Source organism: Cricetulus griseus (genome assembly GCF_003668045.3).
Source record: "Cricetulus griseus strain 17A/GY chromosome 1 unlocalized genomic scaffold, alternate assembly CriGri-PICRH-1.0 chr1_1, whole genome shotgun sequence".
NCBI lineage: Eukaryota > Metazoa > Chordata > Mammalia > Rodentia > Cricetidae > Cricetulus > Cricetulus griseus.
The window spans coordinates 100,619,793-100,752,250 of record NW_023276807.1 but is presented as its reverse complement, the minus strand read 5'-3'; the positions used below and the strand labels follow the sequence as shown (position 1 = coordinate 100,752,250).

General features: G+C 49.2%; 6 protein-coding genes and 1 long non-coding RNA gene across 18 annotated transcripts; 5 read left to right on the top strand and 2 right to left on the bottom strand.

Annotated features, from left to right (window-relative positions):
- Positions 1-2,053: 2,053 nt before the first annotated feature.
- Positions 2,054-18,992, bottom strand: Ccdc157 (coiled-coil domain containing 157). 6 transcript variants are annotated; one of them, XM_035452538.1, is made up of 14 exons: positions 18,561-18,689; positions 17,877-18,102; positions 11,883-12,036; positions 11,072-11,154; positions 10,633-10,897; positions 8,635-8,806; positions 7,329-7,974; positions 6,569-6,646; positions 5,893-6,083; positions 5,233-5,409; positions 4,936-5,104; positions 2,904-3,043; positions 2,461-2,549; positions 2,054-2,374 (listed from the first exon to the last, which is right to left on the bottom strand). In XM_035452538.1, the coding sequence occupies exons 5-14, from the start codon at positions 10,878-10,880 to the stop codon at positions 2,131-2,133; spliced, it is 2,154 nt and encodes a 717-aa protein (XP_035308429.1). In that variant the 5' UTR covers positions 10,881-10,897; positions 11,072-11,154; positions 11,883-12,036; positions 17,877-18,102; positions 18,561-18,689; the 3' UTR covers positions 2,054-2,130. The 6 variants fall into 6 exon arrangements, with proteins under 6 accessions (XP_035308429.1, XP_027243117.1, XP_035308430.1 ...); XM_027387316.2 differs by having other exon boundaries at positions 17,877-18,093; positions 18,561-18,678; XM_035452539.1 differs by lacking the exons at positions 11,072-11,154; positions 11,883-12,036; positions 17,877-18,102; positions 18,561-18,689 and adding exons at positions 8,897-9,046; positions 9,180-9,267; positions 9,350-9,387 and having other exon boundaries at positions 10,633-10,753.
- Positions 18,896-41,974, top strand: Sf3a1 (splicing factor 3a subunit 1). Its single transcript, XM_027387319.2, has 16 exons — positions 18,896-18,958; positions 22,516-22,637; positions 27,228-27,435; positions 28,393-28,650; positions 31,364-31,438; positions 33,309-33,459; positions 34,356-34,549; positions 35,408-35,525; positions 35,797-35,982; positions 36,710-36,831; positions 36,935-37,180; positions 37,677-37,884; positions 38,325-38,479; positions 39,513-39,614; positions 39,717-39,788; positions 40,419-41,974. Exons 1-16 carry the CDS (start codon positions 18,896-18,898, stop codon positions 40,518-40,520), a joined length of 2,382 nt encoding a protein of 793 aa, XP_027243120.1. The 3' UTR covers positions 40,521-41,974.
- Positions 41,975-47,608: 5,634 nt separating this feature from the next.
- On the top strand, positions 47,609-76,510 carry Tbc1d10a (TBC1 domain family member 10A). The gene is made up of 9 exons (XM_027387320.2): positions 47,609-47,895; positions 65,145-65,244; positions 68,760-68,867; positions 72,803-72,909; positions 73,472-73,586; positions 73,660-73,725; positions 74,417-74,606; positions 74,686-74,840; positions 75,701-76,510. The coding sequence occupies exons 1-9, from the start codon at positions 47,687-47,689 to the stop codon at positions 76,151-76,153; spliced, it is 1,503 nt and encodes a 500-aa protein (XP_027243121.1). The 5' UTR covers positions 47,609-47,686; the 3' UTR covers positions 76,154-76,510.
- A 2,200-nt stretch (positions 76,511-78,710) lies between these two features.
- Castor1 (cytosolic arginine sensor for mTORC1 subunit 1) lies at positions 78,711-83,107 on the top strand. Its single transcript, XM_027387321.2, has 9 exons — positions 78,711-79,074; positions 79,615-79,685; positions 80,746-80,933; positions 81,015-81,147; positions 81,369-81,492; positions 81,855-81,968; positions 82,141-82,223; positions 82,314-82,408; positions 82,544-83,107. The coding sequence occupies exons 1-9, from the start codon at positions 78,962-78,964 to the stop codon at positions 82,619-82,621; spliced, it is 999 nt and encodes a 332-aa protein (XP_027243122.1). The 5' UTR covers positions 78,711-78,961; the 3' UTR covers positions 82,622-83,107.
- A 972-nt stretch (positions 83,108-84,079) lies between these two features.
- Osm (oncostatin M) lies at positions 84,080-100,159 on the top strand. 2 transcript variants are annotated; one of them, XM_027387322.2, is made up of 4 exons: positions 84,080-84,386; positions 96,278-96,649; positions 98,121-98,257; positions 98,720-100,159. In XM_027387322.2, the coding sequence occupies exons 2-4, from the start codon at positions 96,616-96,618 to the stop codon at positions 99,278-99,280; spliced, it is 732 nt and encodes a 243-aa protein (XP_027243123.1). In that variant the 5' UTR covers positions 84,080-84,386; positions 96,278-96,615; the 3' UTR covers positions 99,281-100,159. The 2 variants fall into 2 exon arrangements, with proteins under 2 accessions (XP_027243123.1, XP_027243125.1); XM_027387324.2 differs by lacking the exons at positions 84,080-84,386; positions 96,278-96,649; positions 98,121-98,257 and adding an exon at positions 97,975-98,091.
- Positions 100,160-111,049: 10,890 nt separating this feature from the next.
- Lif (LIF interleukin 6 family cytokine) lies at positions 111,050-127,315 on the top strand. 6 transcript variants are annotated; one of them, XM_027387326.2, is made up of 5 exons: positions 111,829-111,986; positions 118,107-118,561; positions 121,346-121,466; positions 123,083-123,261; positions 123,873-127,315. In XM_027387326.2, exons 3-5 carry the CDS (start codon positions 121,448-121,450, stop codon positions 124,281-124,283), a joined length of 609 nt encoding a protein of 202 aa, XP_027243127.1. In that variant the 5' UTR covers positions 111,829-111,986; positions 118,107-118,561; positions 121,346-121,447; the 3' UTR covers positions 124,284-127,315. The 6 variants fall into 6 exon arrangements, with proteins under 6 accessions (XP_035308032.1, XP_035308033.1, XP_027243127.1 ...); XM_027387327.2 differs by lacking the exon at positions 118,107-118,561 and having other exon boundaries at positions 111,831-111,986; XM_027387328.2 differs by lacking the exons at positions 111,829-111,986; positions 118,107-118,561 and adding an exon at positions 118,650-119,370.
- LOC118239612 lies at positions 112,642-114,735 on the bottom strand. Its single transcript, XR_004772228.1, has 2 exons — positions 113,185-114,735; positions 112,642-112,870 (listed from the first exon to the last, which is right to left on the bottom strand). It is a non-coding gene; the product is annotated as an uncharacterized LOC118239612 (long non-coding RNA).
- Positions 127,316-132,458: the final 5,143 nt, after the last annotated feature.

Below are 132,458 nucleotides of genomic sequence, written 5' to 3'. Positions count from 1 at the left end.
ATAGATAGATAGATAGATAGATAGATAGATAAATTAAAAATAAAAGAAGTTCAAGGCCAAACTGGGCTACTGGACAGTACATGTAATTCCTTTGTACCTTGGCCTTTGGGAAGGTCCTCACCACTTGAGAAGGGAAACCAGAGGATCAGGAGTTCAAGATCATCCTCAGCTGCATAGTGAGTTTGAGGTTAGCCTGGACACCTCTCAAAAACAATCAAACAAAATAGCAGTCACCTTGGCTTCTCTTGCTTGGAGCAGGGAGAATTCTTACAATCCTTAAAGCTTTGCATTCCTCTGCTGCATGAACATGCCTTGCATAATCTTTAGAACACTGACTCTAAGACGTTTTAAACCCTGTGAGTAGGTAATGTTAATGACCTTCAGATGAGAAAGGCAAGGGCTGGGGGCATGGCTCACTGGTAGAGCACTTGCCTAAAAATGCACAAGGCCCTGAATTCAATTCCCAATACTAAACAGTGACAACAAGAGAATGAGAAAAGCATCTGGCTAGCTTATGAGCCCATGGAGAGCAGGAGCAAGTCAGAGACTGCAGGGGATCCACATGGGAGACACATTCTCTGCTGCATGCTGTCTGTCTCTCTCTTTCTCCCTGTCTGTCTCTCTCAACAGGGTCTTTATGTAGCCCTTTGCTGACCTGAAGCTTGCTTGTTATGTAGACCAGGCTGGCCTCAAACTCAGAGATCTGCCTGCTTCTGCCTCTGCCTCCTGAGTGCTGGGATTAAAGGTGTGCATCACCAACACCTGGCTGTGCTGCCTTCTTGAAGATGGGTGGTGCAAATAAGAGGTCAAGGTAGAGTAGCTTGGCAATGAGGACCTCATCCCCACAGCCTAAGCCAAGCTCCACCTCTGCTGGGAGCTCATAAGAGATCTCTTCCCCAGAGCCATCTAAAGGAGACACCTGAGAGATACCTTGATTTTGGCCTCTGAGCAGAGGACCTGGCCAAACAACCTGGCCAAACTTCTGGACTTTTTGCTTGCTTCCTATAGTTCTCTGTCTGAGTCAGGTCCTCCCTATATAGCATAGGCTAGCCTCAAACTCTCACTCCTCCTGTTTGGAAAGGGGCTAGCTTACTAAGTGGCAGAAGTGAGAGCTAATAAGTGGATGCTGAGTCAGTGGAGGCCTGGGATGCTCAGCAGTAGCGGCCTCTCGGGGAGCCGTGTCCAAAGCTGGCTGTCTCCCCAGTAGAGTGGCTCAGAGCATCCAGTTTCCTCCAGAAACCCTGGGGTGTTAAGAGACAGAGTTGGGAGACCTGAGAATGTCAGCTCACTGCACATGTGGCTTCCATTGACCCTTCGCTGTAAACTGAGGCACTCAACCTGATGGCCTCCTCACCACATAAAAAATGATGACACCCAGAAGGCCAGGAGAGTGTGACCTTAGAAATCCTCAGGAAGAATTTAGAGCCTGTCCTTCATAAACAAGGTGACTCGAGGCAGGCTAATGGCTTGCTTAGATAAATGACTACTGTGTGCATGGTGTGGCTGGGACATCCTTGCTTGGTCTTGTGTCACCCTGAACTGGGTGAGCCCCAGTCTATTGCTCATCAAACCAGGGCTGGCCTGGGTTTTCCTGTGGTGGTTTTGTGAGGCTCTGACCTCTAGGACTTAAGAGAGACCTCTTTCTTGTCTCTAAAGGCTGCATGCTCCTTGGTGAGGTGCCTGGTGACCTTGGGTTGTACCAGATGCAGAACCAAGGTGGAAGGCAAAGGCACTGCTGTCCTCTGCTTCCCTTGCTGGAGCAGAGGCAAGGTCCTGGCCTCTGGTTCTTTGTATCAGATGTGCTCTCACAGCCGAGTCCTACCCTGAGTGCTCGTCAGTGAACCCAGGGTTACCCGCAGCCCTTTCTATGGCTCAGGTGCTGCCCTCTGTGTACTCTCCCTGTCCAGCGCCTGTCAGGATGGAGACAGGAAGCTCCCACTCAATGGCAAGCTTCTATTGGCCAGTGGCCTGCCTGGTGGGATCACAGAGGCCTTTGTCCAACAAGGAGGGGAGGTATGTTCTCCCAGCTCAGCCACGCTGAGGCCAACATCGCTGTGGGCAGATGGCTGGGGCTTTTATTCCATGGGGGTTTGCTAGCCACCTGCCCTCCAGCCCTACCCCTGTTTCAGGTTATGTGGGTCGCTCCTGGGGCTGGTATGGAGAGCCAGCCTGACCTCGGTTCGGTGAGAGTTTCCTCCTGAGTCTGGCCAAAGCCCGCATGGGGTTCTGGGTGCAGGTGGCTGAATAGGTTCTATCCTCCAAAGACGACTTGCTGGGCCAGGGCTGCCGAGGAGGGGATGCTCTGGGCCCCCCTGAAGGGGTCCTGCCTGTACTGCTTGTCCTGCTGACAGGAGACTGCCGTCTGCCCATGGGCCTGAGGGAGGACCAGAACACAAAAATTCCCTGTGATAAGGCTACCCTACTGCTTCTCTGCCCAACCTCAAGGAAAGCCTTGCTCACCCTGGAGATGTATTCTGTGCCTGGGCTGGGGGTACCTCTCCCTGGGTGTCCTTATAGGGAAGGGACCACAGCTGGCCCTGCGGGATCATCTGCAAAGAAGGTCAAGCTCAGAAGGGCCCAGGAGTTCCTCCCTACACTACAGAGCATGTCAGAAAATGGATGGCAAGGCAGAATCCCCAACTAAACCCTTCTCTTCTCTAAGAAACAGGGCTTGCAAAGCCATCCAAGGGCCATCCTCAGCTGCAAACCCTTGGGCAAGCAATACATATTAACTCTTGAAGTAAAAGAATAAGGGGGGTTATAGTGGGATTTTGAGCTGGAAGGCTCCATCTTTCAGTCTCATACCTAAAGCCACATGCCATGAGGCATGTTCTTATAGCACAGTCTCAAATCCTGCCTGGTAAGGACCCCTTCCAAATAACCAAGCCCCCTCAAAGGCTCACTTTGAGGCCTCCCTGTTGGGCCACCTCTCTGATTTTGGTCAGCATTGACTGGAGCCGCCTGTTGTCTTCCTGTAGGACTTGGATACGGATATCATTGGCTTGCACTTGCTTCTCCATGTCATGGGTGACATTGCCAGAGCCTGCAAAGACATATTTGGGGCTTTATCTCACTGGGCCTGCCTCTTGTATCCAATTGGACTGGGCAGGGGTGGCACCCAGGTATCCCATCACATCTTCCTTCTGAGGCTTTTGTTCCCTTCCTGTTGCCACCCACTGTGAAGGTGATGTTAGATTTTAGAATTTGAGAGCTGGGTAAGTCCTGTGACTTGCAGGTTTGGGTACTGAGTAAAAGAATGGATCTTAGGGTTGGAGAGATGGCTTAGTGGTTAAGAGCACAGGTTGCTCTTCTAGAGGTCCCAAGTTTAATTCCCAGCAACCATGGTGGCTCGCAACTATCTATCATGGGATCTGATGCTCTCTTCTGGTATGGAGATGTACATGCAGTTAGAGCACTCATACACGTAAAATACATAAATAAATCAAAGGAAGGAAGGGAGGGAGGGAGGAAGGATCTTATTCAAGACCACTTGTCTTTGGTCTGTCAGAGAGGTACTATAGGTTGTACAAAGGTACACTGGGATTTGAATCACAGGAAGCATCTTGTATGTTCTTCCTTAGACTGTGTGGTTGATGGATGACAACTTCCAGCCGTATACAACTGAGCAAATTGATGCCCATGCTAGAGCTCAGTTTCCTGGTTTATAAGAAAGTTGTTGGGCTGGAGAGATGGCTCAGTGAATAAGAGCACTAGATGTTCTTTCAGAGGTCCGGGGGTTCAATTCCTAGCACCCACATAGTAAGTAGCTCTCATTCATGTAACTCCAGTTCCAGAGGATCTACCCCAACTTCTGGCCTTCAGGCACCAGGCACAAACATAGTGCATAGACATATGTAGCCAAAACATCCATACACAAAAACAAAACAAAACAAAAAAATGTTTGTAGGGCTGGTGAGGTGGCTCAGCAGGTAAAAGGAAAGATGTTGAAACCAAGCCTGGCCATCTGAGTTTTGTCCATGGACCCATATGGCAAAAGGAGAGAACCAACTTTCACATTCATCTTCTGACCACACTTGTGCTGTGGCAGGTGCGTGCACACAAAATAAATGTACAAAAAAAATGTTTTTAACAAGAGAGTCGAGGTTAGCCTCATGAGGCAGTTGTGGGCAGCAGAAAGGCCTGGCACTTGGTGCTCAGCAGTGATAACTCAGTGGGACCTGCTGAGCTACAGTGGATCTCCTGATAGCTCTGGGGAGGGATCCATCTATCCCAGAGCCTCAGAAGTCTAGAAATGCTGGCCAGAGAGCAGAGATTGCCTGACAGGATCCTGTGCCAGTGTAGGTGTCCTGCATTCCTAACCATAGGGTCCAAGACACTGAACAGCTAAGGGATAGATCCTGGAAAATGCCCCCATGTTGTATGACACCAGGAAAGGAAACCTGGGGAGGCTGAACAGTCCTGACATGTGATGTGAAGAATATGTAGTAAAGAAGACATGACTGAATTCTACTAGGGCAGCTGTTCTCAACCTGTGGGTTGTGACCCGTTTGGGGGTCAAGTGACTCTTTCACAGATGTCATATATCAGGTATCCTTCATATCAGATATTCACATTACAATTCATAACAATAGCAGAATTGCAGTTAGGAAGTATCAGTGAAAATAATTTTATGGTTGGGGGTCACTACAACATGAGGAACTGTATTAAAGGTCACAGCATTATGCAAGTAGAGAACCACTATGCTAGGGTGAAAGGTGCAGTCACTTTGCCTTTGGGTAGTTGTGTGTTGTCTCCACAGAGAGGTGCACAACATATGAAACACTTGTGGCTCATGGCGTCTCTAGAACCACACAGCTCACACTCCTGCCCCCAATCTCCTCTTGCTGAGGGTGACAACAGTACCAGGTTACATCCAGGCAAACCCTATGCCCAACCAGGCCCCACCCTGCCCTCAGCAGTACCCCAGGCCCCTACTTTGGATCTGGGCCTCCATGTGCTGGTGCAGGTCTGGGAAGGTCACCAGCAGTCGCTCCCGCTCCTTCAGGTCCTCTAGCTCCAGGTGCAGCTCTGAGATGGTCAGCTGCAGGTCTGTAGTTACCTGCTCCAAGTCCTGTTTCTCCTGGTGTAGGCTATGCAGCAGTTCCTGGAGCAAAGAAAAGCTCAGACCTGGCTCTAAGCTCCCTGGGAGACACACAGGCCCAGGGACACTCAATAGGTTAGAGGCTCCTCAGATAAGAGTACTGTCCTTTCTCTCACCCTACCCCACTGCACCTGCTGGGCCTGTATCTGGCACTGTCCCTGTTCCCTGTCATTCTGGAGGCTCTGCAGCTGTTCCTCCAATTCAGCCCTCCGGGCCTCAGCCTCATCCAGACTTCCCCGCAGCTCTTCCCGCTCTTGGTCCAGACTGTCCAGCTGCTGGAGCAAAGTCCTCTGCTTGGCCTGCAGGGACTAAATGGGAATGGATAGACAGAGCAGATGAAAGGACCCTGGGGCCAAACTAGCCATCTGGGACTAAGGAGGCTGTGGTGTGGTGTCTATAAGCCTCTGTGCTGTGTTTAGATGCAGAAGGAAGGCAGCAGGCAGATGGGCATTCACTTGGAACACCACCAAGACCCACTGTTTAGAAAGCGATTGGATGACTCCCTTCTTTGCACTCATACAGCTCCCACTCAGAAAGGATTCTGGGGAAAAGGTTTTGTTTCTTTTCATCAAGTCGTCAGTGTCGTATTTCCCTGTATCACTGAAACCCAAATATCCTGGCATCCATTGACTATAAAGACCTGGCTCTGCCTCTCAGTAGCTGTGTGGCCTGGGGCAACTTCTTTAACCTCACCACACCTCAGTTTCTCCATTCATAAGATGGAGAACTTCTCCTCCTATTGTGTCAGGGATAGGGGGTAAGGGCTGCAGAGCCTAGATTCTAGGCCTCACCTCCTGATGACGGACCATGCTGTCGACCCGGGCCTTCTCCTTGTCCAGCTCTGTGCTGGCCCAGCGGATCTGCTGGCCAGCCCCGTCCAGCCGCCCTGCCAGCAGCTGCACTTGCTCCTCCAGCTGCTGCACTTGCCTCTCAGCTGCTGCCCTCCGCTCACCTTCCTCCTCTAGCTGCTGGGCCTTTGCCACTGCAGGAGTGAGCGAGCAGGTACAAAAGGGGTAGGGTAAGAGAACTCGGGCTGGAGAGATGGCTCAGCGGTTAAGAGCACTGACTGCTCTTCCAGAGGTCCCGAGTTCAATTCCCAGCAACCACATGGTGGCTCACAACCATCTTTTATGAGATCTGGTGCCCTCTTCTGGTGTGCATATATACATGGAAGCAGAATGTTGTGTACACAATAAATAAATAAAATCTTAAAAAAAAAAAAAAAAGACAACTCTAGGTGAGATTCTCTGACTGGGGCTAAGGGGGATCACATCACAGATCTGAAGCCCAAATACGAAGGCACTTTCTGCCCACTGAAGTTGAGACTTGAGCTTGGACCATCACTGACAGTATTGAGTGTCAGAACCATCCTCCTATGATTCCCACTCTTGCCCTAGAAGCTTGGAATGTCCAGTTATACAATGAGTTGGAGTCTCAAAAAAGGGGTCACACAAAGGGGCTTCTTACCTGTGGCCTGCATGGACTTCTGCTGCTGCTTCAGGTCTCCCTCCAGAGTGGCCACCTTTGTCTTTAGGTCACACGTTTCTATGGCAGCCAAGAGAGAGTCCTTTCAGAAGATCACTTGGGCCTGTGGCCTTTAAGCCCAGTGCACCCTGTAGAGTGGAGGCACCCATCCAGTGTGCAGGAACTGCTTGAGTTGACAAGAGGGGCTGGTAATCCTAGGAGACCTTGAGCTCTGGCATGCTCCAATGGCTGGCTGCTGGATTACCCATGCCTCTCTGGACCCAGTGCTCTCTACATGGACGTAATGGAGAGGCTCAGAAAGGACAGTAACTACTTGCCCTAAGCCCTCAGCTGGTAACAGTGGGCAACAGTACCTTCCTTTTGCCCAAGAGCTTTTTCCAAAGCCAAGAGCCTTGATGCAGAGGTGTTGGGGATAGGGGGAGCTCTCTGCAGGTGCCTTTAGTGACCACCAGGAGTGAATGTTGGATTAACATCCTAGCCCTCTCCCCTTCTGAGGCAACAAATCTGAGGCTCAGGTGCTAATCAAGTCTCCAGGTATCCTAAGGAGACAGCTCCAGCTATTCACAGGGTTGCCAGCTGGATGTCTGCAACCTTCTTGCTGCCTTCCTTTCCTGGACTCTTGCCCACTCCCCAACCTGGGTTTCCTCCATGCACACTATTGGGACTCAGAGCCTGGTCTCTGAAGGGGAGGAGGGGTGACTGTCCTAAGGTTACAGGAATGTCTGGCCTCTGGGAAGTAGACCTGTGAGCAGCTGTTGCCTGTCATGCTCGCACTTGGCTAGGCTCCGCTCAGCCTCCTCTGCCTGCCGCTGCCGCTCTCCTTTCTCCTGCCGCAGAGCCTGCTCCAGCTTGTCCACTTGCTTCCTTAGTTCATCCTTCTGCCCCTCAGCATCTTCCAGCTGGGCTCTGAGGGGCCCGACAAGTTGAGTGAGAGCCCCCACATGCTTATTGAGACGAGTCAGATCTTTACTCTGTTCTGCTGCCCAGTGGCTCATGGTGGCAGCCGGCAGTGGTTTGAGCCCCATGCTGTCCTGCACCAGCTTCTGGAACTGGCCCAAGGACGAAGGCAGATTTTGGCTCTGACACAGGCTGATGACTACCTTGCCCACCTCCCACAAGCTGCCCTGGACACTGGTGCAAGCATCACAGGGCACCAAGGCTGTCTCGATAGTCTGGGAGTAGACGCTCTTGGTTTTCTCGGAGGTCCCAGGTGGGCCCCGAATGGAGACTCTGACTGGGATGCTCTGCAGCCCTGGGCAGATCAAGGGCAAGCCTGGCACTGGGGAAGGAGGCTTGATGAACTTGGCAGTCATGCATTCAGGGCTCCTGGATGGTTCACCCTTAGCTGTGGGCTTGGCGATGGGAATCTCCCCTTGGTTTGCTCTTTTCTGGGGTCAGGAAAAGAAATGAAAGGCAAGTGAGAGAGATGGTCATGACAGGTAACCAGTTCCCTGGAGATGTTGGTGACAGCCTTGCCCAATGCTCAGACCTTCAGATGTTATGTGACACCTGCAGACATTACAGAGGACCTTCTCCCTTTCTCTGACTCAACCAATCCCTGGCCTCTTTTCGACTCTCCCTGCACCCACCCCAGGCTTTACATATGCATGGAACTGGGAGAGTAACGGTGGCAGTTACAGCTAATTCTTACAGGCTCTTGCTTGCTCATGCCACTATAACCACTCTATTTTAGAGTCCTCTCCCTCACCTCGATGGTGTCCTTTCTCACTGCATGATTGTGAGGGTTATGGAATAACCCGTTATCATTTAAAACCATTGTATAAATGAACAAACTGAGGTTCAGAGTGGGAAGGCATTTCCCAAAGTCCCACCATGTAAATAGCAAAGCCAGGGAGCCAGACTTGATCCCCAAGGCCTGCCTTCTTAACTGCCAAGCCCACAAGACTTGAATGGGAGGCTGGAGTGTGAATGCTCCAGCTGGGGAGTGGGGAGCCAGCCAAGGATGTTGTGCATGCAGTGGTGTGCTAAGAAGCTAGAACTGCAACAGTATATGAGAATGACCACAGTTAAGGGTCGAAATGACCCACCTGGGGGGCTGCCTGCTGGTAGAGCATGCCCAGCCTCAGCAGGTTGCTCCAGAAGCGCCGTACTGTGAGCCCCACAGACATACATGGCCCTGGGGCTCGGGTAGGAGGCATCATCTGCTCTAAGCTGAGGTTTTCCAGGTAGCTGGCACAGCTCTGAAGCAGCAGCAGGAGCCTGTGAGCAGAGGTGCTAGGTGGGCTGGGGCCAATACTGGTGCTAATACACTCTTATACAACTGGGGGCTTTGAGCTCTGGGGGATCAACCTGGACATCAAGGATCTAGAGAGAGTCCGTGTCAGCTTCATGCTCAAACCAGTTCAGATTCAACCAGGGTCCACCTCCTAGAGGGTGCCCTCGTCTAGCTTCCTGGATGGAAGTGTCTTCTGCTTCACGGTTCCCCACTTAGCCAAGGAGCTGAGGAAAAGCAGCGGGACTTTGAAGGTTCTGGGTGAGTAGCACCTTTTACAGATGACAAATGAGACCCCTAAATAGCAAGAGCATCCCGAAGTCACAGGGGAGACAGGGCAGGGCAAGGGAATATGCTCACATTTTTGATTCCAGTCCGGTGCCTCCTTCAGGCTGAGCAGCCTCTGTGACAATTGAGACTTGGGGTGTGGACAGCTAGGTCTCTCTAACTGCCAAGTTCAAGTTTAGAGTCAAGCTAATGCTAGGGAAAGGAGGTGTTGGAAAGTGTGCATTGGCATGGCCAAGACTTACCTTAAAGGCAGAATTGTATGTTTGCCACGCACACACACCTGGAAAGTAAGTGAGCTTATCTTGTTGCAGGAGGCAGGAAGTGGCAGGAAGCCCCAGGGCCTTGAGGAAGAGGTACCCACTGCCTCCAGACTCGCCCTCTGGGCTATGTGGACAACAACATGGGGGAATTAGGACACAGCAGGGAATTCAAAAGAACAGTCTGTGTTCTCAGACAGTGACCTGTAGTGGGGGATGCTGTCATATATGTAGCCTTAGCCGTGGTCCCACCATTGACATATCCTGGGCATCTCAAAATGCCACACTGTTGGCTAGAGCCCATGGCCTTCACCCTAGGGTTCCCAGGCTCAGCTTAGATTCAGTGGCCTCTGGCAGGAGTTATCTTTATACACAGAAGTCCCTTACACACAAAGGAAGCTAGTACTAACTCAGAAGTAGACAATGCTCAGCCAGGGAGGGTGAGAGAGGTATGTCAGCAACTGCTTTACAGGAAAGGGGTGAGTGATCGGGGCCTTGGTGGGAGAAGGGGTGCTCTGCCAGAGCAGGAAGGGGTTAGCAGGGCAGGCCTAGACACCTGCCCTGGGAGAGGAAGTGTTCTGTACTCACACGCATCCAGCCCTGCAGAGGGGACATACACTGCTTTCAGACTCAGGCTCCTCCAGGAGTTACAGGAGTGCCCTGACTTTTCTATCTCCAGACAGGTCACCCCTCAACATTTCTGATGCCCACTGGTCCCCAAAAGCTTTACTGGCATGGGCAGTTTTTGCGTGTCAGAAGCCTGGGTTGTGGTTCCTGGGAGGAAACTTTAATGACAGTGTGGAGATGGTGGAGTGACAGGGGAGTAACTGGCCTCTTCCTATCAGGGCCATGGGTGGTAAAAACAGTCCCTGTTTCTGGCCTTGTGAGGCACAGAGGGAACACAGCCCACAAAATGGCAGAGTCTAGGATGGAAATGCTAAGCAGCAGCTATAGTGCTCTGGACACACGGAAACCTGAGGTGATAGCAGGAAGAGCTGAGGTACTGTGGGGACCAACAGCAGAGGGCAGAGTGGGGTAAGGACAAGAATTCCCTGAAGTAGACAGGATAGGGCAGCCTAGTACAGCATAGATAAAAAGTGGGGTTATTCTGAGAGTGCTGAGTTGTGGCCCCTGACCTGGATATTCACTCCATGGTTGACTGTTGCTACCATATTGTCAGCACCTCTAGAAGGGGCTCCTGCAGCTGCCACTGGTGTAAGGGGCAGGTTTCAGCATCTCTAGCTGTCTAGGTTTGGTTCAGGCCTCACCTGTCAATGACCAACTCCAGCAGCACAGCATGGGACAACTGTGTGAATTCAGGGTCACCTGGCACATGGTCGTAGTGCTCCAGAAGGGCCACCATATCAAGGTCACAGGCCACACGGTCAGGAAACTTCCAGGATGGGAAGCGCACAGGCCCAGCACGGGAGAACACATCCACAATGGTCCCCTGAAGGTCAGTGAGGTCTTTGCGTAGGCTGTCCATGCAGGCCTGGCTGCCTAGCAGGTGTGCCATCCCCACAACTCCTGGTGCTGAGAGAGGAACCATGGTCAGCCAAAGTGATGTAGCTATTTCCGGGAGAACCTTATAAACCCCATGACCTGTCTGGGTGTTCCACATCCAAAATCTACCTCTGATTTAAGAAGAAATCATGAGTGACAGGCCTTTTAGACCCTGGTTCTAGACCCAGCCTCCCTTTCACCTACCCAACTCCGTGGCTACCCTGCCTCCAGAGAACTTGTGTCTCCCAGGCCCCCTTGCTATATGGAGACAGGAATGAATCTTCTACCTGTAGGGAACAGAGAAAGCCCTAAATAAGGTGAAGTCCTGAACGAATGGATGCTATTGATATAGGCACAGCAATATCAAGGACTCCTGAGCCTCAGCCCAGAGGGAAATGGCAAAGCCTTCCTTGGGGTACTAAGTAAAAGTGTTGACAGTATATTCAGACCATACCCACCATAGCTTTCTCCCCCTGGATGTTTACAGCTCAAGTATTGTCCCCGTACTAAGACTGTGCCTACCAAGATTAGCTATATCTGTCTCCTCGATCCTATATACCATAAACCCTGCCTTCTTGTTTCTATGATAACCCTACCTCCTTGTTTGGCTATATGCAATAACCTTGCCTCACTGTTCAACTCTATATAAACATGCCGAGCTTTTGGGATGCTGCGGTTTCTCTATCCCAACCCCCAGCCTTTCTTTGTGTCTTTTCATCATTCTGTCTCTGTTCCCAGTCAGGCCCAAGTCTGAAGCCATGCTAGACACAGTACCTACCTTTCCCTCTGACACAACCAAACCACATCATAGCTTCAGCATGACAGAAAATTCTAGGACCCATTCCCTACCCCTACCATCACGACCCCCCTGTGAACATGTGGACCATACCCTCTGAGCTTATTATTGTATGGTGTAGTCACCAAGTCTGAGACCTGGGCCCAAAAATGCTGGTAAACTCGAAGGCCTCCAAGGTGATGGTGCAGGCTGAAGTGGACTCTGGGTTTCTGCCCTTACCTCTCACAGATGTTTGCCCATGAAGATGGAGTGACCGACTATGTCCACCTATTGGACTAAGCACTGAGATCTGGGGCTCGTGTAGATGCCTGGCTTTCTGGCTCTTGGATTCCTGGTTCAGGTACAGGGCTGGCCGCAAGCGGCCCTCCCATCCCTAGGAATAGACGCACAAGAGAGTGAGCGAGCATATCAGAAGGGCTTCCTGGGAGATTGAGAGGGAGCTGCCTGCAAGAAGAAGACATGTCCCAGACTGGAGGAAGGGGATGAGGAAAAAGACTGGGGATCATACATGCCTTCAGCCTGACCACAGTAGTGTAACTTCCCAAAACCTACCCCCTTTATACAGAAAAGGGAAAACTGGAACCCAGAGAAACCAATCAGGCAGCAGGAATTTTTAGTCTACCATCTTTCTTCTGTTTCTAGAAAAACCATGTCCAAAAGAAGTATAATGGGGGCTGGAGAGATGGCTCAGAGGTTAAGAGCAGTGGCTGCTCTTCCAGAGGTCCTGAGTTCAATTCCCAGTAACCACATGGTGGCTCACAACCATCTGTTATGAGATCTGGTGCCCTCTTCCGGTGTGCAGATATACATGGAAGCAGAATATTGTGTACATAATAAATAAATAAAATCTTTAAAAAAAAAAGAAACTTAGTTGTTAAATCTGATATACTTAAAAAAAAGAAGTATAATGCAAGGAATGGGGGCTTGGAAACAAAAGTCACTTTTCCTTTCCCCTCATTCTTCCCTGAAAAGGTTGTAAAACTCAGGAACCCTGACCCCCCTCCCCTCTTCACCGGATACCTCATATAATAGGCACCTTGCAGAAAATCTGGTTGGTGAGGAACATCACAGGAGAATGAAAAGAAAAATCTGGAGTCAGTGAGATGACTCACCAGGTAAAACACTTGCCACAAAAGGCTGACAACCTGAGTTTGGTCCTTAGAACTCACATGGTACAAGAACATCAATTCACAAAAGCTGCCTCTGACCTCCGCACACGCACTTTGACACAAGCATGTGTACAAGTACTTTTTGTTTGTTTGTTTTGAGATAGAGTTTCACTGTGTAACAGTCTTGGCTGTCCTGGAACTCACTCTGTAGACCAGGCTGGTCTTGAACTCATAGAGATTCACTGCCTCTGCCTCCCAAGTGCTGGGATTAAAGGTGTCCAGAGCACTGCATGTGCCACCACCACTGACTACAAGTAAATTTTTTTAAAAAGAAAAAAGAATTTAAGTCTGTCATGGATTGAATGTGAATTCTCTCCCACAGGCCTGTGCATTGGTTGCTTGATGCCGATTGGAGAGCTTCAGGGATGTGACTGGACCTTGAAGGTTTTAATGTGGTCAATGTGTTCATCCTCTCATAGATGTATATACAACAGCACTACTGAGAAGTAGTACAAAGTTGAAGGTGGGGCCTGGTTGGAGGAAGGTTACTGAAAGTGTGTCCTCCTGCCAGGTGGTGGTGGCACACGCCTTTATAGTCCCAGCACTTGGGAGGCAGAGGCAGGCAGATCTCTGTGAGTTTGAGGCCAGCCTGTCTACAGAGCGAATTCCAGGACAACCTCCAAAGCAATACGGAGAAACCCTGTCTCGGAAAACAAAACAAAACAAAAAAAAAAAAAGAAAAAAAGAAAAAAAGAAAGTGTGTCCCTGAGGGCTATACCTTGCCTTGTCCCTTCTTCTGTTTTTAGTCTGTTTCCTGTCTGCCAAGAGGGGAAGAGCCTCCTTCTCCACATGCTCCTAGTCTCTGAAGTAGAGAGCCAACATGACTCTTTTCTACAAGATAAAATGTCCTAAGTTCCCCTCTTCTCTACTGTTAGAGCATAGACTTCAATCCTCCAATTATATTTTCTGCATGGCTGTCCATAAAAATATAAAGATTTCCTGGTGTCTTTTGGTCTCGGTTTCTGAAAGCTCCAAAAACATGGAATGTTTGTTTGTTTGTTTGTTTGTTTGTTTGTTTATTTTAAGGCATGTGGATGTTTGAATGAGAGTGGTCTCCATAGGCCCATATGTTTGAATATTTGGGTCCCATTTAATGTAACTATTTGGAAAGGATTAGGAGGTGTGGCCTTGTTGGAGGAGGTGTGTCCCTGGGGGTGAGCTTTGAGGTTTCAAAAGGCCTACCCTAGATCCCCCTGCCTATCTTTTTTGGGATCAGATGTGGATTCTCGGCTACTCCTCCAGCATCCATCCTGCCATCCTGCCATCCTGCCATCCATCCTGCCATCCATCCATCCTGCCATCCATCCATCCTGCCATCCATCCATCCTACCATCCATCCATCCTGCCATCCATCCTGCCATCCATCCATCCATCCATCCATCATCCTGCCATCCATCCATGCTGCCATCCATCCATCCTGCCATCCATCCATCCTGCCATCCATCCATCCATCCATCCATCCATCATCCTGCCATCCATTCATCCTCCCATCCATCCTGCCTGCCATCTGCCTGTCATCCATCCTGCCTGCCATCTGCCTGTCATCCATCCTGCCATCCATCCTGCCTACCATCTGCCTGCCATCCATCCTGCCTGTCATCCATCCTGCCTGCCATCTGCCTGCCCTCCTGCCATCCTGCCTGCCATCCTGCCTTCCTTTGCCTGCCTGCCACTGTGACTCCCAGTAGAATGACCATGGATTCATCCTATGAAGTTGTACACAAGCCTTCAGTTAAATGCATCCTTCTGTAAGCTGCCTTGGTCATGGAGTTTCTTCACACAAATAAAACAGTAACTAAGACAAAGCATTTACAAATTTTAAATTATTTACTATATTTTATGTTTATGAATGCTTCGCCTGCAGGTCCTATACAAATGCAACATGTACCTACCTGGTGCCTTCTGAGGTCAGAAGAGGGCATCAGATTCTCTAGAACTGGAGTTGCCAGTGGTTGTAAGCCACATGAGGGTGCTGGGAACTAAACCTGGGTCCTCTTCACGAGCACCCAGTACTCTTAACCTCTGAGCCATCTTTCAGCCCTCACAGAAAAACTTTTATTAAATACATTTTTTTTTTAGATAGGGTCGCACTATGTAGTTTTAGCTGGCCTGGAACTTGCCATATACATCAGACTGACCTCCAACTCAGAGATCCACCTGCCTCTGCCTCCCAAGTGCTGGGATTAAAGGTATGTATATGTGGCCCTGCTTTTTTTCTTTTCTCTTTTCTTTTCTTTCTTTCTTTCCTTCCTTTCTTTCTTACATCTGTCTTACCAGTTTTAAGGATGTCAGTCATGAACCTTGTGATGAGTAAGTTAAAATATTACTTTCCCTCTCTTAAACCACATCAGGGGCTGGAGAGATGGCTCAGAGGTTAAGAGCACTGACTACTCTTCCAGAGGTCCTGAGTTCAATTCCCAGGAACCACATTGGGGCTCACAACCATCCGTTATGAGATCTGGTGCCCTCTTCGGGTGTGCAGATATAGATGGAAGCAGAATATTGTTTACATAATAAATAAATAAAATCTAAAAAAAAAACACATCAGAAGGAGTAAAAAGAAAGCTGGAGAGATGGTCCTCTTGCAGAGGACCCAGGTTCAGTGCTCAGCACCCACAACGGTCTATTTGTAACTCCAGTTTCAGAGGATGTGAAGCCCTCTTTTATCTCTGCAGTCACTGAACACATGTAGTACCCTAACATGCCTGCAGGCAAAACACCCATACACATAAAGTATAAACAAATCTTTTAAAAAAGGAGTGAAAAAAGAAAATCTAATTTTATTTAGCCTAACATACTCAAGACATTACTTCAACGTGAACTCAATGTGAAATTAAGATTTTTGTTTACTATTTTTTAATTTTCTGCCACAGGCTCTTAGTATGTAGCCTTGGCTGTCCTGATACTCACTATACAGACCAGGCTGACCTTGAATTCATAGAGCTCTGCCTGCTTCTGCCTCTTCAGTACTGGGACTAAAGGTGTGTGTCATCATGCTTAGATATTGATTTACTTATTTTTAATTTGTTTATTTTTAAGTGTGAGTGTGCCTGTGTGATGTTTGTGGGTGCCTATGGAGTCTACTGGGGCGCTGGATCCCATAGAGCTGACGATACAGGTAGCCCAGCCACCTGACATGAGTGCTGGGAATTGAACTTGGTCTCCTGGAAGAGTAAAACATGTTCTTAATTTCTGAGTCATCTCTGCAGCCTGCTATTAATTTTTATTAAGACATGATTGTGCCTGGCATGGTGCCCATTCTTTTAAGGAAGAGGCAGGTAGATTTCTGTGAGTTCAAGGTCAGCCTGGTCTACAAATTGAGTTACAGGGTAGAAAGAGCTATTATACAGAGAAACCCTGTCTTTAAAAACCAAAAACAAAAGCAAAAAGAAAGAAAGAAAGAAAGGAGAAAAAAGGAAGAAAGAAAGAAGAAAAGACAGTATTGTGTATCCCTGCTGGCCTTGACTTTGAGGAAGATGACCTTCAAGTTCTAGTCCTCAAAAACTTTTTTGGTGACAGTGTCTCTCTACATAACCCTGACTGTCCTGGAACTCACTATGTAGACCAGGCAGGCCTCAAACTCACAGACATCTACCTACCTCTGCCTCTCAAGTGCTGGGATTACAGGTGGCACTACCATACTTGCCCTATTTCAAATACTTAAAAGCTACATGGGGCTAGTGGTTATTGTGTTGTGCAGAACAGTGTAGACGAGGGTCCAATGCTACATGCTCATCAACAGTAGGATTGAACATTACTGCTTGCTAGAGTCAGGCAGGGCATGATGACACAGGCCTGTAATCCTAGGACTTAGGAGGCTAAGGTAGGAGGAATTCAAGATGAAGGCCAGCCTGGGTTATAAAGTGAAACTTGGAAGGGAGATCCTTCAGGAACCACTAACTATATCTGAGTTTTCCTGCAAGGAGTGTTACCCATAATACTCACACAAATACATTTGACTCATATCTCCTAAGTGTTAACTTGGTAACTGCCTCTGGTGAGATTTTGCAGCCCAAGAGATTTTTATGTCCCTAAGGAGTGAAGTGGAAACAATAAGGAAAACAACAACATGAAACATTTTGGCCTTTTTTCCCCCGGAAAAGACATGAAAGAAATAAAGCAAGCAAGAAGCCCCAGTCTGGGGAGAAGCATACTCAGGAGGCAAAGTGCCTGAGTGCAAAAAACATTGATCTGTTTTCTGGGGCCATCTTGGATATTAATTCCCATGAAATTCTGGGTCAAAATATCAAGACTATTCAAAGTTAAGCAGACAGTATATCTTGATTAGTACAGCATTTGTTTAACACGTATGAAGCCCTGGGTAAATTGTCAGCACTACAAACATGTATGCACACACAATAGCCAAGGTTACTTTCTACTGATTTTTTTTAAGGTAGCGTTTATGCAGATTCATAGTGTTTAGCATTCATAACACTTAAGGTGTTTGTGAAGTGAAAGAGCATATGGCATGGACTTTCTCTGTAATTCCTAGTTCTTGAATGAACAATCAACCTAAACTACCAGTTTTGAAATGCACCTGTGACCACATAGGTGATGGCTCTAAGGGAACCAAGATTGTCATTATAGGGGCAGCAGCTAATAATGCTATTTGATATTTTCTGACTCCCAAGGAAGGGCAGGAGCCTTTCTCTCCATTCAAACTTCAATCCTCCCTCTCTCACACAACTAACAGCATGGTTGAAGACCACTCTTATTTCCCAGCTAGTATGTCCATTGACATTCAGTCACTATTAAGAAAATATTTTTTAAACTCTAAAACCATCGACATGGCAGTTGCCAATCTCTGACCTGAATTAGCTATTGTCTGGACCCCTTGGGACTTGAAAGTAACACAGTGAAGGCATAGTAATAAACATCAGTTTAATGGAGAAAACTAGCCTGGATATGGTAGATTTTTTCCCCTCACAGAGAGAACCCCCCACCCCCCACCCCATCCCCCACCCCCACCCCACGTGAGCATAGATTCTAACTTCGTGGTCTTAACCAGTAAATAGCTTGCTGTAAGGAGCAAATGATGCAATACCTGTAGGGTTTGACACAGGATCTGGCTTGTAGTAAATACATGTCCAACTGATCCTAATTGTCCCTGTTCTACATTGATAACAACGAAATAACCAGCTACAGTGGAGAAGGACCTTGGGCGTTTTGTTGCTGCCACATTTCACAGGTGAAGTGAGGCGGGATGAGCTCAGAATCCTCTTTCAGTATTCCGGAGTCAGGAGAGGAGAGGGAATGGGGACCTAGAGGGTCTCAGGAGAGAAAAGCAGGTGATTGGAGGCTTGTCTCCGGGAAGCGAGGGGCGTGGTCTGCAGGGCCGCACTGGTGGGAGTTTGGAGAACAGTTATGATTGGAGGAGGTCGGGCTTGAGGGAGGAGCTATGGAAGTTTAGGGTGCAACTTAGAAAAGAGGCCAGTAGGAAGAGACCCTAGGGAATTGCGGGCTTGGGCTCTGTAAGGCGGGGAGGTTGTGCTGAACAGAAAAGAAAAGGTGTGTGTGTGGGAGGGAGCTAAAGGTGTAGTTAGGTGGGACTTTAGTTGCGGTAAAGTCCCACCTTCTAAATTTTCCTTCTAATGGAAGGAAAATTCTTCAAAAGGACAGGTCAAGGAGGAAGAAAGACTGGAGTGAGGAGAGGAAGGTGCGGTGGCAGGGAGCGAGGAACGGACTAGAGTCGCCAGGGGAGTTCAGCGGATGATGTAGAATGGCTCACCTGTCTCCGGCGTCGCAGCCTCAGCTCTGTGTCGGGCCGGCTCACAGAACTTCCCCCGGAGCGCCAGTGGCTCCTGTGATCCCTCGAAACCCTTAGCGGCGCGCCCAGGCTGCTGCCATGGCAACGGAGTAGCGCGCCTCCTTGCCCGCGGGGCGGGGTGGGAAGTGCGCCACGGCCAGGGGGCGTGACCGGAAGTGTGTTCACTAGCTTCCGCGGCTTTTCTCTGGGTCGCCGCCATCTTCCCATTGCGTTGTAGCCTTCGTGTGGGGAGCTCAACCTTGCCGCTGCACCGGTTGTCGCCCTGAGGCGGACTGGCAGCCCTGAGCGTCGCAGTCATGCCGGCCGGACCCGTGCAGGCGGTGCCTCCGCCGCCGCCAGTAGCCACTGAACCCAAACAGGTACCGCGCCCCGAGCTCCTCAGCCTGCAGTCCCGGTGTAGGCCTCGTCCCTCCCCTCCCGCGCGGGCGCTACGGCACTCCCGCTGGAAAGTTCAGGCTGCCCTGAAGGGCTTGGAGGGACTGCAAGTCCCAGGAGTCCGCGCGCCGCGTTGCTTCTGGTCCCCCCCAAACTCCCCAGAGCCGAAATTCTCAAAGTAGCCTGTGGACTTACAGCCTCAGCTTCACCTGGGGGCTTATTAGAGTCATGAAGCCTCCACTGTAAACCCAAGTAGGAATATGTGTTTTAGCCATTTCCTAAATTATCTCGTTAAAATGTGAGAAGCATTGGGCCAGCCTGTTCACCGTCGCAGTGGAGCCTACCAGTCGCTTATCCTTTGTCTAGTAATCTCTCATTTCCTAGCCTGCTCTATTTTTTTGTTGTTGTTGTTTTTAAACACCTCCGAGGTGCTTTCCCTAAACCGGACAAGGTACCAGCCTTCATCATTACAGAATGAATGTGGCATAGCTCCTGCCTTAAGAGAGAGCCCAGGCTAGTGAAAATACAGATTTGCACAAATACTCAATGTTTATTGTCTTGGTCAGTGTAATGATAAAGTGTCAGGCAACCTTTAAAAGCTCTAAAGGCTGGGCATATGACACACATCAGAAATCCCAGCATTTGTGAGTTTGAGGTAGGAAGATCGTTAATTGAGTAGTAGTTTGGACTACAGGGTGAGACCTCAAAGCTCACAAATAGCTGAGGAGGAAGTATGTGGGTAAATAATTGCAGTTAAGTTGAATACAAGTAAACCACGAATTTAATCAGCATTACTTAATAAATGTAAGGGAAGTAAGTCCACAGGAGTGAGAGGTGAGTGGCTATTTTAGAAGAATGAATAGTGATGAAGATGGAGAATGAAGAGTGATGGGAAAAGGAAATTATTTATTCAACATACATTTATCAGGCACATACTCTATGCTTATTGTTGCTTTGGGTTCAGAACACAGTCTCAAACATGACAGAGGAGGCCCATGTTCTTACTCCAAACATTTATGTATTTGTGTGCCTATGTGTATTTTCCTTGACACTGGGGGAAAACAGACAAGGTGATACCAAATAAATATAGTTAAAAATAGTTAAAAAACCACCAAAGTAGGAATCAGGTGGTCCCTCTTTTGTCAGAGGTTCATGAACAAGTGTGGCTCAAATGCAGGTTCGGGATAATGGTGGTAGGAGATGCAGTTAGGATTTGAATATGTCCTTGAAGACTGGGAGATATTTTAAGTTGGATAGTGACATTTGTGTTTCAAAAATTTAGGCTTGCAGTGATCTAAAGAGAGAGGAAAGAGAAACAGTTATGCTATTCAAAAGACACTGAGGGTCTGATCTAGATTGGGGCAAGAGGAATGGGCATGTGATTGTCACAGAATGACTGTTGACATAGGTTCTCCGGCCAAAGTGATGTGCTAGAATCCTGATTCTGCCTGTAGGGGAAGGCACAAGTTTGTTATTCCCCTGTTGTCTATAATATGGGAATAAGAATACCTATTCAGGGGGCTGGAGAGATGGCTCAGAGGTTAAGAGCACTGAGTGCTCTTCCAGAGGTCCTGAGTTCAATTCCCAGCAACCACATGGTGGCTCACAACCATCTGTAATGAGATATGGCACCCTCTTCTGGCAGGCAGGGATACCTGCAGATAGAAAACTATATAATAAATAAGTAAATCTTTAAAAAAAAAAAAAAAAAAAAAAGAATACCTATTCAGGGTTGTCATCAGGATCCTAAGAGTTAATACAGCTCATGTGCCTGACATGTACTTTGTGTTTGGTGAGACTGAGGAGGCCTGGATTTCTGGCTTATGTGACTGGAAAACCATTCTAGGTTAGAGATGAAAGTGCCTTGGAGTCTGTTTAGTCTAAAGCTTGTTGGGAGATTGATTTAGGCAGAATTTTTCAGCCTAGAGTAGGGAAAGGAAATGTAGAATAGAGTTTTCAAGGGTGTCTGGGTGAAGATGGTGTGAATTCTGAGAAGAAATTATAAACATACATGTTTAGAGCAGTGATTCTTGACCTTCCTAATTCTGTGACCCTTTAATACAGTTCTTTGTCATGACCTCAAACCATAAAGTTATTTTAATTGCTATTTCATAACTATAATTTTGCTACTGTCATTAATTGTAAATATCTGATATGTAGGATTGTCTTAGGTGACCCCTGTGAAAGAAGGGTCATTCAATCCCCACAGGAGTCACAAAGTCACATCCCACAGGTTGAAAACTTCTGGTTTAGAGGTTTCCAGTGCTGTAGGTAGGAGGTAAAATACATAAGCCAGAACACATAGAGGCTCCTGAAGCTGTAGATGACTTTAGACAGTTATTTTTTACTTTGCCAAGAATATTTGAAATGAGCACTTGAGAGGCAGAGGCAGGTGGATCTCTGTGAGTTTGAGGCCAGCCTGGTCTACAGAGTGAGTTCCAGGAGAGTCAGGGGTGTTACACAAAGAAACACTGTCTCAAACAAACAAAAAGGATACTTGAAGTAAATGAACCAAATAGGAGATGAAATAGGAACTCAGTATGTTCAGCTGCCAGAGGAAGAACAGGGGAAGCAGCCCAAAGGAACATGCAGGCGGAGAGAAATCTTGTTTTTCTAAGATGAGATCTCAGCTCTTAACTGAGAGGAAGAAGATGGTGGATAAAGTACCAGGGATAAAACATTCAACTCCTTTGAAGCTCCATAAACCATTTATGAATTTAACAGTAGCTGGGTTTATAGATTGGATGTATAAAAAAGTGGACAGCCAAGACAGAATGAGCTATCAGCCAGACTTTTTCTTCTTTTCTTTTCTCTGCCTTTATTTCTATTTGTGCTGAGTATAGAACCTAGGACCTCATGCAGGGTAAACACATTAGCCACTGGTCTGGTCTCTCTGGCTTTCCTGCTTCTTCTTTTTTTGTTTGTTTGCTTGCTTGTTTGGTTTTTCCAGACAGGGTTTCTCTATGTAGCTTTGGACCCTGTCCTGGAACTAGCCTTTGTAGACCAGGCTGGTCTTGATTTACCTGCCTGTCTCCCAAGTGCTGGGATTAAAGGCATGCGCCACTGCCACCCAGCGGCTTTCCTGCTTGTTAACAGGCAATCCTTAAGTGTTCATTCCAGACACAGTACTAGGTTCAGGGCTAAAGACATAGCCTTTTGGATTCTGGTTTCTTAGATTGTGGTCAACATCCTTGAGTCTAAATCACATGGACATTGGGTAAGAATGCAGATTTGGAGGCTAAGGATATTGTTCAGTGCCTTGCTTAGCATGTGTAAGGCTCTGAGTTTGAGCCCTAACTCTTTGGCAAGTAAACAAAAAATGTGTATCTGATCACACCAGATGTCTGTCTAAAGGAGAACCAAGGAAGCCATTGTTTTCCCTAATTCTTTGGAATGGCTGCATAAGTACGTATAAGAAGTCTGCAAGACAGAGTCGTGCCAGTTGTATCATGGAGAAATGCTGAGGGCTGGTATAGAGTTTATGACAGCCGAACCCAAACCAGGAACTTGAAGATCTTATTTCCTTTTTCTGTTTTCACAGCCAGTTGAAGAAGAAGCATCATCGAAAGAAGAATCCACCCCTTCCAAGCCGGTGGTAGGGATTATTTACCCTCCTCCAGAGGTCAGGAATATCGTTGATAAGACTGCCAGTTTTGTGGCCAGGTAACAGCTGCTTCTGTACAGTGGGTTGGGGAAAATTGTAGTGTAAAAGGCTTTTGAATCACCATAAAGACAGCATGGGTTTTTTTTTTTTTTTTTTAAGATTTTATTTATTTATTATGTATACAACATTTTGCTTCCAAGTATATCTGCACACCAGATCTCATAACGGATGGTTGTGAGCCACCATGTGGTTGCTGGGAATTGAACTCAGGACCTCTGGAAGAGCAGTCAGTGCTTTTAACCTCTGAGCCATCTCTCCAGCCCCCAGCATGGGGTTTTATAGAGGCTCTAGCTTAGGCTTGTTCTTCCAAAACCAAAGTAGGGCAGTGGGATAGGCAATAGACAGGACTGGTGTCTTTGGCATACCACAACAGTAACCACAGTGAAAGCCATACCCAGCTGTATAGTCACTAGGAGTTTCTGCTTCCAGAACAAACCTGAGGAAGTTCCTGGTAGCTTCTTTTAACTGGTGATGTGAGTATGCTGTGTTTGAGCTGCTGGCCAGAAGAAATAGAAAACAGAGTTGATCATTCTCATTGTATAAGGACTACTTTTCCACAAAGCCTCAGATGATCATTTATAGATGAGTCAAGCGAGATAGATAGCTGACAGGACTGAGTGAAGCTCAGTTATGTTGTAAACATTTAGTTATCTTCCTGGGCTAAGTGAAAATTGGTCAGGATTCCTCCCAGTGTCCTCATTCTACATCCTTAGATGTAATCTTTAGGACCACTTGACTCCAAAGGTCAACACATCCCCTGGCTTAGGTCATTTATAAAGTATTCTTTTGGCAATCCACAGATATATCCAGTCTACAGATGTTTTGTTTGTCCTTAGACTCTTTTTTTAAAAAATTCCTATTTCCACACTTTAAAATGAGGGGATTTCACAATCTGTCTGGATTTCTGGCTTTTCTTGAACTAGACTGCTTCTTACATGATAGTCAGTACTACTTGGCCCTGAACAGTGTCCAGGGGCATGTGCCGTATAAGGCCCACACTTACAGTCAGTCACTCCCCTGAGGTAACATCTCTACCACTTTGTATTATTTAATAGATGTTTCTTTCTCAATTTCCTAATCTAGTGAAATATCAAAAGAGATTCTGATTGACATCTTTCACAGTGTCCACTCCATGAGAGTTCATGTCACTTTAAGGGCTTTAATTAACTTGGATTTTCACTTAAAAGCTACCTAAGATTAGGGCATTGGGTGTTGTGTTTATTTGGCTAATGTTTCATAGCAAACTTAATGCCTTTCCCCTTTCTTCTGTGATTTTAGTAATTAGGGAAAGGATGTTGCATAAGCAATAAGTACAGTCTTAACTGTTGGGACAATTCCTGTACTACTAGCACAAGTGCTATCATGTCTTGGTTTTCCTTGTATGCTAAATTGTAAACTTCCTTATATTACTCCATGATTTCCCTCATGCTGCATGTTTTCTATGGAGAGGATGCAGGGTGTCCAGGCTATGTTTTCTTTAGATTGCTTCCAGGTTTCTGATTGGTCATTGAAGGTGTAAGAGGAGTTTGAACATTGTCTTTCCCTCTTAGAATTTTCTTTAGAAGAAAATTCCATGTGAAACATTAGTTGCTTAAGAGAGCACTAAAGAAAAACTGCTGGGGACTAGGGAGATAGCTCAGTTCAGTAAAGTGCCTGTCACAAAAGTATAAGAACTTGGGTTTGGATTCCTGGCATTTATGTAAAAGCAAGATTTAGCAATGCCTACATCTGGAAACCTCAGTACTGGGGAATGGAGACTAGCAGATTCCTGGAACCTGGCTAGGTAGTCTAGCAAATCTATTAGCTTCAGATTTGATGAGAAACCTTGTTCCTTCCCTCAAAAACTAAAGTGGAGCCAGTGTGTTGATGTATTCTGAAGACAGGGACATGTCAATCGGTGGAGTTTCAGGCCATCCTGGTAGCAATTTCAGGCCAGCCAGACACTATCTAAAATAAATATGTAGATAAATGTAAATAAGATGGGAAATGATAGACACCTCACATCAGCCCCTGGCCTGTGCGCATGGACATGTGTGCACAGGTGTATGCACTTAGAAACATCTCAATTTCTCACGTAACTTTCCAATAATTGTGTCATCCTCTGCTGCCACAGACAAAAAAAAAAAAAAAAGCACAACTGGAGTTCTCTTAAAAAGAAAACCCCATCAATGGTATAGTGATGCACACCTGTAATCCCAGTACTAGAGAGAACTGTTGAAAGTTGGAGACTAGTCTGGCTACAAGGTAAGCTCTATTTAAAAAAAAAAGAAAGAAAGAAAGAAAGAAATAGGATCTGGAAAAGTGCTCAGAAGTTGAGACCACCTTCTGCTCCTAAAGAAGACCTGTATTTGATTATTCCTAGCACAGGTCAGAGTAAATCACAGAGAATCTGAGTAAACACACACCACTTTTTTTTTTTTTTTTTTTTTTTTAAGAAAAGGAAAACAAAATGGATTAGAGCCAGCTGTGGCTCTTACCTTCAAGTCCCATAATGTGTGAGGTGGATCTCTGTGAGTTCAAGGCCAGCCTGTGAGTTTCAGATCTACTAAGGCCAAGACCTTGTCTACAAGGATTGATTATATAGCTTAGTGATGGAGTGAGTGTGTATCTTTATGTACAAGGGTACAAGTTCTATCTTTAGTAGTGTAAAAACTCCACCATGTTTCTAGATGGGTTTTTTAACGTGGTATTCTAAAGTCTGAACTTGTAATGGCTCAGTGGGTAGAATGCTTGCTATGCAGCATTGGGACTTGAGCTTGGATCTCCAGCATCCACATAAAAGTATAGTGTTGGGGATAAAGATAGGCAAATTCTTGGAGCCCACTGGCTGGTCAGCCTGTCTAACCATAGTGGTGAGCCCAGGCTCAGTACAAGACCCTGTCTCAAAAAAATAAGGTTGAAGATGATAGAGGAGGCTACCCAGTGTCAACCTCTGGTCTCCATGTGAGCACTAGTGAGGATACCCATGTGTACACACACACAGTCTCTCTCAGAAATTGTAAATAAAATCTGAACTTGCTTTTGCATGCTTGCACTGAGAGAGAGGATATTCAGGCAGTGGGTATCTACAACCAAATCTGACTATAAAGAACTTTTTCTCTGTAGGTAGGTCTTTCCAGTCCTGCATTTTCCTGTCAAAAAGCCAAATTGGAAATTACCTTTAAAAAGCCCCGCCAGCTGGGCTGAGTCAGAGTTAGGCTTTTCTGCTGAAATCCATTCCTTGTGTTGGAGGATCTAATTCTAAAATTAGTAGTAAGCCAACTTAGAGCACTGAAATTTCTTGGAATAAGTACATCTGCCTTCTCATTACATCTTTCTAACTGTTCCCTGATGTGTAGAGAGAGGCTGTGGCTTAGGCAGCATTGGAAGAGACATCCCCTCCCCCCTTTTCTAGAAGCCATTAGTCTCCCTGGGCATTTTCCAGGCATTATGACCTGATTTAAGAAGACCCAAATCTGTGTCCGTCTTGCTCTGTGTGGTTTAGTTTGCACAGGGTGGTAGGAAAGCACTTCTTTCCAAAGCATGAAGTTCTGGTTGGACTAACGCACAGTCAGTTGAGACCTCATGGTGTTAGTCAAGCTACAGGGTGTGAACAGAACTTGCTAGAGGATAGACCTTCTATTATAACATGAACTCTTCCCGCCAGCCTGGTCCCATAGCCACATCAACCGCAAATGAACACACAAGACTTATATTAATTATAAAGCTGTTGGCCGTTGGCTATGGTTTCTTTTTGTTTGTTTGTTTGTTCTTCAAGACAGGGTTTCTCTGTGGCTTTGGAGGCTGTCCTGGAACTAGCTCTTACAGACCAGGCTGGTCTCGAACTCACAGAGATCCACCTGCCTCTGCCTCCCAAGTGATGGAATTTAAGGCACGCGCCACCAATGCCTGGCTGGCTATGGTTTTTTATTGGTTAGCTCTGACTTAATTATTAACCCATAACTACTAATCTGTGTATTTCCTCATGGCCTTATCTTACCGGAGAAAGGTCCAGGGACTTGTTACTCCTCTGGCGTCTTACATGTCGACTGCTCAGCACAGAGAAGAGAAGAGAGTGATTTCCTGTTTGTCCTTGCTTATGTTCTGATTCTGCCCAGCTACATCACTTCCTGCCTGTCTGTAGTCTGTATAGACTGCCAGACCTCTATGGTTAGCTAGTGGCAAGCTCCATTCTCTGACTCCCAGACAGGCTTTATTTGTGCAAGAAAGATACACCACATTTTATAGTCTGTGTCATGGATGTCACAGATTGTTTTGAAGATTTATTTATTATATATACAGTGTTTTTCGCATATATTCTTGCACACCAGAAGAGGGTACCAGATCTCATTACAGATGGTTGTGATGTAGTTGCTGGGAATTGAACTCAGTACCTCTATAAGAGCAACCAATGCTCCTCTGGGTTATCGATGTCTCTAGCCCCTGTGGTGGCTGATCTTAACCATAAAGTCACCTTTACCTTGCCTTCTGCTCTGTTTAGCTGGTAGGGCCAGGGGTGTAAAAGATGTTGAAATGGATGGAGGTTTGAATTAAGTAGTCACAAAGGTTGTGATATTCATTATTTGGTGTGTTAATTTTTCTCCTCCCAGAAATGGCCCTGAATTTGAAGCCAGGATCCGACAGAATGAGATCAACAACCCCAAGTTCAACTTTTTAAATCCCAATGACCCTTACCATGCCTACTACCGCCACAAGGTCAGCGAGTTTAAGGAGGGGAAGGCTCAGGAACCCTCAGCTGCCATCCCCAAGGTCATGCAGCAGCAGCAGCAAGCCACTCAACAACAGCTGCCCCAGAAGGTTTGGAACCCATCTCCTCTTTGTGGGTTAAGGAGGACATAAGGTGGGTGGGCATATCTGCTGTCCACCGTCATAGCCACCATGGACAGAAGTAAAATTACCCTCATGTTCCAGAAGCATTGATGATACATAGCACTTTTTGATCACTGGTTGGTCAAGCTCTGTGCTCTGGGTTCAGATCATGAAAAGCCCAACAGAACAACTGTTTAATAGATGGCAAAGGTGAGGCTTGTCTAAATACGAAATATTAATTCAAGGAGTAAGAATTAGTTGTAGTATGAAAACAAATTATGACCTGGATGAGCTAAGGGAGATACTGTAGCCTTGTGCCATTTCTTCCCTTTCGTTTGTGCTGTTTGGGCCCAGGGGTGTTGCAGAACTAGGGACAGTCAAAAATGTCAATGAAGATGGAAAGTGCAGTTTGTCTACTTTGTAGACAAACTGGTCTCTTCATTTTGCACCATTCCCAGACTTTTGTGGGAAAAGCAGCCTTTTGTTTAGCCATAAGAAATAAAAGTTGAAGTCATGTTTAAAGACCTTGCATTTCAGTTGCTGCTTGTAGGGCCTGAGTTTCTCGTTTATAAAAAGCATTCATAGTATCTGTTCTGTCTGCTTCAAGGTTCTCTTGGAGGGCCTTGATGTACTTTATACGGTGGGATTCACCACACATACACATGCACATGGGCCTTGCAGATTAGTTAGATTTTATAGCCTATTTCCTGTATATTTTTGCCACCTCTTTAGGCCTTTGATTTCAGGATGGGATCAGAGATGTAGATACTTAAAACAGATTAGGGAGTTGAGGCATAGTTGGATGAGACACCAATGCTCTTGGTTGCCAGTCTTCTTATAGCAAGTCCCAGTGATGCTTACAATGAATAAAACATTGGAGTCTTTGGACATTCTGTGGAGTTAATTTACTTCTGTTCTGTTCTTGTTCTACACTTTCTGTCTTAGGTCCAAGCCCAGGTGATCCAAGAGACCATAGTACCAAAGGAGCCCCCTCCTGAGTTTGAGTTCATTGCTGATCCCCCCTCCATCTCAGCCTTCGACCTGGATGTAGTGAAGCTGACAGCTCAGTTTGTGGCCAGGAATGGACGCCAGTTTCTGACCCAGCTGATGCAAAAAGAGCAGCGAAACTACCAGTTTGACTTTCTCCGCCCACAGCACAGCCTCTTCAATTACTTCACAAAGCTGGTGGAGCAGTATACCAAGGTGCTGGGTCAGGGCAGAGGATAGTGTCTCACCACTGGGAGTACAGCATTCACTCTGTCAGCAAGGGCACTTGCTTTGTGGAGTATCTGGGGGAATGTGAATCCCAACTTAATGTAAAATCTTGACTCTGCGAGCTCGAGCGCGTGCGTGCGTGTGTGCGTGTGTAAGACTGCAGGTGCTTTTGTGCCTTGCCATGGAACACACTTGGAGTCAGAACAGTGTTCAGTTCTTTCCTTCTACTGAGGATCAAACTTAGTACATCTGGTTTTCATAGCCTCACTATGTAACCCTAACCCTGGCTGACCTTGAGCTCACTATAAGGACCATTTTGGCCTCAAACTCAGAGATCCTCTTGTCTATGGGATTAAAGGCATGGGTCCCCACACCCAGCTTCTATCATTATTTCTTTAAGTCTTGTTATTACAGAGACATGTTTATAAAGTGTTAGTAGGTGACCATCTGCTGTGTGACAAGACTAGGTAGCACTAGCTGCTTTTAGGTGTTTGTACATTTTCACTTGTCTGCTGTATGGCCTGAGAAGCAAGCTCTTAACAGTTGCTTCCTATTTAATTTACCCTTGCAAAACTTTAGTGATGTTTCCCTAACTTTCACAAGCAGCAACAGACTAAGAAAGATGATTTCATGGAGCTACAGTTATTCCACAGGAATAGAATGTATAAGGCCCAGGGTCCACCACTGGAGGGATAAAAAGACAAAAAAGGAATGAAATGTGAAGTCATTCAGAAAATCTATGACTTCAAGTTAGTAAGTGTTACAACCTTTGTTATTTTTACCCTGTGGAGTAACTTACACTAGGAAAAGTTCATTATGAGTTTACTAATAATGAAAACATGCAGCATCTTCCCATTTGGTCCTGGTGATGTGTAGCCTGAGCTACAGACTGAAACTTCTTTGTTTGGTTTTGGGGGGATGGGCTTCTCTGTGTAACAGTCCTGGCTGTCCTGGAACTCATTCTGTAGGCCAGGCTGGCCTGGAACTCACTGAGATCCACCTGCCTCTGCCTCTGCCTCTGGAGTGCTGTGATTAACAGTGTTTGCTATCACTGTCTGGCTTTGAATCTGTATTTTAAAAAAGAATCTGACACAGCAATCTGGTATTTAAAATTAATCAGTTAACTGGGTGCAGTAGCTAACACTTTTAATCCTACCCAGCTCTAGGAAGATTGAGGCATGAGGATTACCAGGAGTTCCAGACCAGCATGAGCTCTTTGAGAGACTTTCTGCTTTAAAAATAATTTTTTTTTAAAATGAGTTATAAAGGCAACTCACAGTAGAGGTTTACCAATGGCACATTTTTCTTGTTTTCCTTTTTAGTGGAATGATCTACACATCTGTTCTTAATATTAGAAATAGTGTTAAAGATCTAAGTTGAAAGGACTCACATGGACTAGCTCTAAGTATAAAATTAAAAATATAAAAAACGTGTCTTTAGGCTGGGCATTGGCGGCTCACATCTTTAATCCCAGCACTCGGGAGGCAGAGGCAGGTGGATCTCTGAGTTCAAGGCCAGCCTGGTCTACAGAGTAAGTTCCAGGACAACCTCCAAAGCAATACAGAGAAACCCTGTTTTGAAAACAAACAAACCAAAAAACAAACATGTCTTTAGAATCTAGAATCTAATAGAACAATGACTGAAATCCAAAACCAAAGGGTTACTGTAAGTATACCGTATCAGGTTTTTGAGGGTTTTTGCATTTATTTATTTTTATTTTGCATGTATGAGTGTTGTATGTATATCTCTGCACCACTCCTGTGCCTGGTGCCATGGAGATTAGAAGAGGCCATCAGATCCCCTGGAACTAGAGTTACAGATGGTTGTGAGCTACCATATAGGTGCTGGGATTTGAACCCAGGTCCTCTGAAGAACAGCCACTGCTTTTAGCTGTATTGCAATTTCTTCAGCCCCATACTATCAGTTCTGAGTAAAGCCTGGGTTCAATTTGAACTGCTTCCATAGTTAGAAATCCTTAGTGTCTATATTGTTACTTTTGTGTTTCTTCCTCTAAATTTGGATATTGGCATTGACTCATAACTTGAAGGCACTGGTGTCTACCCATGGAACACTGTACTAGCAGGTAGATTCTAGGGATAAAGGTACAAGGGCAAGGCAAGGTAAAAAATTGTGCTGCTTTGTGAGTGGAAGTAGATATTGCTGGCACAATTGGAATGGTTAGAATAAAGGCAGTAAGTGTTCCATTTCTTAGTAAATGCACATTAGACGTTGGTTCTATTGAGAAGACAAATTCTTAGTTGGGTGGAGAATACAGGTGAGGTGTCGGGGGGGGGGGTGGTTCAGATGGAGATATATACTCTAAAAAGGCAGGGGATGGAAATACTGGAGAATAGGGAGGAGGTGGTTTTGGTCTTGAGCAGAACAGCAGAGGAGGACTGAATAACATTTTCAAAATTACAGGAGCACGTCAGTGTCATTTAATGTAGCATGTTCTGGGTAACCTGCCAATGGTTTGTGTACTTTACTGGGAGTCCTGGAAATGGCCTTCTCTCGAGTGGTGGTGTCGATATTTTGAGAAGGAAAAACAAGTTCTAGTTGTTAAAAAACTTGCATAAAGTCCGACATGTAGATCTGGAATTGTGGTTGAGAATCCATCTCTTATGTCCTGTGATGGGCCCAGCAAGGCTAACTCTTTGTTTTATACTGTGATATACTGACAGTTGCTCTAATTCTCTTTCAGATCTTGATTCCACCCAAAGGCTTATTTGCGAAGCTCAAGAAAGAGGCTGAAAATCCCCGAGAAGTTTTGGACCAGGTAAACACAGGATTTCCTGCTACCAGGTACCAATGCAGCAGGTTCTTTGTGTGGGTTTTGTTTTTGTTTAGAAACTGTCTTTGAGTCAGTACAGGTTGACCTTTCCTAATCTGAAATTTAAAACACTCTGAAATCCGAAACTTTTGAGTGCCCATGTGACACTAGAAATTCAAAATTCCACATCTGACCTCGTGTGATGGGTCACTTTCAAAATGCAGGTTCACTAACATTGTATAAAATTAATCCCTTCAGGGGGCTGGAGAGATGGCTCAGCGGTTAAGAGTACTGACTGTTCTTCTAGAGGACCCGGCTTCAATTCCCAGCACCCATATGGCAGCTTACAACTGTCTGTAGCTCTTGTTGTAGGGAATCTAACACTTCACCCCACTGCACATAAAAAAAGGTTAAATAAATTATTTAAAAGAAAAATGAACCCCTTCAGGCCATGTATATGAGGTGCTTATAGAAAATAATGACTTTCAGGTTTAGACATCTGGTGCATCTCATTCATCATGTATATGAAAATATTCCAAAATTAGACATACTTCTGGTCCCAAAGCATCTCAGAAAAGGGCTAGTCAGCCTGGACCTAGTTGTAGGGTGCTGAGAAGAAAGACCTTGTGACTACAGAGGCCATCCAGAAGTTTAGCGGGTTTCTCTTCCCTACTTCAGGCAGAAACTACCTCCCGAGCAGATCCTCGGGTGAGAGAGGTAGTAGGTGTCTTTTGAAGTCACCAGGTTCTCACAATTGAGCAGACGTGGTTTGTGCTGGTTTGTTTTAACTGTGAGATGGCTGTTTCAGACTCTTAGATTGAGGCTGCTTTTGTATATACCAGGTTTTCTTCTTAATATTTTAAAATGTTTGTGTCTCACCTCTAATCCCAGAATAAGTTCAGGGCCACTCAGGGATACAGAGTGAGACCCTTGTCTCAAAAACACAAAGTGCTCCCCCACAAAAAAAGTTTTTGATAGCTTCATACAAGTATATGCTATTTTTTAGATATCTTCGTCTCCCCTTACTCTTTCATTTCCCTTGCCTCTTCCATTGAAACCCTTTTCAATAAGGTCTCCTCCTTTCATTTCATCTTTTGTGTGGCCCTACTGTGTTTGTTGGAGTTGCTTACACAAACATGGGATGAGAGATTATTTACTGGAGTGTGGCCAACCTGTCAGTGACTACACCACTAAAGAAAATGACACCCTTACCTAAGCCACCCTTCACTGCCAGTATTTCCTCAAGGAGGAATGCCCATCCTCCATTTGTGATGAACTGCTAATGGGTCCAGTATTGTGTAGGTAACCACAGCTGCAGTGAGTTGATGAGTACAAAGGCTTTGTTGTGTCCAGAAGATGTCTTTTTGCTGTACATTTCCCCATCTTCTGGTTCTTACATTCTTTCTACTCCCTGGCCTATAAATATTCACTGAGCCTTGGAAGGGGTGATATGAATGTCCTCTTAAGGGCTGCACATCACCACTGCCATTTACCCTTGACATGCGACCGGTCTTTGCATTTGATCATAGTCCCTGCTTTAACTGCCACAAAGTTTAATAAGAAGTTGCTCTGTTGAGAACCAATCATGATATAAACATTGAACACTTTAACAATATGACTATCTAACAAAAGAGACAAAAAAGGTGACAGGTTCCCCCTAGAGCCTATGGCACTTGCAGCTCTTGACAAGGTTTACAGTACCACTTACTAGGTTTTCATGCACATTTACTACAAGAGAGTTTGCGGCTGTGAGCCTGGAGCCCTTTGCCAACTCTGGAACACTAAAGTTTCCCCTTGTGAGCATAGTTGCATCTTGGTCTGAAGGCAATGCCCTGAAGCATCATTGGAGGCACCTTGCTATGTTCTATCCTCACAGGTGTGCTATCGAGTAGAATGGGCCAAATTCCAGGAGCGTGAGAGAAAGAAGGAAGAAGAAGAGAAAGAGAAGGAGCGGGTGGCCTATGCTCAGATCGACTGGCATGATTTTGTCGTGGTGGAGACAGTGGATTTCCAACCCAATGAGCAAGGTAGGTAGGTCGAGAAGAGAACGCCTCCAGGAACTCTGGCGCTCCCAGGGAGCTGCAGAACCAGGCACAGGACTTCATTACTGTTTTTTCCCTCTGTTTCAGAAGGGGAAACATCGTTCATTTGCCCAAGTTAAATGCAATTCATCAGCTGGTTACCATGTTAGACTCTGATGTCCTCTGCAGATAATAAAATTAGACAATTCCTAGTCTTTGGGTAGCTCACAGACAGGACAAGGAATTTCTTCTTGTTATTGTGTTCTTTGTTTTTGTTTTTTTCTTTTTTCTTTTTCTTTTTTTTTTTTTAGGAGACAGGGCATATTAATCAGGGTTTTCTAGAGGAACAGAACTGATAGAATGAATCTGTATACATAAAAGGGGAGTTTATTAGAGTGACTTACAGGCTGTGATCTAGCTAGTCCAACAATGGCTGTTTCTAGACAGAAAGTCCAGGAGAGTGGATGTCTTAGCTGGTCTTCATTATCTTTGGAATCCTGACTAGGGAAAGAATGCCTCAGTAGCAGGTTGGCAAGCTTTCCATCAAGAGTCAGGGCAAGTAGGCAAAAAGCAAAATCTTCTTTCCATGGCTTCCAAAAGAAGGTGTGGCCCAGATTTAGATTGGCTCTTCCCTAAAATGATTAGTCCAAAAAAAAAATTTCCTCACAGGTCCAGCTGCTTGGGTTTTAGTTAATTCCAGATGTAGTTAAGTTGACAACCAAGAATAATCATCAAGCTAGGTCTCTGTAGCCCTGGCTATCCTAGAACTGGTGTAAAACCAGGCTGACTACAAACTTACAGAAAATCCACTTGCCTCAGCGCTCCTTCCAAGTGTTAGGAATGAAGGTGCTTGACACCATACCCAACTCAGAATGCTTTTGACCCCGTCTTACCCCTTTTAGGAAACTTCCCACCCCCAACAACACCAGAGGAATTGGGAGCCCGAATCCTCATTCAAGAGCGCTATGAGAAGTTTGGGGAAAGTGAGGAAGTGGAGATGGAGGTTGAGTCTGACGAGGAAGATGAGAAGCAAGAAAAGGCTGAGGAGGCTCCTTCCCAACTGGACCAGGATACTCAAGTACAGGACATGGATGAGGTAAATTCTCAGGTGGTTTTAACCTGATCTTTCTCCTGGAGACCAGGAAGTTGGGGGACGCTCTCCTGGTCTAAGGTTCCGCTCTTTGAGACTCAAAAGATTTTGAGTTCTGGAGAAGGCCAGACTGGCTGCTGCTGTTTTAAGTCCAGGCAGCCCAACACACTCCAGCAACAAAGACCAATTCATAGGAAAGATCTCGAAGCTGTGCCAGCCTTGTAGTCTATTGCTTTCCCTTTGGCTTGGCATCCCTGATCCCAACCCACCCTCCACCAGCCCTGTTAAGGGATCCATATCACCCTGTGTTTTGATGCCTTTCTAGCACTCAGGCCTAAAGGATCACTAGTTCCCAAGCTTGTCTAAATGTAGCCTACACGTCCTTTCAGACATTTCTACCCTCTTCCAGCATAGTCCTCCAAGTAGGCACAGAATCCTGAGCCAAGCTGCTTTCCCTGTTCTGAAAGAATTTGTGTATAGCTTGAGAAGAAAGGGCCCCAGTGTCTGTGGGAATTGACTTTTTCTCTCCCTCCCAGCATTGCTCTGGGAGCAGCTACCATTGAGCGCTGACTTGGCTCCTGTATTCTTCTGTGTGTTAAGTGCCTTTGGCCTCTTGGGATTGCCTGGTGCCAGCCGCTGGAAATGCCTGGGAGGAGTGTTAGCACCATGGTCCCTGATGCTCCCATTCATGTTGTGAGGAAACAGCTTGGCTTGCTGCCAGTTGACCTCAGCTGCTCCAGAAGGCTTAGCACATGGATGCTGGCTGCAGGGACCAAGGCTCCTTGCCACCCTGAGAGCCACAGTCTTGAGCTTTGGGGACGCACCCTTTCATCTCCTGAGTTATGCTACTGCTTTGCTTTTTAGGGCTCAGATGATGATGAAGAAGGACAGAAAGTGCCTCCACCCCCGGAGACACCCATGCCTCCACCTCTGCCCCCAACTCCAGACCAAGTCATTGTGCGAAAGGACTATGATCCCAAAGGTAGGGCCTGTGTCCCAGTCCTTGTGCTGCTAAAGAAAGTCCTGCATGGTCTTGTGTGTTCTTCAGGTGGGCTGTTTCTAGGAGGGCTTGAGGTAACCCCTAGGTTACAAGCCTTTTGATAAGAAACTAGAGTGTAGTCATTTCCAGTTTCAGGTTTCTGGTGTAAAAGTGGCACTAAAGAGATGTTTCCAGTGAATGATGTTTGAATGTATTGCTTTCTTAACCTCAGCTACTATCCAGAATTCTCACTTAGTTATCTGTTTCCTTTTAGCTTCTAAGCCCCTTCCTCCAGCTCCTGCTCCTGATGAATATCTTGTATCCCCCATCACTGGGGAGAAGATTCCTGCCAGCAAAATGCAAGAGCACATGCGTATTGGGCTTCTTGACCCCCGCTGGCTGGAGCAGCGGGATCGCTCCATCCGAGAGAAACAGAGTGATGATGAGGTTTATGCACCAGGTGAGCGGGAGGTTCCCAGCCCATAGCTTCCTTTATGTAGACACAGAACAGTTGAGGTCAGTGAGAATTTGGGAGATAGGTGCAGCCTATGATACTGTAAAAGAAATTTGTATTTTCCAGAACACTGTATAGGGAAGTCCTCCAAAGACTGGTACTGACCAGCTGTCACATGCCTGTTGATAATTCCATAACAAGATACTGGCAATAGCTGGGAGGGATACTTAGTCATTTGCTCTCTTGGACAGACTTGTGATTCAAATTCTGTCTCCTGGAGTGACACTCACTAGTCTTATTGCTAAAGCCAAAGCAAGAGGATAGGGCTGCACATGGTGGCACATGCCTTTAAACCCAGCATTCTGGAGGCAGAGGCAGGTGGAGCTCTGTGAGTAGAGGCCAGCCTGGTCTACATGGAGAATTCCAGAACAGTCAGCACCACATAGAGTCACAAAACAAAACAAAAAACAACGCAGCAGTATAGGAAGGGGACTGCCAAAGGCTAGAGACTGGGTCTTTAGTCCTGTTAATAAGAGTTGGACAAGTACCAGGTCTTTAGGCTTACTGCTTCTCTGGCAACCCTCCCCAGACAAAGAATGAGTGACATGTTAGAGCTGACAGGCAGCCTGTATTGTGAATCCAGCCTCCACACTCCATTTCCAGAAAGCTGCTGACTTGTCAGAAGGGCACCAGGCCTAGCTTCTCTTTCTCTCCGTTCTGTTGTTGTACACAGGTCTGGATATTGAGAGTAGCTTAAAGCAGTTGGCTGAGCGCCGTACTGACATCTTTGGGGTAGAAGAAACAGCCATTGGTAAGAAGATTGGTGAAGAAGAGATCCAGAAGCCAGAAGAAAAGGTGCAGTTCCCATGAGTCCTAGTGCCTTCCCTGCTTTCTGTCTCCTTCATGTCGGCTCAGTTCCAGGAGTCCTGACAAGCTGTGTCTTTGTATTCCCATGCAGGTGACTTGGGATGGCCATTCAGGCAGCATGGCCCGGACCCAGCAGGCTGCCCAGGCCAACATCACCCTCCAGGAGCAGATTGAGGCCATCCATAAGGCAAAGGGCCTAGTGCCAGAAGATGACACTAAGGAGAAAATTGGCCCTAGCAAGCCCAATGAAATTCCCCAGCAGCCGCCACCACCATCTTCAGCCACCAATATTCCCAGCTCAGCACCCCCCATCACATCAGTGCCCCGGCCACCTGCGGTGAGTCAGAAGCTACCCTGTGACCAAGTGTTCTCAACTTAGGTCCTTATGGTGGGATGATGCTAGTGTCTGGAAAGGGTAACTGTTTTAGAGTACGGCTAGTTTGTCAAGTTGAAACAAACTTCTAGTTTTGTCTTCCACTGCAGAGCAGAATTGGAATAGGGAGTATGCTAAGTAACGAAACAGATTTAAGGCAAAGAAGGGCTGTGGGCTTAATGGGTCTTTGAGAACTGATGGCCTGTATCCAGAAGATCAAGTCAAGGTCAACCTCTGAAGTGGTGTTGTCTACCATGAAGAGTTGGTTCTGAACCACCAAGCCCCACGTAGAAAGAGTATTACCCTGGAACTCCATATAGCAAGATGCTATATGGGCCTGATGTGAGACTTTAGTCTCAGTGATGCCAGCTGTACAACCCCCATCCTGAATGGCCAGTTGTTGTGCCCTTGAAGCTTAGCCTTGGTTTTCTGTGACTTGTGTGTCTCCTCCCACCCTCAGATGCCGCCTCCAGTTCGTACCACTGTTGTATCTGCGGTACCTGTCATGCCCCGGCCACCCATGGCCTCTGTAGTCCGACTGCCTCCAGGCTCAGTGATTGCCCCCATGCCACCCATCATCCATGCACCTAGGATCAACGTGGTACCCATGCCTCCCGCTGCACCTCCTATTATGGCACCTCGCCCACCTCCCATGATTGTGCCAACAGGTCAGTCTGAGTGTGGTTTTCATCTGTTGGGTCACTCCACAGAGCCATGGCTGGTGTTCATGGCAACTATTCCCACTGGGTATCAATCCAAAGGAAATACAAACTAGGAACTGGGAGCCATAGTTACTGAGGAAGTCAAGAAACTGCGATGGCATAGCTATAGCTAGTGTGTCTACGTTTGGTGGCCAGGTGCTTAACAGGCTCACAAGCCTGACAATTGACTCTTGTCTGGCTGATCTTGCCCTGCCTCTAGTCCTCTGCTGCTTAATCTGGAAAGCCTCCCAAGGCTCCCTGCCAGGAAACCTGTTGAGTGCCAGACTTATCAAAGCAGGGCACTTTATACCTCTAAGGAGCAAAGCCTTTAATGTCTCCCCAGTCCTGCCTCCTGAGCCTCTGAACCCCTTCTGTACTCATTGGGTGGCTGTGCCTTGTCTTTGCAGCCTTTGTGCCTGCCCCACCTGTGGCTCCAGTCCCAGCCCCAGCACCAATGCCTCCTGTACACCCCCCACCTCCTATGGAAGATGAGCCTCCATCTAAGAAACTCAAGACTGAGGACAGCCTCATGCCTGAGGAAGAGTTCCTGCGCAGGAACAAGGTTTGTGATCCAGAATGCTGCCTGTTCTCCCGAGTTCCTGGCAGCATCATGGGATGCCCAGGCCCCAGCTGTGTTCCCCTACCATGCTGTTAGCTTCTGGGGTATGTGTGTAACGTGAGGTCAACAGCTGGGGGAACAGAAAGTTGTAGAGGTAGTGGTTCTGGTACTATGGACTCTTGTTAGAATCTAGTATGGAGATGCAGCTGAGTGAAGTGCCAGGAGCACTATACTAAATCTGGGCACGGTTCTTAAATACAGTTCTACCTCCAGCCCTGGGATTCTAGAACAAAGATCCTACCTTGGCCTGCTGGTCCCTAGGAAAGCATTAGGATTCAATGAGGAGACAGAAAGAATCCCATCTCCCACTAGATTTGCCCCATGAGTTTGACCAAATAGTTTTCCTAAGACTAGAATCTATTTTCTTTCTTCTTTGTTTTTTTTTTTTTTTTTTTTTTTTTTTTTTTTTTTTTTTTTCCCCTGAGTACTGGGATTAAAGGCATGTGCCACCACCGTCAGACTAGAATCTATTTCTTGAGCACCTACCAAAGGTTCAGACTATTCTCTGTTTAAAAGTGTCCCGAGCAGCCTGTTTCACAGGCAAGTAGCATTGAGCTCCGGTGTCTTGTCCACTCTGGAGCTAGTTGTGAACCCAGTACCTCACAGACCACATTATTTACTCTACTGGTCCTTGGGGTTGTAGAATGTTTTCACCTTAGTTCCATATTAACTGTAAAGCAAGACAGGTATATTTAAGGAAGGGAAAGGGGGAAAGGAAACTGAGCATAGTAATATATACTTAAAATCTCAGCACTCTAGAGGCAGAACGATTAAGACCAGCCTGGGCTACATATGAAACCCTGTCTAAAAACTAAAAAAAGAAAAAAGAAAGCCTTACATGGTGTGTCACAAGTAGCATCAATAGTAAATGGGCCAGAGGGACAGTAGTCATTGTTTGGATGGGCCCACTATTAGTAGAGCGTAGTTTCTGGTTGGCTTGGAGTTCTCCAAGCATAATGTGCACTCCATTTTGCAGGGTCCAGTGTCCATCAAAGTGCAGGTACCCAACATGCAGGATAAGACAGAATGGAAGCTGAATGGGCAAGGGCTGGTCTTCACTCTGCCACTCACAGACCAGGTATGTGTTGCCACCCCCAATTGTTACAGGTGCTTAGCCAATGGGTTGTTTTTTCCAGCTGGTCTTAGCAAGGGAATGAATGACCTTTCTTTGGTCCCACAGGTCTCTGTCATCAAAGTGAAGATTCATGAAGCCACAGGCATGCCTGCAGGGAAACAGAAACTACAGTATGAAGTAAGCCAGGGTAACCCCAGTCCTGTCCATTAGGTTCCAACACCTCTGTCATCCCAGAAACAATCTTCTGTTACAAAGTAGGATAGAGAGAGACCTGGATGTGGCCATCTGAGTCCATCCTAGAAATAATACAGGTGGGATACTGGGGCAGGTGAACCTGACAGTGCAGGATTCTGACAGCATAGTCTAATGCAGGGTCTAAAAACCTTTTAGAGCTGGATGGGGACCAGCCCAGTGATGTGATCTTAGCCTGGCCCTCTCTGCAAAGGGGGTCTTCCAGGTCTTCTGGTGCCTCATCTCTTCTGTAAAATGAGGGTGTTGAATTAGGTAATCACTAAAAGTCCTATGACCTGAGAAGTTGGCTGTTTCTTGGAGTCGGTCATGGGTAGCATCTTGGGAGTTGAAAATTGAACCAGGTGTTGACTAAAGGTCCCTTATGTTTGTCAATATCAGTTAGAAGGAAAAAGTGTTCTAGAAGAAGCCAAAGTTCCATAATCCACTGACCTGACCTTCCCTTTAGCATCCATATTGGTGAAGTCTAGAATATTAACAGCTAAGCTCAGTTGTGTGAGGCTGCATTGATGTGGTCAAAGACAGGTGCCATACCTAAGACGTTTGTTTGTATTCCAGGGCATTTTCATCAAGGATTCCAACTCCCTGGCTTACTACAACATGGCCAGTGGTGCTGTCATCCACTTGGCCCTCAAGGAGAGAGGCGGCAGGAAGAAGTAGTGAAGAGATACCTACAGTTGGGCTCCTGCATTGGACCTCTTCTTTTACCACCACTTCCAGGAGCTTTTCTGGGACCTCAGGCACAGCCCGTGTATTTGTTTCCCTCTTAATCAGTTTCGAAATTCACCTTGTCATTTAGGAGAGGTGTTGCCCATTATCTAACCTGACATGGGTAAGAATAGCAGAGCTTTCTAAGCCAGTCTGTGGAATGATTTCTTGTTAGGTTCTGAATTTGAGATCCTTCAGGAAGCCCATTAGGAATTCAAAACTCAGTGTTTCCTACAGGATAGTTTCATAATACCGAGTGATGTTTGGCGGATAGAATATGGTTACTGTCATCATTTTATATCATGCTTTGGTTTCTAATCTCTTGAAGCCAAGCATGGTACATGCATGCTTGTAATCCTGGGACTTGGGAGGTTTAGGCAGGAGAATTAGATGTTCAGAGTTACCCTCAACTGTACAGCTTGAGGCCCACCTGGGCTGTGGGAGATACTGTGTTAAAAAATATTTTTAAAAATTAAAAACAAAACACCTCTTGGACCCTCATAGAAACAGTTTATTAAGATCTGACTCTTGGCCAAGTGTGCCTACCACCTAGTACTGTGGAGCTCTTGGGGTCTCAGTAGTTATGGTCTCTGTATATAAATTTTTGCTGCCGTCATTAGTCTTTCTTCTGAAAATCATCATGGGCTGGGGAGGTGGCTTGATGAATAAAGTGCTTATGGTGCAAGAATCCATTGTAAAAGCCACTAGCACAAACTGCTGTAACCCTTGTGCACTGGGAGATCGAAGACTAAGCCAGAATCATCTGGAGCAGGCCCGTGAACACTAGACCGTCTCTAAAGCTAGATGGAAGGCAAGGCCTGACATCCATGAATGTCTTCTGGTCTCATATGTGCCATGACACACCTCTACAAGAAACACACATTTTATATTTGTGAAACATTGGGACCCTCCAACATGCAGTATCCCACAGAACAAGGACCACCACAATAGCAGTTTTCTTCAAATCTAGAATCACCCATGAACTGATTGGCATAGTGGTTTTAGGTTAGGTGCTTCATTCAGTGTGATCAAAGGGTATTGTTTATGATGTGTGTTATTAATTATGCCAAGTCTATGTGCTTATCTAAGGGCCTCAAATTTAGTTTACTACCTAACGTGTTTTGTTGTTAGGGTTTTGTTGTTGTTGTTCTTTTTTTATTTGTTTTATTTTGAGACAGCTGGCCTGGACTTGCTATATAGACCAGGTTGGCTTTGAATGTACAGAAATCAGCTTGCCACTGCCTCTCAAATACTGGGATTAAAGACATAAGTTGTCAGACCTGACACTGCTTCCTGTTCAAGCACTTGTGTGGTAGTCCTTATGTGATTTTTCTTGTTTGAGGTACCAGAGGCAAGTCACATTCCCACAATCACATGGTTCAAAGATGAAGAATATGTGCAAAACATTTGCCTTTTGGTCACTGAGTGAGGTCCTGATGTAGGTTATTATTTTTGGAATTCTGCTATTAGTGGCTTAGGTGCTGCTGTAAGTATTCAGAGGAAGGGAGATGAGAGCTTGTTGATTATGTAAACAAAGCTGGTTTTTTTAGGAGGATTACACATGCTCAGATCCCCTAAGAGTTCCCAGTACCTTTTCATTTGCAGTCCGTTGATGTGATGAGGAAAATGTTCTCAGGATCAAAGCAGTATTCTAGTCCTCACCCTAGCTCTCCACCTTTCCTCTTCCAACCTAAGCTTAGGCAGCTCCGAGGCAGGGCCAGAAACAGCTCCATCACACACTTCTCACAGTCAATCGTGTTGATGTAATGCCATTCTGCATCCTGTGTGACATTTGCCTTTCACATGGTTACCTGAAGTTTGCCTAGGGACTAGTGCAAAATTTGGCTTTCTGGTGGACTTTTCTGATTTAGGGGCCTGAAAGCAAGCTCACTGCTAGACACTAATTGGGCAGCACTAGAAATCCTCTGGAGGGATTTCCAAGAGGGAAGGACATCAGAAAGCCTTGGTGAATCCCATGTCCAAATACTCCCTTTTGGTATTAAGGACATGGCATGGTGTCAGGGCATATGCCTCTGTAGACTGGCAGACCCCCACAGTGCCTCTGTAGCTGAGGCTGTGACAAGAGGCCAGGAATGGGGCTGGGTGGAATGCAAGTGAATGGGCCCTTTGATCCACACTCCTTGGAGTTAACAGTTCCCAGAAAGAACTCCTGAATGAATGCCTGTCCTGACTCACATTCACTGGAGGCTCATTGACCACAGAGCCTTGTGACCTTTGGTGGCCATAGATGAACCGTTGTTTCCTGGCACTGCACATCCTACAACCTTGCAAGTTTAAAGTGCTTACTTAGCCTTTTGTTTTTTGAGTTTTAAAAGTTTTTTTGTTGTTGTTTTTAAATTTCATTAAAGTGTAAAATAGTTGGGCGTGATGGCACACTCATTTGATGGCAGTTATCTGTGAGTTCGAGGCCAACCAACCTGGTCTACAAAGTGAGTTCCAGAACAGCCAGCTCTGTTACACAGAGAAACCCTGTCTTGAAAGACCAAAAGCCAAATTATTTATATTCTCTCTCTCTCTCTCTCTCTCTCTCTCTATATATATATATATATATATATATATATATAATATATATATATATATACTTTGGTCATATGCCCTCCATTATCATCATCTCTTCCTCCTCCCAGCAAACACTTTTCCAACAAGTTTCCTCCTTGTATGTATTTCACTGCATTTAATTAGGGTTGTGTATTTGATTAAGAGCAATTTACCAATGGCTATCCCACTAAAGAATATGCCTGTCTACCCAAGCAACTGTTACTGCCTATATATTGATTCTCAGGGAGGGTGGGACCTTATATAACCTGCCCCCCATCCATGATGAAATGTTGATAGGCCCAGTTTCCAGCAGGCCTTGTGCTATGAGTTTATGTGTACAACAGCCATTAACAATCAGCCCCATTTCACTACAATCATACAATGCTCCTAGATTGCTGCTCTTTCAGAGGACCCTAAATCAGTTCCCAGCATCCATATCAGGTGGGTCACAACTGCCTATACTAAACTCTAGCTGGCCTGTGGGCACCTGTACACAAATAACCTAAGCAGACATACAGATATAGGTAGATAGCCAGGTGGTAGTGGTACACACCTTTAAACCCAGCACTTGTGAGGCAGAGGCAGGTGGATCTCTGAGTTTGAGGCCAGCCTGGTCTATACATCCAGTCCCAGGACAGGCTCCAAAGCTACACAGAGAAAACTTAACAAAACAAAACAACAAAAGAAAACTTTGAAAGTGATCTGGCCTTAAACAAATTAACATTGGGAGGTGGAGAGATGGTTCACTTGGGAGAGTACTTACCAAATAAACTTGAGAACCTGAGTTAGGGTCCCTATACCATAAAAGACATGTTAGTGTTTGCATTGGGAAGGCAGACACAGGAGGATCCCTGGAGCTGGCGGGCCAGTCAATCTAGCTGAATTGGTGAGTTCCTTGAGAGACTGTTTGAGAAAATAAGATGGAGTATAATTGAGGAAGACACTTGACATGAACATCTGGCTCTTCACACATACCCACATGGTTTTTTTGTGTACACATATCCTGACACACATAAACTAACAAAGTACCTGCTTTGTTCTGAAGGCTTCAAAATCAAAGCACACTGGCTCACCAAGTAACTACTAACATTCCAATTTTTTCAGAAGAGGAAAATGATGTTCTCAAAGTTAAATAATTCTGCACAAGGACACCCAGTAATTTAGGACAGCCATTTAACAACCCATATGCCTTGAATTAAGCTGTCAACTCCACTGCTACGGCTGTAGACTGTGATGGAAATTTATGGATTCTGTTACCTCTATCCATTGTTACTGGGAGTTTCCATGTACGAAATGTTTAAGGACATGTCACACTAAAATCTCAAAATAGGGTTTTGTCTTGTTTGTTCCAGTATTTCATTTTACTGATGAGGAAATGGTCTAAAAGAAGCCAGGCATGGTAGTACAATCCTGGTCCCAGCTATTTGAACTTGATTAGGGCGGGCAGTTGCTTGAACCCAGGAGTTGGGGGCCAGCCTAGGTAACAGACCCTGGCTCAGAAGAAAAACAAGAAGCCTCAGAATCAGTTTGCCTCCTGGTCATCAACTACAGCCTGTCCTGTTTCAGAAAGATGAGTATCCCTGTGATGGTCAGTTTACACTGTTGCCAGGAGACACACCTCTGGGCATATTTGTGAGTTTGTTTCTAGGAAAGTTGAACTGAAGAGGGAGAAAGAGCCACTGAATGTGGGGTTACCATTCCATGAGCTGAGGTCCAGTACTAAGTAAGATGGAAAAAGGAGGTGGTGGCATATGCCTTGTATCCCAGGGGTTACATAGTGAGACTGTCTCAAAAAAAAAATCTATCGCACAGTGATGATGGACTGTACCCTAACTGCCCCAAATAAATGAACATCCCTCCCTAATTGCTTTTGTCAGGTACATATTCAGCTTACAGGGCTGAATGGTAGTGTGTTGGAATAGAGCCTTAGGACCAAGATTGTGAGGTCCAATTGGGTAGTGCATTGTCTATTCCAGCTATATCTGGTTCCCTTCTCCTTCCCTGGGACAGACCCACTGCCTCCTGGGAGCTGTGTTCTGCCATTGGAAGGGGGGAATGTCCTCCCAGACAGGGTTTAAGAGCAAAATGGCCTGTGCCTGCTCCTATGTCTGCTGTTGCTTTTTGTGTGTGTGTAAAACCAAAGCAAATGGAATGTAGACTGCAAGTCTTCAAGAATATCAGGCTACGTGGCATCAAGAAAATGGCTGGTGAGTCACTCTGGACTAAACCCCTTTCTTGGAGCTTGTTTCAGACGCTTTGCAGCCTGTCTGGAGCTTGGCAGCTCAGGCTGTCTCTTCGCTTCCCTTCTGAACCCGTCTCCCCTTTTAGTTGTTTAGGAAGTATGTCAAATGACATTGTGGTAAACCATAGAATAGATGAATGAGGGACTGTTCCCTAGTTCTAGAAGTTGGATCCGGATTGGCCCAATTCTTCAAATACAAACATATTGTAAGAATAGGGGTCACATCCTAGCACTATCATAAACTAGTCTGGGACCTTAGGAAACTGACTACTTCATAGAACCTCAATTTACCTACCTGTAAAATAGGACATGTATAATAAAATCATTAAAAGATTATAAGAGATGGCACAACCAATTTGGAAAGTAATTTGCTAGTTACTGTTTAACTCAGAGGTTAAACAGGCCATCATTGATGGTTTGGTAGGCAAAGGCCCATGCTGCCAAGCCTGATGACTTGAGTTTGATACCCAGGATCCATAAGGTGGAAGAAAAAAATGACTCCTAAAAATTGTCTCTGATTTCTGCATACATGCCATGTGTGAGCACACACATACACACTACTTTTATTTATTGTTTTTGGTTTTTCAAGACAGGGTTTCTCTGTGTAGACCAGGTTGCCCTGGAAACCACTCTGTAGACTCAGAGATCTGCCTGCCTCTGCTTCCTGAGTGCTGGGATTAATTTTTTTCCCATGTCAAGGCAAATTAGGGATTTTTTTTTTCCGAGACAGGGTGGGATTAATATTTTTTAAAGGTTAATTAGAGTTACCATTAAAACCCAAAATTCCACTCCTAGGGAATTCTAAGAAAAGTGAAATACTGTTATCTGAACTAGCATTATTCCTAACAGAAAAAGAAAAATAATTCAAATAACTTTCACTGATGAATAGTGTATAAATGTGGTATGTCAACACAATGAAATTTAATTCAGCCATAAAAAGAATAAAGCAATAGTAAGTGCTCAAATGTAGATAAATCTTAGAAGCAATAAAAAAAAGTTTAAGGTCAGCCTGTACCACATAGCAAGATAAGACCCTCTCAAACAAAAAACTGGACACACAAAACGATTGGTAACCACAGATAACTGAAATGTCTAGAAAAAGCAAAATTTGTAGGCACAAAGTAGAATAGTGGTTGCTGTTACTGAATAGGAGTTTCTTTGGGTGATAAAACTTTTCAAAAATTGGATTGTAATGTTTGCTTGCCTCAGTAAGGATGCTAAAGAACCATAGTATTGTACTATTTGATATAGGGCCATTGTTTGTAGCCCAGTTGGCCCAGAAACTCATAATCTGTTTTGGCCTACTGAGTGCTGAGATTACAGGGTTGCATTAATTTTTATCTATGCGTGGGTGGGTGGACAGGATGATGGAATTCAAACCTAGGAAGTATACACTTTAAACATAAATTGTGGTATGTTAATTGTATCTCAGTAAAACCACTGGAGAGCCAGGCATGGTGGTCCACAACTGTAATCCCAGCATTTGGAAGACTGGGAAGCACCCTGGACTAAAAACTCGGCCACAAAACAATACAAATCAACCCTCACCAAAAAGGTGTTGGGAAGGAAAAAGATTACAAAGGAAAGTAGAGCTCAGGTCAGGTTTTGTTTGTTTCCGTGTTTTGAAACGGATTCTCTGTGTAACAGTTCTGGATAGAACTCACTTTGTAGATCATGCTGTCCTCGAACTCAAGAGATCCATTTGCCTCTGCCTTCCGAGTGCTGACGTTAAAGGCGTGCGCCACCACACCTGGCTCAGTATTATTTTTATAGGGTCTTCCATGAGCTAATTTAAACGCCCATGAGCAGAGCAGCAAGGTGATTCATATCCCTAAACCCACTTGCATCTCATCACTGTTCAAAATGAACAGGCGAAACAGCCCCACCCACGACCCTGTTTCGCAAGGATCCGGCCCAGGGAGGCAGAGGCGGGCAGGACCTCCGGGGAAGCCCTGGGCCTTCTCGCCCCCACCCCCCACCCGAAGCCGCAGCAGGTGACACGCCAGCCCGGGGCCAACCCGGAAAAGCCTGAAGAGCTAGTCCAGGTGAGTTTTCGTGATTGGCAGCCAGGGAAGGCGGGTCCCTGGTGACGGTTGTCCCGCCCCCTCACGTCGGTCCAGTTGGCGCCAGCCTGAAGAAGGGGCGGGGCCCTCGGTACCCATTGGGCGCGTGGTGGGAGCTCCCTGGGGAGCCACCCCCAGTTTTGCGGCAGCCAATGGATGCGGCGCGTGGGCGGGGCGTCGGCAGCGTCGGCGGAGGCCGAGCTGCTGAAGCGGCTGAGGTGGCCGCTGGCGCTCTGGTGGCGGGCGCGGCCGGGATGGCGAAGAGCAGCAAAGAGAATGGGCCGCGCGCGCCCGCAGCGGGCGGGAGCCTGTCGGGGACCCGGGAGAGCCTGGCCCAAGGTCCCGACGCCGCTACTACCGACGAGCTCAGCTCTCTCGGCTCCGACTCAGAGGCCAACGGTTTTGCCGAGCGCCGCATCGACAAGTTCGGCTTCATCGTGGGTTCGCAGGGCGCCGAGGGCGCGTGAGTAGCGCTGGGGTCTGGGTCGGGCGCGGGACCAGCGCAGGCGTGGGCCTGACCCACCAACGTGTCTCCACTGACCGATCCCCACAGACCCGCCCCAAGCGGCAGTCTACTTCCTACCTACGTCGGGCAGACAGGCCACCCCACTTCCTCCCGGTCCCCATGCTGGTACCCCCCCAGACCGAATGATCTGCCCTTCCGAGGGACTCACATTGCCCTCCCGACTGCGGGATAACCACCAACACCAGCCCCTAGACTCACCAGGTCACACTTGCCTTTAAGGCTGATTGACTTTACCACCCCCTGACATGCGCATAGATGGCTGCCCCATACTTTTTCCCCTTAGCTGTTCTCAATCTCTCTCCCCTACCCCACAGAATCCTTGTCTCACCACCTCAGGAAATCTTAGATCGACTTCAGGACTCCCAGCCAGCCCCACCCCACTCCAGGTCACACTAACCCTTGTCCAAATACGTAGACACATTGACACTGGCCAGCTTCCTCCCAGACAGTCCCATCTTGTCACCAACAGTTACTTTACTTTCCGTCATGGGAAGGTCAGAGAGCACCCCCACCCCCCCCACACACCTTCTGCCAAAAGGCAGCTTTGTCCATTGTCACAGGCAACAGGTGGGCAGACACTCCCCCTTCCTAGTAGTTTACAGGGCCACAATGCCTCACCTCTAGGACTCACTATCAGCTTCATCACCACAGGAGCCAGCCAGCAGACTCCCAGGCTGCTGTGTGTATACATACTAACTTCCATATCCAGATCTAGGGCAGGAGTAGGAGGGAGACATCAGGAGCCCCACTCATGTAACACCCCACCATTGAGCACCCAGGCACCCCACTGGCCATTAGAGAAACATGAGGCAGTGGAGTAGCACCTTCCCTCCACTATGAGCCTGCTGGGCTGCAACCTTCTGCCCCACAGAACCCCCAGAAGTCAGTCCTCTCAGAGACTTGTGAGTCCCACCCACCAAGCTAGTGGTCCCCTCAGAAAGATGGCCTCTAGATCCTACTTCATTCAGTTGTCTTGTGATATGAGACTTAGTGCCATACAGAGAACTGACAAGCCTCCCTCCCATAGTGTGCCTCCCAGTTTATAGAGGCAGCCTTGCAGTCACCGGGAGAGCCTTTACACCAGAATATATCCCCCTCTCCTCTGACTAGTTGTGACTGCCCAAGGTGTCCCCAGCTATTCTTGGGACTTACAGAAGTGCTTGACTATCTTAAGAAACACACTCCATAAAGTTGTCCCATATAAATGTCGGTTCCATAATATCATAACACCCACACACACACACACACACACACACACACACACACTCACACACACTCACACTCCAAGAGTGTCTTATTCACCAGGCCTCCTCCTCAGGAGGAAAATTTTACAAATCCAGGCTTCTAACCTAGATGGAGCTTCCTCCCACCCACTGGATCTGTCTCTACCATCCCTTCAATACTTGCTCACATTAGGCTAAGCCTAGTCCAAAACTAGGAGAACCCCTCATATTCACCCTTCACCCTGACTTTGTCCTAGTTTCCTTGGTATGAGCTTCATGTAGAGAGGATTTAAGGGTGTGTTTCAATTTGAACACAGTCATCAGGGATCAGGGGCTGGGAGGGGTGAGGTCTTGCAGGAGTAGGAAGGGATTCTCAGTTTTATTAGTGGGGTCTTGGCAGTAACAGTTCAGATTTGCTGGAAAATTCTAAAGCATGCTTATTGGGCATTTAACCAGATTTCAGGATGCAGGTTGATGTGATAAAGTGAGGAAGGACCAGACTTAAGGGTCATACTTGTTGGCTGTGTGACCTTGTACAGATTTTGAATTCCCTAGCCTGATTATTCAAGGGCAAAATTAATGCCTATATCCAATGCTATTGAAAAAAAAAGTGAGAATCTGATACATGAAATCACCCAGCACCATGCCTGGCACAAGTAATAGTCCAAGAAATAGTTTACTTTCTCCTTCTAAAAGTCTGAGAAATGAAGAGAAAAATGAGGGCGTACCTTTGGTATTTGTGGGAAGAGTCGCCCAATGGGAGCACCTCCCTTTGGCTCTCATCCCCAACCAGGCAGCCAGATGTCTATCTTCTCCACCCTTCAACTACAAACCTGGGATGTGGCTTTGCAGATGCCCTCTACATCTTCTGTGTCTCTGAGGCCAAGGCTGAATGAGATTCCAGATCTACTTGTGTCTCTCTGCCTCATTTTCCTCAGCTTGTCAGTTAGCAAGATCTCTGGTATCAGAAAGCTTGGATCTTCCTGGTTTGGTTTATACTGTGGTTCTAAAAAAGTCAAAAGTAAGTCCCTGCCCAAGGCCATAAGAAGGGAAGTTGTGGGAAGTTTCAGGGTGACCGCCCTGAGCCTAGTCTCGTGGTTGAGGGCTAGGAGTCCCTGTGCTAGTGAAGTGAAGTGAAACATTAGCACAAATGGCCTGCAATGGAGATGATGGGAACTGTCTCCAGATTAAAGGTCCATTTCAGACACCCTGGGACAAAGGTTGTCTTAGTACAGATTAATTTTGGTAGTTGCCAAGGGCTGTGGAAATGGGAAAGAAATCAGAGGTTCCTCATTCTGGTGTCTGTTGCATTCTGGACTAAATTATATTATAAAATTGTAGGCTAAGCTAGAATGGATCTTAAGAGATTGGCCAGTATAGCCTATGTATACAAGATAAAACACAGGCCAGAGAGGCAAAAACTTGCTTAAGTTCACTTAACATATTGCAGCAGATCTAGAAGTTGGATCCAGGATGTTAGAATCCCAGGTCAGGACCAGCTTCTTCGTCCATAATTGTGGCTCTTTGCCCCGAGCAGGAAATCAGTTTGCAGGCAGGTAAAACTGAAGATAACTAATAGGAACCTTCTCTTGCTTCCTCAGCACTTCTTACACCCTTGACAGTGTGAGAGGCTAACAGAAATGGCCAGGAGGCGTGTTAATTAGCTTAGGGCTAGACCAACCAGGCTTATTCACTCTTTTCTTCTCAGGTCTGCAGTGGAGTAAATGCTTAATATTTATTAATTGAATGATTTCCTGATAGATATTCCAAGTCAGAAAACTAAAAGTGAACTTAGAGGTAGCCACTGTCATACATACAGAAAAGCTGGAGATTGAACCCAGAGTTCCCTGTGCTGTTCTACTTTTCCATCTTGTCATTCAGCCTGCTCTGTAGGGAACCTTTAGTGGGACTGAATTGTTCCCTGTCTTCTCTTGAGCACTAGCCAAAGGCAAGAAAGCAACTAGTCCATGAATGACCCTGTGAGTGGCACAGTCACAGACAGAGGTCCTGACAGCCTTAGTTTTGGGTTAACCCAAGACTTAGCTAGGCAGTGAAACCCTAAGAAGAATAGGTGTTCTGAGCCAGGGAAGGGTGGGAGGGCAGGAGTGATGTCACCCTTCCATCTCTTGGGGGGAAAGAGCAACCTGTTTTTGTTTGCTTGTTAGTTTATTTTTCAAGACAGTTTCTCTGTGGCTTTGGAGGCTGTCCTGGAACTAGTTCTTGTAGACCAGGCTGGTCTCAAACTCACAGAGATCCGCCTGCCTCTGCTTCCCGAGTGCTGGGATCAAAGTCATGCACCACCACTGCGACCTGTTTGATGATCCTTCTGCAGCTGAAAGTTGATTAGGAGGGGGAAAGGACATAAGCTAAATCCCTGGTAGCTGTGCTGTTCTACTTTTCCTGGAGAGGTAAATCTCTAACCTTCCTCTCCTTTTTCCAAGTGATTATCAGCATTAGCCTGAGGCTGGAGCTTCCCACCCTGCTTCTATTTGCTCAGTATGTATGTAGGCCAGATGAGTCAGGAGTTACACTCTTTGGGATCCTGTGGGCATTGGCTTCCTGTTAGAGGAGCAAGTGGTTTGAGCTGAGCTCAGGAACAAACATCTGGAACAGCAGTATTGTCTGCTTTAATTCCCTGGCTCCCCCTCCTTCTAACCAATTATATCAGCCCAATGACTTTGGAAGTCATAGAACTGGCTTAATTGGCATCCTTACAGACTGGTCTGTGCCAGTTTTTGTTGAGGTGGGGCCAGGGCCCTCCTGGCAAGCTAGAGCCTGCCTCTTTGCTGTACTGCCTCCACTGCCTTTTTTAGTTTGTAAACTCAGACTATCCACTTCTCTTGAGCTATTACAGTTCCCAGGAGAGCATGGAGCTGGTAATGAGTGGTCCCGGGTAGTCCATTTGGAAGAATATAGCTGTCCATGTGTGGTCCAGGTTTTTGAGCCCTCCTATTTGTTTCTCCTCATTTCCTTCTCTGTTCTAGAGCCTCAGACAAGATCTGACTTGGTAAAGGAGGAGGCAGCTTACCAGCTGCAGTCCTGGGAAGGTGCCTGTGTGTCCACTTGCTAGAAACCCTAAGCTGTGGGAAAGAGATAAGCGGTGGAGTCTGCTTGATATTTTGTCTTCCCAGCATCTGGCCTGAAACAGGACCTGGGGATAGGGGACAACAATACCTGACTGTGGCTCAGTCACCCAGTCTGTTCACATTGATATGGGGGAAGAAGGTAGTGCTGGACCCTCTCCTAATACAACCTCTGAGTCTGGCTTCCATGTGACCTTGAGCATGTTGCCTCATTTCTGAACCCCACTGTCTCACCCATGAAAAGATTATGCTAGTGCTGACTTTTTGGGGTTGCTGTGAGGTTTAAATGAACTGATGTGTGAAAAGAGCATGGGACAAAGTAGGTGCTCAGTGAATGTTCTTTCCCTTTTAAAGATGAATAGTTAGTGAAGTGATTTACTTCCCACCTCAAGCTATAGTGAGGCCCTGCCCTGTGACCAAGAGAAAATCCTAATCTAAGTGAACCTTACTTCCCTTGAAAGGTGGTAGTTTGCATTCTGAACCGAAGTGCCTGAAGACATCAGAAAAGAATGTTCCAAATTTATCACATGATTAATCCTGAGGCAGCCAGGCCAGTTTTCTTCCTCCCAGGTGGGTTCTGTTGGGGGAATCCTAGAAGAGAGACAATTGGCCTGGCTCCCCATTGGCAAACCAACACTCCTGCTTAAAAGCTCCCTTAGCCAGGACTTTAAGGCAGCTGCCAACTTGGGTTTCTCCTGTTTCATCTTTCCTTTCTCCACCTCTCTTACCCAATACTACCCTACTCCATGGCTAGCTCTTCAGAGGCCGGCACGGATTAGCTCTTTACTTCTGCTTAGGTACTGAGGTAGTCAGTCCATGCAGCAGCCTGTAGACAGCTAAAGGCTTCGTTTTGCTAGCTTAGTCACATTAGCAGTGCCCTTATTTCCCAGACTCTCTTGAATACCTGCTCTGCCAGATGCTGTGGTTGAGACAAGAACTGAACAAGACATCTCTGTCTTGTTGCCCTCAAGGAATTCAGACTGGTTGAAAGACAGAACCACAAACAAATCTTTGCAGTGTGGAGCGATAAAGGCTGTAATTGAGGTGTGCATCTGTTCTGAGAGTCTACAAGAGGAAGCAACAGCTTTACCTACAGGAACCTATGAAGAAGTGCCATTTGATTTCAGCACTCAGAAGGGACAAGCAAGGTCTTTTCATTGGATGAGAAAGGACTTATGTGTAACATTCCACCCAAAAGCCAGCTCTTTGAGAAATATAATGGGCCAATAGCAAAGGTGGCAGGTAGGATGGAAGCAAACGCAGGCTGGGGAAAGAGGTTAGGCAGACAGCCTTGAAGGTCAGCCTGAGTCCTGTGTTTCAGAGGGGTTGGTTAGTTGTTGACGATGGCAGAAAGAGGTGATGAAATTGTCATGAGAATCCAAAATAGGACAGAGGAGCTATAGTGGGACTTGGTAGAAGTCTATAACCAAAGGGAGAAAGAGACTGGCAAATCATTAGAGGTTGGACTGTAACTAGCCCTGAGAGTGACAGAGATGGAAAGACCTCTTACAAGGCCTATCCTGTAGCCTTTTTCTGTGGGCTGCTGTTGATTTGCCTTTGTCATATCCCAAGGTGCATAGCTTGGCTGGAATGCCCAGGGCACATCAAGGGGCTCTTTGTTTCTCTCTAGCAGGAGAGTTGGCTGACCTGGCTGGAGGAGGCGGGAGGGTGAGTAACACTGAGCTTTGTAGTTGCTGCCTGGTAAACAAATTGGATGGTAAGAAAAGCTGCAAGGAGAGCCAGGCTTCTCTCCAAGGAGCCACGAGTGAGACTGAGGACAGAGAAATCCTTCCTTAAGGTAGCATGACAGCTGGGACAGGGGATTTGGGGCTTTCAGCATAGTGTAAACTGATCAAGGAGAGGTGGATGACAACCAAGGGTCAGTCTGATGTCATGGAGTATCTTTATGTTCTTCTTCCAGCTGGTGCCTTAGCTGGGACAGATGAGACCAGTTATCTATGAGAGGCAAGCTCCTAGCAAGTCCAGGAGATCAGAAATTCTGGCTGGAAACATGGCTTTAGGCTAAGGGATGGAGAAAGGACTCTTAACTAAGCACATGGGGTATGGGGGTGCTGGTACCAACTTACCAACTGATTCCTGTGGTTCATGGCTTAAGCATGTCTCCTCATTCAATCACAGGGCTAGTTCCCTGAGTCTTATCTAGCACATACTATATGTGTAGCCCTGTGTCAGCTTCCAGATAGAAACCCATCTTGCTTTCAAATGACTTATAGTCTAATGGGGAAGTCATACATTAGACAAGTAGTTACAGGTGCAGCTATGTACAAAGGATTGTGAGGCTCAAATAAGATAACTGGATTAGAAACACGGTGCAAACTAAGGGTTCTGAGCTGGGATCAAAAGACCCAAGTCTGGGCCTCCCTGAGCTAATAAGTAGCTGTGTGACCTTGAGAAGTCTGCTTGGCTTTCTAAACCTCAGTTTCCCTGCAGAAAAAATTGAGCTCATCTATCCCAAACATTCTGAGAAATGACCTTGGAAAATGCTTTGGTAGGTAGCCCCAACGCAAGGGGTCATTGTGACACATTCCACAGAAGCCAGTACTTCCAGCACACTATGTTCCTCTTGTATAAGCTTTGTGCATAGAACCAGTGGTCTTCATGTATGTGGGGATGTATCCAGATTGAAAAAGTTTTAGTTTTTGAGATTATATTATAATAACATTATTTTCTCTTTCCTTTTCCTCCCTCCAAACCCTCATACATATCCCAGTCTTTGCTGAAATTTTGGCCTCTTTAGTTGAACATATGCATATGTATGTGTGTCTGCGTTTATTCCTAAATATATAAATACAACCTGCACAGTATAATGTTACTTGCATGGATATGTTCTCAGGGCTGATCATTTGGTATTTGATAACCAATAGGTAAGTTCTTGCCTGGGGAAGACTATTTCTCCCAGTCTTCAGCTCTCCTTCCTTAATTGTCTGTGGTTCTTTGTCTAGGCTTGGGTTCCTGTGTGCTTTTCTTCTTCCACAGTAGCATGTGTATTGGTGTCAGTGCCAACCTTGTTCAGGTCATGTTTAGGCAGTGTGTTGGTGAGACTTCCTGGGTGTATTTATTTTTGAGACAGTGTCTCACTGTGTAGCCCTGACTGACCTGGAATCCCAATGCAGACCAGGCTGGCCTTGAGCTCTTGGAGATCTGCCTGATTCTGCCTCCTGAAGTGCTGGGATTAAAGGCCTGTGTCACTATGCTGAGCTTTATCTTTTTAGTCTCTGGTAGCCATTACGGGAGCAACTAGAAATTGATGGAGGATTATTTTGCTTTGTTTACAGGCAGGGGAACTGACTGAGCAAAGGATAGAACTGGGCCTGCTATCTGGGGTCCCAGCTTTCCACCCAACTAAAACTGGTGATCACCTTGTGGCCTCTCTTCCTGCCTCAGGACTTAGTCTCAGGACTTCATCCCAGTGCCAAATATTTACTTTTCCTACAGATCTCCTGTGTTGTTTTTGGAGCTGAGTTTTTACAAGTAATAGTATAATTCCTGGTCCATGTCTGCATGCATACTTCCTTACATGCACCCTGAGATGAGACAGGAACAGCTGGGTGTGAGGGATCCAGGAAGGGAGTATAGGTTCTGGGAGCTCTTGCTCCTTCTTGGTACATCTGGGCCCTGGGCACTGTATGTACAGAACAGTCTTCCTAGTGTGCCCTCAGGAAGATGCTATTTTTTTTTTTCCTCCCTGTCTTGACTTACAGGGAAGGGAAAGCCCAAGATCAAGACACTAGCAGACTTAGCTTTCCGTCCTCCTTCTGACACTTTCCAGCCATGTAACTTCTCTAAATCCCTAAGTAGGACATTAGTAGCATTGAAAGAGGGGGATGTTAGGAGGATGGTGTTTAAAAGGCACCCAGCACAACATCTACCACAGTGTAAGGGCTCTGTGTCCTTGATGCATGGTGCCTTTCACACTTGATGTTTATTTATCTATTTTTGGTTTTTCAAGACAGTTTTTCTTTGTAGCCCTGGCTGTCACTCTATAGACCAAGCTGGCCTTGAACTCAGAGATCTGTCTGCCACTGCCTCCCAAATGCTAGGATTAAAGACATGTGCCTCCACTGCTCTGCCAACTTTCACATATCAAGTGTGAGACTTAAGAGCCAGGCGAATCTGTGAGTTTGAGGCCAGCCTGGTCTGCATAGTGAGACCATCTTGAGATACACACATACACAAAGCAGACTCAGCTCTCTCCCCCTCTCACTTTGGCCCTCTCTCATGAGCTTGTAGTACAATTGTAAGGAAGTAAGACAGTGTAGGCATGAAGACTCAGCTTCCCTCATGTGTTCAGCTCACTCACCCATGGTCTTGGGGGTAAGGCAGGTGCCAATTCCACTCTGCTTGAGGTCAGGAGATCTCTCTCCTGCCAGGGCAGGTTGGGAATTCCCCCATTAGTTCCTTATTGAGTCATTTGCAGCAAGGCCCTCTGACAGCCCTGACTCTAGGACTGTTCTTCCTTCTCAGTGGCCTATGAAGAAAAAACAGAAGTGAGAGTGGAGGTAGGCTCTCTGAGAACTTCAGGGCCAGTGTGTGGCTAGAGGGCTGCTTGGGTGCTGTACCCTCCTAGGTAGTAGTAGTTCCCTGAGGAAGAGTCCAAATTTACTTTGTAATTATCATCACTGCTTTCCTCCTCTGGGTCTTCTGGGCCTTTCTCCTGGCTTCCTCGAATGCCTATTATCTTTATCATAATGCCATTTTACAAAGGAACTTTCGTGGTAGCTCAGGATGTCGCTTGCCTCTTACAATTCTGTGAGATGTGGTTATCATTGTAACCCCTATTTTACGTTGGCAGAAGCCACATCCCAGAGAGCTAAAGTGACTTGCAAAATGTTACACTGCTTGTGAGTTGGAGTTCATTGAGCCCTAAGCTCCTGGGGTCAGTCAAAGCTTGTGTATAACCCACTGAGTACACAATCCAAGTGCTGAAGTTGGGTGGCATAGTCAGAAGAGCAGAGGGTCTATCCTCACCTGCCAGGGCTTGCTTGCCATAAACTCTAGGCAGCAGTTAGCTTGCTGAAAATCTGAGTTTTCTCATTTGCCAAGTGGGGCTGGTAATTGGAGAATGCATCTCATGGGCTTTGTTACCAGGGTTAAATGAAATGATGTCAATTGGATGCTGAGCAGTGTCTGGTGCTTAGCAAGTGCCTAGTAAGTGATGTCACAGAATTCAATTAAGTTAATCGAATAGTAGAACTGTAATATTGTAAAAGGCCATCTTCAAGCAGATCTGAGCTCAGCCTTGTGCTGGCCTTTAAGATCCAGAGCTATGTTAGGCTGGAGAGGGCATACTCCTACTGTGTATCTGCCTGGTCTCAAGCCAGAGTCAGTATTCCCAGCTTATTGCTAAGAACTCAGGCCTGAGGTCACAAAGCAAACCGGTCACCACGTGTTGATCAATTGCCAGCCAGGTACTAGGTAATGTTCTTAGGGTGAGACACACTACAGAGGATGGCCCTGTGGAGGCTCTCTAGGAGCATACCTCCTCACAGAATGCTGCCTCAGCAGAGCAGAGGTCAGGTAGGGAAGCTGGACCTGCTCTGCTGGACTGTTCACATTCCCAGCACAAGCCATGCCCTTTCTATTAACTTGCACTTGCGCATACTGGGCCTCCTGCCTGGTATGTTCTTTCCCCCTTTCTCAGCCTAGCCACTTCCTGTCAGCCTTCAAATCCAAATTTAAAAGTCAGCTCCCTCTGACTTTTCACCCTCACCCTGGGTGCTTCTTGCAGATTCCTTAGCACCTTTCATAAGCTCTGTCTGAATTTCAGTGTGTGTGAGTTATTTATCCACCCAACTGCCTCTGCAGCATTGGCTCCTTCAAGGTCAGGGGCTATATTTTATTCATCTTTACAGCAAGGCTCTGAAGAGCTGTGTATGGAGCAGTTAAAGGCCATGTAGAGATGAGAGGCAGTTTTGAATGAGGCCTTCAGTGGTTGGTAGGGGCCAGTTAGAAGTGGAGGGAGGCTGAGAGAGGGGAGGGGCCACCTAGACGAAAAACTAGGAGTGAAAGGAGTAATGTGGGAGGGACAGGAGGATTGGAGAGCCAGGGTCTACAATTTCTGTTGTAGATGGGGGACAATAGGAAGCCCAGAAGTTTCAGCAAGGAGAGACCTTGTGAACACAAGAGTCAGGACAATTAGGTAAGAGCTAACAGTTTGGTAAGGATGGCTCGGGAAATCACACATAGATCAGGGTGGACACTGAGCATCTGCAAGGGAGATGGTGATCCAAGCACCCAGTCATAGGCAGAATTTCAAGCACCACTGTGCCGGACCACGGTTAGGTTTTGGGGAAGTGATGTCTTCTGTTAAGAAAAGGCTACACAACTTCCTCTAGTTGTCAGGGAGAGCTGCCCCAGGGATTCTGCTATCTGTGCTCTTTCCCAGCTCAGTGGACCAGAAGAGGATTCCTTGATTTTTTAGAGTCTGCAAAAACAGAACAGGGTGGAGCTGAGTAGAGTGGAGAGCTGGGCAGAGACCCAGGATGCTGAGGCCAGTGAAGGGTGGAGAGAACCTGTTTACCATTGTGCACTGACCCAGAGCCGGAAGGAGCAGAGCCAGTAAGTGCCTCATGGGATAGAGAGGCTGGCTCAGAACTCACTACCACTGGGAGTGAGGGAGAGTGAAGCAAGCCAGACTCTCTCACCCAGAATGCCACTGCCAGCCAGCTCCAAGGCGCAGTGGCGAGGCCACAGGAGGGAGCACTAGACTACTACAGACATCACCTTTCCCTAACCACTCACAGCATGTCCTCGGGCAAGTCACATAGCCTCTGAACACCAGTCTCCCCCTCCCCCTAATCTGGACAGGGTATTCATTTTGTTTTGTTTATTGTTTTGTTTGTTGTTTTTTTGAGACAGGGTTTCTCTATATAGCAGTTCTGACTGTCCTGGAACTAACTTTGCAGTCCAAGCTGGCCTTGAATGCACAGAGATCCATCACCTGCCTCTGCCTCTCCAGTGCTGGCATTAAAGGCATGCACCACCCGGAAAATGTATTCTTAAATATGTGATCTGTTGGGCCTGATTGTCAGCCATTTGCACACTATAACCTACCTTCTCCAATACTCTAGTTTCTCTTCTCCCTTTCTATAAAGCTGGCTGTAAACCTATGAGTTCTTTCAGGCATTACTACCTTTTAGAGTAATGAACTCTAGAAGTTATCACCCGGTGTGCAGAGCAGGCCATCCTCTTTATCTTCATTTCTCTTCCCAGCTCCCCTTCTCTCACTGTCTCTGGACTGTGGTTAATCATACTTTCTCTGCATATTCTTAATTTTCCACACTTTGATTGGGGCTTCTTCAAGTGAATTTGTCTCTATCCTAGAGACAAAGCTTCGGAAAGCTGTTTCATATTCTTTTATCTTTCTCAACTTAAAGGGTAGAGACAGGAGTAGGGAAAAGGAGTATGACAGAGAGTATGTTCTGTGTGGGACACCTTATACGTATTAGACAGGTTATAGTCAGAGTGACAGTCTCTAATGTGGGCAGATTGCTTAACCATGCAGGTAATAAGAACTGCTTCCGGCCGGGCGTTGGTGGCGCATGCCTTTAATCCCAGTACTCGGGAGGCAGAGGCAGGCAGATCTCTGTGAGTTCAAGGCCAGCCTGCTCTCCAGAGCGAGTGCCGGGATAGGCTCCAAAGCTACACAGAGAAACTGTCTCGAAACCCCCCCCCCCAAAAAAAAAAAAAAGGACTACTTCCAGAGGGAAATGTATGCCCTGTAGTGGCTCAGCAGTTAGTACATGGCCAGTTCTTGAGACGTGTCATCTTTACAGTTACTTCCTGGGCAGGTGTCATAGCCACCTTATTAGAAAAGAGAAACTAGGAGCTTGGAGGATGGAGAAACAGAGCCCTTCTCTTTCGTATAGCTATAAAGTGATAGAAGCCAGGAATTATGGTTTATGTGTCATAGAGTAAATGGCAATATATCATGGGATTCTATGACTTCCTAGGTAAGATGAGGATGATCTTATATTGTCCTGCCTACCTCCAGGAGCTGCATTTAGGGACTAGTTAGAAAGTTCTGTCTGTAAATACAAGTTGTGAACTAGCTACCATTTTCTGGCTATCCATAGTATGTGTTTATTCTTCGTTACAGTCCTCTGTATAAGGTGTGTATTGTGGCCCCACTAAAGATGATGTAGTGTTGGGGATGCAGTTCAGTGATGACTGCCCTTTTACATCATACACCAGGCCCAAGGTTCAAACTCAGAAATCAGCAGGTGAGGGTAACACACCAGTTCATGGTTTCCAGCTAGTAGATTGGAGAACTGTAATGCATTCCTAGGTAGGTTGACTTCAGGGGTATCCCCATTCTTTATTTTCTTCCATGTCCCACTTAGTATTCCTGATGAGTGAGATGAAAAGCACCAGTCCTTTGGGCTGTGACTTCAGTAAGAGTGTCTGCTGAGGGTTCAGGGAGCGAAGCTTGTAGGAAGGGAACAAACCATGATATATCTTCCAGAAAGATAGAAGTGTTCTGAGCATGTTCAGTACCCTCACTGAGTTTGCCACATCAAGGAGTTGAGAGCAGAAGTCTAAAAGGACTGGGGAGAGAAACTTCCAGGAACCTCAGGAACCGGACTTGTCCCTCTGAGTTTTTGGAAGCCTCTAGCTTCTGAATTTTGGGAGACTTTGCAGAGAATGGGGTATAGGAAGTATCACTGCCACCTTGGACTATAGGATGGCACAACTGGCCTGGGAGTCTGGGGGCCTGGCAGGATCTGTAGTCATTTACCACCTTTATCTTCTCTGAGCTTCCTTCCTCAAGAGGTAGGGATATTGGCAAACAGCAAATCACCTAGGCCTACCATCTCCAGCTGAGGTTGTACTTGCCAGTGATGCCTATCCATCCTAGTAGCCTTACTGAGCAGTGTTACACATAGTCTGACTACTCACTATTGTTGTAAGAACACAGGGTGGGAGATAGACTGTCTCCAAGGGCCTGCAGGCCAGATAAAGCCATGCAACATCTGGGAAAGGGTCCAGTTTTTACATACTCCTGTAGGGAGCAGAGGCACTGTATGAGTTGCTGTGGCAGAGGAGAAGCTCTGGTTCAGCCACTTACTTGCTAGCTTTGTGACTTTGTCTAAATTTCCCTAATCTGTCAACTCTCCTTATTGCCCAAATGGAAATTATAGTTAATCTATTAGGGCTCCTTTTCATTGGACATTAGAGGAAACAAAGACAGTTACTGTAGGTGGAAGTGCCTTGTATTCATGAATATAATATACATGGAAGTAATGATAGAGAAAATCAGGAATAGGAGTTGATGCAGAAGCTTGAGACCTGATTCAACTGGGGAGGGATAGTACTAAACAGTATGAGCAAACCCACACTAATGAACACTGATTTCAAATGTAATGTCTCTGCCCATTCATATAGTTACTGGAGTCAGTGCCAGTGGATTATATGTAACTTTAAAAATTCTTTTTTTGCACTTGGGAGGCAGAGGTAGGTGGGTCTCTAAGTTCAAGGCCAACCTGGTGTACAGAGTAAGTTCCAGGACACCCAGGGTTACACAGAGAAACCCTACCTCAAAAACATATAAATAAATAAATAAATATTCTTGCCTGGTGGTGGTGGTGCACCCCTTTAGTCCCAGTACTCTCAAGGCAGATCTCTATGAGTTTGAGGCCAGCCTGGTCTACAGAGCAAGTGCCCAGACAGGCTCCACAGCTACACAGAGAAATAGTCTCAAAAAAACCAATAAACAAACATATAAGTAAATATTATTTTGTTCATATTTACATGTGTGGAATTAGAGACAGCTGGTAGCTGCCGTGTGGGTGCTGGGAACCAAAACCAGGTCCTCTGGAAGAGCAGCCAGTGCTCTTAACTGCTGAGCCATCTCTCCAGTTCCAGTGGGATTTGATTGTTATAGAAAGAATTCCTTCATCTGGACAGATCCTTTCTAGAATCCTGACACTTTAACTTGATTTTTTAAAAATGGACATCCTGTGTGGGAAGACATACCCACCTGTAGTTAGAGAATGTGCTGAGTGCTGGGGACAGCCAGGCCTCTGTGCCCACCCTCCCAGCGTCCAGATTAAATCCTTTTACTGGAAGAGAAGTCATTTAAATGAGTTTATTTCCTCAAAATTTCCCCAGTTTAAGGTTTTCAATTTAAAACAGATCTTCTGGTTGACAGACACATTGAGAGCAATAGCGGCTGTTTGTCTGTCTGAGAGCTTCCTCACGATTGGTATAGCCTAGAATCAGTGGTGTCTTAGAATCCAGGAAACATGAGCTTTTGTTTGTACCCTATTTGAATTCTGGTTTGATGTTTGAAATTAGGGCTTTGAAACTGTCACAGCTATCATCTGCCATCAGTTGAAAGAACTTTCAGCATGTTCCCCTGTGTTTGCAGTTGGGAAAATAGGTATCTCTGAGACCCTGCAGTGATATTTTACCAATAAATTAGACCCCAGGGTTGAAGTGTCATATAGGCAGAGACTTAATCACGTGGGGATTCTTTGGCAACTAGCAGTTTCAGTTGTAAGTCTCATCTTTTGAGCCTTAGTTTCCTATCTGCACAGAGGGCTGAATCAGATGTTATCACATCCATAGCTGCTAGAACTTCCTGTTGATTCGTGGGCACCCTACCCTCTGTGTAGTTAACTAGAAGACTCATCCCTGACTTGTTGCAGAAGTGAATACTGTCATTGATATACACATCACTGTGGTGGGGGTGGGGTGTGTGTGTGTAAGGACCTTTGGTTTCTGCTTCATGAGTATTTGGGGATTGCCTGAACATGTATATCCTCTTGTTAATTACTTCATCCAAAGGCTTAAACACTGCTTTGTTCTTATCCGAGAGAGAAAGAAAGAATCTTGTGCCTTGGTTCTGCCTCTAGATTGTGAGAGATAGCAGTTTAAGTACAGTGACTAGTGTCAGTGTGTTGAGGAACCCAGTTTATTATCCTAGGCAAGTTCTATTCCAAGGCTTAGTTCCCCCAGATAAAGTGCACTGAACAAGAGGACTTGCCTTTTGGTGTCCTGGAGGCCTCAGCTCTGCCAGGGCCCCTCCCTCTGCTCTTGCAACCAGTAAAAGTCACAACAACATGTTTCCTTCCGGCAGAGAGAATCAGAAACTCCAACCCTGGGCCAGGCCCAGTTCCATCATGTCCTGTTCCTGAGAACTCCCCAGAGCTGCCTCAAGGGCCTCCTACCCTGTGCCCCTTTCGGGGAAGTCAAATAGGACTGAATGCCAGCTTTGGCCTATATAGTGTCTGACTGGGAGTTGAGTCCCAGATTTCTTATTGATTTTCTGTTTGACTCTGAGCAGGATACCCTCCCTGGTTATGTTAACCTCTCTGAGCCTGTTTCCTCATCGTTAATTAGTCCTTTCTTAATACTGTAAAGTACTTAACTTTTTTTAATGATTTATTTTTGTTTTACATGCATTGGTGTTTTGCCTGCCTTCATAAGTCTGTGTGAGGATGTTGAATCCCCTGGAACTAGAGTTACAGACAGTTGTGAACTGCTTTGTGGGTGCTGGGAATTGAATCTGGGTCCTCCGGAAGAGCAGCCAGTGCTCTTAACCACCGGTCGAGCCATCTCTCCAGCCCCCAAGTACTTTCGCTTTTTTGTTTTGTTTTGTTTTTGTTTTTTTGAATAGGATGTTATGTTTCCCAGGCTGGCCTTAAACTCCTGCCTCTATCTCCAGAGGGGCCAGGATTATGCCCAGTTCATAAAATACTACTTTTCTTTGTTTTTCTTTTTTTTTTTTTTCTGGTGGTACTGAGAATTGAACACAGTGTCTGGCACATGCTAGGCATCCACACTATCACTGAGCTACATATCACCAGACTAAGTACTTTCTTACTTGGGGTGGGGGCTTCACAAAGCACAACAAAGAAATGTAAGATTTCAATAGTCCAGTACTTTAAAATCCACTTAAGGAAACTGTGTGTGTGTGAGAGAGAGTTGTACATCTATATTTGTGTTCTATGTTTGTCTGCTTTGCCATTGCTCTGTAGGCCAGATAAGAAGTCATACATAGAATGCCTTCCCTACAAATGTAGTTTCCTTCTTTTCTCTGCCTTTTCGAGTTCTTTGAACTCAGGGATCTTCAGGGCTTACTCCTTGAGGAAGCTTACTCAGTGACTATGCTCTCTGCTTAAGACAGGGATTCCTCCTCCAGCCCCCCTCTGCCTGCTTTGGTGCCAATCTGCCTGGGCTGAGCCTCGGCACCCATCAAAAGTCAACTCTACAAGGGGTTTGAACAAGAATTTGCTTAGCATGCCCAGAACTGACACAGCTACTCAGTCTGTGTACTGAAATGTGCCCATATAGAAGGTGGCATTTGAAGGGACTTTGAAGTGTCTCTATCATTTAATAGGTGGAGATCACTTGGGGAGCATTCCAGTCCAGGGATTGGCATGAGTAGAGGTTAAGAGGTGGGAAAGAGCCAGGGTGTAATTGGGAAAAGACTGAGTAACTAGTTTGGCTTAGGTGAAGAGGTGAGCATGTTATTTCTGTACTTGTTTGACTAGTTTTTGCATCCAACTTTACTCCTAGCATGCTGGCCCCTGAAGAGGTTTATTTAATTTACTAAGGCAGGCCCAAGACAGGAATGCTTGACTTCAGTGCACAAAGACACACACATCAGCCTTTGCCCCAGAGAGGCAAGGTGTCCCTGGCCCCTTGACACATTGGGAGAGTAGGTACTTGCACCTGTTGTATCTTGGCCTCTGGCTTTTGTGGCAGGGGCAGCACTCTGCTGTCTGCAGTAGGGCATCATGCATGAGTCTGCAGACCTGAAGGGAGGTATAGAGGCAGAGTGCAGTGGGCTACAGGGCTGACCAAAGCCAAGGTCTTTGCTTGTCTTGACACATCTGATCCTCTGCCTCCACAGGCTGGAGGAAGTTCCCCTGGAGGTGCTGAGGCAGAGGGAGTCCAAGTGGCTGGACATGCTCAACAACTGGGACAAATGGATGGCCAAGAAGCACAAGAAGGTAAGGGGCCTGGCCTCAAGCCTAGAACTGGGAGGAAGAGGAGGAGGAGGAGGAGGAGAGGAGGAAGAAGAGGTGAAGGAGGAGGAGGAAGAGGAAGAAGGGAGATGAACTTCATCACTGCAACAAAGTAGGGGCTTCTCCAACTGCCAGGCTGCCTTAGGTCTCCTTCTTTGGTCAGGTGGGGAGCAGAAGCTGGCTTTAGGACAGGGACAAAATTAGGACCTGGTATATGACTTCAGAGAAGAGCTGCATAGAACTTTGTCCTGGAGTTAAAACTCAAAGATACTCTGTAGCCAACAGCCCTCATAGGTAATTTTGCTTTACCCCTGCCAGAAGAAGGGCTGAAGAGCTTCCTAATATTAGTGCAGCTAACTTGTGGGTGCATTTTTAGGGTTCACGTATTAACTGCAATAATCTAGCTAACGTCCTGATTAAGTTAGTAGTAGTGGTACTCTTGCTTTACTAATGACCCTAGGAGTCAAGATTTGAAGCCAGGCAGCAAACTTGAGTATCTGCCCTATTGACCACTATAGTAGGACCTTCTTCACCACCTAGACAAGTCGATGATTTTCCTTTTGTCTCCTGGCCAAAGTGAAAAGAAAGAAAAGTAACTAGTAGTTTTATAAAAATGAGAATACCCATTCTAGTTAGACTGTCCTTAGGTACAGGCTTGCTTATCCTATGAGAATACTACACTCACCTACCTTTCTGAAGTGTGTGTGTCAATGTTCTTGGGAGCCCTTTGCAGAGTTTAATCACTCCTGGCTTCTCATGGCCACAGTCTCGGAAAAGATTTGCAATCTACAAAGTTAGCCTGTTGCCCCCTGTCGTCAGCTGACACACTGGGCTGCTGGCCCAGGCCTGAAAGTCTGGATTGAGTGTGGGCTCAGTCTCACACACTATCTTCATGGTGAGCTATGTAATTTAGGACAAGTTGTCTTCCTCTTTTTAGTCTAGTGGGAGTGATAAACCTTTTATGAGGATCATACAAGGTGGTAACAGGAAGTACTTCACACACTGCCAAGGGGGAAAAGCTCACCCAGGCTGGAACTTTTTCTTGCTGCTCTGTGTATGGTTGGGAGTGGAGTTTAGTGATAGAATATGTGCTTAGCATGTGCAAAGAAAGAATCGTCCCCCTTCCTTCTTTTCCTCTCTCTCCCTCCCTTTCGTTTCTCCCAACAGAGTGAGTACTTTCTTGCATGCATGTGTGCGTTCGTGCCTGCATGCGTGCATGTATGTTGCTCTGTATATCAGGCTGGTCTCCAACTTGCTGTAGTTCTTCTTCCTCTTAAGTGTTGGGATTATAGGCATGTGCCACCATACCTGCAAACTTGGTATTTTTAGGACACTTACTCTTCACGTGTTCCCTGGCTAACTTGGGGATCTTGCCTTTTCTTTCCTTCAGGTTTTACCCTGAGCTGTAGCTAGCTCTGTACCTCTCTTTTGTAGCTGTTGGGAACTCCTGTCAAGAGCATTCCGCAGCCCTTCCTTTTCCCTTTGGCTTCCTGGGCACTGTGGGTAAGGCCAAGGGCTGCCTTTGCCTAGCAAGAGGCCTTCAGAGACATGCTTTATCCCATTGTACTCAGAAGCCCAAACCAGGACTGCTGCCTCAGCTGTAGCCACATCGGGCTCTGCCTGGGTAACTCCTGCCTGGCTCTGGAAGCATGGATTCTTCCACTCAGGAAGTCAGGGCACAGGAAGAATAATAACCATTTCCCAAAATGTAGGCTCAGACCCAGCATTTCTCCTGGACTCATCTCTAGCCCTGCCAGGAGGGTGCCTTCCTCTGCCTTCCAACTGTGCTTGAGACAGAGATGAGGTCCTGCAGGGAGTCAGGGCTCTGCCCTCCCAGAGTTCAGCAGTCAAGGGTGTGGCTTCACTTAGAGACCCCCTTCAAGTTTGCCATAGAGACTGGTAATCTTTTGAGTATTCTGGCTGCACTTCCTCATGTGTTATCCTAACTCATAATGTCCATCCTCCCTAAGGCAGGCTGATGACCATTTCTAGCACCTTTGTGCTAAAAAGTAAGGATCTGGGAAAGGCTGGCTGTGCTCTTGACTCTCCATCCCCTGCCCTGGCCCTGGTGTCCATGAGGGCACCATAGTGGGCTGAATGCGCTCCAGGACTGTCCTGCAGCGGGCATGTGTGACAGGCTAAGAGAAGGTTGTCTAATGCTGACCTTGCCCAAATGTGGGAGCTTGAAGCACCTGTGGCTCTGCACTGTCCTATGTCCCACTTCCAAAACCTGCCCAAAGTTTCTTCCTTAAGGTGACCCTTGTCCCACAGCAACAGGAAATTGTCCCCAGTGTCTGGTGCAGTTCTCTTCTACTCTCTTTTCTCCCAGTTTTCAAGTAGTCAGAAGCCCCAGCTCAGCTCTTGTGAGTAGCCAGCAGCTCTTCCTTACTGACTGCATTCTTCAGCCTGGTGTCTGTCTCCTTCCTGGTCCTTAACTTGCTCTGAGCTCTGGAAACTTTCCTCTTATTTATGCTGGCCATCAGGAAGGCCTGGTCCTTTGTGCCCCTCTTCTGAGGCTTCTACTGGGACTATTTGAGGGGCTTTCCAGGTGAGAAGTTAGGCAGCAACTGAATCCCTAGGCCTTTCTGTGCCAAGTGTCTTTCTGGGATGATGGTAGAAAGAAAGCCCCACACTAAGCACATCTCCCTTTAATGGAAATCCTTCAAGCTTGAACAGTAACATGTAACATCAGTCATTCAGATCTTAAAGGAGATGAGAAGTAGTTGACCCAAGGTCAGTGTGGGATCCAAACCCACATTAGTTGTTCTCATGCCATAGCACTTGTCCCCTTGATCTCAGGCCAGGCTGCTTAGTGCAGGGTGAAGGAGGGTCACTTTTCTCTCTGCCCAATCCTCTCTGCCATCATCCCACAAACTTAGGCCCTCTGCCTTTGCACTCACCCACCTGATAGGGGATCTAACCCAGGAGGACCCTGCTTCCCTTCACCTATCAGTTTCTGAAGGACTAATGGGATAGGAAATACACAGGGATGGGTCCCTCTAGCCTGTGTAGCACAGTGTAGAGGTGGTCGGGTTTCTGACTCTGTGATAGTAAAGAGTTTTCCCTATTCTAAGGACAAATGTTCTGTTCTTTGTTTTCAAATTTTCATCTAAGCTTAATATTGTATATTGAGCATATTCCTATCTATATCCCTTTCCTCCCTCTTTCCCTTTGATATCCCTTGTTCCCTTAGACAGTTTTGTGTATTCTTAAAAGACTTTATAGTAGGCTGGCCATGGTAGCACATGGCATTATTCTGTGGATCTCTGAGTTCAAGGCTAGCCTGGTCTACACAGCAAGTCCCTGGCTAGCCTCCCTTGCCTCCTGAGTGTTGGATTCAAGGCACTCTAGGAGTGTTGAGGAGGTTTTTATTGTAGATATGAGGGAGAGAACAGCCGGAGGCATCTGAAGAGTCCAGAGCAGGGAGAGTGTGTATGCACACTGAAGGCAGAGGAGCAGCCACAGTGGATGCATGGTACAGCTGTCCTTTTGTCTTTCAGATTCGTCTTCGTTGCCAGAAGGGCATTCCACCTTCTCTGCGGGGACGGGCCTGGCAGTACCTGTCAGGAGGCAAAGTGAAACTTCAGCAGAATCCTGGAAAATTTGATGTGAGCTTTCTCTCCTTTACTTCACCTCCCTGTCGTGTCTCTGAATTGGGCATGTCCCCTGGCAGTGGATCCCCCATGTGCTGTCCTAGACTTCAGTAAGGTGGACAATTGGCACAAGCCGGACTGCTCAAGACCCATATTGGCCCAGTCAGTGAACCATATCTAGTGGAGGCTGTTGTTCATCTAAGGCACTACCCTTAGCAGACCTCAGTGGAATGGACTTCATTATATTTCTGCCACCCTATTCTAACTCTTTCTCTCAGCTGTAACTCAGGTTTGCTTTTATGGTTGAGCTCAGTCCATTACTTCACAACTCTTGGTCATCAGGAAGTGACCCTCAGACCACATCCCCTTCTGATACCTTTAACATGTGCTGGCCTGTTTGGACCACAAGAGCCTTCACATTTCTTGGCCCCCAACCTCTACTCTGTCTCCTGTCTCTAAGCCTAGCTAGACATGGTTCACTAGGTGGTCTTCAGGGCTACTTAGGGGTCAGAAGCTAGTGAATCAGTGGTCAGAGAAGGTGCCTTCCGTAGTTGTGCCCCACCATCCTGCTCCCCAGCTACCTTCCCATGGCTGACATGGCATAATATCTTCCATTCATTGAACTGAACTGCAGAGCCTCTTCCCCCTGGAGAATACCATGATAGCAGTTGGCTTTCCTGGGGTTGCCCCAGCATACCTCCAGACTTGCTTCCAGGCATCAGGGCTTCCCCCAGGCCACTGGGACTAATGATAGACAGTGAGACAGAGCTGCCAGCCACCAATTCTTTGTTGATATCCTTCATATTTCAGTATCTCTGGCCAGACCTGTAGTCTGTGAAGAGTGGTCAAGGGCAGAGCAGGGAAGCCTGGAGTTTACACTGTTGGCCTGGAGAAGGCCCAAGCTATTTGTTGGCAGCACTTGGCCCTGGGAGACAAAGATCCTGATGGGGTGGCAGCACTTGGCTAGAGGCAGCTGTGCATCAGGGTGGTTGGATATTCCCACACAGCACCAAAACCAGGCCCCACAAGAGCAACTTAACTCTACAGTCTTCCTTCTAGTAGCTCTATCTCCTGTATTCCAGTGGACTCCATCCTGGTCAGAGTTGGCAGTTCAGGAATGTGGGTGCTCCACCCAGAGTCCTTAGGGCCCAGACTTGAGAGTGAAGGCTGTGAGTAGCTAGCTTCCTGGGTGCATTGTCTAGAAGGAGTATGTCCACAGTGCGGTGAAGCACAGAGCTTTCATTTTTGTTTTGTTTTAGTTGTATTTTGTTTGTTTTTCAAGACAGGGTTTCTCTGTGTAGCCTTGACTGTCCTCATTCTGTAGACCAGGCTGGCCTCGAACTCTGTTTGCCTGTGCCACCACTGCCCAGCAGAAGCACAGAGCTGTGTGTGTGTGTGTGTGTGTGTGTGTGTGTGTGTGTGTGTGTGTGTGTATGTGTGTGTGTGTGTGTGTCTAGAATAGTGTCCAGAGAGGAACTGGCCACCCCTCAGATGGCTGGTAGGTTGCTCATGTAAGGAGGTAGATTTGCCAAGAAAGGCCTTCTTGGAATCCTGAAGATGTGTGGTGGGTCATCATGGCAGTACTGGGAGCCCCCGTGCTTTCAAGCACTTCTGAAAGGACTTGCTGTGGATGAGCTAGAGGGAGCAGATTCGGGTGAGGTGCCTGAGCCATGGAGAGCACAGTGCTGACCTGTGGTGTCAGTGCTCTTACCTGCTCTTGTGCTTGGGCCCCCTCTGTCCACACTGCAGGGTCTGGTGGCTCCACTTCCTCTAGCATTTGCTCTTTCTTGCCTTTTCCTTGGCAGAATCTTCCTGCTCTTTTTTTGATTGGTTTGGTTTAGTTTGGTTTCTTTGACTTCATCTCCTGAAGCACCTCCAGCATCACTTAGGTTCACAGCAAGCCCAATGATTCCAGCACACACTGGTCTGTGGCAGCAGCAACAGCCTGTGGTATTTAGCATCCTTTTTCCCTGGCGGCCCTGCAGTCACCCTTTTCCTTCCTTCTTTAGCAGTCTACATGTGATTGTGCACCTTGGCTGCTGAGGTACCAGATCCTACATCCACAGAGCTGACTTTTAGGGTTCTCAGGAATCACCAGAAGAATTGAGTGAACCTTCTTCCTGAGAAAAGCAAGCCTGCATTGTGCTCAGGTCCTACAGGGGCATGCACAGAACACACACACAGACCCTAACTTGAGGGTTCCTGGGGCTCCAGGGGGTGACACCCACTCCTTCCACTGAAAAATCCCAGCCCTTTCCTCTGCCCTGCAACCTCCATGAGTCTCTCCTCACCATTTGCTTTCTAGTCCAGTTTCTGACACACTAGAGACAGGAGACAGCATAGAGGTTGGGGGCCAAGAAATGTGAAGGCTCTTGTGGTCCAAACAGGCCAGCACATGTTAAAGGTATCAGAAGGGGATGTGGTCTGAGGGTCACTTCTTGATGACCAAGAGTTGTGAAGTAATGGACTGAGCTCAACCATAAAAGCAAACCTGAGTTACAGCTGAGAGAAAGGGCTAGAATAGGGTGGCAGAAATATAATGAAGTCCATTCCACTGAGGTCTGCTAAGGGTAGTGCCTTAGATGAACAACAGCCTCCACTAGATATGGTTCACTGACTGGGCCAATGCTTTCTAGTCCGGTGCTGCCACCCCTCCAGTCTCTCTGTCCTTTAGGGCCAAGTGCTGCCAACAAGGAGCTTGAGCCCTCTCCAGGCCAACAGTATAAATTCCAGGCTGCCCTGCTGTGCCCCTGACCACTCTTCACAGAGAACAGGTCTGACCAGAGAGAAGTGTGTCAAAGACCACACTAGTTCTTTAGTATTCTGAATACTACCTCAGGCCAGGAACTCACTGTTGGTCAGACCATAGCCCAGCCTGCACCCGCCTGGTATGTTTGCCAAGGCCTTGCTTCCCGGATGCCGCTTTACCCTTCAGGCAACTAGTTTCCTTTGTATGTTTTATTTCTTTTCAGAAAATTGATGTGTGGGTCTACATAAAGTAAGATGGACAGACTTGAGCATAGAGCTCAATGAGCCTGAGGAAACATACGTATGTTACCAACAATCAGATCAAGACATTTCAAATGACTGGAACTTTTTTATTCTGTGAGAGCTTGATGGCTTTCAAAAATACATTCAGAGTTTGAAAAAGAAAGTGAAACTGTTGAAACCTCAGTATCTAGACAAGCACTTAAAGCCTGATGGATATTACAGTCCCTTCCTGAACAGGTGATACCTGTAACACGGGACGCCAGCAGCAGAGAATCTGGGTTTGGTGGCACTGATTCACAACTGCTTACATGTCCCATCTCCATCATTTTTCTAGTCTGGAGGCCTTGAGTAACCAACTTTATTTTGACCCTTCAGGTCTCTCATTGTGAACAGGGTGTTAGGACAGGATCTGTTTTGGGGTAGGGAAGGGGCCATGTGTGCTCCACACTCAGCTCTGATTTGGCTTTGAGCAATGGTAATATCTGTAGTTATTGTTAAGAAGAAGCCTTTTATCTGAAGGACACATTCATTATCCCTAGATAAACAGAGTCCTGACTGCTGTGATTCCATCCACAACAGGATAGATACTTGCTCCTAAGAATCTTGAGAGCCTGGCAGTGGTGGCACACACCTTTAATCCCAGCACTCAGGAGACAGAGGCAGTCAGATCTCTGAGTTCAAGGACAGCCTGTTCTACAGAGTGAGAATTCCAAGACAGGTTCCAGAGCTACACAGAGAAACCCTGTCTCAAAAAAATCTTCTGAGAACTAGGATCTCTGCCTCTCAGGCTTCCCAGGGCTCTGCTGTTCTTGCCTCTGTGTGTTTTCTTACCTGTCTTAAGGAAGGCCAGGTTCTATGATGAGATTGGGTGCCTCTGATGCCTAGTCTGATACCCAAGACAGTTATCTCCTACCAGGAGTGCCCCTAACTGCTTTCTGACATTATGTCCTTGCTTCCAGGAGCTGGACATGTCTCCTGGGGACCCCAAGTGGCTAGATGTGATTGAACGTGACCTGCACCGGCAGTTCCCTTTCCATGAGATGTTTGTGTCCCGAGGAGGTCATGGGTAAGCAGGCTAAGCATATTGTTTGGGAGGTGGCTCTAGGCTGTCTCTGAGACTGACTGGGAAGACACAGTGAGCTTGGGAGCATGTACCCAGAACCCTACTGTTAGCCTTTACCCTCTGTGGTTTGGTGTACTGACCCACTTTTGACCGCTTGCCTCATTTACTCCCTAGACTGTTAGAACTTTCCTGGTTAGGCCTTGCTGATATAGGGAAAGGGGTAAGGGAGGTTAGTGAACCAAAACAGTAGACGAGGGGGGGGGGGGACGGACACGACATATTGGGTTGGGCAAGGGGACAGAGCTACCTAGCAAGGTAGCCCTCTCTAGCCCCACTTCAGTCTGTACCTATCTGCTATCTAGCCCTGAACCAATCCCTGCTTTCTCGTTGTGCCTCATCGTCCTTGGGGATGAGGTCACATGGGGGAGACTGACCCATTGGTGACCATAAGCATATCCTTTCTGGGGAAGGGCAGGTTCCAAGGCAGGTCTAGTCCAGTGAGGTACAGGTGGGATGATGGGCAGTATTCATGCCTGCCATCCTGTCCTGCTTGTCCTCTCCATAGCCAGCAGGACCTGTTCCGTGTGCTGAAGGCCTACACGCTATACCGCCCTGAGGAGGGCTACTGCCAGGCCCAGGCACCCATTGCTGCTGTGCTACTCATGCACATGCCTGCAGAGGTACCCAGGACCCAGGTGGGCGGGCAGGGAACCTGACCCCAGCCACAAGGGCTCACACCTCTCTCACCCACAGCAAGCCTTCTGGTGTCTGGTACAAGTCTGTGAGAAGTACCTGCCTGGCTACTATAGTGAGAAACTGGTGAGTACCTGCTGACCTGGGACTCTCTAAGCTGGATATCTTCTGTGGTCACTGCAAGGCCCTCTCATAGCCAAAGTTCCTAGACCTGATAGAGGCCACTCAGGCACCAGCTTCATCAGTTTCAGTATATTTCCATCTGTGCCTCTGGCCATCTGATGTTCTCTGAGGCAGTGGGTCTCCCTTGGCAGGATCAGAATTCCTTAGGGCTCCTGGTCCCTCCCTCCTTGACCTTGACATAGGCTTAATAGCTTCTGCTTGATCCAGGCGGTGGTGGTGCACATCTTTAATCCCAGCACTTGTGAGGCAGAGACAAGTATATCTCTTGAGTTCAAGGCCAACCTGGTCTGTATAGTGAGTTCCAGAACAGCCAGCCAGGGCTACAGAGAACCCATCTTGAATTGGCGCGGGGGGAGGGGGGGATGTTGAAGCTCTATTCTGTTCCCTCAGAATGCCTTCCCCTTAGCCTTTAGCCCATGCATGGCCTTTTCCTGACCTTGACAGGCTGGAGCTCCTGTTCCTTCCTTGTTTGGGATACTTGGTCCCATTGTCCCCTCTCCCAATTCTGTGTCTGTTTTGTTCACCTTGTCTTCCAGTGTTCTAGTGCTCTCTAGCTACCTGAATTAATGTTGACCCAGTATTAAGAACCCCTGTGGGCTGTGGTCATGGCTCTATGGCCTTGATGTTTCCTCAGGAGGCAATCCAACTGGATGGCGAGATCCTCTTCTCACTACTACAGAAGGTGTCCCCTGTGGCTCACAAGCACCTTAGCCGCCAGAAGATCGACCCCCTGCTATACATGACAGAGTGGTTCATGTGTGCCTTTGCCCGTACCCTGCCTTGGAGCTCTGTGCTGCGAGTCTGGGACATGTTCTTTTGTGAAGGTACCAGGCTATGCTGGCTTGTGGGGGGTGCAAAAGAAGCCCACAAGCCTCCCTTGGACTCATCACCTGCCCCATACAGGAGTCAAGATCATCTTCCGTGTGGGGCTGGTACTGCTGAAGCATGCACTAGGCTCCCCCGAGAAGCTCAAAGCCTGCCAGGGCCAGTATGAAACCATCGAGCAGCTGCGGAGCCTCAGCCCCAAGATCATGCAGGAAGCCTTCTTGGTTCAGGAGGTGTGGCCCGCACCTCCCACTTGCTATTGGAGGGAAGGGGAGCTGGCAATGGCTTTGGAGGAGGCCTTATATGGCCCTGCTCCAAGGGTTGGTCAGCCCAGGTCAGGGTGGATGAAACTCATCCTTTTGCCTGGCAAGTGGGGTGCGGAGGCCCAGCTTTGCAGTGCCTGCCTTAGCTAGTCCACTTTGGGAATAGAGAAGAGCTGTGATCTACAGCCTTCTCTCTCTCTCTCTCTCTCTCTCTCTCTCTCTCTCTCTCTCTCTCTCTGTGTGTGTGTGTGTGTGTGTGTGTGTGTGTGTGTGTGTGTGTGTGTGTGTGTAGTTGTTTTTGGGGGGCTACAAATTTAAGAGACACAGGCATGGCCAGCTTCTCTGGTGGGGGGGGGCAGGGGGAGGTCTATGCTAGTGCATGTTGCAGGGGCAGACATACAAAGCCATTTTGTACCCACTTCCAGCACTGTCTCCAGTTTACATTTGAGGAAATAGAGGCTCATAGAGGCAGAATTTCAAAGTGATCCCCTTAGTAACCAGCTGAAAAGTAGTGGAGCTGGAATTGAAGTCTAGATAGCCAGGCTGCCCTGGTCAGTAGAAGACAGTACTGGCTGAGAGTGGGGTTGCACATTTCGGCCCTGCCCCTTCTGTCCAAGATGGAAGGTGAGTGGGCCTGTGAGCTGTAGGCAGCTTTCTCCTCTGAGACAGTGGGTCTCCTGTTTGGCATTCAAACCAAAACCATAGCTTTCAGGAGCTCAGCTTTTAGCAGGCACAGTCAAGGGTTGGTGGTGGGCAGGAGAGCCTAGGATTGGAGGCGGTACGGAAAGGTCATTCTTTCTAGTGCTCACACACCCCTTGTTGCCCCAAAGGTGATAGAGTTGCCTGTGACAGAGCGCCAGATTGAGCGGGAGCACCTTATACAGCTGCGACGCTGGCAAGAGACCCGTGGTGAGCTGGAGTGTCGCTCTCCACCTAGGATGCATGGTGCCAAGGCCATCCTGGATGCAGAGCCTGGTCCTCGACCTACCCTGCAACCGTCACCTTCCATACGCCTACCCTCAGATGCAACCCTCCTCACCTCCAAAGCTAAGCCACCCAAGCAGGTCCAGAAGGAGCAGAGGAGGACAAAAGACAGCGGGCAGCTGGACAAGTCCCCAGGCCCCAATCAAGCTGCAGTGATGACTGCTTCAGGAGATGCATGCCCTCCTCAGGATGTGTCCCCAAAGGACTCAGTCCCCCAGGACTCTGCTCCCCAGGACTTAGCCTACCACCGTTCCCAGGAGAGCCTGAACTCCCAGGAGAGTGAGGACACCTACTTGTAACCCGGGAGCCCAGGCCTCCAAGTGGGGTCTCCACACATCTTACACGGTTCAAAGACTGACAGCACTCCAGGTCCTGTGTACCTGAAGGCCCAACTGCTTGGCCATTGGGCTGGGACAGAATCTGGCTGGCCCAGTACAGATTCTGCCTAAGCCTCCTTATTTATTTTCTCTTGAGTCGAGTTGGCTCAGCCAGCACAGGCAGAAGCTATGGCCCAATGGGTTGGGTCTCACTCAGTCCCATCCTCCTGGGAAATGTTCCCCAGGGCTAGGGTGCTGACATGCGGGGAAGTGGTGGGGTACTCTTTGTGTAAAATAGAAACATGGTTTTGTACGGAAATAAACAGGCTTGTATAGAGAGCTGGTGTGCAGCTAGGAACCCAGAAGGGACACCACCCTTCATCCTGGGCCCCTAGCCCAGCAGGAACCCCTCTGAAACATACATTTGATACAGGAGGCACCAAGTCCAGAGCCAGCTGCTATTATAGGCTCTATTCTCTCTCAACCCATCTCTGATGTCATGTCCATCTTCTGACATAGAAGAATCACTCTAGAGCTGAAGCCAATCACTGGGGCAAAGCAGGAAAGAATCCCCAAGGTCCCTGCTTTTTTTTGGGGGGGGGGGTCAGGGTTTCTCTGTGTAGCCCTGGCTGTCCTAGAACTCACTTTGTACATCAGGGTGGCCTTGAACTCAGAGAGCTCCACCTGAGTGTTGGGATTAAAGGCCTGGTCCCTGCTTTTTTATTGGGGGGGGGGGTGCGAATCCCTGAACAAGCAGCTTAGAGCTGTTCATCCTCCAAGACTAGGCCTCGATGCCAATTGAGATCCCAGTTAACTTCTGAGCACTTGACACTGCAGTCATCAGGAGCTGCCACCAGGGTGAGGCACTGTAGATGTGTGACACAGGCTTCCACCAGAGGCAGACAGGTCAGGGGAGAAGATGGCCTCTTTGATACAATGCTATTTTCCATTTGCTGACATGCTCCACTTGCTAGGCTAGCCTTGTGCCTGACATAAAAGGAGTTCTATGCCCTCCCCCTCCGAGAGCCATTTGCACCCCAAGCCCCTCACCCAAGTGACCAGACTGCCATGGAGGGGTAGGCAGGTGCTCAATGACAACCTGATAACTGGCAATGGCAAGAACAGGGTGTCCCTGGGAGAGGCCCCCCTTCTGCTGAGGAAGCAGCTTTTCTAGTCAAACAATAGTGGCTGTTCCTGGCCTGAGACCAAGCTGGGCCAGACCATAGGAGGAAACAGGGAGGGAGAAACAGACTCTCACTGGAGACACAGCCCCGGCCTAGAACATGTTGTCCTGGCACAGCTGGGGATGCTGAGTCTAGCGAAGTGAGTGGTCACCAGAGGATCTGGGAAGCTCACTCACTCTCTGCCTTCTGCCTCTCACCCCAATGTTTTCCCACTGTCTACACCTGCCATGGTGAGTGGACCCCATCCCTCACCCCTAGTTCTTCAGAGGACAAGCCAGGATGTGGTGGCCGCACAATGTTCCATGAGAATCATCTGGAGCTAGAAAAGCCAGGAACAGGGCTGAGCCCAGCTTCCGTCTGCCTGTAGTACAGGATCCAGCGCATGAAGTCCTGCATGGGCCTGCTGGGTCCCAATCACACCCGAGACTGACTTTACCAGACCTTGTTCAAAGCCTCCAAGCTGAGGCTTGAGTGCCTGGGCCAAATTAGGGCCCCGTGGAGCATGCTGTGTCCTGCCAAGAAACCAACCTGTGTTTGCTCATTCCTGCTCACCCTTGGGGTCTTCTTAAACCTTCAGATGCTTGATCATACCTGGGGTGTCTACCAGTGCTTGGGGCCTTCTTGGATCTGAAGTAAATCTAGATGTGCTCAGGCCAGTTGAGTTCTGCTAATGGTGACAAACTTTAAGGCGACTTCTGCGGGGCTCAAGTCTCTGGCCTGAATACCCAGGGAGCCTCAAATGCAAGAGGCTGTCCCTTCAATGTCTGAGCCCTGGGCCTTCCCAGCTCAGGCACTTCTGGGTTGTTTCTCTGGAATAACCTCAAGCTTCAGAGCCCACTGTATGTTGCTCAGGTGATAGGTCGCTTTTTCTGTGCCTCCCTAGAGAGAAGTATTCAACTCTGGAAGTAGGGTGATTAAAAACCTGGGGCACACAGGCCAGGTTTCTCCTGGTCAAAACGATGGCAAGGTCAATACCAATTTCTGCCAGGGCAGCCCAAGCTTAGTGATCTTTAGTCCCTATCAGTCTCATCAGCTCTGCAGTCCCTGCCCCCAGCAATAAAAGGAAAGACAAAGGCCCCGCCCAGCTGTACCGCGCGCGGGTCTCTGGCCTCCACTCTGGAGCTTTGTGGACAGCATTTCGGCTCCAGCCGAACTCCGTCACGTCTTGAAGCCCTCCCGCGTCTTAATGGCCTCAACCATAAAGCCCCACGTGCAAGTCTGGAGGTTAGATAGGACCCCGAACTTCCGGCACGTTCCCAAACCCAACACTGCCCGCAGCGGAAAGGGCGTAGCCGGGGCGTGGCCTGGAGGCCACCGAGGGGTGGGAGCAGGCAGTGATCCTCAGACTGAGGCTACAGGAATGGACAGCGGGCGAAGGCTGGGTTCGAGGGCAGCCGGCAGCGCTGGGAAAGCAGGGCTCTGGAGGAGGCGTGGTCACTTCGTAGAGGCTGTGGGGCGTGGCCGCCGGAGAGTGGGTCGCTGGCTGGGCGGGGCCGCCGCGTAGCGGGCGGCGTGGAGCCCCTCACCGCGGCTCCTTTAAGCCGGGCGCCGCCCCGCCTCCTGCCTGGGTCTAGCTGGCGGAGGGGCCGTGGCCGTGCGATCTGCGATGGAACTGCACATCCTAGAACACCGGGTGCGGGTCCTGAGTGTCGCCCGCCAGGGCCTCTGGCTCTACACCCACCCACTCATCAAACTGCTCTTCCTGCCCCATCGCAGCCGGTGCGCACCCGGGTTCAGGGGCGCAGGTCAGACGGGAGGGGGCTCCTCTGTCATTCTAGGCCAGGGGCGGAGGATTAGGGCCATCTCGAGGTAGCGGGTACCGGGTGGGGACGCTGTCGGTTCTGGCCACCATCCGGGCCGGGCCTACCCTTTCTGAGACGCCGCCTATCCGGCCCGGAGAGCTCGCCTCCCAGGGCTTGTCAAGGTGCAAACTGCCTGGGATAGGCGTGTAGTGGGGCATGCCTTCCTAGCCCTGCCTTAGCCCTTTCCCAGGCGCCTCGCGTAAAGTTTAAGAATTGTTTAGGGGAACCCAAAGCCCGACACCTCTAGGGTGTGGAATGGAGGGAAGATCTGGAGTTGGAAATCAGCCGGAGATGGGACCCAGACCACGTTGCTCCAGGGAAGGAACTGAGGCCTGAGGGCGGGTCAGGAAGGCGCCCGGCGGGGGGTCCTTTAGTACTGCTGGAACGAAGTTCGCTTGTCCTCTCCAGCCCATTCACTCCAGCCTGAAAGTCTCCCCACCCCTTCCCTCCCCACTAGGTGCAAGTTCTTCAGCCTGACGGAGACCCCGGAAGATTACACACTCATGGTGGATGAGGAGGGTTTTAAAGGTGGGAACTGGCCCCTTGCTCACCAGTAAGCCGTATTCTTACCAAGTGCAGGGATGGATCCAGCTTCCCAAGGTCTCAAAGGCATATGAGTCTGGGTTCGAATCCTCCACCCCTCACTTAAGTTTTCTCTTATGTAAGACATAGTCTTGTCAGTTTAACAGTATTTATGAGAGCTTTATAAACTTAAAGCCCAGGAAGGGCAGGGTGTGAGTCCCAGGCCAGTAAGGGGTGTGTGTGTGTGTGGGGGGGGGGTTGTCTCACAGTTTTAGTCCCCATTAAGGGGTTCCTGTAGCTGTTTTAACCCACGGACATTATTTATTCTTGGAATTCTCTCGCCAGTGAAAGCCAGATCCTCCTTTACTGGCCCGGGAAGTCTAGGAGCCTGAGGGTTGGGGAAGGAATGCAGGAGCAGGCAGCAAGCCCAGAGCAGGGTCCTGGGGCCTCCTGGCTGTGTTTGGGCGAACAACAGCCACCCTGGCCCTTGTCCCTGTTCAGCATTGGGACCTGGGAACTGACTTCTGGCTCCCATTTCTGCCTTCCTGGCCTATCCTCTGAGGCCTAGAGTCTCAAGCCAGCCACCTGGAGCTTGGCCTAACCTCCCTCCTGAAGGACTTGGTTTCCCTGTTCTGTAGGGAAATCTCTTGTCTGCAAAGGAGCAACTCCCAATCAGTAGATTGCTTGGCGCCCTCTGGTGGTTCTATGAAGCCTATTAGGCCACAGAAAAGTCCCCAGGAATATCCCATTTTGCAGATAGGAAACAGACTAAACAGGCTTGGAATCACAGTGTTTTAGGAGGCTGTGGCAAGAGGATCAGTTTGGGTTCAAGCCTAGCCTAATTTACATTTTAAGACTCTGTCTCAAAACAAACAATGAAAAGCCACTTACCTCAAGTCACACAGCAAAGGTGAAGCTGGAACTTGAACCTGATTCCGAGTTTGAGAACACCTGCAAACGAAGCAGGGCAGAAATGATAGAAGACAGCCGTGCTCTTCAGACCTCACCTGCCTTGCTGGAACTCACTAAGGCTCACACTAACCAGGCGTGTACCTCCCGCCCACAGAGCTACCCCCATCTGAGTTCCTGCAAGTGGCCGAGGCCACATGGCTGGTGATGAACGTATCATCTCACAGCGGTGCAGTGATGCAGGCTGCTGGAGTTACCAAGATTGCCCGGTCTGTCATTGCCCCACTGGCCGAGCACCACGTGTCTGTGTTGATGTTGTCCACATACCAGACAGACTTCATCCTGGTGGGTTTGGGCAGGTGTTGATACAGGGCATAAGCAGAGGAGCCTGGAGCTGTATAATGTATGTCATTTGCCTTGACCCAGGTACGGGAGCAGGACCTGTCTGTAGTGATCCACACACTGGCCCAGGAGTTCCAAATCTACCGGGAAGTAGGCGGGGAACCTGTGCCTGTTGCCAGGGATGATTCCAGCAATGGCTTTCCCCGAGCCCAGCATGGTAAGGTCTGCCCTCCAACACCCAGATTTAGGTAGGACCTTTTACAGGAGGGCTTGTCCTTGAAAGGGATAGGATGGGTATTTCAATCGGACCAGCAGATACCGTTTCTCAATGTGTGAGACATTGGGATAGGCACACCCAGGCCCTTCCCTTCCCAACCACCAGGGGTCGCCCAAGCCCAGGATTGCCTTTTCACCTTGTGGCCCATGTATCCTGAGCAGGGCCCAGCCCCACGGTGCATCCCATTCAGAGCCCGCAGAACCGATTTTGTGTTCTCACACTGGACCCCGAAACATTGCCGGCTATTGCCACCACCCTCATCGATGTCCTCTTCTACTCACACAGGTGGGCCATGCGTGCACTTTATCTCTGGCCTTACACTAGTGCTTCCTGCACTCTGACCTTTGTCTCATCCATCCCTTCTGTCACTCTGTATCCTGCTCAGTGATTAGGGTTCCTGACAGCCGGTTAACCCTCAGCCAGAGGTGTTGACAGAACCACTCCACGGCCACATACACCCCAGTCAGGCCCTCTGCCCAAGACCCTTGGTCTTTGGCAGTTAGGGTTCATCCCTCAGGAAATTAGGATTCTCTCACAAGGGCCTTCCCAGAGCCATCCATTCTGGTTTTTCCTCTGTGGTCTGGTAGTCAGGAAATGGAGAGGGTCATGTGCCTGGCAGAGCCGTTGACCTTGTCATCCCTCTCCAGTGTCCCCAAGGAGGCAGCCTCAGGTGGTCCTGAGTCAAGCTCCATCCCGTTCTTCGCTTTCTCCCTCATTGAGGGTTACATCTCCATTGTTATGGATGCAGAGACCCAGAAAAAGTATGTAACCCCTTCTTTGACCCAAGAAGGCCATAGCCCCTCAGCCAGTCTCAGGGGAGGAGGAGGGGGAGGTGGGGTGCCATGCTCGGTGGTGGGTAGGAGGACATGCCCTGGGGATCAGGGTAAATAGGGATGCATGAGTGTCCTTTCCATCACCCACCTGCCTCACCAGGTTCCCCAGTGACCTCTTGCTGACCAGTTCCTCTGGAGAGCTGTGGAGGATGGTGCGCATCGGGGGACAGCCCCTGGGTTTCGGTGAGGATCGCTTGCCCCTGTATTGGGGTTAGGGCAAGCCTATGGGTGTCCACAGCATCCACACTGAGACACCTGATCTCCAACCCTCAGATGAATGTGGGATTGTGGCCCAGATCGCGGGTCCCCTGGCGGCTGCTGACATCTCTGCCTATTACATCAGCACCTTCAACTTTGACCATGCCCTGGTGAGTGCCTGGGCTGGGCTGGAGATTCCTGCAAGGTCCCAGAGGTGGGGGGAGGAAGAAATCCCAGCTGATTTAGGGAGCTGGGCATCCCTGGCCAGATTCAGCCCTGGCATTGTATGCTGTGCTCTTACCCAGGTTCCTGAAGACGGGATCAGCAGTGTCATTGATGTACTCCAGCGAAGGCAAGAAGGCCTGGCTTCCAAAGGTCCATAGGGAACACCAGGATCCCAGCATTCTCCTGCCCTGGGCTCTAGAGACTTTTCTGAGCTCTTTCCTGAAGCTGCAGAATGAGCCCCTGATCCTGCCAAGGGACCCTGGTTCTGCATGGAACTGGCATGTGTGGGCAAGTAGGCACCTCTTGGCACAGTGGGCAGTGCTGGCTCCTAATGGCTGCCCACAAAGGACACCTTGGTGCTTGGGGCTTAGACACCCCCCTCCCCCAACCCATCACTTTCTACGTGGCCTCAGCGTTTGCACAGTCCCTGCGTGAGGCCCGAGCCATCCCTCTCTCACCTGGCTGGGTACTTCTGCCTGTGGCTTGGGTTGCCTTCCTGGCCAGGTGAGTTCCAGAAGTGCCTTCCCTTCCTGGGGCTCCCGAGGAAAAGGGTTTTCCCATCTCACTCTTATTTTTATGACTGTTTAAATAAATAAAAGACTTGCTGAGCTGGGCTCTCTGGTTCCGAGTGACAGCCAGTGTCAGGTCTTGATCTCCCAGATTTCTCCCGCCACCTTGACTTTTCAAGCAGTGTGTATCTGTGACAGATGAGCAACTAAAGCCCCCAGCCCATTTGTGCCTAAGTCACATGGTTCCCAACCAAAGCTGCTTGTCTCTAAAGTTTAGAGTCTATATTCATTCTTAGTTACTTCAGGATGACCTAGAGAGCTCTGGACACTGGGAGAAATTCCTCTGTCTCTCACCTAAAAGTCCCCTGGCTGGACACTGGGGAACCTATCCAGGAGGTCCCAAAGCATCTCTCTCCCAGGTTATTGCCTACCTTCCTATATGCCTTGCCTAAATTCTTATGTCCCTCTTATGGAGGAATCACACAGTTCATGACACTTGGTGGTCAGGCCTTTTCCTGCTGAGGTGCAAGACTAAGTGGACAGAACAGGACCCAAGAGCCCACTTGGAGCCCTCATTGCCCTCCAGTGCTATATGTGGGCACATCTGGGGCTGGGTTTTTCCATCTTGGGGCCTGCTCAGCAGGACAGGACTCCATTGCAGTGGTCAGGGCCCTACACATGTCTGGGAGGTTATCAGATACCTTCAGCTCAGACCCACCCATGCTCGGGAGGGGAAGAAGGGTGTGACTTCTGTGTACCCAGGTCATAGTGACTCCCCAGAAAAGCCAACACATGGGCTAGGCTTCTGGCAGTATGCCCACTTGGCTCTGGGGACCCCAAGGCTGGGGCCTCAGACTCAGATCCGATGAGTCTAGAGCACAGCCCGGCATGGTGAGTGAGTGGTGAGAGGCCTTGGCTAGTCCTCTTCTTCAGCCTCAGTTTCTCTGTGTCCAGGAATCAATTCCTTCTGGGACCCTGGGAGGGAGCATCTCCTTAGCATTTGTCTGTGGTGGGGAGTGGTATGGAGAAGGCCTGTCTCCTGTAATGGGGGACTACTGTAGGCTCAGACTGGGGGTACAGCCTGCACTAGAGGGAGGTCAGGACGCTCAGGGCTGCCTGTCCTATACACAGCTGGCCCTGTGCCACTTGCTTGGGAGGTTTGCCTGTGAATCACTCAGGTTTGGCTGCTTTTGTCATCCTGGCTCTCAAAAGCCTCAGGCCTCAACCAGGTCCAAACTGGCCCTCGCTGGCTCTCAGGGCTACCCAATATCTGATTCAGCCAGGGGCAAGAACCACGGCCCAGTGAGCTGCTCCGGTGCACCTCAAGGCTGGGGCCACAGGCTGCAGATGCGATGAGTCGCAGAAGCGAAGAGTTGCAGAAGCGATGACTCGAGAGCTCGTTAGGCACAGCCTAGTAAGTGTGTGTCTGTGTGTCTGCTTCTAGCTCTGTCCACATGTGACTTTGTCACTGTGGAGGGCCTTGCCTGTCAAGGCATTGGGATCCTTGGGGTCCCAGGGCTGGGGTTCTAGCCTCTAACGGGCCTTCTATGTTTCAAGGGGCCACAGATATTTGGGGGCACAGGCATAGGGCTTAGAAGGTGCCCAGGGAAGGGGCTTTCACCCCAGCCTGATGCCTCCCAGGAAGCTGGTATTCTGGGTTGGGCCTAGCAGTCTCCAGGCCTCCATGGGGGCCTCTAATCAGTGTGGTTGGCCTGGGCTGGACTTGGCAGGTCTACTCTAGAGGCAATAGAAGGTATGCTTAGGCTTCTATCATGCAGCCCAGGGTTCAGCTCTGGCTGAGATGTGGGCCTGGACAAGTGGAGATGAGACAGGAAGAAGCCTCAGCCAAGGCCGGTTTCTACTCTTTGATCTTGTCAATATACAGGAGTCCATCTCAGGTCATCCTCGAAGATAGGAACAGAAATTCCAGGTTTTTAGACCTCTGCCCTTCTCCTGTCCCAAGAGCTGCCTGGTCCTGTATGTGCCAAATTGCATCACAGTTGGGTTTTCTTTTATTTATCTATTTTTTTTTTTTTTTTTTTTTTTCTGAGACAGGGTTTCTCTGTGGCTTTGGAGGCTGTCCTGGAACTAGCTCTTGTAGACCAGGCTGGTCTCGAACTCACAGAGATCCACCTGCCTCTGCCTCCCAAGTGCTGGGATTAAAGGTGTGCACCACCAACGCCCGGCTCTTTTATTTTTTTTTTTTAAAGATTTATTTATTTTATGTCTATAAGTGTTTTGCCTGCACTTGGGGCCTAGTGCCTACAGAGGTTAGAAGAGGGCACTGGATCCCCCAGAACTGGAGTTATGGATTGTGAGCCACCATGTGGCTGCTGGAAACTAAATCCTCATCCTCTGTAAGAGCAACAAATGCTCTTAACCACTGAGTCATCTCTCCAGCCCTCACAGTTGGATTCTTGCTCCTCTGTAGGAGTGAGAAAACAAAGTTCTGGCCACCATGCTGTGCCAGGATCGATATCATGCCCTGCAGGAAAGGCCCAGGCAGGAGCAGGAGGTGAGCTTGCCTGCAGAGGGTGGGCATGCATGCCCACAGGAGGCTGCTTCTCTCTCTGTCTCTCTCACTGATCTCGGTGCCCTTCTCTGTAGGGAAGGGCTGTTAAGGGGAAAAGCCTCTTGATTCACATATGACGCCGTCTTTCTTATCCTCACTTTACATAGATGCAAATGAAGCACAGAGAGAGAGGTGAAGTGACACAGTTGGTGCTAACAAAACTGAGTTCTAAAAGGGTCCATGTGCCCACCAGGCCTGGAGAGAGAGTGTGTGTGTGTGTGTGTGTGTGTGTGTGTGTGTGTGGAGAGAGAGAGAGAGAGAGAGAGAGAGAGAGAGAGAGAGAGAGAGAGAGAGAGAGAGTCTGTAGCTAAGCCCTGAAGGATGGGAAAGATTTGGTAAGAACCCTTGTAATCCAAGCTGTCTGCATTGGTGGCCTGGCATCTGCTTCTGCTGACAGCTGACAGTGGTTGTGTGGGCAGGCACGCGAGGTCTGGCCCTGGCTCCTCCCTGACCCTGGGATGAATAGGGTGGAAGTATTGAGCAATGGCCCCCTGTCTGTGTCTCTTGCCCAAGAGGGCAATAGTGCTGGGGTTCTGAGCCATGGGTTCCTGTCATAGTGGTGCCCAGAGCTTCTTTCCAGGGGATTAGTTGTGGCATCATGTAGATGTAGGTGCTGTGTGAGTATGTGTGCGTGTGTGCGTGTGTGCGTGTGTGCGTGTGTGCGTGTGTGTGTGTGTGTGTGTGTGTGTGTGTGTGTGCGCGCGCGTGCGTGTGTGGGTGTGGGTGTGGGTGTGTTTGAATACCTATACCTATGCAGGGACAGTGTCCTGGTGTGGTCATTACTCTGTCCTCTGGTGGGCATGCAGATGTCTGTCTGTCTGTGTGTCTGTGGTGTATGGATGTTCACTGTGGACTTGACTCATCTCTGCATGTGTGACTGCATGTGTGTATGAATGGGGGCATGTGCCCTCTACCCCTGTTGCTTCTCTCCAGGGCACCTGTATTCCCAAGGATAAGGCCGCCCCTTGCTCTCTTCCCTGTTTCAGCTCTCCTATTGCCTCCACTTCACCCCACTCTCCGTTACCTCGCCTGCTGCCCCCAAAGCAAGCATGCACGGCTTTCTGCCTAGACCCCACGATGTCACCTGCTCTTCAGCTCCTGCCCCTCCATCAGTTCTTTGGTCAGCACACAACACCTGATGGGTGTTCCTGTCCCTGGTCTCTGCTGGCTTAGTGACTCAATTTCCCTTTCCTGTCGATGCACAGGAGTTGTCCCCAAGCACGTCCCTTGAGGAACACAGCCCTACAGCTATGTTCCTTCTCTGAAAGACCCTGATCTTCCCACTCACTCACGTAACCTTGGAAAGCCCTTAACTTTCCCCATGACTGTCTGTCTGTCTGTCTCCCTCTGTCCTGCATCTTCCCTTCTCCCTCCGCCTCCTTATTTCCTCCCTCCTTTCCATATTGAAAACAAAACCAGGGCTTCTCACATACTGAGTAACACCCTAAGCCCTTGCTGTGTGTGTGTGTGTGTGTGTGTGTGTGTGTGTGTGTGTGTGTGTGTGTGTTTTATTATTATGTATACAACATCTGCTCCATGTATGTCTGCACACCAGAAGAGGACACCAGATCTCATAACGGATGGTTGTGAGCCACCATGTGGTTGCTGGGGATTGAACTCAGGACCTCTGAAAGAGCAGCCAGTGCTCTTAGCTTCTGAGCCATCTCTCCAGCCCCCTTGCTGTGTTTTTAAAGCCCTTTCTTCATTTCCTTTCTTAGTTTGTATGGTGTATGCATGCATGTACATGTGTGTAAGTGAATGCAGAGATACACACCCTTGGAGGTCAGAGGTCAAAGTCACATGTCTTTCTCTATGGCTTGCCACCTCATTTTTGAGGTAGGGTCTCTTACTGAATTTGGAGCTCCATATTCCTGCCAGATTGGCTGGCCAGTGAGCCTGGGACACACCTGTTCCTGACTCCTGGGGCTGGGGTTTCAGATGCCCACCACCATGCCTGGCTTTTATATGGTGCTGGCCCTCATGCTGGGGCAGCACGCACCTTACCCACTGCCTTCTCAGCTCCCCAACTTAAAAACAAAAAAATTGTTCATTTTTATATGTGAGCATTTTACCTGCATGTATTGTACCACATATGTGCAGTGCCTGCAGATGTCAGAAGAGGGCGTCAGATCCCCAGGAACTGGAGTTAGAGGTGGTTTTGAGTAAATGTGGGGGTGCTGGGAACTGAATTCCGGTCCTTTGCATGAGCAACAAGTGCTCTTAACTGCTGAGCCCATCTCTCCAGCTTCTTCCCCAATTTTGAAATTGACATAAAATTTGCATAATTTTACATTTTTCTTTGTCTCTTGAGGCAGGGTCTTGTTTGTATGTCAGGCTGGCCCAGAATTCATGGTCCTCCTGCCTCAACCTCCCCATTGCTGGGATTACAGGTATGCTCACAGCTATTTTAAATCAAGTGATTCAGTGATATTTGGCACATTCACCTCAAAACCTTTTCATCAGCCGGTCGTTGGTGGTACACGCCTTTAATCCCAGCATTCGGGAGGCAGAGTCAGGTGGATCTCTGTGAGTTTGAGACCAGCCTGGTCTACAAGAGCTACTTCCAGGGCAGCCTCCAAACCCACAGAGAAACCCTGTCTCGAAAAACCGAAAAAAAAAAAAACCCAAAAAACAAAAAAACAAAGCCTTTTCACAACCCCAAAAGGAGGCCGTGCACACATTAGCAGCCAGGCCCATTGCTCCTCCCCCTGCCCACCACTGGTGTGTACGCTCTCTCTGCATTTTCCTCTCTGGAACTACACCACATACAATGTGTGACTGGTGTGTCACTGCTTCGATGTAGCTTGATGTCCTTGAGTGTCACTCACATGGTGGCATGTGTCAGTAGGTCCTCTTCACATACCCCATGGCATAGCTCACTGCATTTTGTTTGTTCATTATCTGTTGAAGAAATTTGGGGGTTGTCCACTTTGGGCTATTAGACTCAGAGTTTGAGTGAGGTGATGTGGTTCCTCCATCCTGATTTTAAGTTTATTCTAGAACAGGGGGATCATTAACCCCTTAACACCCTCCCCTCCATTGAACGGCCACCAGGAGGTGCCTGGAAACAGCATGATGGCTTCTCTCCTTTTCGTATCAATGTAACTATGTGGAATTTCTCTAGGGTCTCCCCAAGAACACATGGAAGAAGGTGACTTTTCCGGCCTCTCTCCCACGTCGTTTTCTCAGTGTGCGAGAGTCCTCCTCTTCCCACATCTTCCTCTTGTGTATCTTCTAATTTTTTATTAGTTGAGACAGAGTTTCTTTGTGTAACCCTGGCTGTCCTGGAACTTGCTGTGTAAACCAGACTGGTCTCAAATTCAGAGATCCACCTGCCTTTGCCTCCTGAGTGCCGAGAATAAAGGCGTGTGCCACCACACCCACCCATAACTTCTCTTTCTTGGTTGTTTGTCTCTGCTGCTGCTCAGATGCTAAGAATAAAGAGTCAGTAATGTGCCTGCCTTACATGTGTGAAGATCTGAATTCAGATGCCCAATATCCACGCAAAATCTGGGGGCTGTGGTGCAGGCCTGTAACCCCAGCACTGGACAGGGAATGGGCAGAGACAGGAAGATCCCTAGAGCTTCCTGGATAGCCAATCTAGTCAGGCTGGTGAGACCCTGGTTCAGAGAGACCTGCCAATAAACAAACAAAGTGGACAGTAACTGAGAAAGACACTGGGCGCCTCAACACCCATGCACACCACACACACACACACACACACACACACACACACACACACACACACACAAATAGAATCAGCTCCCCCACCAGCAGCTCCCTTCTTTGCGAGGCCAGCAGGTGTCACTTTTGTAGGATGGGTACCCAAATGACTTTTACAAAGGGACGTGTGGCACTTTTTTCTGTTACTTTTCCTGGAAAGTGTTGCAATCTAGAGTAGTCAAAAAAGCAAATTTTTGAGCATGCTATAAAAGAGTCAAGGAAAAAGTCAGCATGTTTTCCAAGCTGCCCAGAAGCCAGATCATGTGCTCCGGTGTGACAAGGGTGACAGAGACTTGACTCCTTTAGAAAGGGACCTAAGCAGCTGGACTGCCTGGATCAGCTGCTCCACTCGGCAACCCAGGGCGCTGTCCTTCCAGAAGCCTGGCATCAGCGCATACGTGCCAGCAGGACACGTCTGGGCCCTGCAGCCTGGCAGCCATGACTCCCTATGCTGCAGCCTCTATCGATGACCACATTGGGATGGTCACACAGATGTCCTGTACCCTGGGCCCTGCCTCCATGGTGAGCACAGAACACGCTTTCCTTCTCTGCTTTCCTCCCTCTCAGCCACACCCACCCAGTCCTGTGCCACTTCCCCCTGCTTCTGTGGACAGACTGTCATTTTTGTCACTTGGCAGCATCAGTTTTGGACGATCAGTTGAACATGCTGTGGGTCTCTTGGCCTCGGAAGGCTATCTGGGCTCCAGCCTGAATTATCTCCCCTTCCAGGAGTCTGCCTTCTGTGCCTCAGTTTCTCCATCTTCGAAATGGTGCACCCTGCTTGAATGCGTAATGCCAAGCCTGGCACATGAAAAATCTAGAGACATACTTCGTTTTGGGGGGCCAGGGAAACCAAACATTTTAAGCAAGAATATGATATTTCAAAATAGGTGTTCCAAAGGCCAGGGAGGTAGAACTGTTGGTAGTGTGCCTGCCTGTTGTGCATGAAGCCTAGGATTCAGTCCCCACACTGTATAGGCCTTTGCAGTGGCAGGCATTAGTGGAGATAGTGGGGGAGGGGGGTCAGAAGTTCATTGTCAGCTACTTAGCAGTGCAAAGCCAGCCTGGAATACATGAGACCCTGCCTCAAAAAGTGGGCAGTGTATTCTACATTGTCATCACAAGAAACGTGGGCGTTCAGCTGAACTCCTACCACGTTCCTGTTCGACACGGTTGCTTCCCTTGTAGAGACACAGCTCTGTGGGGGCTCTGGACCTTCTGTGGTCATTTTGCCTTCTCTTACCTCACAGGGATAACCTGGGCTCATAGTGGGTGGTGAGGTCATCTTGGGGCAGCCAGTCAGCCTGCCTGTCAATATGCCTGTGGTCACTGTCCCCAGGCTTCCCTCAGACTGGGTTTCCCTGGTCACAGGAGCTGTGGTGATGGCTGGTGTGGTGGTGGCTGATGTGTCAGAGAGAGAGACAGAGCTGAAGGAACTTTCACCTTTCCTTCCTCTCCTCTTCAGACCCCTGGGGGTCAGTTACTCAATTTGGGAGGCATCAAGCACACCTGTTGGCAGGCCAGGTCCCAGGAAGACTCTGGTAACTGGAGAACAAGGAATCCCCCGGGGCCCCATGACCTCCCTGACCCGGCATGTCCCTGCTCACTGGGGTTTACGTAATCCTGCCTTTCCCAACTGTCCGAAGCCACCCAATGACATAAACCAATGTGTGCCTTCGTCTGCCCCAGGAACTGCTAGGTACATGTTTACCAACCCCCCACTGAGGGTCAGGCTCAGCCCTGAGTGACACTAAGTATCTTAAGAGGTGCCCTGCGCCACTCACTGCACTTAGGAAAATCCAGGAACAGCCCTCATATTATCAGACTACGCAGACCTGTGTCTTTCCTTCATTCAGGGTTACCGGTCATCACCACTATCCAGTTCTACAATAGTCCAGTTATCCCTCCCCAGGTTCTGCTAGCAGTCATCCCATCCCCAGATTCCCATGTTTGTGACTTAGTTTTCCACTGTGTTTATCCATTTACTCTGACCATTGGGCTTATGTTGGGGCGGGGAATGCAAATAATCTCTCCTGTGATTACTGCAGGTTTGTGTGTGGGCATGTGTTTTCTGGTTTTGTTTCTTATTAGATCAAGGTTTTGTTTGTTTGTTTGTTTGCCTGATGTGGCAATGCATACCCCGAGTCATAGTGCTTTCGGGGCTAAGGCAGAAAGACTGCCATGAGTTTGAGGCAAACCTTGAATATACAGTGAATTGCAGACTAGCCTATGGTACAGAGTGAGGCGTCACAGAAAAACAACAAGATTTTTTTGGGGGGGGAGGGGACATGTTTTGGGGCATGAGTTTAAAAATGGACTTGCTGGGCTTATTCTTTGTATTTGTTGTATTTGTTTAACTGTTTTCCAGGCAATATCTTGCATTTCTGCCAGCACTGTTCAAGGGTTCTAGTGTCCCCATATCATCACCAGTACTTGCTACTATCTGTCTGTGACTCAGCCCAGAACGGTGTGGTACAGTGATGACTCCGTACCTCACCTCCTGATGTGGAGCAACTTTCATACACTTCTCAGACACTCCTGTATCTTTTTCTTCAGAGGGAAATGTCTGATCAAATCCTGTGTGTGTGTGTGTGTGTGTGTGTGTGTGTGTGTGTGTGTGTGTGTCTGTGTGTGTGTGTGTGCGCGTGCGCGCGCACATAAAACCTGGAGACAAGCTTGAATGTCATCCTTAGAAATACCAGTGACCTTCTTTGAGACAGGGTCTCTCGTTAGCTCAGAGCTCACCAGTTAGGCTGGCTAGTGAACCTCTGGGATGCCGTTTCTGCCAGCCTGCTGTGGGGATCACAGGCAAAGGCCACCATGCCTGGCATTCTCCTGTGGGTTCTGGGAGTGGCATTCAGTCCAGGGCTTCCTTGACCATCCCCACCATTCACACCGTCCCCAGCACACTCTGCCCAGTTTCACTACCCCAACTATCCCCAGGGTCTCATGAAGCAGACTGCCTTGGTGTAGTTGAGGCTGATCTTGAACTTGTGATCCTCCTGTTTCTGCCTCTCAGTGCTGGGATCAAGGCATGTGCCACCACACTTTTTGCCCATTTTTAATCAGATTACTCGAGCTTCTTGTTGTTGAATCATGTCACTGAGATTTACAGGGAAGAGAAACTGAGGCCCTGAGAGAGGATGTGACTCAGTTGAGAACAACAGGAGGCTGGGACTTGAATCTGTGTACTCTGACCTAGTACGCAGGGGCCCACCTTCTCTGCCCAATGAAGCAGCCACCTACACCTCTGTCCTGTCCTGTCCTGTCCTGTCCTGTCCATGCATTTAAAGGGGCAGAGCCCTCACAGCCAGAGGCTGGGCGGGAAAGGCTGGGAGATAGCAGTTCTGGGGAAACAAACCCACCCTCTCTTCCTCTCCACATCACGAGGACCTGGCTGACGTGGCCCAGGAAGAGGGGACAGCCTGGGCCCTGTGGTTGAGGATCCTATTTATACTGGCTGTTGCAAGTCTTTCCTGCTGGTGACAGGGACGTCACTGGGAACTGACCTCATCAGAATCGCTGACGCATCTTCCCTCATGCTTTGCCTGGATGGCAGTGAGGCCCCGCCTCTGGGCCTCTGGGCCACTCCCACTGCCCCTGTGTAGCAGCAAATTCTGGCCCCTCCACCCTCCAATCAATCCCAGCTCCTCTTATAATCTGTTCTGGGCTAGAGCCTGTTCCTGGAGTCATAAAGTACAATCCTAACTCACAGTACCTCAGCTGTGATTGTATTTGGAAATGGAGCACTTAAACAGGTAAACCAAAAAAGATCATTAGGTGGGCTCTGATTCAGTGTGCCCAGATTAGGAAAGAAAAAGTGCTGGGATATGGCTCCATTAGTAAAGGGCTTGATTTGCAAGCATGAGGACTTGAGTTCAACCCCCCAGAATCTATGTGAAAAGCCAGATGTAGTCATGCAGGCCTGCAGCCCTAGCACTGCGGAAGGAGTAGAAACGGAAATGCCTGGGGCTTTCAACTGCTCCAGATTCAGGTGAAAGATCCCATCTCAGGGAATAAAACAGTACGATAGAGCAGGATGCATGGTGTCCTCCTACGGCTTCCATGTGCACATCTACGCTCCCATGTTTCCACACACCATCAGCACACACACACACACATCCACCACACACACACACACATGTATCCACACACCATCAGCACACACACACACACACACCACACACACACATCCACATCCAACACACATCCACATCCACCACACACACATATGCACACACCATGTATGCACACACATCCACAAACAACACACACATACTCGTGCACCCTATATGCAAATGTGAAGAGTAACAGGAAGACACTTAACTCTGTTTAGCTATGACCTCAGGGCCTCCTCAAGCACAGTCACGAGTCATAGTGCACCTACCCTCAATATACACAGGCATGCTTGTACCACACACAGAGAATCAGGATACAGATGATTATGTAAGGACACAGTGTGCATATGGCCACCTGCAAACCAAGGAGCTGTCACATGGGGTGACACATTCCAATATCCCCAACACTAAAGAGGTCAATCTGAGGCCAATCTGGACTATAGGGTGAGCTGGAGGCCAGCCTGGTCTACACAGTTGAGAGCTGGCCTAAATAAATAAACAGTTAAGGAGAAGTTCCTGAGAAGAAACCAGCCCCAGTTACCACCTAACTCAAAAGCCTAGCTCTGCAATGGCAGGAGCACACTTCCTTTAGAGTCTGCATAGCCTTTGGGACGCAGTCCTCAATCACCCATCCCTAGGCTTCTGCACCAGAGGATTCAAATGAGTGTGCACAGAAAATGAAGCCGGACTGAGACGGGTTTCTCCATAAGGAACGTGCTTGGACATTCTTTTTTTGTGACTCCCTGATGACACCATTGTTTTCACAAAGAATTTGCTTTGGGCTGGGGATTATATGTCATCTAGGGAAAGTTTCCATCTACAGGAGGCCATGTGGAGGTTGTATGCATACACACTATACCATTTTAAAAGTGTCTGAGGCGTCTGTAGATTTTGGTACCTTTGGGAAGGAGGCCCTGAAATCAGTCACTTGTGGATACCAAGGGTCAGTTGTATCCCATTATGACCATTTCAGGAAATAAATATGCACACACAGGCCTTGTCCTTGGTGACAATGGCCCCAGGAGCCTGTGCACACAACATTCAGATTGGCCCCTGAGCTAAAAGCATGAACCTTTGGACACAGGGTAAAATGCACTTCCTTTCTTCCTTTCCTTTTCTTCGGGTGTAGGATGCTCAGGGCATCAAGCATCCAGGCCAGCACCCTAGCCTTGGTGGACACTGGCAGCCCCCTTTACTTTATTTAATTGGATTTATTTATTGATTTGAGACAGAGTCTCCATGGCTGGCCCGGAACTTGCAGTGAGTGAACTATCTATCCCAAGTCTATCCCAGGCTGGCCTCTGGCTCACACTCCTGCCTCAGCCTCCTGAGAAGCTGGGATTACAAATATGTACCGCCACGCCCAGCTTTGGATGCCCTCTTAACTCTGCAGGGTGGCCTCCAGCAGGGCAACCTCACTTCTTTGTACCTTTGCCTTAAACAGAGGAGATAGTACAGGGTCATGATGAGAGGAAGGAGCAGCTGAGGTGAAGAGGGCCTCTTGCTGACACAGTGGTCCAGTGGCGCTCTCCAGCCAGACCGGGGGCTGCTCAGAGCTTCCCTATGTTCCCTGTCACAGTGAGATGAGGCAGCTCCCTGCCAGGGCTTGGGTGTAAGGGGAAAGGGGCTGTCCCAGGATGACATCAGGGGTGTGAAATGCAGAAGGAGCCCAGGCCAGGGCCCTAAGGAACAGAACCCTGGGGTGGGCAGAGGTGAGAAATTCGGCAGAAGGAAATACAGACCTCAAGAGGAGGATCTAGACTGGACCAGACAGGTGGGTTGCTGCCAAGGGGAGCACTCCGCACGGCACAGGGAGTGAGTGGGTGGGGATTGGGGGTGAAGACGTTTGCTCAATGGATACATGAGGACCATACAGGTGGTATGGCCAGGGCTGGACTCCTTCTGCAGGAACCCTGTACTGAAGCAGCTCAGTCCTCCCAGAGTCCTAGGGCCCACACCCAGCCTCCTTGGGCTACCTCTGGTCCCCGAGGTTACAGCCTAAGGATGCCATTCTAGCTTGGTAGACATGCCGGGGCTTCCAAGCATGGCCTGTGGACATGGGTCCGCCTGAGTCTCAGTTTACCACAGCAAAGTAGCTGACCGACTGGAAGATGCTGTCTCTAGTGCCAAAGTCATCAAGTTCAGCCGGTGCTGAGAAGCAGAGACCCACCCATGATGGATCACTATCTTTCAGAGAAAGTGAAACCTGGTCTCCAACTGCCACCGCAACAGCCCCCCCCCCCAGCTTCCCCTCTGAGTTCACAGCTTCCCCATCTCCTCCGCCCGCCCCCCCTCATCCCGTCCCCCGAAAACCAGTACTTGGAATTTGAGTTTTGTCTATTCTTTTCCTTCAAAGGCTTTTTTGCCTTTTATGTCCATGTTGGCAGTGGCCTTGTGAGGTGAACCAAGAAATGTGTTTCTCCTCTTCATTTCGCAGGTGACACTCAGAGTGGTTAAGTGACTTGCCTCAGGTCACACAGCATGTCAGAAGGTTTGAGACCTGTCTCTAAACTCTTGTTCCTAGTGTCCAGGTCGCCTTAGAGGATCCCGTCTACAGAGAGGGGACCTGGAATTGGGAAGGCTGAAGGGGATAGCTAATGGGGAGAATGGAAATGAGGAGTTGGGCTAGAGGATGCTGGCCTAGGATTAGACCCACAATCTTAGGGCCCGAGTCTGGCTCTGTGCCCAGAGCCTAGTGGTTTCCGCTCACAGATGTCCCGACAGCCCAAGCGAGAGGGTGGGAAGGGCACTCAACGAGGAAGATGTCTGGCTCTCGTTAGCCCTAAACCTCGGTGTCCTGTGAGTTTGGTGGTTCCTGGGCCAAGGGTGGCCTGGGCCGCCAGAGGCCTGGCTTGCAGCTCCTGCTCTGACCCCTGGGCTGATTCCCTGCAGATGGCACGGACCCCCGTACTGCCCGCTCACCCCAAGAAGGCTGAGGCTGCGGTTTACATCATCCTTGGGCGTGGGGCTGACCTCGAAGAACGAATTCGAAGAAAACGGGAGGAGGAGCAGGCTTGTCATGGCGCCCTGCGCCCATTGGACGCCTGTGGAGACTTTGGTTTTTGGGGTCATGTTCCCAGAAGGCCTGCCCTCCCCCTTCCCCCTCCCCACCCACCTCACGAGGTGTTGGCCAATCGCCCTGTCGGGCATAAAGTGGCTGCCAGCCCGCAGGACACCCAGCCGAGCCCTGTCACCCCAGAGCGGCACGGGCCGAATCACCAGCACCCAGCATGCGGGCACAGTTTCCACAGAGAACACTGCTCAGTAAGTACTTCCTTCCTTTCTGCCCTCCCAGGGCACAGCTGTGCCAACTAGCTGCTGTGGGCAACTTCTGAACTTTGGGAGTTGCAGATCTGGCATCAGATGAAGGATGCTGATGAGAGGGAGAGCTAGAAGGCCAGGGGTCCACTGAGACTCCAGCATACCCGCAGGTGGAGATGTGGCATTCCTGGAAGGCTTCCAGAGGGAGCTGAGATAGACTGGGTTGGGGACCAGGGCATGAGGGGAGAGGATAGAGTGGGAAGAAACTGGAGAAGCCAGAGGCAGGTGGGAGAGGAGCAGAAAAGGAACTTGCAGAAGATGTGTGAGGAAATGGGGCAAGTCTGGGATGGGGCCTCCTTGCCCTGATTCAATTCCCAGGGTCTAGGGTAGATGGAAACTCAGCCAAGCCTGAGGGCTTCAGATCACACCACAGGGCGCACACACAGCCACACCCCCATGGGGACAAGCAAACAAAGCCATCCATGTGTGTGAGGGTCTCCCCTCATGCTGACACAGGAAGGCTTACCTGCAGACCAGAACCCCCAGCGAGCAGGGCAGGTCCCTCAGTGCTTCACACAGGCCTACCGGCCCACCCTACAGGCACTGGTCCATGTGCACCTGTTACGTGCTCACCGTGGGCCCTTGCTGGCAGTGTAGCTACAGACACCTGGGGAAGTTGGGGAGGGGACTTGTGGTTGGCACGCCTGGGCTCCTGGCCCTCCCCAGCAGCTGGCCCTCCTCAAGGGGCTGGTCGGTTTGTAGGAAGGGAAGGATGGTGTCACAGCCTTCCGGGCCATTGCACCACAGGCCCCTTCCGACCACGTGGCTGCCGGTGCCTAAGGGTGGGGGCCAGAGATCTGGAACTATGCTAGTATACCCTCAGCCCGGCAACCTTCTTGGGGACTCCCAGTATCCCTGATGTGTGCCTGCATGGGGGGTCTTCACCAAGAGGCAGGAAGGTCAAGGAGAGTTCTGGGCATGTGTGACCTGGGCAGGACTTTTTTTGCACCCAGTTCACCTTTCAGTAGACCAGGTGTCAGCACTGGCTGGCCCTGTGGGTGGAGAGGTGCCTTCCCTGACTCTGTGAACAGAACCTGGGGACCACTCCATTCTGCCTACATGGAATGTTAAAGTCTGTACTGGGGTTAGGGAATTGACCAGTCAGTCTTAGGACGAGACTGACCCTTGTGTGAGGTCTCTTAGTGGATTCATCCCTCCGTCCCAAGCCCAAAGGGTCAGGACAGCGATGCTGTGTGCAAACTCCCAGCTTCCCTACTTGGTAATTGCAGCCACCCCCTCACCCTGTTTGGTTTGTGTGGTGACTCACTGGGAAGGTGGCAGCCTCAGTGAGGGTTCCTGTCAGACCCAGTGCCTGTTACATGCCCAGCTCCTGCTCTGGGCTGCACTGCACAACCAGACACAGGGGTGTAACTACCACAAGTCAGGTAACCATGCCCTTCCTTCTCTGCCCCAGGTCTGGCCCTCAGTCTCCTGTTCCTGAGCATGGCACGGGCCACACGAGGCTGCTCCAGCTCTTCCCCACAGCTCCTCAGCCAGCTGCAGAGTCAGGCGAACATCACAGGGGACACGAGATTGCTCTTGGAGCCCTATGTAAGCCCCAGCCAGCCCTCAGGGCATCTGAGCCTCAGAGAATCTTGGGGACTAGTGAGAGGGTGTGTGCAAGGAGAACCAATAAGGGGCAGGTGGGGAAACTGAGTTGTTCTAGGGATGGTGGCGCTGCCCAGCTCCCAACTACATCCCTTGGTGGCCCCCTGCTGTCTGGATGGTTTGGCACTTTGTTCTCGGTTCCCAGATGGGGCAGTGAGTGAACTAGTCCAGTGTGTCTGCAGCCCCCACCACGCCTAGGGACCCTCAGCCCATCCATTGCATAGTGACCCCTGAGGCCGAGGCACTACTCCGCCCCATCTCTGCTGTTCAGAGTTATCTCTTTCACCCTGGCTTTTGTGTCTCTTTGCTGGGAAGACCACACAAGATCTAGTGTTTCCAAGGCGCGTTTGTTTGTGTGTGTTTGGGGGGTTCTGGCATGCATTCCTCACTCTCTTCCTTCCTCAGATCCTCCTCCAAGAGCTGAACACACCTACCCTGAGAGCTGCCTGCAGAGAGTATCCTGTGACCTTCCCGAGTGAGGACACCCTACGGGCACTGAGCAAGCCTCACTTTCTAAGCACTGTCTACACCACACTGGGCAGAATCCAGCACCAACTGGATGCTTTAAGACAGCAATCTCCGAAGACTAAGGTTTTTCCACTTCTGGAGAGGGCCAAGTGGAACGTTCAGGGCATCAGGAACAATATCTACTGCATGGCCCATCTGCTCAACCACCCCCTAGAGACACCTAACCCCACCGAGGCGGGTTCTGGGGCCTCACCGTCCACTACCACAACACCAAGCATTTTCCAGACCAAGATAGACAACTGCCGCTTCCTGTGGGGCTACCACAGCTTCATGGGCTCGGTGGGGAGGGTCTTCAGGGAGTGGAAAGATGGCTCCAGCCGCAGCCGGAGACACAGCCCTAGACACAGCCTTCTCCGGGCCTGGCGCAAGGGAGCCAGCAGAATCAGACCCTCCAGGAGCAGCCAGAGCCCCATGTCCAGGGTCCAGGTGCCCTGGTAGCCTGAGGACACACTGACGGACACAGCATAGTCTGTGGATGCAGAATGTCGCCTCTCAGAGGCTTCCAGAGCTGCTCCTGCGTTCAGAGATGTGCAGAACATCACTTTAAGGCGTGGTGTTGGGGGGCTCCTCCCACCATGTCTGGACTGTGGGGATAGTCAGGTTGTGGTGCCCCACTCTTCAGTCCGAGTGGGGCGGCTGGGTCAGGCCACGTGGGGCTGGCTTTCCATTGATTCAGGGGTCTGATGACACAAGCTGACTCACAGCTGGGCTGAACCCCCTAGGCTGTTGTTGGTCCTTTCCTCTCATGACTTGAAGTTGCTGCTTTCAGACTTCCTCCTTTCCCTGTGGCTGAGTTCTAAAGAGAAGGTCAGGTCCAGGGCTCTCTCCCATGCTGCATCCCACTCAGACCAGATACCTGACATCTGGGAGACCTCATGTTTGGCAGTTGCGACAGGGGCAGGGTGTCCTAAAAGGAGCACTGATCTTGCAGTTCAAGGGAAGAGAGCTCAGAGTCCTTTCTTGTTCCCAAAGTGTGGCTGTGGGCAGGACACTACATATTTGAATGTCAGCGTTCTCTATGGAAAGCTGTCTTGTGTGTGTGTTCGGGTCCTGTCAGCTGCGGGACTCTGTGACATAGGGTGAACATCAAGGTCTCTGTAAATGGGAACACATGGTGCAAACGGTCATGGGGTGGGTTTATGGGAGATCTCCCAGAGCCCTCAAGCCCCATTTTGAGTCCTCGCTGCTTGTTGCTCCCTCTGGTGGTGTGTTGTGGAATTTTCACATGCTGATGGAGGGACATGACTAATTTATTGATTTTTTTTATCAGTTTATAATCCGTTTTATATTTATGTGGCTTATTTATAATGTATATTTAATGTTAATATTTTGCTAACATATTTAAAACTTGCTGAGTTTCTAAAGTTGGTGTCAGTTTTTTCTTATGGGAGAAGGTTTGGGGGCCTGCCTCAGGAGAGGTCTTGAGGTGTCAAGGCCAAAGATGTTTGTGCTCTTGGATGGGTTAGAGGTCTGAGCATCACTCAGAAAGGGAAGTTACATGGCCACAGCTGTGTCACACACGGGGCATTTCCATTTCCTTAGCTGTGTGTGTGTGTGTGTGTGTGTGTGTGTGTGTGTGTGTGTGTGTGTTAGGCTTTCCCTGGGGAGTTGCAACATGCACACATCTATTCCTCCCAGAACAAGACCCCATGACAGACCAAAGCTCAAGTCCAAGTCCAATTAGTTTTATTGGTGTTGTTACAGGAGTATGGGTGAGGGGTTACCTCAGGAGCGGGTTTGACTCAAAAGCCCACCCAGCATTGGTAGCAGCTGGAACGGGGTCTCTGAGTGGTATGCTGTCACCTAGATTCACTGTCCCCTCTCTGAGGTATCAGCTCAGTGCCCTTCTCCAGCAGCACTCCTCCTTATTTTCTGGAGTGGGGCCCTCCAGATTCTTAGGTTTTTGTTCTCCCAGACCCATGAACTCTGGTTTCCCTTCTGAGGGTCCTGAGCCTCCTGTTCCTGGAGGGTGTTTCAGTTCTGAGGAAACTGCCACAGAACTCCATCACTGAAGCTGGAGGCTGTGTACCTCTCCCTCCCCAGATCGGGGGTTGCAGACACATGCCACCTGCTCCCCCTCAAGGATTTTATTTTTATCTCTGTATATCTATGGGTCTGTGCACGTGAGTGCAGTGCTGGTGGAGGCCAGAAGGGGGTGTCAGATCTCTTGGGACTGAAGTTATAAATTGAGGGCATGAGTGCTGGGAATCAAACCCAGGTCTTCTGCAAGAACAGCAAGTGTTCTTAACTGCTGAGTCACCTCCCCAGTCCTGGACAGATAGATTTTAAACAACCAAATTTTTTATCTTTTTTTTTTTTTTTTTGAGATAGGGTTTCTCTGTATCTTTGGAGGCTGTATGGAACTCGCTCAGTAGACCAGGCTGGCTTCAAACTCACAGAGATTCACCTGCCTCTGCCTCCCAAGTACTGGGATTAAAGGCATATGCCACCAATTGGAAAGTTTATGTCCTTTTTAAAAGATTATATTTTATGTATATGTTTTTATTTGCACAATAGAAGAAGGCATCAGACACCATGAAACTACAGATATAGATGGCTATGAACCACCACGTGGGTGCACCCAGGACCTCTGGAAGAGCAGCCAGTGTTTTTAATTACTGAGTCATCTCTCCAGTCCCCCGAATTTACACATTTAAAAAAGCTAGATGAATGTATTCCCCCATATTGAGAATCATGTGTACTCTATGGCTGTCTTGTTTGTGATTGGAAATAGTTTTATATTATGAATATTTGGGGATTTAGGAGATGGCTCAATGGGTAAGAGCACTGGATGTTCTTCCAGAGGACTGGGGTTCAATTCCCAGCAACCACATGGTGGCTCACAGCTGTCTGTAACTCCTGTTCCAGGGGATCTGACACCTTCTCCAACAGACATACATGCAGGCAAAACACCAATGTACATGAAATAAAAATAAATAATAAAAGTTTCTTCAAAAAGAATATTTGATATGATTTTTATGAGCCTTTGACTATTATACAAATGAAATGAAGTTTTAAATTAAATTAATGCAGTTACTTAGAACCTGTTTTGGAATGTAATCTTTATCTTCCTATATAGATATAAACACACACACACACACACACACACATTTAATCTAAACTTCATAGATAAATAAGATCTTTATCTTATGACTAATAAATGTTGTTTGAGCTGGGCATTGGTGACGCACGCCTTTAATCCCAGCACTCAGGAGGCAGAGGCAGGCAGATCTTTGTGAGTTCGAGACCAGCCTGGTCTCCAAGAGCTAGTTCCAGGACAGCCTCCAAAGCCACAGAGAAACCTTGTCTTGGAAAAAAAAAAAACCAAAAAACAAACAATAAATGTTGTTTGATATAATTTGCATTTTAAGGTTTTATAAAACCCTTAATAGACCCAAAGATATCATTTTAATAGATTTTAAGAGTATCAGACTGCTCAAGTTTATAAGGTAGTGTGTGCTTATCAGGCCTTTAAAATTTTATTATTACTATGTGTATCATGTTTATTTTACGTGTATGGGTGTTTTGCCTGCAAGTACCTGTAACCTGTGTGCCTGGTACCTGAGGTGGCCTGAAGAGGGCATCAGATCCATTGAAACTAAGGTGACCAATGTTTTGAGTTGCCACATGGGTGCCAATGCTCTTAACCACTGAGCCATCTCTCCAACCCCTTTATCAGGCTTTTAATTTTACTTTTAGTTTTTTGAGATAGAGTTTCTCTGTATAGCCCTGGCTGACCTGGAATGCCCTGGAACTCACAGAGATCCACATGTCTCCACCTCTGCTGGGACTAAAGGTGTGCGCCACCCACCACCCGGCTATCAGGCTTCTTTTTTTTTTTAAGATTTTATTTATTTATCATGTATACAACATTCTGCCTGCAGGCCACCAGATCTCATTATGGATGGTTGTGAGCCACCATGTGGTTGCTGGGAATTGAACTCAGGACCTCTGGAGGTGCAGCCAGTGCTCTTAACCTCTGAGTCATCTCTCCAGCCCCTATCAGGCTTCTTTGGTTTTTCGAGACAGAGTTTCTCTGTGGCTTTTAATACAGCACCAAATTCAGTTGTAAATCCTCACTTGTATATTTTAGTTAGGAATGCAAAAAATAAAAATAGTAATTTTAGCACACAATTAAATGAATTTAAAAAATGAAGTAGTCAGGGTCTGTTAAATTGTTTTTCACACAAACAATAAATGAAAACGATTAGCATGGACACACATGACATAATTACATGGAATCTAGGGGCACTCATTTACAAAAGTAGAAAGTTTATATACTTGTATTTTTAAGATATGAGAAAAGGGTTGGAGATCTGGCTCACAGGTTAAGAGCACTGGCTGCTCTTCCAGAGGGCCTGGGTTCAATTCCCAGCACCAGATGTAAGAAAGGGACAGTAGCTGTATTGGTTAGTTTTTTTGGCAACTGGACACAAACTAGGGTATCTGAGAAGAAAGAACACCAATTGAGAAAATACCTATATCAGATCGCCGGTAGTCAAGCCTGTCTTGCATTTTCTTGATAAATCATTGATGTGGGAAGGCTCTGCCCATGGTGAATGGAGCCACCCCTGGGCAGGGGTCCTGGGTTCTGTAAGAAAGCAGGCTGAATATGCCATGAGGAGCAGGCCGGTAAGCAGCACCCTCCATGGTCCCTGCATCAGCTCCTGCCTCAAGTACCAGGCCTGACCTCCTCTAGTGACTGAGTGCGATCCAAGTATAAGCTGAAAAACCCTTTCCTCCCCAAGTTGCTTTTGGTCCTTGTGTTTTATACATAGCAATAGAAACCTAAACTGAGTAAGATAGGAGCATAAAAGATCAAAAGATGACATTTGTCATGCAGACTTAGATACTATCACTTCCTCCTTTAACAGCTGAACAGCCCAGAGGGAGATGCTTTTACTGATGAAAATGCTTTTCTCAATGTTGTTTTAAGCCAAAGACATATAAAATATTTTTAAATTTACAGTGAGGGTAAATCATATTCCCCATGATTGCATTTGTATACAAAAGGAAAAAAAAGGAAATGAAAGAAGTGTAAGTTTTGGATTAAGCATCATCTACTGCTCCACTGTCCATTTAGACTTTGGTTCTCTTACCTAGAATCTGACCAACCTCTTCTCTTGCATTAGAGTGCACACCTTTAGTCTTAACACTCGGGAGACAGAGGCAGGCGGATCTCCGTGAGTTTGAGGCCAGCCTGGTCTACAAGAGCTAGTTCTAGGAAAGGCTCCAAAACAATACAGAGAAACCCTGTCTCGAAAAATCAACCAACCGGGCTGGAGAGATGGCTCAGAGGTTAAGAGCACTGACTGCTCTTCCAGAGGTCCTGAGTTCAATTCCCAGCAACCACATGGTGGCTCACAACCATCCTTGATGAGATCTGGTGCCCTCTTCTGGTGTGCAGATAAACGTGGAAGCAGAATGTTGTATACATAATAAATAAATAAAATATTAAAAAAAGACCTGCCCACGCTGCTGGCTTTCTAAACAACAGAAACAGGTAAGAAAGCAGAGGGTGGCGCACGCCTTTAATCCCAGCACTAGGGAGGCAGAGGCAGGTGGATCTCTGAGTTCAAGGCCAGTCTGGTCTACAGGATAGCCAGGGCTACACAGAGAAACCCTGAGAAACCCTGTCTCAAAAAAAAAAAAAAAAAACAAAAAAAAACAAAAAATAGATGCTTAAACTAGATACCTTGAAAACAGAAAGGAGTCTACCAAACAGGGTACCTAAATAACCATCTCAGAATAAACAAATGGACATTCACCAAACCAAGGGAGGTCTGAGAGAACCTGGGTAAGAGCCTTTGCAGTCTGTGGATGTGGAATGTCGCCTCTCAGAGGCTTTCAGAGCTGCTCCTGCGTCCAGAGCTGTGCAGAACAGCACTTTAAGGCGTGGTGTTGGGGGGCTCCTCCCACCACGGCTGGACTGCAGGGATAGTCAGGTTGTGGTCCCCCACTCCCAGGCTTCAGTCCGAGTGGGGCGGCTGGATCAGACCACATGGGGCTGGCTTTCCACTGATCTGGGGTATGAATGCATCCACCCAGGTAACTCCTCTGATAAAAAGTATATTATTTTCAAAGCGATGGCAGTCAATGAAGACACAGCTCTTACGTGGAACAGGTTGAGAGATGGCTTATTTTGGAGCTGAATATGAGTGACCATAGCCAGGGAACACTCCAAATTCCATGTTCCAATGTGGAAGTTGTTCTATTAAGTTTTTAGAGCAAACAGGATAAAGAATGTCACAAAATGGGGGTGGAAAGATGGCTTAACACTTAAAAGCAGGTACTGGTCATCCAGAGGATCCAAGTTCGATTCCTAGCACCCACAACAGGTATAATCCCAGCTCCAGGGGGAATCTCACTCCTCTGGTCCCTGGAGGCACTGACCTATACATATACACACAGTTTCAAATAATAATAAATCTTTAAAAAGTCACAAAAAGACACTTTTCAAATACATTAGTAGAAACATCAGATGGAGTTTCAACTTGAAGGTGTAACTTTATTCTGGGATGTGTGTGTGTGTGTGTGTGTGTGTGTGTGTGTGTGTGTGTGTATGCTTATGGGTATATATGATGAGTGTGTATGACGGGTGTATTTAATGGATATGTGCACTGATGTGGATCACATGATGGGGCTATGTGCTGATGGCTATATACGATGGGCGTGTATGTTGACAAGTTGGTGTGCTAATATGTACTGTGTATTTTTCTGGCCTCATTTTGAAGCCTGAATGTTGAAACAGACACTTAAAAATGCAAGTATGTCTTGTGATCACCTATGTGGGAATAGGGCATGTTTCTAGGCTGGGTGGTCATGTGCACAAGCCAGGTGTGCCACCCTCATGTGTGTAGAGACAGAGGGCACAGATCTGCCTGCTTCTTGGACCACAGTAAGTGCTGTCAGTGTTCCTGGAATGAGTCACAGCCACACCCCTGCCAGCCAACACCCTACTGGCTCTGTGGCAGGTGGAGAAGACACAGCACACAGGGCAGGTTGGGAGGCAGCACAGAAACAGGTCCCTCTGTCTGTCTGTAAGACACTGAGAAGATTAAGGGTCTCAGAGCCCTGCTTTCTAAATCTGTGTCATGCACAGGGCAGAGCTTGTGACTCCATATGTGTTAACTTGCTTCCTGATGAGCCCTGCATTATGGTTTATGTCTGAACCCCAGGAGATCAGGTCCCCCCAAACCACAGGTCCTCCCTTAAGAGAGAAGCATGCCTGTAGGCAAAGGCAGGGAGGTACCAACAGAAGTCAAGAAATTGGCTTTTTTTCTTTTTGAGATTAATTACAACACTTCTCCCTTCCCTTTCCTCCCTCCAAATTCTCCCATAGACCTCCCTCACCGTCCTTCAAATTCCTGGCTTCTTTTTTAGCTGTTATTGCATACATATATGTATTTGTGTACATAAATATAACCTATTCAGTTATGTATGTATGTATGTTTTCGGAGCTCACCTTTTGGCACTGGGCAGCCAATTGCTATGCTCTTCCCTGGAAGGCCACCTCCCTCACTCCCAGTGGTTCTCGGTTGCCTATAGTTCTGTGTAAGGTTGAGACCTCAGGGGCTTTCCCCATCCACTTTGGCTTGTTCATTGGTGTCATCCTTGTTCAGCTCACGATTGGACAGTCGCATGGGTAAGACGTGACTTTTTTTTTTTTTTTTTTTCCAAGACTGGGTTTCTCTGGGCTTTGGAGTCTGTCCTGGAACTGGCTGGCCTCAAACTCACAGAGATCTGCCTGCCTTTGCCTCCCGAGTGCTGGGATAAAGGCGTGCACCACCACCACCAGGCAAGACTTGGCTTGTAGTAAATCTCTCTCTCTCTCTCTCTCTCTCTCTCTCTCTCTCTCTCTCTCTCTCTCTCTCTGTGTGTGTGTGTGTGTGTTTTCTATAAAATGGGGCTCTGGGAATATAGCTTGGTGGTGGAGCACTTGCCCAGCATGAATAAGGTCCCAGGTTTGACTCCAGCATAACTAGAGGGAAAAAAGAAACAGATGATCATGACCCAATCAGTGCTTGTCTCCTCTATTTCCTGAAATAGGGACCAAGATGGGACTAATGGGGGACTCAGCAATAGATCTGAGGCTGCCATATGGATGCCTGAGAGCCCTGTATCAGTTCTACAGCAGGTAGCTGTGGGTGGGCATGGTTAGAATTCAGGCCCACTGGTCCCCAAGGCAGGGGCATCTTTCTCATCCTGGTTCTTGCCTGTGCAACTTGGCTGGCAATCACAAGAATCTCTAGAGACACTGAGCTCCGGGGCAAGGGGCAGACAGACAGCAGACAAGCAAAGGAACCAACAGGAGCACCCGAGGTTGCACGAACCAGGCCAACGCAGTAGATGATGTAATATAGAGAGTGAGAACCCAGAGATGTGGGTGGTCAGGCTAGTGTCTGGAGAGGTGACGTCTCACTGTGGTCTGAATGACATGCAGGTGTGATGGGGACAGCTAGGGCAAAGGCCCCCAGTATTTAAGGGTCAGAGGTGAGTGAGTAAAGGGATTGTGCTTAATCAAGGAGCCCAGAGAGGAAGAGCGCCATGCACAAGCTCACAGAGTGCTTGTGCAAAGGCCAGAGCCAGAACTCTGGGCCCAGGACTCCCCTGGAGCAGTCATGGAGGCAGCTGCCTATTTGCCAAGCGCTGAGCCGGGGAGACCCACTATCCACACTGACTGTCCCCTGGTCTCCCTTCCACCATACAGTCTTTGCCGGTGATATTCCCACTGTCTTGAATGTTGTTCCTTGTTTTTGGTTGTTGTCATTATTTATTTATTTATTTGTTGCTAAACTAGCCTTCCTTCTTTTCAACTCTTAACTCAATGCCACAGGGCTGGAGCAATGGCTCCCAGGTTAGGAGCACACACACTGTTCTCATGTAGGACCCAAGTTTGGTTCCCAACTACCATGCCAGGTGGTCTTCATGGCCTGTAACTCCAGCTATAAAGGGAATCCAATGCCTCTGGCCCCACAGACACCTGCACTCACGTACCCACACACTTAATTAGAGATAAACTAAATCTCAAAAACAAAAGCTTAGTTCTTTCCTACTCGGGGCCACCAAGAGGGTTGTGTGTTTTCTCAAAAATGAGCTCATGTGGAAGCACTCTCTCTGTGACGTTGCATCTCTGACTACCTTCCCAACAGGCCTGTGGCTGCAGAGGGCAGAGCCACCATCTGCTGCCTTCATTGTGTCCCAGCCTAGCACACTGATACATACATACTAGGAGGAGGTGGGATTGGCCCTGCCCTCAGCCCAGAGAGGATGAAGACGGCTGATCCTGAGCCCACAGAAGGAGAGTCCTCACTACCCATCCCAACATCCCCACATCCAGAGCACCAGGTCTGCCAAATCAGATGATGGCTCTCTCTCACGGCTGCCCTGACCGCAGAAGGAGAAGGGGGCTTTCCTTGGCCTGGGCTGCTGGGAAGCTGTGGGTGGGAGGTGGTACCCGCAGAAAGACAGGCACCCCCCCAGCTTCCTGAAGCAGAAGGGAGCCGAGGCTGCGGCAGGCGCTGAGGTTGCCCACAGAGAGGGCAGAGGTTGGTCTGCAGAGGCAGGGCAGAGAGGCCTGTGGCTGCCCCGCCCTAGCTGAGTTCTGCACCCTACCCAGGAGGCTGTGTAAGCTGCCTTTGGCCTGGAGCTGCAGCCATCCCAGGAGGTAGTTGAGGATGCTCCTGTATCTGTGGAGGAACCTTAGGTGCATTGCCTAAGTCGACAAGGACTTACCATCTATTGAGTCACACAGTTGATGTCTCCAAGCCTGGTTCCTGCTCCTCCCCAGCTCCAAGGCCACCAAGGTGCTTTAAGTCCAGCTCATCATCTTCCCAGCCAGCCCCATCCACTGTCTGCCCCACCCACAATGGTGCTGGATCCCAGCCCATCCTTTCTCTCTCCACCCTTTATTCAATGCTCCTGCCCCCCCCCCATCCCTATGGATTATGCCTCCTGTCACTCCATGCAACACAGTTTAGACATCTCAGTCTTACCATACTTCTTCCACTCTCAAAATATCCACAATACCTTCCTTCCTGCCTTCCAGCCTGAAGCTGCCATTCCAGACTTGTCAAGTGCCAGCACACCCCTGCCCTGCAGCCTGGACTTCCCTCAGGCCCAGCACACCTCTGCCTGCAGCCTGGCCTCCTCTCGGGCCCAGCACACCCCTGATTGGCAGCTGAGCCCTCCCCCATTCCCTACCCCTTGCATTGTCCTGCTGCAGCTCAAGTATCCCCATCTCCTTGGTCTCCCCAAGAGAAGGACTGTGGGGCTTGCCTGTTGTAGTATGTAGAGTCTGCACTGGCCCCAGGCACATGTATGATGATGCTCAAGACGACCTGCAGTGGAAGTCTGAGACAGGGCTCGCTCTAAGCAGCTGCTTCTGAGCCCCAGTGTCTGAGGACCCATAGATAGCTTATGGAAATAAACCGGTGTTCTCCGCCCAGCCCTGTAAAGGGGCAGAGGACTCATTGCACTCCAGGGAGCTAGCCCTGCACTAGCTGAGGTTTCTGGGTTTTTTTTGGTGGGGGGCATGGCAGTCACAGGCCCAGTTGTTGATATCCATCACACACTTAGAAGCTGAGCCCAAGGAAACGGCTTAGCTGTTGAGAGCAGTTGCTGCTCTTGGATCCTAGAACTCAAATGGAGCTTTACAGCTGCTCGTAACTCCTGTCCTAGGGAATCTGACACTCTCTTATGGCCTCTGTGGGTGCCAGGCAACAGATATATGAAATTAAAAATAAATAAATAAATAAAATTGAAAAGTTCTCTAGGACAAGAGGCCTGATGGTCGGAGAAGGGGTCCTAGCAGATATAGTTTATGTTCCAACGAGCCCACAATCTGGATACTCTGTCCTGTACACAATTGAGCACCTGGAGCTTCCGACCTCATTGTCCCATCTGTCTTTTTTTGTTTTGGTGCTAGAAATAGAAACGTGGGCCTTAGCCAGGTGTTGGTGGTGCACACCTTTAATGCCAGCACTTAAGAGGTAGAGGCAGGTGGATCTCTGTGAATTCAAGGCCAGCCTGGTCTACAGAACAAGTTCCAGGACAGCCAGGGCTGCACAATAAAACCCTGTATCTATATCTTCCTACATATTTTTAAAAATTATTTTAAAATTTTATTTAAAAATGTGTGTGTGTGTGTGTGTGTGTGTGTGTGTGTGTGTGTGCGCACACGTGTGTAAGTACAGGTGCCTGCAGGGCCAGACCAGTCAGATCCCCCTGGAGTTGGAATTACAGGCAGTTGTGAGCCACCTGACATGGGTTCTAGGACGTGAACTTGGGTTATCTGCACAAGTATTCCTACTCTTTAACCACTGAGCCATCTCTCGTTTCCTACACTTTGTTTCTTAACTTATTTATTTTACTTTATGTGTACTGTGTTTTCCCTGTGTGGTGTCTGTGCACCCGACGCCCTTGATGGCTGGAAGATGATGTAGCCCCTGGAATTGGAATTACATGAGCCATCACATGGGTGCTGGAGACGGAACCTGGATCCTCTACAAGAGCAACAAATGTAACCACTGAGCCATCTCTCCAGCCCCATCTACCTTATTTTTTTTTTTTAGACATTTTCACTGAATCTGACACTTACCATTCTTCCTGGGACACTTGGCCATCTTGCTTCAAATCTGTCTGTTCCCAGTGCTGGGGTGGAAGGCACCTGCTGCCACCAGGGTTCTTAGGCTCAGGTACGTGTGACTGTGCATCCGGCCCTTTACCCTCAGAGCCACCTGCTAACCATTGTTTCAATATTAACTTTTAAAATAATTTTGTGTGTAGGGGTGCTTTACTGGCTAGTGAGTGTGTGCCTGGTGCCTGCAGCACTAGAAAAGGTTGTGAATCCCCTGAGCCATCTCTCCAGCCCCACCCCCTCGTCCCAGCTTTAACGTGATTAACTTCTTTTCAGTGAGAGATGGAGACCTTAGAGGCAAAAATAAATATGACTTCTGCTCTTACCTTACTTTGCCTTCACAGGCCAAGCCTCAGTTTCCCCTCTGTACAGTGTGCTGTTGAAGCCCACTTCCCACTGACAGGATTTCCTGGGTAAAGTGTAGAGCTAGCACTGCCTCAGGCAGGTTTATAAGATTCCTTCCTTCCTTCCCTCCCTCCCTTCCTTCCTTCCTCCTCCTACCCCCTCCCTCTTTCTCTTTCTCTTTACTTTCCTCCCTCCCTCCCTCCCTCCTCCTCCTCCCTCCCTCCCTTCCCTCCTCCCTCTTTCCCTCCTTCCCTCCCTCCCCGCTCTCTCCTTCACTTCCTTCCTTTTTGATGCTTTTTTCTTTTCTTTTCTATATGTTCTTCTCTTAGTCTCTGTCCCCAACAATCTTCTGCGGTCCATGCCAGGCCTGTCCAGACAGTCCACCAAACTCCTTGTGGCACCAAGAAAAAGGTCACAGTCCACAGTGGATCAAGAGGCCCTCTGCATAGGCAGCGAAGCTCCCTGTTTCCTGGAGTGTCCCCAAGGGCTGGGCTTGCCCAGGGAGGGACGAAGGTCCTACAGCAGGTGGGGCCCTAAAGCCTGGGGCAGAGAGCAGATCAGATGGGCCAGGTAGCTTCCCAGGTTCTGAGGTGGGTGCTGGGGCAGGGGCAGCTATGGGCCTGTGGCTCTTCTTAGGGCAGAGGCAGGGGATGGCTGCTGTGCACACAGCCTGTGGCAGGTCTGAGTCAAAACACCTAAGGCCGACCCCAGCTGGTCATGAGGAGAGCTGCCCAGTCATTGCCTTATGCTGGCTTGGGTCACCCAGACAGGCTAGGCGCGGCCCAGTCAGCTGTGACTCAGGCCACAGTGGCCTTGCCACGCAGCCCAGGGGCATCAAGTACAGGGACGCCCCCTCCCCACACCCAACCCCGCTGCTTCTCCTTCCAGTAAGCCAGCACCACCGTCCCACCCGTGTCAGGCTCTGTCTGTGGTGTGGGCTCTCTACCTCTTGGGTCCTCAGCTTGGGGGTGGGGTGGAAGTGGGGGGAGCCTCCGGCCACCAGCTCTGGACGGAAGTCAGGTGGGGGGCAGGGTGAGGAGCCAACGCCAGAGAAACCTCAGCAGGAGAGGGAAGCAGAGGGGCCCAACCACGATGGTGTTGCCCTGAAGACTGGACAATCTGTGCAGACTGTGGAGGGCTGCGACAAGCACAGAGACCACGGTAGGCTTCCCTTGAGGGGGCAGGATTGAGGGGCGCTGCTGCTCCCTGCACTTATCCCAAGGAGGGTAGATAGTACATCAATCGCTCCCCTGTGCCTGAGGGGCGCCTGGTGGCCCACACAACTCTTAAGGTCTCAGTCTCCCTGTCTGTAACGGATACGGTAAGGCAGGTTTGTAAGGCTCTCTTGGAAGATGTTCAGGCAATGTTGGAGACGAGCTGTGAAAGTGCCCTGTGGGTTAAAGTTCATGGGAGGGGTAGAGGGCAGTGGGGAGAGCACATGGCTTCAAATCTTGCACTGTATGATCATGGTAGGGTCAGCTTAATTCCAAAGGTAGTCTTGGTTCCTGGGATCGCAAGGGACATTCAGGTTCCTTTCTTTTTTTCAGAGCAGTGAAGTTCTGAGCCTACAGAGGCCTCATTTGTCCTGTCCTTCCAGAATGGGCTGCCATGGGCCCCTGTGGTGCTCTGGGGAACTTGACTAGCCAAGGTCATCACTCCTCTGCCTTTGACCTTGGGCCAGATCAGAACTTGCTAATCTGTGAACCTGGACATCCTAGCCCCAGGATAGTGACAGAGTGAGGGAAAACCAGAAACCAAGTCTGGGCAGAGACCCAAATTGGGGGGGCTTGTCACCCAAAAGTAAAAGAGGCACTCATCTTTAACTTGTGGTCAGTGTTTCTCCAAACCTGGTAGGGGCTGCCAAGAGGATGGGAAATTGTCCCCAGGATCCTGTCCATTCAGTGCCATGCTGGGACAGGATAGGATAGTGGGGAGCCTATGACCACAGATGGCACAGCCGGGTGTCGCTGGGTTGGATCTGGTTCTTGCCTCTTGTTGTGTGGATTATGGCAGTTCATTTTCCTTCTCTGGGTCACCCTGACCTCCTGTAAAACAGAGAACCTGATCCCTACCTGGAAGAACTGTCAGGGCAAGGTGGGAACAGATAGCAGGACCAAAAGGGGTGCAGCCCCCTCCTCCGGAGCCCTCTCACCAAGGCTACACCCTATTGCGCACTGCACATGGTTCTCACACCCCCTTGTGGCCAGTCTTTTGGACTTTACCCTGGAGATGTTGGGGTAAATCCTCTCTGGGAGCCTTTGGAAGAGCCTTCTTCCCCTGTGGTGGCCTATGTCCACCCCCACCGTGAGCCCCAGGCACCCACTCACTTCCTCAAAACCATCAATCCAGCCCCACCCACCTGCTTGCTCAGGCTGAGCTGTCTCTATTGCTGTACCTGCCGCCCCTGGGCAGCGGGAGGCGCTGCTGTCCATGGCTTCAAGCTGCTGAAAGTTTTCCAGGATACTGGGAGGACCATCCACATCCCCAAGATTGATGACGGGATCTAGTCAGGGAAATGGGGTCTCAAGAAGCAAGTCTTCTCTGGAGTCCTCACAAACAAACCAGTTTTGAAGCCCTGGGGTCCTACCACCTTGGAAACTCAGGACAGGCACCAGGTTATATACCACTGAGGATGGCCCACTGATTTGCTGTGTGGCTTTTGGAAAGTGTCATCCCCTCTCTGGGCCTCACCTTTGAAGTTGTACCAGATAAAGATGTCAATAATAAACGCATATCTGTGGCTTTGCCAACATATGATTTACGATACTGTTACCAAGTTTGCACATGCTGAAAGTGAGGTTTGAGCGATGGCATCTCCTGCCTCAGGTGGCACAGCCTGTAAGTGACAGAGCTGGGACTGGATCTGAGGTCTGATACATTCCAGGGCCCCTGGCCCTTCTCCTCCAGCCAACAAAGTCACACCCTACCTGGAAAGATAGGCAAGAACTCTGTTTGGTGGGGGTGGGGTGCTAAGACAAGAGTTAGAGGTGACCCTCTTCTATCTAAGAGGGTAGTCAGCTACCAGCCTGTAGGTCATAGTTGGCACCGGGGAAATGCTACAGCAGAGGGCTTTACAGAACGCTGTGATACAGGGCCGGGCACAGGTCCCACCTGGAAAGGGAGGGAACGGAAGCAGGGTCCAGGGGTGCGGTGGGGTGAGGCCTGCTGGGCAGGAGATCAGAGCGGATTGTGTCATGGAGCCATGTGGCTGATAAGCGCTGGCCACCTGGCCTTGGCAGGGGGAGGTGCTCCCCTGGGGTGACAGGTCCAGAGCCCCTTTCAGACCTGGCTGCCCCCAGTACCTCCTGGCTGCCCCAGCCACCCTTCTGCTTCCCAGGCCCATCTCAGACAGGATGGGGTGGGGTGGGGATGCAGAGTTTTGCACACTTTATGACCCTGGACAATTCATTCAACTCCCTGAGCCTCAGTTTCCAACTGTGTCAAAGGAGAAATGCCTCCTATAGCAGACAGGATGGGAGCTGGAGGTCTTACGGTGTCTTCTAGGCACTCTGCCATGATTTTCTGGACTGGAAGGGAGGCCCCTGAGGTTGGTGGACAATGCCAGCCTTGGGATCTGGGAGTGTCATCAAGATTTGCTGAGGCCCAAGGGTCTGGTGTGGGACTACAGTCAAACCTATGCTTCCTGATAGGGTAACCAGTCCTGGCTGTGTCCCACTGTCCCTGGCAGCTCACCTACATTGTCCCCCACAGAATCCACAGCTTACTTTTCTTTCCCAGAAAGTAGGCAGTTTACCCTGAGGAATCTTTCTCCTAACCTTTCTGGGTACAGGACCCTTCATCCCACTCATCACACCATACTGTCATTCCTAACATCCTTAAAAATATTTTTTCAAAGCCAGGTGGTGGTGGCACACACCTTTAATCCCGGCACTTGGGAGGTAGAGGCAGACGGATCTCTGTGAGTTCGAGACTAGCCTGGTCTACAAGCGTTAGTTCCAGGACAGGCTCGAAAAGCTACACAGAAAAACCCTGTCTCGAAAAAAAAATTCTTTTCAAGTCTCCCTGGCATTGAGGGTTGAGACAGGGCTCAGGCCACCTCTTGGATCAGTTAGGAAGAGGGGACACTCTGCTGGAAGAGGGGACAGAGATGAGACCAGGCCCTACCTCTGTGGCCAGCTCCCAGCTTCCTGTGTGTCTGTCCACTGTTGTTTCCTGTTCTGTTTATTGCCTCCAAGTTCAGGAAACCAATGAGCGGCATCCCCCCCCCCCCCACACACACACCCGTGATTATTTAATAGCAGCCGTACTACGGTCTCTCTCTTTTGGAAAACCCAGTGGGAAAAGGAAGCTGTCAAGTCGGCTCTGACATCAGTGTTGTCCCTGTGCCAAAAGTCAGGGTGGCCAGGGTGGGAAGGGTAGGGCGGGGTGAGGAAACTAGCTGCTGGTGGCCCCTGTGACATGAGGCTGCCCCATGGTTCCCAGGGGCAGAGGCTAGACAGTGAAAGACAGGAATAGATACAGGGGCACATACATACACAGGCACAGAGTCATGCCTGTCTACCACTAAGACCTACTATCCCTTACAGACACACACACACACACACACACACACACACACACACACACACACACCAGAAGATTTGCAAAATTCAGCTGTCTTAGCACCCCTCCCACACACACAGGCAAACAGTGTAATTGAATGCACACACATGCATAATAGGGCCAGACACAGATAAACACAGACTCAAACTGACAGGGCACTCACTGCACATGCACACAGCTCACTGAGGCTTAGACACAGACTCCAAGCTTCTGCCTCACAGGGAGTCAGTCTGCAGGGCGCCCTCTTCTGGACTCAGCTTGGTCTCTGGGCCTAGGCCACCCTGAAGAAGCCCAGCCACTTCCTCCTCCTATAGTGTGTATGAAGGGCTCCTGATGTCCATGAGGAGAGGTTTGGTACTTGTGACTGTCCCCAGCCTCACCCAGGTAAGGCCAGAGCAGGGCAAAGAGCCCTGAGGGTCTGAGGCTGAGGAAGGAAGTGGTTTTGGAGAAGCCAGGCTCCACAAGGGACTTCGTCACTGTTCAGCCTGATTGATGCCAGGCTTCCACCCCCACACCGTGCCCCTGGCCTGCTCATACCTGGGCCCAAGATACACCTCTGGCCCGTTCCTGAGCTGGCTTTAGTGGCAGCCACAGTAAAAGTCAGGCAGCCCCTCTGGGTCAGGCTTGCATAGTAAGAACACGTGGGCACATACAGACAACTGGAAAGAATGCTTCAGGGAGCAAGCTCATCCTTGTTCTGGCAATGTCTAGGGACTTTGTCATTCCATTTCTCTTTGAAAGTGCTACTGGCACCTTGTAACTTGAACCTGTGACCCATAGGGTGATAGAGGCCAATGTGAAATCATTGCTCTCCTCCTCTGCCTGTGATAATAGTCCTGGATATTTAGGGAGAAGAGAGCCATAGCCTAAGTGCTTACACAACATGGACACAAAATCCTGGCCTAGGGTGATAGTAGCCTAGTCCACACAGATAGAGGGTTGCACGGTAGTGTCAGGGTGGGACCAACCACCCACTATGCCACAACCTGGCCTCTGGCCCTGCTGATGCTCAGCTCTGTGGGCTGCCACTTCCTTTGCAGTTTCTATCAGAAGTGAGGAGGGAAATAATCGCAGTCACTGATTCACCTCCAGGGGCTTGATTCCTGACGCAGGAATCAAGGAAATGTTAGGGCTGCTGGCTGATGGCCAGGCTACTTCTGGCTCTTCTTTGGCCCTGAGCGGGTGTCACTGGTGTCTGCCAGAGATGTGATGGGGTGAGGGTGAGAAGGGGCAGATTCCATGGCAACACTGGACCTCCCCAGGACCGTGAGACAGGCGGACTTGCTGGTACTCTCGGAGGCTGCCAGCTCCCAGGGACCATGCCCACACCAAGGACTGAGAGGACCCCAAGCCACCTCCACTCTAATCATCAGGACTATGCTGAATCTCCAAGCAGGATCCAAGTTCCTTACTCCCCCTAGCCAGAGTTGACAGAGCATCTATTTTGACTAATCTTTATTTTCTGAGGGGGAACTGAGGCTTAGAGAGGTGTCATTACCCAGGGCCACACAGCTGTTGTGTGTTTTGTGTTAGAGTCAGACCTCACGGTTTTCCTGGCTAAACAGCCCATACCACCCTCCACCTGGCAACACAGTTCACTTGTTCCAAGGGTAACTTATCAACTTAAGGATGTCAGTTCCATGGTTCATCAGAGTGAGGGCTTCAGGTCTGGTTCAATGACACCTTCATTTCCCAAGGTGGAAAATAGAGATGCCTCTGCCTTTTTGGCATCCACTATCAAGTCCATGCCAGGCACATTCCTGAGTTTCTCCCATTTCCTTTAACCACCTGTTGCCAGCTCTGGCCTTGAGAAGCACCCTGCAGCCTTTGGCTTCTTCCTCCTCGAGCTCGCTCACCTTCCAGGTGAGGTCACCAAAGCCCAGCTAAGGCTTTGTTTTTTGAAGAACTGAACTCCTCCAGGGGAGGGGAAGGTTGCAGGGAGAATGGGGCTGGCCGGGCTGTGGGGGCAGCTCAGCATCTGGGTCACCAGTCTTGGGGAATTCCCAGTGCCCGGAGAGCCGCTTACTTACCTGCTGAGTAACCACTGCCCACACAGGATGCCTGGCTGACAGGCCACCTCCCCAGAACCGTGCAAGCAGCCACTGCTATGTAGTCCTGTCTTCTGAGTCTGAGTGCCCCAGGGCCCAGGAAAGAGACAGAACAGCAGGCAGGCAAGGGGCTAGCCCCCACCCCCGCGTCCTTTCCCCAGGGGCTCTGCAGGGGGGCAGCTGGTGATTCAAATTCCTCTGAGCTGAGCTTCTCAGATGGGGTCTGGGGGTGAATCAGCTCCTGGGGGTGGTAAGGTCCAGCCAGCAACTGTCTTCAGCTCAAGTCTTGACTGTGATAGCTCTCTCTCTCTCTCTCTCTCTCTCTCTCTCTCTCTCTCTCTCTCTCTCTGTGTGTGTGTGTGATAGGTGTGTGTGTGTTTGTGATAGGGGTGTGTGTATGACAGGTATGTATGTATATGGGGGTATGGTAGGTTGTGTGTGTGTGTGTGTGTGTGTGTGTAGATCTGTGTTACAGGTTATGTGTGTGGGGTGCGTGTGACAAGGTTGTGGGGGGTGTGACACAAGGAAGGCACAGTACCAGTCCCCTCTGTCCTGTCTGATCAGAGGCATCCCTGAAGCTGAAGGCTGAAGGCTGTGGGATGAGGAATACCTGCTCTCCTGTCTGTTGTTGCCCTTGCTCTGGAATGTAAGTTTCTTTATTTCTAAACAGGACAAAGACCCCTGTTTCACAGAGGAGACTTTAGGGGTCTATGCTGACACATAGGAGGCTTGCCGGGTGTCAGGAGCCCTGCTGGACCCCAGACCCTCACAGCGAACTCATTGTGTGCATGTGTGTCATCATTCTCACTTAGAGATGAAGAAATTGAGGGTGAGAAGTGTCCGCTTCCCAAAAGCCACACACCCTGTGCAGCACTGAGCCCAATCTCCAGCCTGCATCTGAGTGAGGCCAAAGTCCACACATTCTTCAAACCACCTTTGCCCAGACTGCTTTCATGGTGTAAAATGCATAATAACATAAAAACAAAAATAAATAGCATCTGCTTTGAGTGTTCCCTCTTGCCCAGGGCTGTCTGCTCCAGAACCCCTCCAGAGCCCTCAGAACAGGGCAATGTGTTTCTACTTGAAGCAAGAAGGGGCAGGAGAGCACCAAAGCCAGATGAACAGGTCAGGGCTGCGTGGGCTGGGGGGGGGGGGGGCTGGGCTGAAAGGGGGGGGCAGGGCTTCCTGTTGAAGTCCTTATTCCCTCATAGAAGGATCACTGTGGGCTGTAAGTCCTGGCTTGTGCACCCTTATGTAGTATGTGCCTTTACTCAATAGCCCTTCGCTCCCACAAGTAAAAAACTAGCATCTCTGATGTTCTAGGAGAGAGTCGTGAATCTTGAGTGAAAGTCAATGGAAAAATCAAGTCAGACTGGCCATATATATCAAAGAGAATGGGAGAGCTCTGAGGGGCTAGGCCCCAGGCTAGTCTACAGGCTCACTTCCTGGAGAAAGGACACAGCCACTTGCAGACTGCACCTAAGGCCTGGCATGGCAGCCCCTATCCCTGTGTGGAAACTGCCTGTCCCCCTCATCCTGAAGCCTGTCAAACCCTCAGTGTGCAGCGTGCAGGAGCTGGGCAGGCTGCAGATGAAATCACAGCTGGAAGGGGCTGGGCTGGGGCTGCCACTCCAGGGTGGGGCCCAGGGTCACAACCCTGGGATCCAGCAGCCAAGAAGGGAGGATGCCTTCTGCAAGGGAGCAGAGGGGAAACACACACAGCAACATAGAGAGGGAGGGACGAACGCAAACTCCAGCTGAAGCCAGCCACGTTGCAGGCAGCTTGAAGACAGAGGCTCAGTTCTGCTTGGAGACCTTTCCTGGCATCTCCCCAGAGGCCCATCGCAGGTGGTGCTCAGACATGGGCTGGAGCAGGAAGCAGGGCCTGGGGCATCGAGGGGCCCAGAGCACTGGGGGAGAGCGGACTAAGTCAGGTACTGTGAGAGGGGAAACTGAGGCACAAAAGAGTGTCAGCTAAGGGCCTGAAATGAAAAGGCCCTCATGTCAGTGTTTTCTAGAACCTATTCCCACTTCCTATTTCCTGTAGGGTGGAGCTAAGATTAAATGGCTACTGAGGGGGGCCTGTAGTACCAATGTGTGTTTTAGGGATCCAGAGGTCAGTGCAAGGCCTGGAGTCCACTGGAAGGATGCAGAGGAATGGAGCAGTTAGGGATGTGGCCTCCATCAGCACTGGAACACTCAGTGAGGGGGCTTAGCCTTGGGGGACAGGCGATGGGTAGAAAGGACCATGGTGGGTTTCTGGGCTGATAGTCTTGGGACCCATGTTAAGGAAGCTAGGCTAAGTGAGTGTGGATGTCTGGAATACGTGATGGTGGAGCTGGAGCTGATTTAAAGTCAAGTGCTCTGAGGAGCTCTGGTGATGCGGGGTTGGGATGTCTCCAGTGTGTAGCTGCCAGATAACTTATGTGTACAGGAAGAGACAAGGTGTGCTGGGATACAGGGAGAAAGAAAGGGTTCCTGGCCTCTGGATCCCCCCCACCCCGGGAAGTACCAGATGGGAGGGGCAGTTTTACCACTCTACTATCCAAGGTTTTGCCAAAAGACCACAAGGAACAAGAATCAGGATGGGGCAGGGTGTATGTGTGGCAGGGTGGGGGCAGGGTGGGGGCAGCAGCAGGCACAAGGGTTCATCCTGGTAGGATTCAAGAACTTCTGAACAGATCCTGGATGTGCCTGGAGGCAAGAGCTGGGGCTATGGAGATGACCAAAGGTGCTTCAGAAGCCAGACACAGCTTTGGAAAACCAATTGTCCCATTTGGATCTGGAGTTAGGTCAGACATAAGGGTTGGGATAGGGTCTCCAGGTCTGGAAGGACCCAGTGGCTCTGGGGTCAGCATAGCCCTAGGTAGGTGAATCTGGTCAGTACTCTCACCTCATGCTGTCTTATGTTTAGCAAGGAGACCTGATCTCATTTTACCCCATCCTCTTCCTCACTGTCCCTGAGACAGCTGTGATCTATCAGCAAGCACCCACACCAGGTGTTAGGACCCTGCCTCAGACAATTGGAGCACCTGTTGGAAGTCACCTTCCTACCCTGAGGTCAAGCACCAAGGGGCTTCCAAGAAGTGTCTGGGGGGCATCAGCCATTCCTCAGCACCCTAAGGAGGCTGGGGTCCCATTTTGCCCAGTCTCCCTGGGCAAATAGAAAGGCTGAGTCACCTTCCAGAAGTACCTCCCTAGCCGGTTCCCAAAGAGACACAATTTCATGTCTTCCCAGGCCTCACAAGTACCCATCAGTAGAGGAGGCATGCTGATGGATGTAAGGGGCCAGAACCTTTGACCCAGTGGCACCATACCCCCTGTAGTCTCTCTCTGCTCACTGGCAATGGGCAGGCTAGAGAAAGGCCACCCCTAAAGTAGCTTCTAGCGTCCACGTTCTGCTCCACTTTATGACCGTCTAAAGTCCAAAAGAGCCACAGCCCCCATTCCTGGAAACTGCTTCTCAGTGGAACCCCAGCCCTATTCCTCCTGCTGCCCCGCAAAGCTCGCCCCTCCCCAAATAAGGGGCCACAAAGGCAGCCTCTGGTCTGTTGTCACCCACCCCCAACCCAGATGAACCTGGGGCGTCTGAAGGGCACAAAGTTGGGGACCCCAACTGAATTCCCCTGAGAGCCCCTTCCCACCAGACCTAACTGCAAACAACGCCCTGAGCAAGCCACTCAGGAAAACCACAGGGCGTTTTTTTGTTAAGACTTCATTATAATTTTATCAATCAAATTCTTAGAAGAAGGAAAAAGTCTGCCCTACCCACCCTCCCCCCTCACTCGCCCCCCCTCCCCCCTTCACTCTTACTTTCTTCCATTCATAATTTCCTATGATGCACCTCAAACAACTTCCTGGACTGGGGATCCCGGCTAAATATAGCTGTTTCTCTGTCTTACAACACAGGCTCCAGTATATAAATCAGGCAAATTCCCCATTTGAGCATGAACTTCTGAAAACGGCCTGCATCTAAGGTCTCCTCCAAGGCCCTCTGGAGTCCAGCCCATAATGAAGGTCTTGGCCGCAGGTAAATCCACGCGCCCGGCGCGGATTGCGAATCCCCGCTGTGGGCGCGCCGGCAGCCTGGGGCGCTGGGCGAGCACTCGCGGGACACCCGCCTGCCGCGCCACTCGGACACTTGGGGCGCCCGCGCAGTCCCGGGCCAGCCGGAGGCGCTGGGTGGCGGCCGGGAGCGAGCGCCGCACATGGTCCGGGAACCGCGCGCCCAGTCCGCCGGGTCCAGCAGGTTGGAGGCGAGAGACCCGGTCGGTGCAGCCTAGCTCCACCGCCTCCTCTCCTCGCCCCACTGCTCTCCCGCGCTGCTCTTGCTTCTCCGCTGTCGCCCGGATTCACTCTCCCTCTTTCTTTTTTTCTTTCTTTCTTTCCGCTTTCTCTTTTCCAACTGCGATCCGGGCTGCTCCCTGGGAGGGGCGCAGGCGGCTGAGCAGCTTGCAAACTCCGGCCAGGACCGGCGCAGGTGCCGCTTCCGTCGGCTAGTCCCTGGAAAGCTGTGATTGGCGCGAGGTGAGATGCGGGTGTGGGTACCCCCGTAGCTATCCCGGGGCCTTAACAGTGTCTGGGGATGCTGGGATCTGCGGGGATAGCCAGGGGATTGAATTTAAGGGTCTACGGTCTTTTTAGTCCCAGCATGGCGAGTTTAGGTGGGAGGTTTCCAGCCTCCAAGAGTTGATTTCAGCCCGTCACCTTCAGGTGTCTTCAACCGGGCGTTGGAAAGCTTGGGCTGGGGTGAGGGGGCCCGAGTAGCTGAAAGTGAAGGAGGGGCAGGCGCCCCGGGGGAGGGGTGATCCTGGACAGGCCCGGACAGCTCCCGGCTCCCCTGACACCTTTCGCTTTCCTCTTGCGTGCCTGCCTGCGACCTTTTCTCTGGTCTCTTTCCTGGTTGCACCATTTCCTCTCACCTCAAAGTGTGTGGAGTTGGGGCGCGCGCAGGGTGGGGGTGTAGTAAGTTTGGGTGAAAGATGATTTGGGTGGAGAGTGGGGACCTGCAGAATAAGCAGGTGGAAGGTCCTCCTAGGGGACCTAATTGAGGAAGGATAGTGATGGGATTAGAGGCAATTGGCCTAGGGAGCTAGATTCAGGCTGCAGGTTTGAGAAGAGAGGCTCAACGAAAACCGTGGCCCCAGCCTCCATGGTCCGCAGGGCGTCCAGTTTGGAGTTCTAGGCTGCAAAGGACCGATGAACTTCAAGAAAGCTAGGAAGAATCTGGCCCATCCTAGGAGAGGGTAGACAGACTTCTATCTCTTCCCCTCTGCTGGACCTAATGCCATCCTGCTAGGGACCAAGCTTTGAGGCATTGACTTCCTGAGGGACAGGACTGCACGGTTGAGTGGCCCCTGAACCCATCTTCTAGCTAGTACAAATGGCTCCTGGCCTGATACCTTGCTTCTCCACTCAATCCAATGGCACAGATAGGGAAACTGAGGCCAGGAAGCAGGGAAAGAGAAAGCAGAGAGAACTGGGGCAAGAGACCTGGAGCCAGGGAACCAGGGAACTGCAGCAGAGCAGTGAAACTGTGGGGGGGGGGTAGAGGAGTAAATGGGCTTCTCGCCCAGCCCCCATACAGGGAGCCTTGAGCCAGTCAGTCTTCCTGCCTTTCCGTTCATCCTTCTCATCTCTTCCCAGGAGTTGTGCCCTTATTGCTGGTTCTGCACTGGAAACACGGGGCAGGGAGTCCCCTTCCCATCACCCCTGTTAATGCCACCTGTGCCACACGCCACCCATGCCATGGCAACCTCATGAGCCAGATCAAGAATCAACTGGCACAGCTCAATGGCAGTGCCAATGCCCTCTTTATATCCTATGTAAGTTATCTTCCTGGGATCCTGAGGAAGGTGGGAAGCTGGAGGGGAACCCTTAGGAGCTGGAAGACACAGTGGGGAGGGACTCTGTTCCAGCAAGCCCATACATCCATGGCTTCCTCCTCACACTCTAGACTAGACTAGACACTGGCAGTCATTCCTCCAAGGTCACCACTGAGTGGAGGGCAGAGCTGGGGTGAGAGGTGGGCACTTGCCATGCGCTGTCAGTCCTTGTCACACAGCTCAGGGTGGGCAAAGAATGATGAGGCAGTGAGGGGGGGTGTGCCATTGAAACGTTGGGGTGCTCAGGAAGACACTGCCCCCGCCGCCGAGGTGATTAAAAGTGCAAGTGTGTGTGGTGTTCTGGCTGAGGTGATGCCTGTGAAATGCCACATTTCCTCTCTATCCGATTATGTCACAGTGACCTTGACGAGTGAGTTCACACTTCTGATCATTGCTGACTCATGATTCTAGTTGCCTACAAGGCAATAAGTTGAGTCCTCATGTCACAGGTGGGGAAACTAAGGTGCAAGAGCTTGTCCCAAGTGTTGGTGGCAATCTGGAATACTCATCTGACTCCCATGTCATCTCTCCTCTGTTCCTTTATTCTTTAGTACACAGCTCAAGGGGAGCCATTTCCCAACAATGTGGACAAGCTGTGTGGGCCCAACATGACAGATTTCCCTCCTTTCCATGCCAACGGGACAGAGAAGACCAAGTTGGTGGAGCTGTATCGGATGGTCGCATACCTGAGTGCCTCCCTGGGCAATGTCACCCGGGATCAGAGGACCCTGAACCCCGATGCTGTGAGCCTCCACGGCAAGCTCAATGCCACTATAGACACCATGCGTGGGCTCCTCAGCAACGTGCTTTGCCGGCTGTGCAACAAGTATCACGTGGGCCATGTGGATGTGACCTATGGCCCCGACACCTCCAGCAAAGATGTCTTCCAAAAGAAAAAGTTGGGCTGCCAGCTCCTGGGGACATACAAGCAAGTCATTAGCGTGGTGGCCCAGGCCTTCTAGACAGGAGGTCTTGAGTATGCCATGGACTGAGGTTTTTCAGAAGCAGGATCCAGATGTAGGGAGGGGAGCTCAAAGTGTGTTGGGGATTGGGGCATTGTTAAATGCAAAGGGGGCTGCTGGCAGACCCCAGGGATTTCTAGACACTCACTGCACTCTGTGCTGGGCCATGATGGAGTCCAGCAAAGCTGAAACTTCCATGGACAGGGCCTCCACATAGCCCAGCACTAGCTAGAAATGGCAATGAGGGTGTTGGATTGAGGAGGTTAAGTGTGGGTGAGATTTCTGTTCTGCTGACTCCATCAGCCCCTTGTTCACTAGGGCTGGGGGGTCTCCTGGCCCCTGCAGAATGACCACCACCTGGGCCTTTGCTGTGCCTTTGAGAGACTTTGGAAGACTTGGTTGGAATGTGGGCAGGCCAGAGAATCCAGAAGGACTTCTTGTCTTTTTGAAGTTTTGTGGGTGGAAGACAGAGAGGGTACACTGTGACGGAATGTATCTTCAGGCTTAGGGATTGTCATGCCAGGTGGAAGATTCTAGAAGGTCACTAGTGTTCAGGCTCTTAGGGAAGAAGAGAGGCCATCTTCAGGTCTGGAAAGGAAGTACCTGGAAGAGGACGAGCCCATCAAAGCCTGATGGGCTCATTCTTTTCTCTGCAGTTTCCCCTACAGCCTGGCATGGTTGGGGTCTCCTGGCTGGACCTGGAGGTGGGTGTGCACAGGTAGGAACAAGCAGGTTGCAAAGGCAGATGAGGAGGTTCAGCAGGTTCCCAGAGTCCTCCCAGGGAAGGATCTGTACCTCTAGGAGCCAGGGAGGGAGCAAGGCAGCCATGCTGGGGTAGTTGCAGACTGCAGGTTTCATCTGCTTTTGTTGACCCCGGAGGACAGACAATCCTGAACTGACAAACTGGTAGCTTAGAATAGAAGGTTAGGTCTGAGGCCCTGGTGGTCACACAATGGTACTTGAGGGGACCAGAGGCTGTCTTGGGTCCCGAGAGCATGGAGAAGCAGAACTTGAGGTCAGGGTCTCAGGGATGCTAGAGATCCCAGAGTGCTGTGTATGACCCAGTGCTGCTGTCTATTTATTACTATATCCTATTTATGTTAACTTATTGGTGCTTTAAATGGCAACGTTAATTCCCCGAAATAGCATGAGGCCCCTCACATGGGAGCCAGGGTCAAGCCTCACCTAGTGGGGTCTGGTCTGGGAGCTGATGATACTACAGGTAGGATAAGCCTCACGTGTGAAGCCTAGAGAAGGGTTAAGTAATATTAGAGAGTTGGCTAGCTCCCCTGCCTCCCACTGTGACTCACTCTGAGGGTGTCAGGGTCCCCCAGAAGGAGCTAGGCCAGTTTGTGGAGTGGATAATTCCCCTTTGGTCTCCAGGGGGGTGGAGCAGTTTGTGGTTGTTGTTGTTTTGTGCCACAGTGCTCTCTGGCGCCCCCTGGATTCCTGCTATGCGGTGCACCATTCATAAAGAAATGAATGGCTCTGGGACCTTGGGCAAAGTGGATTCCTTGTTCTTCAAAGAGCAGCTGAAAAGCACTGAGACATCCTTACTCGGCATCCAGCATGCTTCCACTCAGCATGGAAGCTCCTCGGGTGGCCTAAACACTCACAGAATGCAGGAAGTTGGGGCAGTGCAGGCCTTGAATTGGGCCTGAACGGCTGCCCAGTGCTCCGGAGAAGGGGAGAGCAAGGCCTGAGAGCAAGGCCTGAGATGCCTGGGACGCCAACCAGGAAGCTGTGCTCCTTGCTTCATCGCTGCCTTCCCACTCCCGCCCATGTCTGGGCTCCCAGGCAGGGAATCCGATCTGATCTCTCCTTTGTGCTGGGGCCAGACAAGCAGAGGAACGCCCTCGATCTGGGAGCAGGGTAGGGGGAAGGCAGCCAAGCCGGGGCAGTGGCTGACTACAGTGCTAGCTGCCTCTCAACCTCTGAGCAGGGCAGTCCCTTGCAGTTTAGCTGCAGGATTCTGCTTCATGCATTTTTGCACCTTTCTTTGTCATTCTCTAAGCACTTTACCTGGATGGCAGGAGGCTAGCCCCTGAAGCTCTGGGTAGGACGGGCCTGTAACCATGGGTGCAGCAAGGAGACTCATATGTGGCAGCACACTGTGGCCCTGCTCTCCTGCTGCTGCAGCAGGCCCAGCTCAGGACTGGCTGCCCAATTCCAAGCTGAGAGGCAACTTGTCTAAAAGCCAAGATGATTCCACAGCTGGGGCCTGCTGGGTCTTGCCATCACTTCACAACCTATGGGCATGGATTCTCTGGGCTCAGCCCACCTGGCAGCTTTGAAGGCTCAGGGACCAATGGACTCTTCCTCTGAGTGCACAGCCTCTGGCTCCACAATACAACCACCACCTGCCTACATCTGACTCCAGCAGTTTAGAGCCATTTTGCACAGCATCCCAGAATCATGGAGCCTTTGGGCAAAAGAACACTTTAGGGGCAGGCAGCTGTGCATCTTGGTATCTTACACCTGCTAGTGTTGACTCCCATTCGGCATGATAGGTAGTGCGCCTGGGCCAGAGGAGGAGGGATGGGGCATTTTGAAGTTTATCAAGAAAGAAGTTTATTTATTATTTAAAACGTCAAACCTGAAAGCACTGATAGTTCACTGGTCTCTCCTCCCTGTCCTTGATCCTTACTCAAGCAATCCAGCTCTGCTTTGCTGACTCTCTGGAGCAGACATGGCACTGTGGGCCAGGACCCTAGATTCTTGCATGGGAATGGCTTAAGATGTGCAATGGTGTGGCTGTCTGCATTTGAATGGTCCCCAATCTCAGCCCAGGTTCTCCTCTGCTGGTTCAGCCTGTGGGGCCTTAGCTGTTTCCCTTTTCCTTTTCATTGGAAAGGACTTGGCCTTGGGTGACAAATTCCTCTTTGATGAATGTACCCTGTGGGAATGTTTCATACTGACAGATTATTTTTATTTATTCAATGTCATATTTAAAATATTTATTTTTTATACTGAAGGAGTACCTTTTTTAAAAAGAAAAAATGAATTAATAAAGCACCCGCTCTTGTCAAGTCTTCTGAAGTGTATTGCTATGGGAGTGGGGAGGGCTTGTTGGGACTTGTCTGGACAAAGGACAGAAAGGTGGGAAAATGAGGTCTCCTGCATTGGGCATCAGCAGGGATGGGGGTGGGGGTGAGGTGGGATTTTTAGCCCAGGAATAACAAGGTGAGTGGTGTCCAGAATATGAGATGCTACCAAGAAAGAAGACAGATTACTTCCATGGATGCTACTGTGTCATATTACTACGAACTAAGCACTCACAGCAGCCCAGTTGATGTGTTTCCGTTTAGCTGAGGAGGAAACTGAAGCCCAGAGAGATGGAACTACATGCCCAGAGTAATTTGAAATGTTGAGGTCACCCCTCCCATTGAGAGGTGCAGCTAGTCCCCAGACCAGTGGGTGTGGGCCTGTTTGGCTTCAAGCCTTGTGTTCTTCCCTTTGCATGGAATTTCAGGGGCTTGGAGATGCCAGCTGTTTGGGGCTTTGTCACCCAGGAAGGGCCCATAGTGACATAATGGGCTCAAAAGACCTGCGAGAAGGAGCCAGCTCCTAACAGAATCGCTGGGCTAACTAACCAGCCATGACAGCTTTTCTGCTGGGCTTTTTGGGGTACAAGTGGCTCCCCAGGGACACTGCTGTCACCCCATTCCCTCCCACTGAAAGACGTCTTCTCTACAGCGACCTTTCTTCTATTCCTTGGGAACAGTGGGGTTCAAACTGCGTAGCCACAGACTGATGTGTCTGGTAGGTTCCCTAAACATCTCTGGCCTTTGGTCTGGGGTTTGAGTCTGGGGCTTCCCTGGGAGATTCATTTTGGAGGGTAGGGCAGGGTTTCTGCATCTATGAATTGGTGCACAAATGTGTGTGTGTTGGTTGTTGCCTGGAAGCTTGGGCTGGTTGAGGCAAGGGCTAACACTTCTGGGAAGATGCCTTCTTAGAAAATCTTGGGAGTCAGGGTCAGGGGACTTCCAGAGCCATTGGAGACCTTCACCCAGCGCCCCACTGTCTCCTCTGTGCCAGGACAGGACCCGCTGTCTCCCATTTCTCCAGAGCTGCTTGGCCTGCACTTCACTGGGCGCTGATTAGGAACATGGAATGGTATCATCTCCCTCCAGCAAGGACAGACTGCAGCATCAGAAACCAGTCAGACCCCAGGGCGTCTGTGGGGAAAGGAAGGCCACCCTAACCTGCTCTCCTGAGTCCTCTATAGAAACTGGAGCACAGTGGCCCAGGCCTGGCAATCAGCTACAGAGAAGACCCTGGATTGTCCCCTTGCAGGAAGCTGCAGCTGTCCTTTCCTCCAGCCCATACATGTGCACTGCCCCACCCGAGCAGGCCCTTATCCATCCTTAATCCTTATCTATGGTTCAGGGAAAGCAGGTTGAAGTTTTTTAAAAGCACAGGCAGGAGCTGCAGGGATGTGGACCTAAGGTGGCCTCTGGGGCTGGTTTTCTCACCCAGGTCTTTGGTTCCTGGATTGAACTGACCACCTGCCTGCCCTCTGGGAGAGAGCCCTGGCCTGAGAGAACAATGGAGTATTAATTGGCTATTGGGTCATTCTTGAGAGGCTGGTGGCAAACAACTGTGAGATAGGAGGAAGTGGTGTGGCAGGCCTGCTGTGCTGGGAAAGGTTGGCTGGGTTCTCGCCTCTCATTGACCATCTATCTCCACATCTGTGAAGCTGCAAGAGCAATAAGTGAGGAGAACTGTCCTCTCTACCTAGTCCTAGTACCCCAGGGAGTGGAGGGGCGGGGAGACAGAGATTTCACGTGAATTGCATATCTCTCCAAGTCTAACCTGTCCTGCCATGGATGGAGGGACACAAAGCTGGGTGAATGTCACACCTCAGCTCTCTGCTTTGCAGTGAGAGTCTCACAGTTCCCTGATGGTTGTAGAAGGGACAGTTTTGCTAGCTCAGAGTCCAAGGCCAGGGCCAGGCTGCTGGGGACAAATTGGAGAGAGTGGATGAGCCTCCCAACAATTGCTTCCCTGATGGCAACTGAGACTCATGTCACAAAGGCCTCATGCTCTCAGGTACATGGCAGAGCTGTGGGACCAGGGACTGTGCCTATGGGATCCCCACTAGGAATTCAAGAGGACAAGGCCCTGGATCTTAGAGGATGGCTGTCGACAGGTATTCCACTGGATCTACAGGTTCATGGGCTCCGCAGTTTACAAAGAGTTCATCTTTTGGTCTTCTGTTTCTGGCCATCATCTGCACCTGGTCATAGCAAACGTGGTCAGAACTGATAAGGGCCTCTTTGTAATAGGCTCTTTACCTAAGGGGCTCAAGTGTTAACGTAGAAGAGAGAGAATTTCTGAGTTAAAACCCCAGTTTTGAAGATAATGCAGCAGGAGAATTCATTTATTGCACCAAACCACCTTTGTTTTCTGCAATAAATGTGAATGGCATTTTATCTCTGGATTATAGTCATTATTGTTCTCAACAACAGCTACCAGCAGTTCACAATAGAAAGCACATTAAAAAAAAACACTGATAACTTAGAGAATCAGATGACAGAAAAGATACAAACTGAATGAGAAGAGTAAGACTGGATGGGGGTGGGGGTTGAGGGTGGGGCATCCAGAGTGCAAGGGGCCACGCAATGACTATGGCTGGACTTCAAAGATTCCTGGAAGCCAAAGGAAAAGGGGAATGTGATTTTGTTACGTGAGTCTCACAATTAGAAGGAGGAGGCCTGAGGTAAGCAGAACCTGGGACTGGGAATAGGTGCCAAAGGGAACTTTCCCTAGAAACTCTGGACTGTGGAAGTGGGTCCTACTTTCAGCAATGCTTATATCCCTGGGAGGATGGTTTCTACCAAAGTCTGTGCAAATGCTGAGGCCCAGTGCAACCTAATGGGGACTCTACAAGGGCACAGGGTGGCGGGATGGCAGGCATGTAGAAGGGCTTTGCCCTTCTCTAAGGGGAGGCTTTTGACTCTTGGTATTGAATGTGTCTCAGAAGCTCCCATCTGCCCTCAGGGGACCAAGGAGCCAGGCAGAATCTCATTATGTGCCTCTGGCTAGCCTCAAACTCAGGGCCCTCCTGCCTCAGCCTCCTGAGAACACAGGCCACACTTCTCCTACCTCCCCATGTCATTTTTCAAGCCATTTTTTGTTTTTTGTTTTGTTTTTCGAGACAGGGTTTCTCTGTGTAGTCTGGCTGTCCTGGAACTTGCTCTGGAGACCAGGCTGGCCTCGAACTCACAGAGATCTGCTGCCTCTGCCTCCCGAGTGCTGGGATTAAAGGTGTGCGCCACCAACGCCCGGCGCCATTTTTTCTCTGTGTAACAGCCCTAGTTGTCCTGGAATTCACTCTGTAGACCAGGCTGGCTTCAAACTCACAGAGACCTGCCTACCTCTGTCTCTTGAGCTCTGGGACTAAAGGCGTGCACCACCACTACCCAGCATGCCCCACTTTCAAAACCCTTTTTGTTTATCTCTGTGTGTGAGAGTTGCGTGGTGTATGTGTGTGCATGCATTCCAAGGCAGAGCGCCACAGCAAACATTTCCTTCATTGCTCTTCTCCATCTTAATTTTTGAGGTAGGGTCTCTCACTGAAACCGAAGCTCACAATTGGCCTGTGCTGGCCAGTCAGCAAGTCCTGAAATCCTCCTGCCTCTGCCTCCCCAGCATTGTTGCTGGGCCCCAGTTTTCCATGGGTTCTGGGTTTCTCATTCTTGCACATCAAGCCCTTTACCACTCTTTACTTTGCCATCTCTCTAGACCTTCAAAACCCTCTTTTTACTGCTTAATAACAAGCCCATAGAACAGGCAGTGGGGGCCTTCTCCAGAAGGTTCTGTGAGGGGCAGAGGCCTGTCGGCGGCAAGGGTGTTCTGGGGGAGGCCGAGGAAGCAATAGCAAAGAAGACTGGGGAAGGGATTTAGGGCTTGTGGCCTTGAGTGTCTGCCCTCACCTTATTCCAAGGCTACTTGGGTCCTCTGGGACTCTGATGGAAACTCTTTGGCCACTGGCTTTGGCATCCTGGCAGCTTCCGGGGCTTCCTTCTGCAGTCACAGAGGACCAGCTTGAATCTGTCCCTTTGACTTGGGGAAGTCTGGCCTTACTCCAAGCGCCAAATATTTCAATTATGAGGACGTGGTCCAGCCCTGCCCACTCCATCCAGTCTCGGGGACCGGGGGCGGGTGTATGTGAAGAAGAGAGGGAGAGCCGCAGACGGACCACAGATGGGGAACAAGCTGGGGTTCAGCAGGCAGAGCAGACAGGCTCTCTCCACTGTACTGACACTGAGTGAAACCGCTGGCTGAGAGGAAAATATGCGAGAGGCATTTTTGTCATTCTTAGCAGCCTGGCCAGCTCCTGCCCAGACGGTCAATGAATCAAAGCTCAGAAGGGCTTTACCTGTCAGCAGCTCTCTGCCCCCACCCCCTAGGTCCCAGGCCTCTGGGCCTAGCAGGCCAGCTGGAACCCTCCCAGGTCCCCCAGAAATGGTGATCTTCTATCTTCATGGGGAAAATGTGTCACAGGCAAGGACCAGGTATGGATAGCCCACCAGGGTCAGAACCCCAAGTCCCCTTTTGCCTGCTCCCTTTAGGACTGTCATTGAATTCTTGCCCTATCCTGCCCAAAGTTAGGGCTGGTGCTAATACCCCAGGGCTTGTGACCCCAACTTTGGGGAACAAATCTTTGTAGATGTCAGCATGGGATATCTTGGATTGTCTAGTCAGCCTAAATTCTTAGGACAAACATCTTCATAAGAGACACATAAAGGCAAGTCAGAGGAGATGGCCATGGAAGGCAGACTGGGCAAGCCAAGGGCTACATGGGGCCACTGGAAGCTAGAAGGGGCCAGCAAGGGTCTTCCCCTGGAAACCTTCTGGCAGTGTGTTCCTGCCAACATCTTACTTTTAGACTGATGGTTCTTAGAGGGTAGGGGAAGAGAGTTTGGGTGGCTGAAGCTACCTAGCTTGTGGCAGTATGTAAGGACAGCCCCAAGACACTGCTATGCTTTAGATAAGTGTTCTCTGAAGGCCCAATTGCCAGGAACTGGTGGCATCTTAAAAGAAGTGGGGTCAGCCAGGCGGTGGTGGTGGCCTTTAATCCTGGCACTCGGGAGGCAAAGGCAGGTGGATCTTTCTGAGTTCAAGGCCAAGCTGGTCTACAAGAGCTAGGTCCAGGACAGCCAGGACTAC

Coding starts and splice junctions, on each gene's coding strand:
- Osm (XM_027387322.2), top strand. CDS start 96,616: ATGCGGGCACAGTTTCCACAGAGAACACTGCTCA. Junction 96,650..98,120: donor TCCACAGAGAACACTGCTCA/GTAAGTACTTCC, acceptor TCTCTGCCCCAG/GTCTGGCCCTCAGTCTCCTG. Junction 98,258..98,719: donor GATTGCTCTTGGAGCCCTAT/GTAAGCCCCAGC, acceptor TTCCTTCCTCAG/ATCCTCCTCCAAGAGCTGAA.
- Castor1 (XM_027387321.2), top strand. CDS start 78,962: ATGGAACTGCACATCCTAGAACACCGGGTGCGGGTCCTGAGTGTCGCC. Junction 81,493..81,854: donor GTCCTCTTCTACTCACACAG/GTGGGCCATGCG, acceptor ATCCCTCTCCAG/TGTCCCCAAGGAGGCAGCCT. Junction 81,969..82,140: donor GATGCAGAGACCCAGAAAAA/GTATGTAACCCC, acceptor CTGCCTCACCAG/GTTCCCCAGTGACCTCTTGC.
- Tbc1d10a (XM_027387320.2), top strand. CDS start 47,687: ATGGCGAAGAGCAGCAAAGAGAATGGGCCGCGCGCGCCCGCAGCGGGC. Junction 73,587..73,659: donor TCATGCACATGCCTGCAGAG/GTACCCAGGACC, acceptor TCTCACCCACAG/CAAGCCTTCTGGTGTCTGGT. Junction 74,607..74,685: donor GGACATGTTCTTTTGTGAAG/GTACCAGGCTAT, acceptor TGCCCCATACAG/GAGTCAAGATCATCTTCCGT.
- Sf3a1 (XM_027387319.2), top strand. CDS start 18,896: ATGCCGGCCGGACCCGTGCAGGCGGTGCCTCCGCCGCCGCCAGTAGCC. Junction 27,436..28,392: donor AACAACAGCTGCCCCAGAAG/GTTTGGAACCCA, acceptor TTTCTGTCTTAG/GTCCAAGCCCAGGTGATCCA. Junction 39,615..39,716: donor CTCTGCCACTCACAGACCAG/GTATGTGTTGCC, acceptor TTGGTCCCACAG/GTCTCTGTCATCAAAGTGAA.
- Lif (XM_035452141.1), top strand. CDS start 111,440: ATGGGCCTGTGGCTCTTCTTAGGGCAGAGGCAGGGGATGGCTGCTGTG. Junction 111,987..118,248: donor CGACAAGCACAGAGACCACG/GTAGGCTTCCCT, acceptor ATTCTCACTTAG/AGATGAAGAAATTGAGGGTG.
- Ccdc157 (XM_027387314.2), bottom strand. CDS start 18,806: ATGGGAAGATGGCGGCGACCCAGAGAAAAGCCGCGGAAGCTAGTGAAC. Junction 12,037..18,560: donor GGCTGCGACGCCGGAGACAG/GTGAGCCATTCT, acceptor GTCTATTCCTAG/GGATGGGAGGGCCGCTTGCG. Junction 5,410..5,892: donor GCATGGTCCGTCATCAGGAG/GTGAGGCCTAGA, acceptor ATTCCCATTTAG/TCCCTGCAGGCCAAGCAGAG.